At 36.0% G+C, this 144,179-nt stretch overlaps 1 protein-coding gene across 2 annotated transcripts; it reads left to right on the top strand.

The window, feature by feature from the left end:
* Positions 1–44,554: 44,554 nt before the first annotated feature.
* Positions 44,555–121,879, top strand: LOC149547846 (ferrochelatase-2, chloroplastic-like). Of its 2 annotated transcripts, none has more exons than XM_089791889.1 (11): positions 44,555–44,895; positions 44,980–45,071; positions 55,859–55,967; positions 81,672–82,038; positions 87,034–87,177; positions 88,145–88,246; positions 105,114–105,217; positions 105,354–105,480; positions 107,923–108,075; positions 121,056–121,156; positions 121,312–121,879. In XM_089791889.1, exons 2-11 carry the CDS (start codon positions 45,029–45,031, stop codon positions 121,490–121,492), a joined length of 1,431 nt encoding a protein of 476 aa, XP_089648015.1. In that variant the 5' UTR covers positions 44,555–44,895; positions 44,980–45,028; the 3' UTR covers positions 121,493–121,879. The 2 variants fall into 2 exon arrangements, with proteins under 2 accessions (XP_089648015.1, XP_089648014.1); XM_089791888.1 differs by having other exon boundaries at positions 44,648–44,891.
* The last annotated feature ends 22,300 nt before the right edge of the window (positions 121,880–144,179 follow it).

Here is a 144,179-nt window from a genome sequence, read left to right as displayed (position 1 = left end):
CATCATTTTTCATTTTTTCCACAAGAGGAGGAGCAAGGTGAGCTCCCCAAATCTCTTCCTTCCACACATCGCGTGCTTCGACAAGTTGCGCGCTGGGTCGCGCTCTCGCATGCCCCATGCACCTCACCACGCACATGAGTTTCATCTTTTCATTTTTTTAATTTATTTTTTAAATATTTTAAAATATGTATATTATATATATATATAATAATAATAAATAAATATAAATAAATAAATAAAGGGGTAAAATAAAATAAAATTTCAAATATAGAAATAAATAAATCCCAAAGGGGGACTTTTTTTCTTACATATTTTTTTGCTTGTACGCTATCTTGAGACTAATAACATTTTTCTCACAATGTGCAGGTAACATAACCAGATGGCATCCACATCCAGAGCAACACCCAAGCCAGTCGTATTCAAGTTCCAAGGCCTACCTTCAAAATCAAGATTCTATGATAACTATGGTGAGATTAGAGATACTGACCTCGGACACACGGATCTAGGAGATTTCTTGAGAATTTGCAACAAGTTGATAGAGAGGTTAGCCTTGGTATTTCCATTGATCCGTTCTAGATTAGTGAGTGCAATGTCATATCCTATGTTGGTGCAATCAGCTGAACTAATCATGGCCCTATCACAACACTTTGTTCCTGACGAGAGGTTGGTCAAGAGCATCACAGGGGAAGTGGTATTGGATTTGTGACCTGATAACATTGAGAAGGTTTTCCACCTACCAAGAGCAAACTAGTTCATTTGATTTTCCTATGAAGCGACCGAGAGATGGTATAAGGAGCATCAACAAGAGGCCATTAACATTATACAATCTGTGTACCTGATTGAGAAGCCTCCTCGGGGAAGGATAACCAGCAAAGTGGATATGACTCGAGGATACATGAAGGATGATATTGGATACTCTATCATTCTCCTAAGCAGAGTCATGGGCTTACCTGCAATGAGTCATCTCACTGCATTCATGGTCAACTTCATTGAGAACATTAGACATGCAAGGATACCACTAGATTGTGCCACCACACTAAGTGAAAACTTGTGTGATTAACTAAGGACAGTGAAGGACAAGAAGAAATTTTATATGACTTCTTATATGGTGTACCTACTTGCAGCAAAGACAACAAACTATCCTGGTTTGTACAAGAAAGGCAGTATGCAGGACCCCAATGCCTGGCCATACATAGTCTACCCTCAGTTGGTGAAGAAGAAGCTCTCGGTGCAAAGGAAGGAGTACAGGATTGTGAATGATGCATTCATCTTTGCAATCATTTGATTCATTGAGGGAGACTATGGGAAGAGGTTATCTAATGAAGCCAAAGAACATATCATGGCTCTCGGAGCCTACTTCATCCAGTTCAAGACATTTACATATCTTTGGGTGGCTGGTGCATCTATCAATCCTAAGAAGCTTCCAAGATACCCAAGTGACAAGTTGGTACTATTGGAGATCTCTAGGAAATTGATTCAGCCTATGAGAAGATAAAGAGGCAGTGGAGACCCTATTGGGAATGGCCATTGGTCATTGGGTTGTATCAGGTGAAGCGAAAATAGGATATTCTGACCCTCAAGTGGGAATGGGAGAACTATCCTCTTGAAGAATACAACTCTCCTTGGCCATATTTTGACAATGTTGGTAAAGTGGAAAGCTTGGCAGGAAAGGACTTCCATCATGAGGATGTCATTGAAGATCATTAGATGAATGCCACAAATGAATGTGATGTCTATATCAGGGACTATAGTAGGATGACTTTGTATCTAGCAAAAAAGGTTCTCCATTTCAATATCCCTGATGAGATAAGGCTACAAGACTCTAAAGAATTACTAGATCCCTTGTTCAATGCAGATAAAGTTGGTGAAAGACCCATTATGAATGTAGAGGTTGACAGAGAGGAAGGAGATGACATCAATCATTGAGCGAGACATGTCATTAGAATGATAAAGGATTGGATCAAGAAACCTTTTCCACTTGATCCAATTCCTGATACTGTAATCTTCCATGCACATGCTCACCGAAAAAGGGGTAAAGGAAGGCAAGTCACAGTTCCTATCTTTGCGCTCGTATCTCCTATTAGGCCAGAGATAGTCTACCAACTTAATTACCCAGTGGGATATTATCACCCTCCTAAAAGGAAAGGAAAGAGGAAGAGAACCTCTCCTTAGAGGATTCGGATAGAACAAGTTGCAGAACATGTGTCTTCCTAGCAACATGAACAGAGCTCACACGAGTCCTAGGGTATTACAACTACTCAAATCCAGGATGAACCTCAGTTGCCTCCTGTTGTGCCATACCAACCAAAAGGGAGAGATTCCAAAAGCCTTCATTTCTCCTGTACAAGAAGAGCCCCCTCTCCTTCCATCTCCAAGAAACATAAGAGGATCAAGATAAAGATGAAGAAAAGGCAAAGGATCAACAAAATATTAGTACCTAATCCATCCATTCTTGAAACTATTCTGGAGGAAGAAGAAGATGAGGAAGAAATAGAATTAGAAGAGGAGGAGGAATAGGTACCTCTACAAAGAAGAACTTGGTTAGCAAAGGCTACAGAGTCAGAAAGAAGAAAGAGTGCCACCAGTACCCCACCATCCACCCAAGTAGAACCATTAGAACTCTCTTCTTCTGAAGATGAAGTGCAGCACTGGGTGAATGAGAAAAGGGAAGGAGGTAAGGATGTTTTCTCCATGAAGGATTTTGATTTCTTGTCTATGGGTACAGAGTTGGTTGGGGATAAGATCAGAGACACCCCTACAGGTGAACTCCAATAGGAAGACTGGACACAAATGCCGCCAGATACATAGGGTCCTGATCTTACTCCTCCATCTCCACCACAAATTACGGTGGTAGATAAAGGTTCAGTAACTCCCCCACCTCCAAGTTTAGAAGAGGAACAAGTTCAAAAGGAACCATCACCACAAGAGCAACCAGAGTTGAGGGCTTCTGATGAAGCATCAAAAGAGGGACAAATGGTAGAATATGCACAACAGCCTTCCCAAGATGCTTAGGAGCAAGCCACAAGATCTACAGAGACTAGAGTTATAGAAGGAGAGTCCTCACAATAGGAGGTGACTCCAAGCAAAAGCGATAAGGGGAAGGAGGTAGTTGAACACACCCCTTCATCATCAAGAGCTAAGGTCATAGAGAAACACATTATGAGATGGTTCCAAAAGGAGATAATGAGGAGTGCTAAGCATTAGTTCCATGCTTCAGAGGATGATATTTGTGATATTGCAGAGATCTTGAACAAACTTGAGTCTTCATTACATGATGCAACGCCATTTGTGTTTGTCACTACCATATGAAACTAGGATTTATTTGCACAAGTGGCTCTCCCTCCTAAAGGTATATATGCAGAAGCTATTAGCCTGGAGGATTATGAAGTGAAGGATGTTATGTTGGGAAAGCTTACATGGGATTTAGCCTGACAGATGATGACTATGGGAGTCAAAGAGGTTCTTAGGCACATGGAGCAGGATGAGATTGAACTTTGAACTCTTCGAAGGAAAGTTGAGATCCTAAAGGGATATCTAGCTGAAGTTGTTGGTCCTCTTGATCCTGAGTGCCCCGAGGAGACTCTAAATACCATTCTTAGAGAAGGGCAAGGTGTATGGCTCAATCCAATTTTGAAAGCTTGTCAAGAATGGCGAGGAAGCCTCGAAGATAGAGGCTCTCAGGCACATGGAGTAGGATGAGATTGAACTCCGAACTCTTCGAAGGCAAGTTGAGATCCTAAAGGGATATCTAGTTGAAGTTGTTGGTCCTCTTGATCCTGAGCACCTCGAGGAGACTCTAAATACCATTCTTAGAGAAGGGGAAGGTGTATGGCTCAATCCATTTTTGAAAGCTTGTCAGGAATGGCGAGGAAGCCTCAAAAATAGAGGTGTTACCACAATCACAGGGAAATTGAAGTTACTGCATGCTATGCAGGAGAACATGGATAAGATCGTAGCAATTTTGAGGCAAGACTTCAGTATCATGGATGAGGTACAGGCATGGAGCAAGGATTTGCAGACTCTACAAGCCATAAGAGGGCAAAGGTACCGCACTTTGATCAATGTATATATTGGATTAGAGCTAGACTTGATTGATGATTGGATAGAGAAGATAGAAAATGGCAATAAAGTAATGGAAACATTACACGAGGAGATCCATCGGCTCAAGGACCAACCCTGGGGGAAAATTTTGGAAGCAAAAGAGTTGTACAATGATGCATGCTTGGACATTTATGAAGATGAAGAACAAGAGAAGCTATTGCTAGTTGAGGTAGTAATAGAGAATTTCAAGAAGACATTAGAGGAAGCATCCAATGATGAAGATATTAGGCAAGCCTTCAGGACAGAGGAAGCATTGTTAGAGTTGGACACCAAACTCAGAGATTTTGCAGAGACTCAAATTGAGGCAGACAACAACAGACATAAGGTAAAGGATATATACGAGGCTTTAGATCTTCCAGATGTGGCCAAAATTACTAAGATGATAGAGAAATTCAAGTGCAAACATCCAAACATAGCTTTGGGATAAAGAAGAACAAAACCTAGATGCCATAATCTCAATTTTGACACTTAGTAAAATTTTGAGATTTTGACCTTGTCGAGGTCTGCAACTCCGCAGGTTTGTAGGTCCATATTTTCATACAACTCCATAGGTCCGTAGCTCCACATTTTCAGACAACTCCATAGGTTTGTAGCTCCACATTTTCATACAAGTCCGCAACTCCACAGGTACGCAGGTTTGTAGCTCCACAATTCAGAAGTGCGCTGACAATTAACTACCAATTCCAAAAATAGCGCCTTCCATGCATCAGGAACGCATTCTGACGATAGTTTAACTTTGACACATGCCTAGTGAAGGACCAGCTTCTATTTTTGGTGCCTCCATGCACTTCCACTTTGACTGATGGCTTCCTCCTACTTTCTCTCTCATGCTTTCTCTGTTTTTGACATGTAAAGGGCTCATGCATCTAATAAATGAATAAAATATGGATGGAGTCCCACCAAGCACTAGATTAATTGTTAGTATGTATATATTTAGTTTTTTTTAATGTTTTAAAATTATTTTATTGCATGAAGATATCTCTCACTCTCAACACAAATTGTGGAGACGATTTCTTATAAATACCCCATTGTAAAATGTAACAAGGGTCGCCATTATTATGCAATAAAATTATGCTTTTGGTGCTCACATTTGGAGTGTAGTCATTCTTGCCTAAATGTGTCATTTTTTTGTGAATTTTATTCATGAGATTGTGATTGAGCCAAAGGTTTATTGCGTTGTTTTTGGTTGTGTGATCTTTTAGTTCTGGTGTTTGCTACAGATTTACAAATTCCATTGACATATCTAGCTTGAGGAGAGTGTTGGAATATTCAAATGTGGAAAGAGTACTTATGAGAGGGGGGGGTGAATCAGAAGTACTAAAATTTGTCCTATAAAACTTTTATGTGGAAATAAATTGCATGCATGTAAATACATTAAGTAAACATGAAACTAACACATGCATCAATAACACATAACACCTGAAATTGGTAACCCAGAAACCCTCCAGGAATAAGAAGGTAAAAATGGGGTGGGGATGATACCCACAAAAATTACTGCAGCAATATTGTTTAACCAATTCTGATGGTTTGCCCTGTTAAAGGCTTTACACTGTGTCAATAGTGACCTGGTTAGAGGATTTACAAACACTTAACATGAAGTGTCACCCTGTTAAAGGATTTAATCACCTATCTCTAGGATCAATGAAATAGTTGTTAAGCTAACCTATCACCATATGATTTCCATGCTAATACAATGGCTAGAAAGTATTAGGTAAAATGAACCTGATAGTTTACAATCCTTGATTGCTGAATGCTGGCTCTGTTCTACTTCGTCTGATCTTGATCCTTTGTGATCTGATATCTTTCGCTTCTGAAAATAGTATATCAACCACTCTATATCTTCTCCTCTATATCATCATCGTCATCATCTCCTTCTCTATCATGTCTTCTCTATGAGATATCGTCTTCCTTATAAAGACATTCGAGGATTTAGGGTTAGGTCTGGATCTACGATCCATATTCAATCTTCATTTCCGCTTAATACTTATCTTTTTCTGATTGGTTGCATGCCTTTATCATTTTTCTTATTGGTTGCATGCAAATTACATAGGAAATATAAAAGATTCGATCTGATCATTAAATCCTTCGAGATTTCCTTATGTCGACTGTAAAGACTGTTTTCATCATAGTTTGTGTGATTCCAAACTCTTATGCTGATATCCTGGATTAGTCGGCTCCTAAAATATTTTTGTTGCTCAGCACATGTTGTTCTACTGAGTTACTCAGCACTTACACAAAACTGTGTTACTCGGCATCTAAACTTTACTCGGCACCTGATCTTCACTCGGCATTTACACTTTACTCGGCACCTACACTTTACTCGGCATTTACACTTTACTCGGCACCTACACTTTACTCGACATTTACACTTTACTCGGAACTTACACTTTACTCGGCACCTATTCTTGATCTTGGTTAAGTGTATTGACACTCAGTTGTCAAATTTATTCTTTAAGCTAACAATCTCCCCCTTTGACATGAGTGGCAAAAACACTTAACCCATGTGACTCAGTAATTAATCCTTCATTCAAACTTTGCTTCCCAAAATTTGCTTTCTCCCCCAAAATTCCAAAATTTTCTTATCTCTGCTATCTCCCTGTCAAAATTTCAAAATTGGCTATCTCTGCTATCTCCCCCTTTTATTATACTTACTCCCCCTTTTATTGTACTTATCATTTCATTCTTGTACTCAACTTCTTTCTTTAATTACTTATTCTCCCCCTTTTTTGACACTTATGTCAAGGGTCTTTACAATGAAATGCCATATTTGGCCAAAAATGTGCTATTTACTTCAAGGAGTATCTTTAGAGCTGCATCCCAATTTGCTAATGCGACATCTAATGTCTTATGTTGGATGGCAATCTCTGCTGCTAGGTGTACAAGTCCATCAAATGAAGAAAGATTGGGGTCTTTCCTGAGGACTGTCTCTACATTTATTTGCTCCTTATGAAGTAATCCCAAATGAGGAGTAATTGATGATTGCATTTGTATCAATTTGGCTTTTGTAGTCGCCTCCTCTACTGCCAAAACGACTAGCTCTCTTTGTGTGTGAAGCGATTGGACAAAATGCTTCTCACTTTGAGCTGGATCTGTAGGGAGTTGCATACTAGAAGTTTTTAGATTGCTTTCCAAACTCAGTATTTTCTGGCTAGTGTCTTGTGTGAATGTTGAAAAATCACACAACTTGTTGTACTGGGAAAAGATGTTTCCTAGTACAATTTTAACTGTTGTAACTTTCTTTGCCAGTTCTTCTTGTGCTAGTGCTATATCACTGGATATTTTACTGTTTACTTTTCCTTGGAACTTCTTTTCTGACCATTCAAGTAATTTTACATTTGTTTCCTGGTCTTCATTAGTCACCTGGTCAACTATATCAGAAAGTTGTTCCATGATTGGTCTTGACTCATCTAGAGATTGTAAGCAAAAAGCTTCCGTGAATATGTCCTTAATTTCATTCAATGTACGCTTATGCTTGTATTCCTTTCTTAGTGCTTCTTGTCTCCTTCTTTTGTCTAGTGCACTCTGAATTTCATTAATCTTTTCTTCTGTAAGAGTGCTAGATTCATAATATGGGATTTTAATTTCTTCATTAAGCTCAGGAACTCCATAGTGAAGTCTCTTGATTGCTTTTGATGAACTCAAGCCTGGTGTTCTGATTTTCAGCTGTAATCCATCTGTGCTCGGCTGCTGAAGAGTTTGTGTTGGAGTCCCAGATTTGGGTAATGCAACCAGTGTTTGTATTGCAGTCTCCTCCTTTTTCTGTGTCTCTTTTTCTTCAGCTTGAGTATCCCCTTTTTGAATGCTAGATGGGGTTGAACTTGGTGGCTGTTCAGATTTTTCTTTTGTTTCCCCTGTTGCTGTACTTGGCACTTGGAGTGTATCAGTACTTATACTTGGCGAAGGTGGTGGTGGAAGGAATAGAATACCAGTAGTTTGTGTGATCAAAGGTGGCATTTGTGCTTTTACCCTTGCTTTTGCTTTGACTTCTGGATTCTGTAATTCATCAACACTGACCAATATAGGATTTGAACTTAATTTTGCTACTAAAAATGATTGGTCAAGGATTTCCAAATCCTCTGCAGTTAATGGATTGATGTTTTGAACTGAAATTTCTGTAACATCCTTTATTTTTATGAAATCTGCAGGTGTGATGGTGGCATGAGGAGGACTAGGAGGAGATACCTGTATGTCTTGCATACTTTGATCTTGTGGCTCAGCTGTATCTTTCTCTTCCTCTTTCTCCTCATTGAGTGCCTCTCCTTCCTTTTCTCCTTTACTCTCCTTCTCCACTAGTTTCTTCTCTTTTATTTCTGATGCTCCCTTTTCTTTTATCTTGGCAATTGCTTCTGCCTTATATTCCTCATTATATACATCTTCAATCTTCTTGTAAACTATTTTCCACAATCTTGTGGATTTGGTAACTACCTCTTCAATTTTATTCTGTAGAATACTGAATGCTCTATACTTGGGAGTGAATCTATTATTATGCCTTTTTATGGCATTTATTATTTGATCTCTAGTCAAATCAGGCAACAATCTTGCCAATGTTGACTCCCTTATTTCTTTTTCCATTTGTAAACAAAAATGCCATTTATCCTCTATGATTGTATACAGTTCTCTCGGCATAGAGTCGTCTAATTCTAGAGGTGTGTGCTTATATTCAGCCATCATAGCATACACAGACTCCTCTAATTTATTTTGCTCTCTTTTGGTGAGCTTAGAAAAATTCAGATTCTTTAATCCTTTCAAATCATTATTTCTAATTTCTGTACATAATTTATCAACATCAATCTGGGGTATTTGTCTTACCTCTTGAGATTGACTATTGTCTTCTGACTTTGTTTCCTCCTCATCTGTTTCAGGCTGGGGAATGAACTTCCTCTTCTTTGACTCAGCAACAGTCTTCTTTGAGTCTTTCTTCTTCCCTTTAGCCTCTTCTTTTTCTTTTTGAGTTGTGACCCTTGTGGTTGATCTTTTTGGTGCTGAGGCAGCTACTTTCCTCCCCTTGGATTTAGGAGCAGATGGAGTTGTGGTCTTTTTCTTGACTGGTGCTTCCTTGGCTACTTCAACCTCAGCACTTTCCTCTTTGTCTCCTTCTGACCCTTGAGTCTGATCCTGAAGTTTGTCTTCTTTTTTTTTTAATGTCATCTCCTTCTTCTTCTGCTGTCCCTTCTTCTTCTACACCAAACTTTCTTTTGATTTGTCTTACCATTTTCTCTTTCTTCTTTATTGCTGAAGCAGTCTTCAACTCTGTTATTATCTTTGATTTGACAACATCATAAGTTCCAAAGATTTTTGCATTTTTGTCTACTTCTTCTGCAAGTAAGGTTGTTATTGCTGCAGAGGCTTGATCAGCATCAAGTTCATATCCTAGTGGCCTAAGCCATCTTATTCTAGGTATAACTGCTTGCACATAAGTATAATCTATATCTACAAGAAAGCAAATATCTTTTTCATATTTCTCAGTCATTGAAACTGGAATTCTCATTCTTTGTTTCATGGAATTTTTGAAGTCCTCAAAATAACCAGTCATTTGGGCATCAAAATTTTCACCCATCTGTTCAATGTATCCATTAATTTGTTCAACAATTGTTTTGTCTGGATTCCATTTAACTTTCCCTATAGAAGGAAATTCTTTCATCAGATAGAAAAACATACATATCAAAACTGATCCAAATTTACATTGAGCTCCTTTGCTCTTCCTTATAGCTCCCAGATTTTTACTAATCTGTTGAAACATGAGCTCTGCCAAATCATAAGTGTGATCCCTTTTTATTATCTTGTATGCAACATCAACTGCTATACAAGGTACACTATTTAATCTGCTTGATTGATAGAATTTGTGTGAAATAATTCTTACAGCAAAGTCTAGTAGAGGATCAGTGACTGTGTCGATAGTCATCCCTGTATTGTTCCATTTTGCACCTGTATTTCTCTCAATTACTTCCCTTTTGTCACTTCGCAGGGTCTTTGGCCGATCTAGGGTTGGAATACCAGTAACCCTATGAACGATTTTCTTGGTGAATTTTATTGGCCCTGACTCTAACCAAAAAGCTCTGTTATGTATTCGGCTCAAAACTATCTGTACCCATTCTGTTTTGAAGACAGTCAGAAATGCTAGGGTTTTGGTTAATCCTTTTCTTTCTACAATGGAAAACTCATTTTTCAGTACTTTGTTTTCACATAATTTATCATATGCATTATGAATTTCTAAGTCTCCTATGGCACCAATTTTACAATTGTAGCATCTGCGAACATCTTCTACCGTAACAACTTTATCCGGAATAACTGATAATGCACCTGCAGGATCATTCTTGTATGCTACTTCAGGTATGGGCTTAAATTCAGGTTGTTTTACTTCGTTGCTAACCAACTGAACTTCATGGCTTTCTAAACCCTTGGTGGTTCCTGACCCGGATGCCATTGTTTTCCAAACTAGGGTTTTATAATTCAAACAAGTTTGTGAGACCTACGTAGCTCGACACTTAAGAGAAATACCTTGAATCGACGAGATCATTGTTGGAATCTTTCACGAATTTCTTCTGAACTTTTCTTGATCTTCTCTGCTCCTTTTTCGGCTTTGCTTCTTGATCGCGATGTGAAAAACTGATTGAAATCGCGATAATATACCTTGATTTCATCGCATTAAATGCTCAACTGCCAACTCGGCTTTTGAAGAAATTTCAACCTAACTCGGCGTCTACTAAATTTCCTTTCTACTCGGCTTCCGTTGGAGTTTTTTTAACTCGGCATCGATTATCAGCTCGGTCGTTGTTGGGAGCTCAGCATCTGTTTTGAGTTTTGACTCGATATCCAAAGGTAGCTCGGCATCAACATTTAGTTTTTGTCTTGACATCTTGTTTCATGTAGATTTATACTTTGAATTGCTTCTTTGTCTTGGGACTGATGTCTGATATAACTTTGTATATCAGTCCCATACACTTCTCATGCTTAGTTTGATGAAGTGTGATCACTTGACCCATTGGGTGAAGTGATCCCTTCACTTTATGTATTGCACTCATCTCTCTTTTTCCAAGTCTTGTTCATTTGCCCCCTTATCTTTTCAATATCAATCTTTTCTTTGCTTTTATTCTCTTCAGACTTGGGTGCCTTTGATCTTGTAGGACAGTTTTTGCTGATATGACCAGTTTTCAGACAACTGAAACATGTGGTTTGGTTCAACCATCTTTTGTAGTTCCCTCTGAAATGTGTTCTTATGCAGTTCTGTGGTGTATGTCCATATTCTTGACAATAATGACAACTATACCTGGTATTGTAATCCCAATGATGATGACTTTCTTTTCCTTCTGTTTTTGCTGGTTGATTTGATGTCCACATAGGTTTTGATCTGCATTCAAATGCCCTATGTCCATACTTATTGCAATTATAACAATGTCCATCAAATCTCCGAGTCCTTGTGAAATTGGATCTGCAATCTTGTGTCATATGTCCTTGTATGTTGCACTTGTGACAGAAACTCTTACTCTTGGGTGTGTTTGGTTGATTGAATCTTTTGCTCCTGCACACATTAGCAGTATGTCCCTTCTTATTACAATAATGACAAGTGGGTTTAGTATTCTTACCTTTGTCACTTCTTTGTTCAGCACTTTCTGATGATTCTCCAACTTCAGTGCTATTGTAACCAAGTCCTGATGTATCATGGGCAGATCTTGGAGTTTTCAGCAACTGTTCAAAATACTTGATGGCTTCACTTGACTTGTTGAGATTTTCTGCTACCTCTTTTTCTCTGTTCAATTCATTCTGCATTTGTTCATTCTGCATCTTCAGAGTAGAGATCTCAATGTCCTTCACATTGAGTTCATGATGAAGGTTCATCATTTGAGCAAGTGTATCCATCTGCATGTTTGAGATCCTTGTCAGTTCAGTACATTTTTCTTCAAGTCTGTTTGCAAGATTCCTTTTGTCATTTTCCATCATGACCTTATCATCAACTGCTCTTTTCTTTTGTTCTGTAATTTCACATATCATTATGGCCTTTGATTCATGTTCCATCTTGAGAGATCTAATCTCTTCTACTTGAATTTTGTTTTTCTCCATCAGTTCTGCTATTGCTGCATCAAACTCTTTGGTATCTCCATTGGAAAATATGTTGGCGGTATCAATTTCCTTGTAGTGTATATCATTCTCAGCTATGGCCAGATCTTTCCTTTTTTTTAATGAGTTTCTCAAATTGATTCTAAGTTCCTCCAAGCTATGCAGAGCAAGTTGCACATCTATCACCTGATTTTCAATGATCTTTCCAAGTTTGAAAGCTTCCATCTCTAGATCTTTTCCTCCAAGCTGTTAAACTTTTCCTTATGAGAACCTGGTAATGCTTTGATACCAATTGTTGGAATATTCAAATGTGGAAAGATTACTTATGAGAGGGGGGGGGGGGGGGGGGGGGGGTTGAATCAGAAGTACTAAAATTTGTCCTATAAAACTTTTATGTGGAAATAAATTGCATGCATGTAAATACATTAAGTAAACATGAAACTAACACATGCATCAATAACACATAACACCTAAAATTGGTAACCCAGAAACCCTCCAGGAATAAGAAGGTAAAACTGGGGTGGGGATGATACCCACAAAAATTACTGCAGCAATATTGTTTAACCACTTCTGATGGTTTGCCCTGTTAAAGGCTTTACACTATGTCAATAGTGACCTGGTTAGAGGATTTACAAACACTTAACATGAAGTGTCACCTTGTTAAAGGATTTAATCACCTATCTCTAGGATCAATGAAATAGTTGTTAAGCTAACCTATCACCATAGGATTTCCATGCTAATACAATGGCTAGAAAGTATTAGGTAAAATGAACCTGATAGTTTACAATCCTTGATTGTTGAATGTTGGCTCTGTTCTGCTTCATCTGATCTTGATCCTTTGTGATCTGATATCTTTCGCTTCTGAAAATAGTATATCAACCACTCTATATCTTCTCCTCTATATCATCATCTTCATCATCTCCTTCTCTATCATGTCTTCTCTATGAGATATCGTCTTCCTTATAAAGACATTCAAGGATTTAGGGTTAGATCTGGATCTACGATCCATATTCAATCTTCATTTCCGCTTAATACTTATCTTTTGCTGATTGGTTGCATGCCTTTATCATTTTTCTTATTGGCTGCATGCAAATTACATAGGAAATATAAAAGATTCGATCTGATCATTAAATCCTTCGAGATTTCCTTATGTCGGCTGTAAAGACTGTTTTCATCATAGTTTGTGCGATTTCAAACTCTTATGCTGATATCCTAGATTAGTCAGCTCCTAAAATATTTCTGTTGCTCGACACATGCTGTTCTACTGAGTTACTCAGCACTTACACAAAACTGTGTTACTCGGCATCTAAACTTTACTCGGCACCTGATCTTCACTCGGCATTTACACTTTACTCGGCACCTACACTTTACTCGGCATTTACACTTTACTCGGCACCTACACTTTACTCGGCATTTACACTTTACTCGGCGCCTACACTTTACTCGGCACCTATTCTTGATCTTGGTTAAGTGTATTGACACTCAATTGTCAAATTTATTCTTTAAGCTAACAGAGAGATCACAAATTGTACCTACATAACTCTTTGTCTCACATGAGTGCACTTTTCGAGGCCTTGTGATTTGATGAAAGGTGAAACATCATTCGATTATTGAAATTTCCCATCGACGATTGCATCAGTGGATTCTAGGAAGCGCTGCTCCTATTTTCATTGGTTTCCTACTGATTTCTTTGAAAGTTTAACTCGCAGGGTGTTGTTTTCTGTAGATTATGTACGTTTAGGATTTCAAATTCAAGTTATTTCAATTTCATGTTATTTAATTTCAATTTCATTATTTTCTTTGCTAACCCCTTGTTAGAATAGGAACTCATTTTAGTTGCACTGTTAGAATTGCATTCATTGAAAAAAACTAGAAAATACAAAAATATTGTTCTTTTGTGTGTGATTTTGAGACACCAGACAGATATACTTCATTCCAAGTTTAAATCAGAACTAGCAAAGGCCTCCTTGTGAACAATCACATTTATCTTCAACTGAGTGGATTTTGGTACGTCGCAAGACAAATACTGAACCTTGGAGGTGATTCCAAAAGGATTAGCTTTTTAAGAGAAGAATTGCACAATGGATTCCTGTCATTGACCTTGTGTAAAACGACCGCCCAACAGTAACACAATGAGTTAGACAAAGAATTATCATCCTTATACCATCCACCAAGAGAAGAAATGTAAGCTTTTGATAATGATAAGGTCAAAATTAGTCAACACTTGAACAACCTCCATGTATATTGAGACTTTCCACCTACACAGAAAAGATTATAAAATCCTATAGATTTTCGACACAACTATTGCATCTAAACATAAAAAAATTAGGACCAGTAAACTAAACCAAAGGATAACATGAATTCAACTACAACTATCATGCTATTTTTAGAGTTTTTAGAGAACTCTCATAATATATTCAAATTATGAGAAAGTTATTATTTATTTTTCAATTCTTTAATGTAAATTTATTAATCGTTGTTTACCCATTATATTACAAGCAGGGCTTTAATGGCAAGAAGTGACCACATAGTTGGAATCAGATATTAATACACAACTCTTCTTTGAAAGAAAAATAAAGAAAAAAATCTAAAATCTATTACTCTCAATAGTTAAAAGAAAAGAATCTGTTGGAGGAAGATAATGAAACATGGTATGCATGATATTCCACGACATACCTAAATACCTTCTTGGGAAATCAACCCTATTAGTACCCAAGGGCGTGGAAACAAGAGGATAAATATTCAATCTAACCTATTACTTACTAAATAGGCCAACTAGAGAAGATGAGTATTAAAAATATAGATTAAAAAATCCATCATATCATTCTCATCAAATGAAGATATCCATCTAGACTAATTGTAAAAATTCATTTTGAACATAACTAATGAAACATCTACCTCCTCCTCTAACATGCCTCTTTCTCTCCCACACTGCACTGCCTAATGAAAGCAAAGTAATTAAAAGTTGGGATTGAATGGTAGGCCCCATCTTTTCATCTATAGAAATCACATTTAAAACAAAATGAAGCCAATGAAGCAACATGAAGATATTGACTGTTCATCATGGAGAAGAACTGAGAGGTACTAGTTATAGCCAAGATAAATCTTTCAGAGGTGTTCACTGTTGGAAATATTCAAGATATGATAGGTTACTAAGAGGGGAGGGGTGAATCAGTAACGTCAAAACTTTAAAACAATTCAGCACTTTAACCATATATACCATTCACCATTCATTCATCTAATCTACTGCATATATGAGAGAACAAACATTTATAACACATGTACACAGTGATTTGGTGACCCAGAAACCTTCCAAATAGAAAGTAAAACTGGGGTAGGGATGATACCCACAAAACTTCGTTACTACAATATGAAGTTGGCCTGTTAAGGCTTACATTGACCACTTCTGGTGATCTGCCCTATTAGGAGCACAAACGACTGCTAGGTCCACCTTGTTAGAGGATTTACAAATATACATTGAAGTATGCACTCTGTTAGGAGATTCATACAAAAGACTGTTAAGTCTACCCTATAGAGGGATTTATAAAACTAATTCACCTATTAGAATGAAACAGTGGATCTACTTACAAACTTGATTGCTGATTAGATCCTTGAAAGATAGATCACCTCTTGTGACTAATGAATCTTTACAACTCCTTGTAGACCTTGCTAAATACTCTGCTCTGCTACTGATTCTCTTTCATTCAAAACTTTTCATATCCATTCCTTCACATACATCTCGCTTTTGTAAATGATATAATACATTGCATATATACCATTCCAATAATTACAATTGCAAGGTCGGCTAAAACACAAGTGAACAAAACATTACTGAGTTGGCCACACGGTAGAAAACTCGAGTTCTTCGAGCTGACTTGGTGATCTTCTGATACTCGACATCCACTGCATTACTCGGCATAGTCATGCACTTGGTAGAAGTAGAGGCTCGGTCCATACTAACTACACAACATAGCTTGGAACTCAGTAACCATTGGAGACTCAGTAGATATAGTGTCACTCAGTAAAAACTAGATCCTTCATTTACCTTGATTTCATTTGGTAAACATTATACTTTCATTACTCGATAAACATTGTACTCATCACTCAGTAAACACTATACTTTCATCACTCGGTAAACACTATGCTTCCATCACTCAGTAGATGCTGTGAAGCTCGGTGAATACTGTAACCTTAGTAGACACTACTGGATTGCAAATTCACTCGGTAGCTTCATGAATGCTCGGTAAGTGATGAACCTACAAGGTAACCACTGAATGCTTAGTATACACTGTAGACGCTCGGTGTAAACTGCGAAGCTTGATTAACACTAGAATGCTCAATGTGAACTGTGAAGCTTGGTTAACACTAGAATGCTCGGTGGCTATACTGATGTAGATAAGTGTTGTCACTAATGGCAATAATAACTTAATGCGAACAATCTCCCCCTTTGGAATTAGTGACAAAACACTTATAAGCCAAAACATATGTACATAACTTGACTCAATGAATTTTGGTTTTTCAAAATTGATCTTTGTAGAACTGTTGCATATACATTTCTATATATCTTCTTGATGACTTATAATGTATATATAAAGATTCTTATGTACACATGCTAAATCTATTGAGTGCTAACTCACCCTATTACTCATAGCGATAACTCTCCTCACTTATTATTGAATCTCTCCCCCTTTTTGACAATAATGCCAAAGGACTACATATATACAATTTATATGACTATACCAAAGTGAGATAGAAATTCTTGATGTACCTTGAGGATGGTGGAAAACATATTATCCCAAGTCTGCTGCAAGATTTGACAGGTGGAGAGAGCAATTTGAACTTCTACTGATAATTGGATCAAGTGATCAGCCACTAAGAAGTTGTGATCTTGGACCAATATTTTGCGATGAGTAATATGTTTCTGCATTGTGTCCATGATAGGAAGGATCATGTTTTGGATGTCTATGAGTGTAGATCGGATCCTTGCTTCCTCTCTCAATAGTTTTACCTGTACATCTGCCAAATATCTAATTTTGGTGTGATGAGAGATTGTAGAGGAGTCCATCTTTATCTTGGAAGCACTTGATTACATATCAATGTCAATCTTATTTAACTTATCCTTTATTTCTTTGGTAAAACTAGAAACATCACAAAGTTTGGCAAAAAGTGAAGCTGCATTATTAAAAGAATTTTCAAAATTTACCAAAAATGTTGACAATTCAACTTGCTTGATTGCTATCTTTTGAGAAATATGCTCTAGCACCTTATTATCAAATTTCCTTTCATCTTTCTCAATAAGTTTCTCTTGTCCGGAAGAATCTTCATTAAATTTTTGTACTGCCTCATCTAACTGAATCAAAATGTGTTGAGTAGAATCTAATTCAACACATATAGCATCTATAATTATATTCTTGGCATTTTCAATTATTCTATATTCCTTATCCCTTTCTGATCTTAAATGTTTCTGCATAGCTTTCATCTCTATGAGTTGACTAGCTAACCTCATCTCTTCAATGGTAGCATTGTCATAGTCAATCTTTGGAATCACCGTCTCTGTGTCTAAGTCAATGTCTTCTCCAATTTCCTTTCCAGTGATCAAAAGTTTTAATGGATGCTTTTGTTTGATTTCTGTGATGACTGGTTTGACCTTAGGAACAGACACAATAGTGGAGATAGAAGGGTTAGCAGTGAAAACTGGGATAGGGCTTGAGGATTGAATGCCAATAGAAGTACTAACCGGATCAAAAACTGAAAAACTTCCCAAAAATGGTATCATACTTGGTAAAGTACCCATAGTAGAATCTGAACTAATTGGAGTGGAAGTGGATACAGATGATGCTAACGGAAACAAAATTGTAGAACTTACTGGAACTGATGAAAACAAAATTGTAGAACTTACTGTTACACTCACTGATGATGAAGGAGTTAAGGAGGCTAACTCGGTGGTTGAAGAAGTGACAGATAGCTTGGTAGATTAAGTGCTTGGCACATATGTTTCAAATACCTGGAGCTGGGAGGAGGCTGGTGAAGATTGAGCAATTGATGTGACTATTATGCTCACAATCTCACTTGCAGAAGCTATCTCCAAAGTAGATGTAACTGTCTTTGGTGGAGAGTGAGGAAGGGATGCAATAACTTTTGCTATAATTTTTATTGGATCTTCTTCATCTATTTCTTCCTCATGCGCTTCTTCCTCCTTGTCTTCTTCCTCTTTTTCTTCCATTAGTGCATGCAGCTCTCCTGGAGTAACTGTGATGGATGGATTACTATCAAAATCATCACTGTCACTACTATCATCATCCTTGATTTCAACAAGGTCATCACTGGGCTTGTGAAGATGATAGATGTTCTTCCACATGTTTGTAGCATCACTTACAACATACTCAATGTCCTTAGTTAAAATCAAACATGTGTGAAATCTAATCATCATTTTACCTTCATGGTTCTTCATTGCTACCTTTATGCCTGGTTCAGTAAGACTCGGTAGAAGATTCTTTAAGGATTGCTTATATATATCTTTGGGCGTTTAGGTGGCTAACTCCCACCTAGGTTGCAATCTCTCCAACGATTCTTTGGAGATTTGAGGGGCAAGCTAGTCTGGGGAGTATTTCCATTTTCCCATCTTATTGAGTACCAGTCCCTCAATTTGCATTTTCTCTGCATCTGTCCTCATTTCAAATTTCAATGCCTTGAAATTTGTGATGCCAACTCCTTCTTCTAATTGTTTCAATCTTTCTTGGAAGGTCAGTTGGGGCTTGCTGAACACTACTTCACCTTTTTTCTTACCTTTTTCTTGCTTAGTGAAAATAGCTTTGGAGGCTTTGGGTGGCTTGGTAATGATTACCTTGCCTTTCTTTCTGACTGGCTCTACCTCCTTCTCTATTTCTTCCTCTCTATCTTTTGGTTCCTGCTCCTCTTCTTCATCTTCGCCTTTTCCTTCAGTAAGCATAAGAGGGCCGATTTTAGTTTTCAACTTGGCTATCTTCCTCTTTCCTTTGTTTATAGCCAGGGGTAGCTTGATTTCAAGCTCAATTCTGGTCTTGGCTTCATCAAAAGTGCCAAAGGCAAGAAGCTTAGGATCTACAAGCTCATTTACCAGTGCTTCAATAATGTCCCTGGTTTCATCAATATTAACTTCATAGGGAAGAGGTTTTACCCATGCAACTCGGGGTCTGACTGCCTGAATGTACACTTTATCATAGTCAACCATGAAGTATACATTATTTTTGTAATCTTCAACAAGTTTTGGTGGAATTCAAAACCTACTATTCATCCTTTCCTTAAAATATTCAAAATAATTATCCATGATGCTATCAAAGTTTTCACCCATTTCTGCTACAAACTCATTTATCTAATATAGAATGGGAATATTTTTTCTCCACACTACAGTGCCTTTTGATGGAAAGAATTTTTTAATATAGAAAAATAAAAAAATTAAAAGAGAACCAAATTTGTAGGGATTATTCTTTGAAGTCCTTATGTTGTCCATATTCTTGTTCAATTGTTTCAACAATAATTCTGACAGGTCAAGTTCAAGGTTCTTTTTCACAATTTTGAAAGCCAAATCCATAGCCTCACAGGGCACACTATTCAGACGACTGGAGCTATAAATTTTGTGGGCAATGACATGAATGCCAAACCTTAATTCAATGTCAAAAACAGTGCTAATCTTTAAACCTCTCCCATCCCATTCAGCTAGGGTTTTCTTCTGCAACTCCTCCTGACCTAGGGTTTTGGTGGTTTTTGCTTTGTTGAGTATGGGGAGACCAGTAATCTTATGAATCATCTTCTTGGTGATTAACACTAGCTGCTCTAACCATAGTTTCCCATTGTGAACACGACTGAGTATGTACCTAATCCACTTAGTTTGAAAACTTCTTGGCATATGTGAAATGTGGGTTAACGCTTTGGTCTCTAGATGCTTATGCTCGAGTTTCAAAGAACCATCAACACTCATTTCTCCTAGGGCATTATCCATCTCTAGGTTTCCAATCTCTTGAATAGAACATTTGAAATGAGTATAATGTTGTTTATGAGAGGTACCTTTGGTGGAGTTTGTGATTGAGCTCCATTGGGGTCAAGTGATTCTGCAATTACTGGAACTAGTTTGAAATTCAACGTCTTGCACTCCACACCTTTAACTAGCATTTTTTAACCTCGTTTTGCCTTGGTGTTGCTACTACTCTTGGATGCCATTGTTCCTCGGTAGGTGTAAGAAAATTTTGAACAAATTCTCCGCTTAAAAATCGCTTGAAATCGCTTTGGAATTTTGCTTTGGAATCGCTGGAAATTTCTTAGCTCTGTAATCGTGGTGAAAAATGAAATCAAATTCTGCCCTTTTGACAAAAATTTTGCCATAAATGCTTGGTATGAAGGTAGCTGAGATGACATAGTGCTTGACAAGCTATCATTCACTTGCTCGGTAGAAGCTTGCAACTCGGTGATTGAATAAAACTTTTGTTGCTCCCGACCTAGCTTGGCAAGGTCTCCAACCAACTTTCCTCGGTAGATGCGACTCAGCAAAAGACATGCTTTCTTTGATCTTTGTGTATATGGAATACTGATTTGATCATTTTTCTTTCTTTGTATTTTGTAACTGCTTGAGATATCACTAGAAGATGCAGTTCCATATTCTCTTTTATGAATCTAATTGGAAATGGTGGAGTCACCCACTTCTTGAGTAACATTGCCATCATTTGAACTATCTTACTCGGTAGATTTTAGAATCCACTATTGCCTCATCTACTTCTGAATGTTATCAGCTTTAGTTTTCTTTTCATCTTCGACTCTTCCTATGTTCATGCAATTTTTAGCTATATGACCGAGTTCAATGCATGTATAACATCTTACAATAGTGTCCTTCTTCCTTAGCTGATGTCTTGCACAGTTTATACCAATATGTCCATATTCTCCACAATAATGACATCTGCACCAAGTATTGTAGTCCCATCCAAATATTGCTTTAACAAGTTGTTCAGCTAGATTTAATGATTTGGATCTGCATTGGAATGCCTTATGACCAAGCTTCTTGCATTTGTGATAATTGCCTTCAAATTTTGGTTTCTCCTTGCATCCATTAGCTTTATGACCATGCTAACTGCAATTGTAGCATTTACCATTCAATTTAGCTTTTTCATTACTCCAAAATTTGTTTGATGTATGACCTAACTTACCACAATGATTGCAAGTAGGTCTTTGATTCCTTTGGGCACCTTGTTTGGAAGTTTCACCTTCTTCCTTATAACCAAGTCCAGCTTTACCTTTTTGTTTATGAAGATTCTACTCACTTCATTGATTTAATTGAGTCATGTCTGCTTGAGATTTCATCATTCTCTCATTGATTTGTTTTTCAGCATTTAGGTCATTTTCCAAAGTTTCATTGATTTGTCTTTTAGATCTTAAGTCACTTTGTAAGCTTTCATTGATTTGTCTTTCAGTGATTAAATCATTCCTCAGGCTTTCATTTTGAGATCTCAGATTCATAATTTCTTCATTTTCATTAGATAGTTGATCTACAAGATCTTCATGTTGAAGGGATTGATTATTTCTTGCCTCTAAGTCTTCATTTGCCTTGTTTCTCTGTTCCAGAACTTCACATAGCCTGATTGATTGCATTTCTTGTTCTCTTTTAAGCTTTCTTACCTCTTCCTACAGAGAGCCATTCTTTGCTAGGAGTTCCTTGATAGCCTCATTTGCTTCATTTGAGCTACTTGATGATAAAAGGTCTTCAATCTTCTCTTCAACATACTAATGGTTATTCATTTGTCTTGCAAGTTCCTTCCTTCTCTTTAGGGATTGAGAAAGATGCTCCTTAGCTTCTTTGAGTTGAGCCATGGCCATTTCCAGATCTAGCTTTTCATTTTCAATAACTTTGTCAAGTTTGAATATCTCCATTGTCCTTGATCTTTGCTCAAGCTATCAAGCTTTGTCCTGAGAACCAAACTACTCTGATACCAATTGTTGGAAATATTCAAGATATGATGGGTTACTGAGAGGGGAGGGGTGAATCAGTAACGTCAAAACTTTAAAACAATTCAACACTTTAACCATATATACTATTCACCATTCATTCATCTAATCTACTACATATATGAGAGAACAAACATCTATAACACATGTACACAATGATTTGGTGACCCAGAAACCTTCCAAATAGAAAGTAAAACTGGGGTAGGGATGATATCCACAAAACTTCATTACTGCAGTACGAAGTTGGCCTATTAAGGCTTACATTGACCACTTCTGGTGATCTGCCTTATTAGGAGCACAAAAGATTGCTAGGTCCACCTTGTTAGAGGATTTACAAACATACACTGAAGTATGCACTATGTTAGGAGATTTATACAAAAGACTGTTAAGTCTACCCTGTTAAAGGATTTACAAAACTGATTCACCTGTTAGAATGAAACAGTGGATCTACTTACAAACTTGATTTTTGATTAGATCCTTGAAAGATAGATCATCTCTCGTGACTAATGAATCTTTACTGCTCCTTGTAGACCTTGCTGAATACTCTGCTCTACTGCTAATTTGCTTTCATTCAAAACTTTTCATATCCATTTCTTCACATACATCTCTCTTTTGTAAATGATATAATACATTACATATATACCATTCCAATTATTACAATTGCAAGGTCGGCTAAAACACAAGTGAACAAAACATTATTGAGTCGGCCAAACAATAGAAAACTCGGGTTCTTCAAGCTGACTTGGTGACCTTTTGATACTCAACATCCATTGCATTACTCGACATCGTCATGCATTCAGTAGAAGTAGAGGCTTGGTCCATACTAACCACACAATGTAGCTTGGAACTCGATAACCATTGGAGACTCGGTAGATATAGTGTCACTCGATAAAATTGGATCCTTCATTTACCTTGATTTCATTTGGTAAACACTATACTTTCATTACTCGGTAAACATTGTTCTCTCATCACTCGATAAACACTATACTTTCATCACTCGGTAAACACTATACTTCCATCACTCGGTAAACGCTGTGAAGCTCGGTGAACATTGTAAACTCGATAGACATTGCTGGATTGCACATTCACTCGGTAGCTTCATGAATGCTTGGTAAGTGATGAACCTACAAGGTAACCACTGAATGCTCAGTATACACTGTAGACACTCGGTCTAAACTGCGAAGCTTGGTTAACACTAGAATGCTCGATGGTTATACTGATGTAGATAAGTGTTGTCATTAATGGCAATAATAACTTAATGCCAACAGTTCACAAGAGTGAGAACAACTTTCAACCCTTGTAAAAAGTGTAGTATAGAAAGGTAACATAATGAGTTAGATGAAGAATTACCATCCTTATACCATCCGCCAAGAGAAGACATGTAAGCTTTTGCTAATGATAAGGTCAAAATCAGTCAACACTTGAACAATCTCCATGTATATTGAAACTTTCCACCTATGTAGAAAAGATTATAAAATCCTACAGAGTTTTGGCACAACTATTGCATCTAAACATAAAAAATTAGGACCAGTAAACTAAATCAAAGGATAACATGAATTCAACTACAACTATCATGCTATTTTTATTGTTTTTAGAGAACTCTAATAATATATTCAAATTATGAGAAAGTTATTATTCATTTTTCAATTCTCTAATGTAAATTTATTAATCGTAGTGTACTCATTATATTATAACTAGGGCTTTAATAACAAGAAGTGACCACAAAGTTGGAATCAGATATTAATACACAACTCTTCTTTGAAAGAAGAAAAAATAAAATTATCTAAAATCTATTACTCTCAATAGTTAAAAGAAAAAAATCCATTGAAGGAAGATAATGAAACATGGTATGCATGATATTCCATGACATACTTGAACACCCCTTCTTGGGAAATCAACCCTATCAATACCCAAGGGCATGGAAACAAGGGGGAGAAATATTCAATCCAACCTATTACTTCCTAAATAGGCCAACAGAGAAGATGAGTATTAAAAATACAGATTAAAAAACCCAACATATCATTATCATCAAATGAAGATAACCATCTAGATTAACTGTAAAAATTCATTTTGAACATAAATAATGAAACATCCACCTCCTCCTCTAACATGCCTCTTTCTATCCCACGCTTCACTACCTGATGAAAGCAAAGTAATTAAAAGTTGGGATTCAATTGGTAGGCCCCATCTTTTCATCTATAGAAATCACGTTTAAAACAAAAGGAAAACTAATGAAGCAACATGAAGATATTGTTTGTTCATCATGGAGAAGAACTAAAAGGTACTGGTTACAATCAAGATAAATCTTTCAGAGGTGTTCACAATAGTGAGGACAACTTTCACGGAAGAAATATCTACCATTTTTAAAATTGTGTTTTGTTTGAATGTGTTATTTACAAGTCGAGTGAAAGGGACAACTATTGTTGTGAGATAACATCTAGGGTAGACCGCTCGTGATCTGGATAACAGTTGGGCCACCTAATAAGAATCTTTGTGACAGGTATTTTGGCAATGTCCAAGGAACACCCCATGTTCATAAAACACCTCCATGTCTAGAAACATTTATTGCACCCTTAGAAGCATTTCGCTCATCTAAGGCAAGTGGGGCTAGCTCATCATTGAGCCTATTGACTGCATAAGAAATATTTTTTCGTGAAACATTTATTTCAAGCACCGAATGCTGATTTTCATGGTATATCTAACAATTTATCAGCATATGAACAACTTTCTATTGGTGGGCGATGCCCATAGTGAAATGCCTATTGGCTTAATTATATATTGACTCAATTATTTAAAATATATATAAATTAAATTCAATAATAATTTAATAAGTAATTAAATTATTTATATATATAAATATAATTTACTATTTTATTAATATGATTGTAAATAAAAACTAATATAAATTTAAGATAAATTATTTTAAAAAAATTCTCACTACATTTCTTCCTGTTTATGGAATTTGACCATAAAATTTTAAAAATCTTTAAATTATTTTTCACTTAATTTAAAGCTATGCATGTTTATTTGGTAGGTGCTATTTATGTAGCCTTGACAATTTTCTATTATCAGCCAATGGGAGGAAGGGAGGTGTAGGGAGGGAGGAAGTGATTGAATCAGTGTAGGGGACAATCATGCATTTGAAACTTGGAAAGGGAGTTATGATTAATAATCAATTTTAAAAAATTTGAATGTAATTAAAAGGGACCTTTTAGTTTTATTTAAAATTACGTATATATTTTTTTCTATAGAAAATCTCTTTTTTTTTTCAATTATATTTTACATTTATTAAGAAATTATTTTATTGGCTTAAATTTACATTTGTTAAGAATTTTTCAAAAATAAATATAATTATTTATGTAACAATTTCTATATTGTGTATACATTTTGGAAGCAGGTCTAATGTTTAAATAGAGTAAATACTTCAAATATATGTTAATTTAAAGATTATAATTAAAATACTAAAATTGCAGATAATTATAATAATCTAGTACCTTTATAAAATTTGAATGAAATTAGACAAGGGTAAAAATTTGGAAAAAAATTTGACATTAAATTTTAGTCATGTATGTTTACGTCTGATGCAGGCAAGGGATGAATAACTAGGCCAAAGGCACATCCAGCTATCCAAACCACCCTACAAGAGTTAACACAATGGAAGCAAACACGAGGAACAACCCCAAGGAAAGAGAGAACAAGGATATATTTATTGATTCATCAAATATTCAGCATACATGCCTAGCTGTAAGGCCTTTTGGGTTACGACCAATTACAAATGTACAACTTCTAGATCTCCAAATTAGCTTTTTAAATCCACATATCTCTTTTCTTTTGAACTTGTTGGGACGAAAAATTACATGCTTCATTTTTAGTCCCATTTCAAAAGATTTGATAAATCAAGCCCCATAAATGCTTGTGTAATCAACTGTACCTTTAAAGCCCTCAAGGTGTTCAATGTTTCTGACACCTTTTCATTCAGTTTGCCTAAACGTTCCATGATGATAAATTGCCATTCTGAGTTATCTCACAAAGTTTTATTTTGAACCAATCCTAAATCTGCTCTCTACCCCAATTAATATACAGAATCCAATCAAGAACCTATTACTTTATGCAAATTTACCACATCTTTTGAAATCCTTTAGCCCCTTCTCAAATTCTTGCTTAGAACATGCCTTTTAAACCTTAGGCAAGTATGAAATAATGTTTTGTTAAATCTGTTTTAAGTTTAAGGTAATCATCATTTATGTGGTTTTAAGTCTAAAAGAGTTTCATTTCAAACTTACCATGCAAGTCTTGGCGATTGTTGATCTTGTTCAGATCGACGGACCTTGCATTCCTGCATTTTCAAGATGCGAGGCCGTTTAAAATTGCGGGGAAGCGCGAAGAGGGCACGTAGCACAGTTTGATTACGTGGGTCCAAAATAATTCGAAGGTTGATTCACCGTTGATCTTGGGTAGATCAACGGATGTTGCTTGCCCGCAAGATGAAGATGAGCATGGTTTAAACAAAGCGGGCAAGCGCATAAGTGACATCTGTCCCTTGTGAAGACACAAGGGGTATTCATACTAATGAAGAGGACAAGTTATGAACATCGTCGATCTGTGAGAGATCGACGGAGGAAGCATACCCGCATTTTCAAGATGCGCAACAGATAAACATTGCGGGAATGCCACTTTGCGATGTGTGGCACAGTGGGACCAAGCGTGGAAGTAACGATGTCATGGGCACGAAAGTTTTGAATGCCACAGTCAATTTTGTTATGGCATGTGCATTAAAAGGTGATTTCTAATTGGTCAAGATCATTTTAGTGGGCCGCCAAATATTAAAATCTTGAATCACCGTCGATTTAAGCCAGCATCAAGGGCTAGCATTTGTCCGCATTGTTTAATCTCAAAATGTTTTTAATAATGCGGGTAAACAGGTTGTGGACACGTATCGAGATTGACCAAGTCATGCCATTTTGAAATGCCACGTGTTTTTTGATAAAGGAATAGTGCAATGGTTATTGAAGAGTTTTCCATCAACTGTTGATCTTCTTTAGATCGACAAAGGGTGCTGGCCCGCTTTATCAACATGCAGGGAGATTAAGGAAAGTGGGAATGCGTCGTAAAGACACATGTCCCCAATGATATCAAGTCCTGCCTTATGAGCTTACACAAATTTTTCTCGGTCGTTGATCTTAGTCAAATTAATGGCTGGTGCATTTTCGCTTTATGAAGATGCTTGCAAGATAAGAAATGCGAGAATGCACAAGCCTAACACGTGGGACAGACTTAGGTCATTGATTCAATTCAGATCTACAGCTCTTGCACGTTTGCATTTCTTAGAAGCAAGAAGTGCCAACTAAAAGAGGAATTGCACACATGGCTAATTATGATTGGGTTATTTCAAACCAGCTTGTCTAGTGGATTTCAAAGTCATCATGTTCACAGCTTCGACTTGTAAGATCTTCAAGATCGACGACGCATATTTTACTATTGAAGGTGGTGTCATTTTGCACATTAATGAGACTTGAAAATCTTCGTGTGTGAAAGTGAAGAACAGAGTGTATCAGGTAAGATTTTCCCAATTTCAACTTGTGCGAGTAGAAATTCATGAGTCACCTCTGAACAGAAATAATTACTGCTAGGATTGAGATAAATCTGGCACGAGTGTCAAGTAGTTGGCTCAAGGATAAAGTGCAGAGTTACAAAGATAAAAAGAAAAGGCTTCAGGTAAGTTTGTATACCATAGTCTCTGCATTTTTCAGTCTTGGTGATTTATTCAAAAGATGATTCTAAAGATTTCACTAAGTCTGAGGGTGTGGATAGTGGAAGGATTGCTTGTTAAGAGTAATTGGTTTTGGGGCACTGATAGTTTGAAAAATGATTTATTTATTTTCAAAGCATGGTTCGCAAGAGGAAAATAGTTAGCTTCATATGCCTGTGTATGGTTTTTTGATAGAGGAAATCTAGTAATCAGGTGTCGTAGTCAAGTCACCAAGGTGGTAAGAAGAACAAGGAACAGACTTGGTAAGCTAACAACCTTTTCAGCAGTAACATCATCTTTTAAACAAATTTTCAAAACATCTTAGTTTGATGCCAGGGTAGCAGAAATATTTGAGACCCTGTGCATAGTTTTGGAAGAGGGTGAAGAAGATTTTATACCCTTGGGTATAGTCTTTTTCAATTTTTGTGCACGTACCCCCTTTTTGTGTCAGTGGATGGAAAATTTTGGTAGGAAGTTGATTAAGGAAGCAGAAGTGGTTGAGGATCAGAGGATCCCTATTTTGTTATTTTTAATAGCCACATTATTTTTCGGCTTCTGTATAGCATGCTAAGTAATGATTCTATTATTTCTAAAGCCTGGCATGATCAGTAAAGAGTGGGAAGTAAAGATGATTCTCATTCAGTAGTCATCTTGACAAAATCCACGGGCCTAGGTTGGTGCATATTTTTCAGAGTTGATTTTGTCATTGATGGGGCGGTCTTAGTAGTTGAGCACACAACAAATCAGTGGTAGAGCTGAGTTAGCAAAAAGTTGTAACAGAAAGGAGCCTACAAGAGAATATTTGATCTATGAGATGTTCTGTTAATCATTCTTCTTCTTTTTCTATTATAAACTTGTGATATCTTTTGTAAGGGACACTTGTTAGCTCTCTACGCCGAAGCTTGTTGCATCTCACAGTATTTAAGTGAGATCCCAGGGCTAGAGAGGTGGTTGGTTGGTTTTCAATTTCTAGTTCTTGGAGCTCTGCTCAGGTTGTGAAAGTCGCACACCCACCATATCTTGTATGAACAGCATATGGATTTCATAGATAGTTCTGATACAGTAGTTTGATCTTGTATCTTGTTTTATGCATTCCTAATGTACTTATTTTAAGGAGATAAATACAATGTGCATAAGGTTTTTAATTTCAATATAATTTTGTCTCCTTTCTTGTTGAATTTGTAATTTTATATGTTCAAGAACAAAGAGCTTGAACCTATTTGCAATTGCCCAGTTGTACGTTTGAAGTTTGCTTGCCTTTGACTCAAGGAGTCATATAATTGCTTGTGGTTTCAGACAAGGTTGCAGATTCATTAAGAAGGATGTGTGAAAATATGGGGTTATATTGGATATTTTTGTCTAATTCATAAGGTGAACAGACTGAACATGAATATCTCAACATATGCCACATGTTGATTGATATTCAAGGATGCGTAATTCTGAAATATAGGATTGCCCAACGGATAAGGCACTGGTCATTTGTAAGATCATTAAGTTTCTGTTGCATATTGGACATGTTGTCTTTTCTCAATATAAATCAATCATTTTCCCTTCTTATTGAAGTGGACATAAAAGTTTAAACCCTCACTCAGTTTATGAATAATATAGGTTTGCATCTAGCTATTGTAGAATCTGTGTTGTTTCATAAGCCATTAGGAGATATTAGGGGTTTCATCTGCTATCATAGATCCTAATTATGTTTATTCCACTGGTTCCATATGTCAGATCTAAAGAGGTTCACTCACCTAGGTTTTGCAGAGCCTGAAGTAGAAGAAGGGTCATGCCTTATAGTTGGCCCTGTGTCTGAAATGATACGTTGATAATGGGAGTTAGCTGCCCCTAGATGTGTCATATTCTCATGGGGATAATTGAAAACCCTCCAGCATTTTCAAACACCAACAAAACTCTCCCACCAAAAATCTGCCCTAACCCTAAACCTAAACACCCTACTTATACTTGCCAAAATGGCTTACGGATAATTCTAGAACATAGAGAAACCACAAGTCGGCCCTCATCAAATATAATTAACTATACTAAAATTAAATGTGAGCAAAGTCAGCCCAATTGGAACTAGGCAGAATGAACTAATGTGCAGGATTACAAAGAAACCCAGGATGCTCCTGCATCAGACAACCAGGGTTGGGAAAAAAAATGATTCTCCTAAATCATGCAAGTGTCATACCCTGAGCTAAATCCAACTCAAATGAAGAAATCCATGTAGCATCTTCAACTAGTCTATTCTTCCACTTCACCAAATATTCATAGTAATCTTTTCCTCCTGTGCTCTTACGAACTCTTTGATCCAATATCTATTCAACCTCTTTGATTTGCTTCTTAGGATAATCATCAGGTACAACAATTTCATCCTCTGACTCATGATACTTATACAAATCAGCAATATTGAATATAGGAGATATATCCATGTCATCAAGTAACTCAACTTCACAAGCATTACTACTATCAAACTTCTTCAAGATCTTACAAGGTCCAAATTTCTTCATCTTCAGCTTACTGTATGTTCTAGCTGGGAATCTTCCTTTCTTCAGATGAACCATCACCTCATCACCAACCTGAAAATCATGGTGTCTTCTAGACTAATTAGCACTCTCTTTATACTTTTGATTACTTTGTTCCAATCTCAACTTCACTTCCTTATGCAAAGACTCCATAAAATCAGCAAATTCTTCTCCTGCAGCACTTCTCTTTTATTCACCAACAACATCTTTCAAATCTGATATGCCTCTAGGATGCATTCTAGTAACAATCTCAAAAGGTGTCTTCCCTGTACTCCTATTCACAAAATTGTTATATGCAAATTCAGCTTGTGCCAATACCATCTCCCAATTACTTGGCTTATTCCCAACCAAACATCTTAGCAAATTACCCAAGCTTCTATTCACAACCTCTGTCTGTCCATCTGTTTGTGGATGGAATGTAGAACTAAACTTCAACTTAGTACCCATCTTCTTCCACAAAGTCTTCCAAAAATATCCAACAAACTTACTGTCTCTGTTAGAAATAATACTTCTTGGTAATCCATGCAATCTCACAATCTCTTTAAAAAAAAGTTCAGCAACATGCTCAGCATCTGATGTCTTCTTACATGGTATAAAATGAGCCATCTTAGAAAATCTGTCCACTACCACAAATATGGAATCATACCCTTTCATTGTCTTAGGCAATCCAAGAACAAAATCCATACTAATGTCAGTCCAAGGTTTCTCAGGAACAGTAATAGGTGTATACAAACCAGTATTTTGACTCACTCCTTTTGCAACTTGACAAACTCCACAACTCTTTACAAATTTTTGAACATCCTTATACATTTGTGGCCAATAATATTTTTCTTTCCGCAAACCCAATGTCTTATCAATTCCAAAATGTCCAGCTAATCCACCACTATGCTTTTCCTTAATTAGATTCAACCTCATAGAACTTCTAGGAATACACAATTGAATGCCTTTGAACAACATACCTTCTTGAATGAAATACTCATCATACTTACTTATGTGATCTGTCAGATTTGGTGCTCTGCACTCTCTCCATGCCTTAGAAAAATCAAGATCAGCATCATATAACTCTTTCATCTCATCAAAACCAACAACTTCAACCTTCATTTCAGTCAACAAAGAACGTCTTCTACTCAATGCATCAGCAACTTTGTTAGTAACTCCACTCTTATGCTTAATCACAAATGTAAAACTCTGCAAATATTCAACCCACTTCATATGTCTTTGATTCAATTTATGCTAACTTCCCAAGTATTGTAAAGCTTTATGATCAGTATACAACACAAACTCCTTAGGCATCAAGTAATGTCTCCACTTCTTCAATGCTTGAACAATAGCATAAAACTCTTGATCATACACAGAATATTTCCTTCTAGCATCATTCAACTTTTTACTAAAGAAAGCAACAGGCTTACCTTCTTGACTTAATACAGCTCCTATTGCATTACCACTTGCATCACATTCAACTTGAAATACTTTGTTGAAATCAGGCAAAGCCAATACCGATAATTCTGCAACCTTTTGTTTCACAGTCTCAAAACTCTTATCAGCTCCATGTGTCCACTTGAATTCCTTTTTATCTCCCCTCATTGTCTCAGTCATAGCATTGCAAACAACACTGAAATTCTTTATAAAATTTCTATGAAAACTAGCTAAACCATGAAATGGTCTTACCTCACTCACATTCTCTGGTGTAGGCCATTCCAAAATTGCTTTAACCTTCTCAAGATCTATCTTCAAACCATTAGCTGAAATCACAAATCCCAGATACACAATCTCCTCTTGCATAAAAGAACACTTTTTCAAATTAATCAGCAACTTTTCCTCTTTCAACCTCTGCAATACTTGTCTAATATGCTCAAGATGTTCTTCCTTAGTCTTATTGAATATCAGAATATCATCCAAATAAACAATCAAAAACTTACCCAAAAATCTTTTCAGAACTTCATTCATTAACCTCATGAAAGTACTAGGTGCATTAGTCAAACCAAAAGGCATAACCAACCATTCATACAAACCATCTTTTGTCTTGAAAGCAGTCTTCCATTCATCACCTTCTCTGATTCTGATCCGATGATAGCCACTCTTCAAATCAATCTTGGTAAAATACTTTGCTCCACTTAAACAATCCATTATGTCATCCATCTTTGGCACAGGAAACCTATATTTCATTGTTATCTTGTTAATGGCTCTGGAATCAGTACACATTCTCCATTCTCCATTCTTTTTAGGTGCTAATACAACAGGTACAACACATGGACTCAAGCTTTCTCTGATCAAACCTTTCTGCAACAACTTATGCACTTGTCTGTTAAGTTCTTCATTCTTTGTAGGTGTCAATCTATATGGTGCTTTGTTTGGTAAACTTGCTCCAGGAATCAAATCCATACAATGACTTATACTTCTTACTGGAGGCAATCCATCAGGAAGATCATCAACAATAATGTTTTTATATTCATTGAGCAATTTTGCAATTTCTTTTGGTACTTGGTCAATACTACCATCTGTCACTCGGTCACCACTATCTGGTACTTGGTTAGCATTATTCTCTTGCACTTGGCCTTCATTGACAAAATTTGGTTTTCTTGAAATTATGGCAAAACAAACCTGATTCTTCTTCACTTCCTTTTCAAATTGTTTCCCATTAACCATACAAATCTTTATAGTAGTACAATTAACCTCATCTGGAACTTCAATCAAAGGCAAAAATGTTTGTTTCTTCCCATTCACCCAAAGAGTATATTGATTCAATCTTCCATCATGTACAACATGTCTATCATATTGCCAAGGTCTACCCAACAAAATATGACAACAATCCATGGGCATAATATCACACAAAACTTCATCGACATAATGTCCAATTTTAAATTTCACAAGGCATTGCTCACTTACCAATATCTTATGCTCATCTTTGATCCATGAAACATGATAAGGTTTGGGATGTTTCAGCCTCTCTAACTGCATCTTGGTAACCAGCTCTTCTGATGCCAGATTTGTAGAACTCCCACTATCAATGATCACTTTGTAGCATTTTTCAGCCATCTTACATCTTGTCTTGAAAAGACTTCTCCTTAAAATAGGTTCCTCATCACTTCTTTTATTACATAAGGTTCTTCTCACCATCAGATTTTCTCCAACTTTAGGTCCACTTGGTGAACTTTCAATGTCTTCTTGAATCACAACATTTCTATTATTCTGTCCACTTTTAGAGGATCTACATTCAAAAGATCTATGCCCTTCTTTGCCACATCTAAAACAATTACCATGAAATCCACTTCTAGAATAGGAATTACTTCTTCCCCGGTAAGAATTAGTGCCTCATTGGTAAGAATTACCACCTTTCCATTCAGTCTTGCCTTTATCATCACTCTTTCATTCAGATTTGCCTTTATCTTGCATAGAATTGTCAGATCTACTACTTTCTCCATAAGATCTACCTCTACCTCTTTGGAATCTACCACCTCTACCTCTTTGTCTTTGTTCATGCTTCTTTGTCAAGATCTCCTCAGCCTTCAAGGCATACTGGTATGCTTCTTCCACACTTTCCACCTTCAGAAAACTTATCTCATCTTGAATTCTAGATCTCAATCCATTAATGTACCTTGCAATTTTCTCAACATCATCATCCACATGTCCAGATCTGATGTCCAATCTATAGAATTCCTCGGTATATTCTTTCACAGTCATGTCCCTTTGTTTCAAATTTTGCATCTTTCTCAATAAGCTAACTTGGTAATCAGTAGGAAGGAATTTGTTCTTTACCTTGTTCACCATCTTTGGACAAGTTCTTATCTTCTCCTTTCCTCTCCTTTGTCTATCAATTTGCAAGTGCTCCCACCACAATGATGCATGACCTTTCAACCTAGTGACTGCAATCTTCACCTTTCTGTTATCAAGAGTGTTTTCATACTCAAAGAACTTCTCCATATTACTCCATATTAGAGATCCAATCCAGCACAGTATTTGTATCCAATTTCCCATCATAAGGGACAACTTCTACAACAGGCTTTGAATTTGCCTTAGATAATAATTGCAACAATCTTTCCTCATCTCGATCTTCTTCAGATTTTGGATTATGGTTTGGTGCTGCTGCTTCATCATCACTTACATCTTCAAGATGCGCTCCTTTCCTCTGGGCTGTCTCCACAGCATCTAATATGGCTGCAATTTGTCTTAATTGATCCAATATAGCATTATCAACATTATTTCCTCTACCACGAACCATCTTTACAAATCAGGTTCCTGCAAGATCATAACCCTCTGCAAGTTATAGGTTAAATCCACAGATCTGCCACCCTACAACCAGATCCAAATCAGGGTTCTACACGATCCAATCTCCACAGGATGAACTTCAGGCTTTGATACCAACTGATGCAGGCAAGGGATGAATAACTAGGCCAAAGGCACACCCAGCTATCCAAACCACCCTAAAAGAGTTAACACAATGGAAGCAAACACGAGGAACAACCCCAAGGAAAGAGAGAACAAGGCTATATTTATTGATTCATCAAATATTCAGCATACATGCCCAGCTGTAAGGCCTTTTGGGTTACGACCAATTACAAATGTACAACTTCCAGATCTCCAAATCAACTTTTTAAATCCACATATCTCTTTTCTTTTGAACTCTCCCACCAAAAACTACCCTAACCCTAAACCTAAACACCCTACTTATATTTGCCAAAATGGCTTACAGATAATTCTAGAACATAGAGAAACCACAAGTCGGCCCTCATCAAATATAATTACTATACCAAAATTAAATGTGAGCAAAGTCGGTCCAATTGGAACTAGGTAGAATGAACTAATGTGCAGGATTACAAAGAAACCCAGGATGCTCCTGTGTAATGGGCACCCCTGGATGTCCCAAAAAAACTAAACCAAATTGCTGAAAGGAATTATGTCAAACAGTTTGCATTCAACTTCTTAAAACCCCTTATAACTCCGAAAATCAAACGTTTATTTGTTTGTTGTGTTTCATGCATGGAATTGGTATCATACAACATAAACAAGAAAGGAACTACAATAATATGCAAAGTGGAAATGAACTGCTGCTAATAAAATGTTACTTTCAAAATTCATAAAACCAAATACATGGCAGATTTATCAACTCACTAATTACTTCAGCAATATTGTCATAATACTCCAGCCCATGCTTACGAACTTGCTGCTACAATACTTTGTCCTTCAATCAGTCCACTACCTTCGTAATACCATTCCCTCAAAGCGGCATAAGCGTCGGACAAGTAGTGAAGAAGATATGAGCAAAATACCAAATCTGCCTGTAGCCGGAAATGCAACTAAACTGCCTGATAATGAAGCCAAAAAACAAAGAATTCCAAAGGCCAAACCCCAAGGGAATGACGTCTAGAATGTTACAAGAGAGGATAGACGTCCTCAAATGCCAAGAACTGAGCTGCAACTCACATACCAATTTCTTCTCATATTCAACCTTGCCTAATGAAGCCACAAATGCTTCCTTTTATTCTATTTCCAAGGGTCCGCTCAACTCATATGGAAAATGTGGGATAAAAGATGTGTAATATATAAAACATATATTAAAATACCCCTTATGTCTCCCTTGGGTACACATCACCATAAAATAAATATTAAAGTAACACTTTAATATTTTCTAATTAAATTAGACGTTACTTTAATAAAACTTCAGGCATTAAAATGTATTAGCAATCGGACTCCGAATAATGCGAGTGATAGCTCATCGGAAAGCTCTCACCGAGGATTATCGAACCCAATCACCAAAATGGACTTGCACTGTGTCCTGCCGACTTACTAAAAATAGTAAGTATGCCTGAAACTGAGTAAATCAACTTCGTTTTGGCCCAAACTGGAAATGACTAGGCCAAAACACTCCAGGATCCCATTAAACCCTTCGTTAGCCCTCGGGACCATGTAGAACAAGGCTAACGCACACACACTTGGTCAACAGCGAAAAGATGGGATCATTACAAATCCACCCTCCTTGAAATTGCTTGTCCTCAAGCAATTAAGTAACATAATGAACTCCAACCTCCACCTGGATCCCAATTGAAGTAATGTGTGATATCCATATGGAAGTTAAACCAACTGCAAATCCGCATCATCAGGACCAACCCCTGTAGCCTAGCATTCAAAACTTGTGTTGATGAAGTCAGAATGTCATCATAAGGCAACTCCATAGAAGATCTATGAAACGTCTTCTTCCCTTTATCCATCCACATAATATATATTGGACTGAAATGCATATTATCACCATCATGCATTGAAAAAGATGTAGTTGTAGGTGAACCATATGTACTCATGCTAACTGTATCAACAATAGGTGTTGCCGCATCGAAATATATGGACATAGGAACAACATTAACATTAAACTCCTCATTGGATGCTTCAACTGACATAGAAGTGGCTGCTGATATGATAGTATCCTCGCATTCTCCTAATTCCACTATTGCTACGTCATCATCCCCTGACAAGGCTTCATATGTGGTCTCCTGACTTTGCACGTATGTCTCTACTGACTCTGCCGAAATGCCCACATCACCAACATTATAGCTGGCTGGCTCTATACGTGTCTCGATCCCACCTGAGAAATCAACTACCTTCTGCTCTGGAGCAACGTACAAATCATCAATGTTGATGCCCATCTGTCTAGCCATAAGCTGCAACATCATATCCATTTGCCTATTCTGCTCCTGTTGCATACGTTGTCTCTTCTCTAATGTACCCAATAACTGTCTGAACATCACATCTTGATCTGGACTAATATACATCTTTATCCGGCTATCAATATGATCTCCACAGGATGGCAAGACTTATAGCTCTGATACCACTGTAATGGGCACCCCTGGATGTCCTAAAAAAACTAAACCAAATTGCTGAAAGGAATTATGTCAAACAGTTTGCATTCAACTTCTTAAAACCCCTTATAACTCCGAAAATCAAACGTTTATTTGTTTGTTGTGTTTCATGCATGGAATTGGTATCATACAACATAAACAAGAAAGGAACTACAATAATATGCAAAGTGGAAATGAACTGCTGCTAATAAAATGTTATTTTCAGAATTCATAAAACCAAATACATGGCAGATTTATCAACTCACTAATTACTTCAGCAATATTGTCATAATACTCCAGCCCATGCTTACGAACTTGCTGCTACAATACTTTGTCCTTCAATCAGTCCACTACCTTCGTAATACCATTCCCTCAAAGCGGCATAAGCGTCGGACAAGTAGTGAAGAAGATATGAGCAAAATACCAAATCTGCCTGTAGCCGGAAATGCAACTAAACTGCCTGATAATGAAGCCAAAAAACAAAGAATTCCAAAGGCCAAACCCCAAGGGAATGACGTCTAGAATGTTACAAGAGAGGATAGACGTCCTCAAATGCCAAGAACTGAGCTGCAACTCACATACCAATTTCGTCTCATATTCAACCTTGCCTAATGAAGCCACAAATGCTTCCTTTTATTCTATTTCCAAGGGTCCGCTCAACTCATATGGAAAATGTGGGATAAAAGATGTGTAATATATAAAACATATATTAAAATACCCCTTATGTCTCCCTTGGGTACACATCACCATAAAATAAATATTAAAGTAACACTTTAATATTTTCTAATTAAATTAGACGTTACTTTAATAAAACTTCAGGCATTAAAATGTATTAGCAATCGGACTCCGAATAATGCGAGTGATAGCTCATCGAAAAGCTCTCACCGAGGATTATCGAACCCAATCACCAAAATGGACTTGCACTGTGTCCTGCCGACTTACTAAAAATAGTAAGTATGCCTGAAACTGAGTAAATCAACTTCGTTTTGGCCCAAACTGGAAATGACTAGGCCAAAACACTCCAGGATCCCATTAAACCCTTCGTTAGCCCTCGGGACCATGTAGAACAAGGCTAACGCACACACACTTGGTCAACAGCGAAAAGATGGGATCATTACATCCTGCATCAACGTCTTTTTAAATATTAGTAATGTATCGACAAAATTGTCAAAATAGTTTAACATTGCTAAATAATATAAACTATTATATTAAATATCATAAAATTTGGATGAAATTTTAGAAAGAGTAATAATTTGTTGAAATCTGAATGTCATAGATAAAATTTGACGAATCCTGTGACTTAGATTGGAACCATCCCACCAGCCCATTGTGGGAGAACACACTCACTCAACACCCACAAAGCTTCCTCCCTTGAACCTAACTCCAAGGCCCATGCCAGAAATGTTGAATATATATCTCGTAGTTGGTTTTCGTGAACTCCTCTCTTATAGCTGGTTTTCATGAACTCCTCTCCAAGAATAATGTCTATACTGCCACAATCGAGGATCACCAATCTTGAAATTCCATCTCATCCGTTTGATGCTAACTTTCCCTCTGAATGCTTGTAGTTGGTTGAGAACATGCAGGGCAAAATTTGTTTCCATTTTGTTCTATCTCCTCCTTGCAAATAGACCCACCTCGCCTTGGCTCACCTCCAAATATCGTGTAGTTACTAGGTTTGCTGCCTTTAATTCCACACAAACATACTACTTTCTTTCTAGAGATTTTCTACATAATCTAGTACCCTTTATAAATACTACAAAATAATAATCTAGTACTCTTTATAATTATAATTTAGGAACAAAATTGCAGTTTATTTAAAAGTCGAGAGCTTAGTCTAGTGATGAACTTGAATCTTCAATTGATGAACCTACATTAAGAATCTATTTAAATTGATGTCATGATTGATTTATTCTTTTACTTTTCATATGAGTAAGATTGAAATGTTTTGTTCTTCAATTGATTACTTCATTTGTTTTCAACTTCATGATTTCTCCCAATTTTTTCAAAAGACGGAGCTCTAGCTCTTGTTTTATCACATAATTCTTTAAACAGTATTCACCAATTTGGAAGATTTTAAAATGTTGAATATGGTGTCCCTCTCTTTCAGTGGGCTCCAGCTCGGTTCCATTTGAAGACAACAATATGTGCCTCCAATAGGCGGACAGGCAGATCCCAGGTACGCCTTTTCCTTTTATCTTGCATATGATTTTACACCTGTTCAGGCTCCCTTTGTTTCTTCTCCTGGCATTGGTAAGTTTACAACAGTAAAACACTATTAAAAACATATAAACAAGGCACTGGTGGGAATGATATGGTCCTCATGGACGGAACAAACGGGGAAATCATAGATACATCTGCAGATAGGATACTTGTAAAAGTATCATTAACTGATCAACCTATGATAAGAGAGGAACAGTCAGAACTAGATGGGTCCACCTTACATAACACAGGATCTGATAGTAACAGGGTGGCAGAGAATTAGATAGTCAGGGCACCAGTAACAGCAGAACAGCAAACTAGTTTGAAAGAAGCTACGAAACACGACATCTCTGGCAATAGTGGCTTGGTCTTAACATACGGAGATAGTTTAAGGCACAGCAGCATCATCAAGTGGAATCAAGGGAGCTTCCTCATTATTCCAGAACCCTCAGCCGGACACACGAGTTCATTCAATCTTGGAGGGACAATTGGTAATTTGCCCACAAACACTTTGAGCTTATCACAAACCAGCGGACCACTCACAGGAGGCAACTACATCTATGTGAATGCCAAACAATATAAAAGAATAATTAGGCGGAGAAAGATACGAAAGTTTAAAAATGCAAAAAGAGGGAAGTTAGCAACTTTACTTCCGAAACCGATTCCACAAACCCCAGACAGCACAAGGGAGGGAGAACAAAGTCTGAGGCCGACTGAAATCTCTAAAACAATTGAGCAGTTTGATAATATCAGAGATATTAACGGTAAAGGGAAGCCAGATAATTCTCAGGTGATAGACATGGTGGAGGATGGGTTACCGAATAATTACAGCCCCACAAGGACACCTATGACGTGGTATCCAGACATTTTTGTGAATGATTTAGTAGCTATGAAGGAAAGGGTGTGGGCACTTGAGGAGAGGAACCAAATAGAAAGTATCACAATGAAAAGAGTTACTGAAGATAACTGGAAGCTGGCAGCGGAGGTCAAATCACTTAGAGAACAAATTCAAAAACTGCAATTTAATATGGAAAAAGGAGAGTATGAATTAATATTGTTGAAGAAAGAAGTAGGGGAAAAGAGGACAGCAGCAAGTACTATGGGAGAAGGAGAGGCTACAGAAGCAAACAAAAACTCGCAAATGAAAAATATACAAGATGCCATGGCCAATATGGAAATAAAAGAGAATCAACTTAGAGAACAGATTGAAGAAGTTAGATCATGGGCCAACATAGTAAAGGGGCCAGCAAACACTCCTATTGACAACATAGAAAAACAAGTTCGGAGACAGATTAGAGAGGAAAAAGAAAGAAATGAGAAAGCAACAAATATCGTTGTCAAAGGGCTACGAGACTATGGAGAACAGGAGAAAACAACGGATTTAGTTAAAGACTTCTTTAAAGACCAATTAGATTGGCATGGAACAACCATACAAGCTCAAAGAATCGGAAAATGGATTAGAGGAGGCAAAGATAGACATGTTAGAGTGACAATGAAGAATATAGGAGATAAAAATAACATTTTCAGCAAGAGGAAGTTTCTTAGAGGCACACGCATATATCTTGATGATGATCTCACCGTAACTCAGCAAGAAGAAAGGAGGAAGGAATGGGAAAAAGTGAAAACAGCAAGAGGAAAAGGCAAGTGGGCGTGGTTACAAGATGGCAAAGCCCAAATCAGCGACAAAATCACACGCAATAAATAGGAACTCGGGCCCACCCAGGAACATTTAACTATAGTTAGCTGGAACTGTAGAGGTTATCCTTGGAGAAGAGGACCTGGGTTAGGGCCGATAGCTAAAGATAATGACATCATTATGCTTACCGAGACTCATGAGCATGATGGATGTAGAGTTCCAGATTTTGAAGGATATAAGAAGGTATCACTGTGGAATGAAAAGATAGATAATGGTAAGGGGCATGGAGGCATCACCGTTCTAATAAAAGAAACTTGGAGCAGATTTGTAAACTTAGAGAAAGAAGATGTAAACAAGCAGTATATTTGGATAAAAATAACAGAGAATCAGATTTCTACAAGGGTGGCTATATGTTACTTCGCTCCAAAAGGCTCAAAAGTATATAAAAAACATAGGTTGGATCGAGAAGATCCGTTTGTTGCGCTAAAAAAAGACATAACAGCCTTTAGCTCTTTAGGGGAAATAATGTTAATAGGGGATTTCAATGCTAGAACAGCAAACAACCAAACTCTCAATCTTAAGGAGAGTTACAATGAAAACAGAGATCCAGTTTGGCTCGAAGAAGAAGGGACACAAAAATGGGAAAGATCTTCGCAGGATAGCATGGGAAAGATTAATCATTTTGGTGTTGAATTACTAGGATTATGCTGCCTATACAACATGGTTATATGCAATGGTATGGAAAAGTGGCCTAAATCAGGAGGCATCACATGCAAAAGACACAATGGACAAAGTGTTGTTGATTATGTTATATGCTCGCAAGACTATGTCGCAAAGATAATTAACTTTGACATAGAAGATTGCCCCATGGAGTTAAAATCTGATCATAACCCCATCTTGATAAGGGTGACTACTCACTTCAAAGATCAACATATTGTCCCAAAACTTTTACAGAAGAGGAAGATGATTCCGACTGGCAAAGTTTTAATGACACAAGAAAACCATGATACTTTTCAAGACTCTCTTTTGCGGCTGTCTAGGGTTCCGGGAAACCATCTAGAGTCTGAAAAACAACATTTCATGGACAAGGATAATCTTGTTCTTACTATCATTAAAGCATTGGAGGAGTGTAAAAGATCTAGGGCCACAAAAGAAGCCAAGAACACTTTTCCGGCCAATCCTTGGTTTGATGAGGAGTGCAAAATGGCAAAAAGGAATTGGAAAAAGAACATGAACAAAGAAAGTAGAAAAGAGTATAATCAACTAATTAAAAAGAAGAAAGAAGAGTATGTGAACAAGAGAAGAATAGAGTTGGTTAATCTTGGTAAAAACAACCCCAGAAAATTTTGGAAAGAGCTTCAGCAGAGAAAAACTCAGATAGTGAATAACATAACAGGAACCAAATGGCTGGAATATGCCAAGACTCTCTACGAATGTGATCTAAGAGAACACAGTATCATGGAAACAGAGACTACGGGGGAGTTATTCAGTGAAAATGATATTATTCAAGGCATCAAAAGGTTAGCTGTTGGTAAAGCGCAAGATATAGATGGGCTACAAGCGGAATACTTAAAATGGGGTGCTGAAATCCTCACACCACACATCACTAAGATTTTCAACAGTGTCAATAGAGAGGGTTTCCCTGTAAAATGGACTACAAGTGTGGTGATCCCACTCCACAAAAGTGGAGATATAAACAATCCTTCTAATTACCGAACCATCATGATCAATCCACTATTTGGCAAGTTATTTGGTAGTTTGGTAGAACAAAAAATCAGCAACTGGGCTGAAACAGAAGGCAAACGTGCAAAAGGGCAAGCAGGCTTTAGACCAAAACACTCTACTATAGATCACGGCATCACTCTCAGGCATTTGATAGAGAAAGTTTGGGACACTCCGGGGAACGAGGCTTTTTGTTGTTTCGTGGACTTTAAAAAAGCTTTCGACACAGTGCCACGTAATAAATTATGGGATAGAATGGTAGAGCTGGATGTCCCTAAAGAACTTACGTCAGCGGTTTACAGATTATATGAGCAGGTCAAAGCTAAAATCAGAACGACAGAAGGGTTATCAGAAGATTTTGATAGCAACATCGGGGTTAAGCAAGGGTGTCCGCTTTCTCCCACACTATTCGGGCTTTATATTGACAAGTTAGAAGAGTGGATAAACAAGACCAATGGTGAGGGGGTGCAGCTGGCCCACTTCGTGATAAGATTGCTCTTATATGCAGATGATCTCATTATTCTTGCTAGAACAGCTACAGGTTTGAAAGAGCACTTGAAAGCACTAGAATTTTTTTGCCATGATGTAGGAATGCAAGTTAACACTAGCAAAACCAAAATTATGATCTTCTCACTAAAGAAGAATAGGGGCATACAAGACAAGTTTCTGTTTGAAAATAGTCCCCTTGAGATTGTGGAAGAGTACAAATACTTGGGCATCGATTTTCATAACAAACTCAACTGGGATACTTGTAGATCGAAAAGAATCCAAGGGGGCTGGAAGGCGTTGTACTCTTTACAAAACAAGTGCAGGAACGCAGAATTATGGGATTGGACGACCATGAAAACTCTGTTTGGTTTGCTGGTCACTCCGGTTATTCTATACGGATGTGAAGTGTGGGGCGGTAGTATGTCCAAACAGAAATGGCGGCAAGTAGAAAGAATTCAAAAACACTTTATCACATGCAATCTTAAAGTCAAGACCACAGTTCCGTATGAAATCCTTTTGGCGGAGGTGGGTTCCTTTCCATTAGAAGCCGTCGCATTGACCCGAATGCTAAGCTATTTAAAGAAAACTCAAGGTCTAGAAACACATCGCTGGCCCAAGTTGGTAATAGAGGAAAAACTTGTGAGGCGGAAAAGCACATGGATGAAACAAAATGACAAATGGATGCAAAAATGGGATATCAACATCCAAGCTTGCCCGGATAACATTAAAGAAATAAAAAAGTTTGTCAATGAAAAATTTCGCAATATTCTGTGGACAAGACACATAGGGAGGAAAAAATCTTATTACATTAAAGAATTTAATCCCACTTCTAGTCATGATGAAAAGGCCTATATAAGGGCACCTATTAACTGGAAAGCAAAAATGTTGATGGCACAAATTAGAACTAGTTCACATCAGCTGCGATGTGAAATTGGTAGATGGCAAGTTCCAAAGGAAGAGTGGGCAGACAGAACATGTTTATTTTGCAATATGGGAATAGTGGAGACAGAGCAACACTTTGTCATGGAATGCTTGGCTTACAACGACATCAGATCTGATTATACAAAAATTCTGCAGAACAAGGACTTCAACTATTTATTTGAGGAAGATCAAGTGAAGAGAACAGCGGAGTTGATTATCAAAATTCAGAGAAGAAGAAACAAGTTAACCAAAACTTTGCAACTGACTAGTTTGGCTCCTGACTCGGGAGGGCGATTGCATGGGTCCCATAGACTACTTTAATCTCGTGGACGTCATTAAAATCTATCATATCATATCATTAACACAATTTGGTCGGGAGATAAGACGAGTACTTGCCGTAGGGATTCGGTAGCAATTCCAAAATCATTCCTATTAATAGGTGTGGCCCAAGTAGAAGCTTCTTCCCGACGCCCGGGAAATTAAAAGCAATATTATAATTGAAAGGACCTCTTGGCGACACGCATCGTATAGTGTTATAGCAGGGTAGTAGTCACAGAAAACCGAGAAAAAGTCCGAGTAATTAGCCCGGGTCAATAAATTTGGCTCAATAATTATGGCTAATAATCCCGTTCACGTTTTTTTTTCTGGAATTGGAATTCTTCGCGCCACCTAAAACTCGTTCATGTTGACCTTTGACACATCCGGTTGGTATGATGCAGATAAACGTTACATTTCGAGAATTGTGTATAAGTTTAGGATCAGATATTTTAATAAGGAGTTTTCTTTTTGCAGAAATCTTTTTCATTTGGTGTAGACGAACAAAGGAACAATTAAATAGACAATGGAGGCGATGGCATTTTGTTCAAGCGTCCCTGTTATGCAGGGTAAGTTTTGAGATACGTTTATTTTGGACCACAATTGTTTTCGGCACACAAACCCCCTTCTTTGAATGCCAAGTCTGCTTTCTTACTTGTCTCAATGAACATTAAAGTTTGCTTTTGCAACGAACCAGGTGTCGGATTGTCCGTTATTGTCGTTCCATTTAGTCGAGTTTCTGTTTCATTTCTCTTTACAGGTTTAATTGGGTGTTTTGGCTTTTCGAATGGGGTTATGTCCAGGGTTAGGATTCTTTCTTGTTTGTGTGAAATAGGTTTACATGCACCTAACAAACATCATGTATATCTGCAATCTGTGTAGAATGACGTTTGAGACAAGGAATGACGCATAAATAAATCATAATCAATCTCCTTTTTAGATTTTTAGAAGTTTTCAGCTTTATAATAACATTGTGTAAATAATCTCCGAATTGGAGAAAACAACCAAAAATATCAAATGCCATTTTCCTTTTCAGTCTTAAATAACTCAAAAGTTCTTATATTAACATTGCCAATCTTTACTCGAACATACAAGAATAAATTTATGAGCATTATTAGAGGCTAAAGCTGGCAAGTCTGTTCAATAACAACAGATGCGAATATGAATCATGTGGGAAAATTTTCTTTCAATAATAAGTGAAAGCAATGAACCATGGTTCTATTTGAAGTTTGAACAGAAACAATTTCGATGAAATGTTCAGTGCATGTGGTTGCTAGCAACTTTGAGTGTGGAGTACATGGGTTTCGTGAAAGTTGAATCCTTCGACGGGATTCTCACCTTTTGAAGAGAATCAAGGTCTAATTGCCAACAAATTTTGTTTGAAGAGGGCACTCTCCACGGTAGTGCTACAATATGTACTCTGATTTCTTACCAAATTTTCTTTTAAGTATTTTCTGGTTCAGGTGTTATAGCTCCGTTTCTTGCTCCGGAATATACATTTAGTACCACTAATTATGGATTATTCTTTCCTAGTGTAAACTGGAGTTTGTGCATATTCAGTTATCTTATTAAACATGTAGAAGTGGGCCTCTGCAATTCAGACATTATTTTGAGTTTAGACTATTCATGGAGAGAACTTAGAGTTCAAGGAAAACACTATGACAAATCTCCAATGTAACGGAAGTTGATAAAAGTTGAATATTATTATATTCAAACTAATTTTTTTTTTTTTTTTTTTTTTTAGCTTTTAGATAACGTTTCTGATTGGCGTGTCATGGTGCACAATCATTGTTAATTGTTGGGGTCTGTACTTTGTAGTGTTATCATTGGAATCTACTAACCTCTCTAGCTACCTTCCAAGGTATCCTTTCTTTAAATAACTCAAAATTTTCCCATAACTTCTCAGTCTCCTTGTTGAGGGACTAAAATTTGATGCTCTGCTTCTTTTCATGTGCTTCAGTTGATGGATATCCTTTTTGTGGGATTTGAATCCATAATATGTCAGGTGCACCTCTTGGTGCTCTAATCCGCCCTTAAAATGATTGGAGTACTTTCCAGAGTTTGAATTGAACACATAACATTTTTCATTCTTAATTTGGATACACATTCAGATAAATAATCTGCCTGCACTTTTGTGAAGGTTTTCCTCATTTCTACCAGTCCTATAATATATTAGCCTGTTCTTGGAATCTTCTAATCATCTTTTTAAATTAACAGAAAAGCTAACCCAACCACTCAAGCTGGGAAAATTATTTCTGTATACTCGCAATTTTCTTATTGCTATTACTCAGAATTCTGAGAAAAAGGAGCAGCATTGTATAAAGGTGCATCAAACACAAAGTTCTTTATGCGAAGTACATGAGAATTTACAACTATGTGCGAAATTGGCTGATTTCAAGCTACATCAGATCTACTGGCAAGCAAATGCACGCACCAACTGCCTAACTTTATAACATCTTCCTGCCAAATAAGGTTTACTGTCAACCAGTTTCAGACAAAAAAGAAAGGTCCTACTTGACTGATAAGGAACCATCTCTTAGCAATGCACATCTCCTCTAATTGAAATAGGGCCTTTTCGAATGTTTGACGGTGCAATCAGATGCTCATAAAGGTCCAGCAAGCATTATGCTCTGTGATCTCAAGGGAGCTCCATTCTCATGCTTGCTAGAAGAAGAAGTTGCACTTAGATGGCTTCCACCAGACTATGCATATCCCTAGTCTATCAATCCTAGCAAACTAAAGGCTTCTCTTAGCATTCTGCTGCTTCTGTTCCCCATAATCTGCATAATGAATGGAGAGGGGGTGTGTGGTATGTTGAAGATCCTTGTATGTGGTTCTCACAAGTTGATTGTTAATACTTGTGCAGTAGAATCAGTAACTGTTTAATAGAAATTGGTTTTAATATTTTGGGGAGTTTGACTGTAGGTCTGTTCAGGTTCACCCAAGACTTCCCAAATGAGAGGCTCACAAGTTACTTTTGTGTTGTAGGCTCTTGCTTGTCTCTTTGAAAGGGTTGTCATTATGAAGGGTTTTGACTTTTTTGAAAGGGTTGTCATAATGAAGTGTTGTGACATTTTTGAAAGGGTTGTAAAAATGAAGTGTTGTGACTCTTTGAAAGAGGGATAATTATCGAAGGGTAGTGACTCTTGCCAAAAGGCAGACATGACAAAGAGGGGTGACCTCTCCCTCACATGTGAAGATATGGAGGAGGCAAAGGATCAAATGGAAGGGGGGGAAAGTAGAGGAGATCTAGAGTATGTTCATATCAAAAGCTAAGTTACTGGTTTGGATGCGGGTTCGACATTCGGGTTCGAAATTCAATCAAGTTTTTTTGGGCTGGGTTTGGGTTCGTCCGTACAAGATTTAAAAAAAATAAAATTAAAAAATAAAATATATCATAGTTTCGAGAATCACGACGATTCACGGCAATTCACACGATTTGGCGATTTGATTCAAGCCAAACGATTTTTTGTGAATCAGTGAATCGAATCAGCGATAAAGGGTTTATGAAATAAGTTACTAAATTTCAAGGATTTTTAAAATTTGCCGATTCGTGGTCGATTTGATTCAGATTCATGGCCGATTCGTGATTCAAATCGGCCTTGCTGATTCCAATCCGATTCTGATTCTCGTTACTTTGGTATATATATATATATATATACATACATACATATATGTAAATATATATGTATGTATATGTGTGTGTGTGTGTGTGTGTGTGTGTGTGTGCATACATAAATACATATACACAAACACACACACACATATATGCCGCAGCAAACCAGTTCATACACCACTATGCTAATCTAAAGCAATTTAGCAAATTCAACGACCATATATATTAATGATTTTGTTCGAATGCGATGACAAAATGTCAAAATATACCACCATATAAGGCTTGAACCTCTCACGCAAACCTCACGCTGGAAACTAGGGCAGCGACCTTCTTTGTGCTGCACAGCCACACTGCTGAAGAAGTAAATCACAATGGGGACAGCCTGCAAACAAATCTCTTCGAACACCCAAAACGATGGTTTTAATGACGTGAAATCCCAAAATGATCGTTTTTTAACGCTGCATACACTTTATTAAAGACTTTTAGGTTGAAAGAAGCCCAAAAATACTTTTTTAAAAAAAAATGTTGAAAAGTAAACACATTTTTGGCATTTTCCCAAATGCGCTTGGAAGTCACACCAAATTTTGCCTAGGCTTGTTTTCCTCTGCCAAATTTGCACCAAATTCTTTCAAATTTGACTAGGGTTCGAAATGCAAAACCCATAGGGAATTTGCTAGTAAAAAGGCGAATGTGAAACGAATTCAAACCAACTATGAATTTGGAGGAATCAAATTTCAAATTTTTCCTTTTAGTAGCGAATGTGGTAACTTAGATCAAAAGTATAGGGAGGGATTTGAAATAAGAATTGAGAAGGGAAGAAGAAAATAAGATGTGCAAATCTTAAGTGGTATGTGCAGGTATGTGCAGATTTGAAAATGAGTCAAGATAGATTTGAGAAGTGATAGATAGGAAGTGAAATGGGAAGCAGTTGTTGCCATAGATGTATCTTTGTGACTCTCTCATAAGGGCATTAACAATGAAAGGGTGTGACTCACTACACTCAAAAGAGATGTAAAAGAATAACTTCATTTAAGAAGGACATGGAATAAAAATGGGAGAATAATAAATTATTCTGAAAGACAATAATGAAAATTGAACTTATATCTTATGAGAGGTGGTGACCCTTTCACTTGCAAATTATAAAGGGGAGATCATTCCAAGCAATCATCAATACATCATTGCTCATCAATGTATCACGAAGTCAAGCAACCTTGTGTATCAACAATGGTTGATTTAAACAATCAATCAATTAGCAAAGTTAAATATAACAAAGTGAGCAAACAAGTGATCGAATCATTTTCAATCAATTCACATCTTGGAATCAGAAATCAATCATCAAATGTCTATCAAATCACACAATTAATCATCCAAATATTAATCATTTGAGTGTTACCCTATCATATCCACATTTGTTCATTCAATCATCAATAAAAAAGGAAAACAAGACACACAGAACAGACATAAATAATAATTTTAGAACAACATCGCATTTTATAAATAGTATAAAATAAGTTCATACTAAATAGTCTCTTTCTAGGTTTGGTATAGAGTTCAATGATTAGATATCACGTAGATATATGTACTCACATTTATATCCATTTTTAGGATATTTTTGTTTGCCCTTACTAGCCATGATGAGGAAATGATTAGGTCATATGTGGGAGAGTGGAGATGCTAAGCATGCCACCTCATGGTTATGACCAGGGTGTCCCCATTGGAGCAAAGGGGGACAAAGTGGACTGCCTTTGGGCTTAGGAAGGATAGATAGGCTTTTGGGGCACACCCTGTTGTGAATGCTCCTTACAATCCCTATCATGGTAAATTAGGCTTTATTTTCAAATTGTATTATTCAATTTTATTTTTAGTCGTCTATATTTAAATGACTTCTTTTGACAACAATATTAGTACATCTGCAGTGGATCTATAATAATAAAGCAGAACTATTGAAGAAAATTTTAGAACATCATTACATGATATCAGTGAGTATATATATACAAATATATCTGCACAAAAGAGGGGACTAGTAAGTGAAAATAACATAAAGAAAATACATTCACAAAATTTAAAAGGTAGTATATCTGGTCTTTATTCCTTAACATTGTATCATAGCCTTGTTATATATAATACCAAGAGTATATAAAACCTCAGAAAATCTAAAATATCATCAAAAGGAGTTCTTCAAATTTAAAAGCAATCATGGCGAACAGAGTTAGATTTGAAGATAGACTTGAAGGTTGTAGTAATCCGGAAAACAATGACTAACAAACTATATAAAATGTGAATGCTTGGAAGAAAGACACTCACATCACCCTCAAAATGCTTTAAAAGAGATCCTCAATTTATCTATTAGATAGCTTGCAATACACAACAAATTGGCAACACCATACACTTATGTGCAATTCTGAACTACAAACATATTAATTAATTGCAAAAAAGTACCAAGTGGATAGCATTGAAACCTGGAGTTGCCGTGGAGGTTGACTATCTAAGCACCTGTGGCTTGCTTACTCGAATGGCAAGACTCCTTGTGGACTCCAGCACTGTACCTGCGACTGCTACTGTAATTCAATACACCCAAGTCCCGGCAGGTCACCCGCGGCACCTCAGACTTCACCTGCAAATCATAAACCCGTGCTCCTTCCCTGATGTCCTGCAGACCAGGTAGTCCGCTGCCCCGATGACCTTCCCTACAGCTGTGATATCTTCCCACCTACCGCAAACTTGTCTCTCAAATTTAGGCTATTGCCATGAACTCCCACCTCTGCATATATGTGAAATAGTCTGATTCTTCGGGCAGACCCAACAAGAACAAAGTGTCACTCCTCCAATCTCTACATCAAACTGTATGTAGTCTCCAAAGAGCAGCTGGGGCTACGTCCAACTCCTCAATACTGCCTTAAGGGGTTTCGTCCTCAAAGCAGCCAGTCACATTTAAGCAACCAATTTCAACTTCCACTATGTTGATATATTTCATGGTCTCAATCCCAAGGAAGCTCATTGCTTTTATAACCTCGATATGAGGGGAAGTACAAATAACTAGGCAATGTGGGATAAAAGCCATTTTCATTTTTTAGTCACTTAAGTTACTTTTGTCATAAAATGACTTTTAATTAATAAAGTAACTTTATAAATCCACTTTATAAAATAAAGTGACTTAACTATAGAAAAGCTCCTCAACTAAAATGTTTCCTCAAACAAAACCAAATTAATTCCTGTGACTGGCTGGCATCCTCTAGAATAATGCCGTTAGCCTATCCGGATGGAAAGATAGACCAACAAGGCACCAGAAAGGCTAGCGCGGAGAAGGGGACATTACAAGGGTGCTGCAAATTTTGTCTCATGGAAACTCAGATTAATGATGACCATTAGAGAGCAAGAATTAGATACATATGTAGAAGATGTTGTACCAATACCAAATGAAGAAACTAAGAGAAAACTCAATGGAGAAGGAATAGCAATAAAGCCATGAAGATCCTAGTAGACTCTGTTAAGGATCACATAGTCCCTATCATTTCAAAATTAGAGATTGCTCATGCCATGTTTACCTTCTTAGAGAACATGCATGAGATGAATAACATTAGTTGAGCCCTTGCACTAAAGCAACAACTGCATCATATAAAAAATAAATAAAGGTGAAACTATTACGTCTTACTTTATAAGAATTACTGAATTGAGGGATCAATTATCTACAATTGGACAGATAATTGACAATTTTGGCACTAAGTGGACTTCCCACTTCTTGGGAGTCATTCATACAAGGGATAAGTGCCTGATTCTAATTGCCAAAGTTGGATTGACTAAAAACTGATTGTATTCAGGAGGAGTCAAGATTGATCACTAGAGGAATCATCACGAATAAAACTAATGAAGATATTCAAGTAACTTTCAAAGTAACGTTCAACTCCATGACTTTTCAGTTATCAGCGGTTACCATTGCGGGCTGAGTCAGATCGGTTATCAATCATTATAGAGTAACTCTAGAAGCCATGAACTCCCGAATTCATTCGCAACTGAATGCAACCTGCTCCTGTATTAAATGATGTTGTTTTGTATCTTCAATATTGTCATATCCCTGACGTTGGAGGATCCTAGATTTAGGGAGTTCTGTTTTATGTTGATGCTATAAATAAGCTGGAGTTTAGATTCCTGAGTTAGTTTTTAGTTTTTGTGTGAAATTCTCTTGTAATCCACTAGTAGTGATAAATACAATTCTGTTGCTACAATATGTACTCGTGTTTTACTCATGAATGAAATGATATTTACAGTTCTTAACCTCCGAGTTGTTTTCTATTCACTTTTTCGTGGGGGCCCACACGAGAGCTGAACTTAGTTCATAGCTAGGTAGGAATCAGTTTTCAGTTTCAATAGAAGTATTTAAAACTCTGTTGCTCCTGCAGCCATATGGTAACATAAATGTTGGTTGTTTCCTATTTGTAGCATTATCCCAAAGTACTAGGTTAGACCGTTATTTCATTTCTTAGCTTAGTATTTCCTTCAGCATTTTAGTTGCATAGTTATGATGACATGTAAGATGGGTTAGAGCAGCTTAGTATTTTCTTCAGCATTTCAGTGGCATAATTATGATGACATTTAAGATGGGTTAGAGCATATACTTTGCGGGCATCATTTCAAGTGTACATCCCTGGTCGATAATTTAATGAGCTCAGTATGTTACTCTAGTATGATATCTGGCACTGTTGAAAATATAGAGTCATTATTAGAAGGATGCCAATCCTTAGTTATAGAGTCATTATACTGACCAGCCAGATATTCTAAATAGATTTGGAATAATGGACAGCAAACCTATGTCTACACCCATGGAAACAAATCTAATTAAATTAAAAGATGCAACCTTTGAGTCAAAATTAGTTGAGCCGAACTCTATCGACAAATAATTGGATCCCTAATGCATATGGTAAATATAACGCCGAACATTTGTTATGCCACTAATACTCTTAATCAGTTCTTGTGTGAAACCAAAAAGATACATCTTGGAGCAGCCAAACACATAATGAGGTATCTACGTGGAACAATTGGACTTGATTTAAAATATGATAATGTTGATATATGTCTTCATGGATATTCAAACTTAGATTGGGCAGACATTTTGCTGATCATAAAAGCACCACAAGATGTTTCTGCTCAGGTTTTGCCATGATATCCTAGTTCGATAGAAATAAATCTTTAGTTGCATAGAGAGTTCTATGGAAGCCTAGTACATTGCAACATCCTTGTGAGCTCAAGAAGCAGTATGGTTGAGAAAATAATTGGTAGGATTGTTTGGACATTCCATGGACCCCACTATTATACATTGTGATCACTAGAGTTGTATAAAATTCTCATTAAATCCAATATTTCACTATAGGTCAAAACAACTTGAGATCCCCTACTATTATATCAGGGATATGGTGGAAAGAAATGTCATACAACTGCGATATATTAGCACATATGAGCAAAACCGCTGCCATCCTTATCAAGCCACTCCCCAAGTTAAATGCAGAACACTTTAGAGATAAACTTGGTATGATTAAAATGTAATATATTTTCTGAGGTTGAGTCTGTTAAATTTCCTTTTAAAAGATATATGTGTATATTCTTTTTATCATGTGAGTTACATGTTTATATATATGGGTACATCATAAAAGGTGACAATCTTTCACTAATTTTTTATGATTGTTACTATTGTAAGGTAGCGATCTTAACAATAGTTTAACTTGCTATTATGATGGATGTCATTTGGTTGATATCTATGGAGATCATGATAGTAAATGCCTCTTATGTAATTTTTGAAGTTATGTTGATGAGATATGGCATGGTGTGTACTATGAGACTTAGTGCTGGAGACACCATTTGCAAATATTTTCTTGGTAGGCATCATGAGACTTAATGCTAGTGCACATACCAAAGAAAATATAAGTATGGTGAATATCTAATGGTTGATATTCATTATTATACCATACTATTGATGATACTGAAAGGTAACATCTAAATGACGAGTCTATGTTGTGATTAGTCTCACCATTTGTAGAGTATCATATTAAGATGAAATACGACTCTCAATCTGATTGAGAGTACCTTGTGTTGATCAAACATACAAATCCTCCCTAGCTAAGAGGGAGTTTTAATGTTGTAGCTTCAGTCGGATTGATTTGATCAAAGATAAACTATGGTTAAATTAAGTTATCTTGATTAATAAATTAATCATTGACTAATAATTATTATACAATTAACACACACACACACACACACACACACACATACATGCATATATTAATAGTTCTTAATAGTACTTAACAATTACTAGTCAAAATGATTATTATTAAATTCATTGAATTATTAATCCATTGAGATCACTATGACTGCCGATAACAATAACAGATCGGGCCATAAATAAAACACCTGATGAGATATATATAAATCAGGTATTACATACCCTGATTAATGTACTAAGGGTGGTGGTCAAAATACAGATCACTTTGGAATATTATTGGCACTGTCGATGTTATTGTATAAATCGGTGGATCTGACATGGATGATAAGGCATGTCAATGTATGGACATGGCCCTACGTGGCCTAAGGCCATGTAGAGCCATGTCCCTACATGGGACGCGACTTATCATTCATATATATATATAGATCCCTGCAGATGGAAGATATATACAGTTACAATAATATTAGCACATCTGCTGCGGATCTATAATAATAAAGCAGATTTTTTCTTTATTGAAGAAAATTTCAGAACATCATTACATCATTACATCATATCGGTGAGTATATATATATATATATATATTTTTTTTTTCTGCACAGAAGAAGGGACTAGTAAGTGAAAATAATACATAAAGAAAATACACACAAATTTAAAAGGTATAATATCTGATCAGTATTCCTTAATACATTTGTGCATGCATCTGAGTTTATCCATGTTTGAAAATGGTAGCCTGTTGTCAACTTTTGGAAATTTTGTTGAGTTTGATTTAATTGGGATCTAAGTTGTGAGACATAAAATTATTATTATGAACATTTTCTTTAGTCCTAAGCTGTTGTCATTTATGCAGTAACTTTTTTTAATGAATATATTATTTTATATTCAGTTTATATTTCCATCATGGCATAGGAATAGGCGAAATGTTCATACTTAGAGAGTTGTGTGTGAAGATATTTAATAGAGGAGAAATTATTTACGTAAAAGTTGATTTTATTCATTCACAGTGACAAAAAGGATGAGTTAGATGAATAGCTTACATTTCTTTAATGGCTTATGACATTGTTAGAAAGTAGTAGGTGACAAATTATGTTTATCAATCATCTCGAATAATGAATGTCAATAGAGCATATGTGGCTTGAATTTGAGCTTTGGAGTTTCTTTTTCAGTTTCATGAGATGAATATTTTGAATTAGTACAAAGCTATGTGCCATTGAATACACTGCAAAATTAGAATTCTGAAATTAGGACTTATAAAAAGCAAAGAAAATATGTATAGTTACTTATGAAACAATGAAAATAAAGTATAGAAGTAATCTAGGTAAGATGGGATGCCTTCTATATACATGAGGAATCATTCTTAACAAACTTTCATGTATGATTTTCTATATTTCTTCTGGGCTGCTATATCTTATTTTGGCTTTTGTCTATTATGTATGTTATTCTTCAAGCATTATCTGTCTCTTTATGGGAAATCCATTCAAAGAAATAGTGTGTTTTCTTATGGATTGCCTGATTGTGCTGGCCTACAACAGGGGAAAGACTATCTTCATCATTTCAAGCTAGTACTCGTGGATCTCTTCAATTTGGAATTCCAGAGGCCAATATCTCAAAATTTTCTGTGCAAAAAGCAATCTGTGCAAGGTAATCATGCCTTATGGGTGCCTGGGGAAATTTAATTTAGCTGCACCACCAAGCATTTTCCTAGCTTTACATAGCATTCTCCTAGCTTTACGTAGCATAATGCCATTGAAAGCATATGGGTGCCTGGGGAAATGTAACTTAGCTGTACCACTAGCTTCACATAGCATGATGCCATTCAAAGCATATGGATTGTGTCTACTCATGCTATGCCAATATAAATTAGAAGTATCGAATTATGAATTTGTTAATTTGGTTTGTGTTCTATTACATAAGAATCAATTATTTATTGACTGGAAAGATTCCAAGCATATACCTGAGAATGGTGGTTTGGAGGCAACTCTAGTGCACTTTATCATATTTATGTTTTTAAATGTAACTATATTAGCTTTGATATCACTCTTTTTTATTGAGTCAGAAAATAAAAATAAATATTGAACTACTTTATAGTTTATGTATTGATTTGTTAAATTTCAAAACCATGCTAACTAATAGCTGTGCTTAGAAAATTTTACCCTAAACAGTAGGAGATCAAGCTTGATAAGTCCTATCACACATCACACTGAAAACAATGAACTGCAGCTGTCTACTCATTAAATCTTAAAAGAAATACACCGCATTAGCTCAAAACTGGAGTTTAATCACACATACACCCCTTCTGTTCTTTTATTTATGAAGTTTGCCAAAGAAATTAGAAAAAGAAAAGCCTAAACTTAAATTTAAATCGGGCATGCACACATTTTTCTACATTATATTCAATCGTTAATTCGCTGCTAAAACAAAACCTCTTCATGCAGGTGCCTGGTCTAAAACAAAAGAATCAGTGCCTTTCTAACTTGTGACAGTACTTCTAAAGGATGATGGAATATGCACCTCAAACATACAGAGACTTTTATTACAAGGATGCCTACCCTTCTGAAGGCTTTTGTGCCTTAACACACACATCACTCAGTTGCAGAGAAGGGAAGCTTCTCTTCTGAAGGGAAGCTGCACTGCACTGGTGTGCTGCTTAAGGAAGACTATTCTACTATTTCATTTCGTACCCCAACACTTGTAGAGCACAAGCTTAGCGTAGGGGATATGCTTCCAGTCTCCTGTTGTAAATTAGGCTGTTTGGATCTGATGCTATTTTCCATCTTGGATGCTCACTTCTGCCCTTTGGGTAAGTGCTGATGCTAGTTGGATTTGATTGATGATTTTAGGAGTGATGATTGATGAATCCCTTTCAATGCTTGGAATGAATTCTCCTTTACTGGTGGAAGGGTCACCACCTTTGATAAGAATTGAGTCATTACTTTTGAGTGTAGCCTTTGAGAATAATATATTACTCCTCAAATTGATCTCCCTTTTTATCTCCTCAATTGAATCCTCCTCCCCTTAATATCTTCCAATGTGAGGTAGATTCACACCTCTTCATAATGGTCAGGACTTTCCATAATTACCACACAGAAAGGGTCACAAGCCTTATCATTGCTGCCCTTTCAAAGGGTCACTTTCCCATTCCTTTATCCTTCCATTAATGCTTCCTTAATTCCTTTGCTCTATACTTTCTTCTTCCAACATTCCTCATTCAAATGAAGTTCTCTTCTCTCCTGTTTATATCTCATGTTTAAGGGAGTCACAACTTTTCATTTCATGCCTTTTAACCATTCATTAAACTTAACTAAATTTTAGTTATGTTATATATTTTAATATTATCCTTCTATATTTTTTAATTAATTCTTGTTCTTTTATATATTAATTTTAATATTTGAATCCTATTTCAAAAAGGGGACTTTACAAATTTATATGGAGCATATTATACCTTACTTTTTTATTGGTGGCTTATGAAAACATGCGATATTCAATATTTAGTACATCCTTGTTCCTCTCGTATGTTTGATGATATGTGTGTTTAAGGCATGCACCAGGTCAAGGGTCTAATTAATGGTGGAATGCCAAATTTTAAAAAACAATATGACAGAAAAGCTGTGGGGTAGTTTAATCAACAGCCTCTTTTATCTTTCACAATGTTTTGCGAAGTGGCTGATGATTTGGGATTCCTAGTCTGAAATAAATGATAGGATGAACTTGTTCCATGTACAATCATTCTGGCAAAACAACATTTCCAGGACTTAGGGATGGAGGACCTATTGTTTTAGAGAAACAACACCATGACCAATATGTATGTCCATGGTGTAATACTGGATACACAGAGATACATTCTTATAGTTGACAACTGAGAAGAGGATACAAGGCAGATTTCAGTTGGAAGGCTTCAATTAGCTGGATAAACAACATCAGTCATCAACAGTTATTTTTCAAATGGTTTTGCAACAGAAATACTGCTGAATTGTTATAGGATCTTGTGGATTCCACAAAATTTCTCAGTTGAGAAGGAACATGCGTCTTTTAGTAAATCCTTTGAGCAGCATTAACTGGTACATATAACTAACTGAGCAAAGACTGGACTGTAAGGGTTATGATTAAAAAAGATTACTTGGTTGACAATGATCAACTATAGCAAAGCTTTATGAAGGGGCCTGGACCGTAGATTTGTATGAGAAATTCTTTTCTAATACTTAGTGCACATAGAAGGGAACAATTGATGATGTTCACCATGTTTTTTGTTGGTCCTTTCTCATAATTGGCTACAAGATGAAACTGCTGCTAATAAAACACATGATAGTTATAAATTTCTTGAGTGAGGAATGAGAAAATGGCAGTGCTCTGTGATGCATTTGTTAGAATTGCTGGTTATTTTCTGAGAAGGAAAAGACTTTTCTGCTTTGGTGGTGAAGTTTTGATCAGGATGCAGAATTTAATTATAGTATCAGTGAGTTTCATTGTGAATCTCAACTATCCTGAGAATGTCCTCCTTGCTTTAAATGGCGCCTATTGCAAATTGTGGGGGATCAATTTTTTTCTCTAAACAACAAGTAGATGTACAAAGGAAAAATATATATTTGAGGTGTTGAAAAGCATTTTCTGGCACTGCCCTCCTTCAGAATTTGTTCATCATCTGCTCAAATGTTTGAAATCTAACATAAGAAAATTGTATTGAGTTTTATTTAATTGAAAATTATCAAGGATGTATTAAAACAACTAAAGCAAGGCTGCAACTGTAATATGCTATTTTTTTTTTCTAGCTGGATCCTGCAAAAAATTGGTTATTACTGCATGTGTCGACCTCTTTACATCATATCAAATGACTTTGATCTTCTAGCCTATCTATGTTCTTTTTTTTGCCTTATGCAAGTATATAATTTTACATCATAAATTAAGTATAATAGATTGCAAGCTTTTTGCCATATTTTTGGCAGGTTGTTTATTTTTGACAATTAAACTAAGACGTGTAAGGCTATGAGTCTAATACCTTTCAACTTTACATTTCTCATCTCAATTTTTTTCTTTCATTAACCAGCTTAATCATTTGCACATTAAGCTTTATTTCCTCAGGCTCACTGTTATTTCTACTTTTTATTTTTTCCTAAAGCCTATTCTAATGGAGACTTTTGTGCCTCTTACTGGGTTCTCCAACTCTGTTTGATAAAAAAACTAAAAAGCATTCATTTACTTAATCTTCCTTAAAAAGCTTAGTGAAACTAGATAGATAATATGCTTATTACCCCCTTTACAATCTGACCTGCATGGGTTGCCTTTGAAGGTCAACCCTTAGCTTTAATTAAACCGAGATGTTATATTCATTCTCTAAGTAGAACAGGGACACCCAATGGAAATGCTTATTGAGAAATTTCAATCTGGAAGTCTTGATGCTCTATCTTAGAGAAGTAGAAATACAAGTTTTACTCTGTTAGGCTAAGTTACCGATGTTGGTGCAGGTGCAGGGTGCTGATGTGTGGATTTTTTTTTTTGGGGATTTTGGATGCATTTGGGTGTGTCCATGTATGTATATATACGTATATATATGTGTGTGTATGTATATATGTATGTATGCTAATGTATGCAAAAAACTGCAAGAAATATACAAAAATAAACCATTCCATAGCATGATACTTCACCATTAATAGTTCAAATTGAAATAACTGTTATGTCTAATTAGTAAATTACTCAAGTTCAAGGTTCCAATGCAATTCGAATTACAAAATCAAAACATAGTTCATGGTTCAGTGTAGATCAATCAAGAGTCAAGGCTCAAGGTTCAAAAATCAAGTTTAGTGAATCAAAATCATAAGGATTCTCAAAAAAATCCACATTCTCATCATCTCCTTCTGCTGCAAGACTTGCAAGTTCATTTGAAGCAAACATGGTTCCAACTGTGCTAGATGCATTTGCCATGATAACATCATCATTTGTCATCATAGTAAGATCCTGAAGTGTTGCATCCAAGTTTGCACATTCAAGGGCTACATTCCAAAGCTTGGTTGACCCTTCCTTGTATCCATCCTCCTTACATGACAAAAGAGGTTGTAGATTCTTGAATGGTTGACCATACATGTACCACCATGTGATAACTCCCATGTCATTTGGTCCTTTATTGCATATGGAGTAAGTTTTGGTCTTGAAGCAAATAAGCCAAATTCTAGCCTCACCTTTTTGTGCATTTCATCATCTAGAAAGAGTCTTACAAATGCAGTGTAGCACCCAATAGCAACTTCTTCCTCTGCATATGGTGCAACTCTATTTGGCATAGCAAATATTTCTTGGCTATAATACCTTGGATATAAGGCATATGCAAGGAGGTGCAAATGGGTAGTCATCTTCTCTCAATGATGATGAATGATTGCCTCCACCTTATTGCACAAGGCTTCACATTCTGTGGGGTTAGTCTCATGTGCTTGTATGGAAAGCTTCACCTTTTCTACCATGGTGTCCAAGCCATTGTACACATCCCAGCAGTATCAACACAGCGTAGCATAGTCATGATAGGCTTGGTGAAATCCAATACAAATTGCACACGAGCCCACCAATGCTCATCCAAGACCATACCCCTAATCCTCAAGGCTTTCTCTAAATTTGAAGCCTTCCATACACCCCATTGGTTATAAATAGCCATTTGGAATTGTCTCATAACAATAGTATGAGATGCAGATCTAGTCTCGATAATCTAAGCAAGTAAATATAAAGCAAAGTTATAAACAAGAAATAATTTGATAATTGAACATGAATATAAAACTTATTCAAAATAACTAAATAAATGAAACTAAGTAATTGTAATTTTAAATTTACCTTCAATAACTCCAACTTGGAGAATGATTTGAATATGGATTTTGACATGTGGTGGTTTGTCACAAACATTTGTATCTCCTCTCCCTCTTGGTATATTTGCTTTGCCCGATCTATTTGGGTGCCAGTTTTCTGCATGATCAAGTTGAGAGAGTATACGGTGTGTGGTGTCCAAAAAATATGTTCATATCAAGACTCAGCCAAAGCATCTGCACCCCTACAATTTTTGGCATTATCTGTGATCACCTAGACCACATTCTCACTGTCCACCATCTCTATTGCCTCAATGAGAATTTTAGAAATGAATTGTGAATCCTTAACTTGTCCTAAAAAACATTGCCTCTTTGGGGGACATTGCAATCACATTAATCGATGGTTGGTTTCTTGTGTCTTTTCATCCATCAGACACAATAGTTATACTAGAAGTTTTCCAAGATGTTCTAATTGGTTGAAGAGCTTTGTCTATAGAAGTCTTTTCTTTTTGCAAAAGAGTAGTACGCACCTTTTCAAACCCAGGGCTAATGCAATCAGTTGGTGCTTTAAGGATGGTTGCAACCATTTCCTTCCAATATGGCAATCTTACCAAATTGAAAGGAAGACCATTGGCATAAAGGCAACATGCAATTGCTTCATCAAGCAGCTCTCTTGCCTCCATTTTGAATGCTTGATCCCATGGCAAGACAATCCACCTTAGCCTTATGCTCACTGAGCCAATTAATGCCTATGATAATGTCGTAAGACCCAAGAGGTGCTACATATAAGTTCAATTCCATTGAAAAATTTGGAAAGTCCACCTGAGCCTCAAACAGACACTGCTCTACCTTAGCCCTTGACTGGTTTGCATATTCGACTGTCCATGGTTTTGCCATAAAACTAGATCTCTTTGGAAATCTACTTAACAATCTAGGTGATATAAAACTTTCAGAAGCTCCAGTATCAATTAAAATGGAGGCAGGGTTTCCATAGAGCTTACCCAGAGTTTCAATTGGGCCTATTTGTTGTTCTGCTTGCCTATTGTCTAGGGCTGCATGGATCCCCTGCTGATAAACTTGCTGTTGTTGTGGAAATAGTGGTCATTGTAGCTGATTGGTTTGGGTTTGTTGGGGCATTTATTTGCGAAATGATCTCCTCCACAAGTGAAGCACCTTGAAAGTGGTCCCTTCCTCTTATTATTCTTATTTACATTAAAATTACTTTTAACATTCTTAACTCCGTTTCCCTTTGACTCTGGTTTGCTGTACTTAAAATCCTTAAATTGTCTTTTCTTAGATCCAAAATCAGCACCTTTTGAATTCCAATTTGTTTTCTTTTTATTGTCCTGAATGTAGTCATCTTTCTTGATTTTGTGTTCTTGCCGAACGGCCTTCTCTAGAGCTTCCTCCATGGTTCGAGGAGTGACAACATCAACTGCTCCACCTATTCTGTTGTTCAGACCCATAATGAATTTCCTCACTTTCAGTTTTGTATCCTGCTGATAAGGTGGTACATACTTCAATAGTCAGGTAAATTTCTCCCAGTACTTATGTGCTGTCATATCTCCCTGTTTCAAATTTTGGAAGTTTAGAAGTTTCTGGTCATAAAAGGTTTGGGGCAGCCAACGGTTCTTAAAAATAGTTACAAATTTTTTCCAAGTAATCGTAGTGGTTTTAATGTTTTGCTCAACTTTGGTGTTTTCCCACTAGGTTGCAGCGTCTCCAGTACAGTGTTATATTCCCCAAACCACTTTTGAGGTTTCAAAAAAGTTTCTAATTTCAAAATATTGTTCCATTTCGATTAGCCAAGTTTCTGCTTCCTCCCCAGACTCAGAACCGACAAACTTGGGTGATTTGATTTTCTTAATATTTGCTGACAGATCAACCACTATTTCTTGTTTCTTTTGTTTTTCAGTGTGTGGGTGAAGAGGTTCTCTTGTTATGTCTGGAGACTTTTGTCTCTGCTCTAAGAGGAGGTGATGATTGTGTTTCCTCATGATTATGCCCCATTTGGGCTGCCATCTCATTCATTCTTCTTTCCATGTTTTCCAACTTCAGTTGCATTTCTTGCAGAATTTGAAGTAACAAGTTATTAGATGATTGAGTGTTTTCACGGACTATCTCTTGATCTGCAACGTTCTCGTTGCTGTTCATTTTATCTGTTCATTGTTTCTCCTGTTCATTTTACAAAAAATTGTGTCAATTTATTGAATTCATATATGCTTAAGAATTTCCACAACAGAAGAGCTTGTGAATGCATGAAACACATGAAATAAATTTAATTAACTTAATACGTTGCTGCTGTACTTATAGCAGCCATATTTACAATTTTTTTTTTCCTCTATTGAAGATGTTTACATCAATATATTTAATCTTGCTCTTCAACATTTAGTTTTGGCTTAGATTGGTACATATCCCACGCCATCCAGGATTTGTGGAATTGCAAAAGAGAGTTGCTTTTCGAGCATTCCAGTTTTGAATTAACTTGTTCCTAGATGCTGCTTTACTAGTAGGGTCCACTTGACTCTTTCTTTTCTCATCTGTGGCAAGGCCTGATTCAGAGTTTCGTTCTCTTGGGGCATGGAGCAGCAAGTGTAATCATATTTAGGTATGTTTTTAATTAAATAAGGGAAAATGGGATGTCGAGCCTTCTTGCGGGGTGTTTTATGTACTTGCATCCTGTGCAATCATTCTAGAACTTTTAGGTTTATATAGAAGGTAGTGTACCCTAGGTTCAATGTTGAACCCAACGCTCTGATACCATATGTAACAAACGGATTTTTATAGCTAAATCAAAGACATTTAAAACTAATAACTCCCAACGTTAATAAAAGTAACTGGATCCATTTCACATGACGATGACTACTTTTAACTAATAACAGAAAGTAACTTGTAATAATATTCAAAATCGACTATTAACTAATCTTAACTGTAACTTCATGGTTAGCTGAAATAAAAGAATAACGACTATCTATCGTGAAAATAAACATAATCATATTCAATTTAAATAACAATTAACTATTCCTAACTGTAATCATGTTCAACTGAAATAAATAGAGTAATGACTATCTATCATAACTGTAATCATACTTAACTGAAATTATACATATTCCTATTCAATTGAAAATAGTAATAACTATTCTAACTGTAGTCATATTGAAAATAAAATGACTAACTATCATATATGTATCCATGATAACTGATTAACAAGTAAAGTAAATGCTTAACAAGAAAGAAGGGAACATACAAGTATCATTGGAGGATCTTTATCTCTGGTTGTGCAAGCCTCGGCATTGGTGAGAGGAGAAGCATTGTAATAGGCTTAACCTCCCAACCATGGACCATACTTATCCCCACACATCCTAACATATTAAAATGGCCCTCCCTACCTTGGGATCAGGCTTAGGATGTTCTTCAGTCTAGCTATCCGAGCATCTGGGTGTTTTGAGTACCCACTTAGTTATACTTATATAACTGACATAATGGACATCAAGTGATCATTAGACGACACATATGCTTGTAAACTACCTTGGCCAAGGATTTTCCGATGGGTACATTGACCCGATCACCACCGCTCGACTTGACAACGGTTCCATTTAGGGATAAACATGAGCTATTAGGTATTTCATTATTTAAATTATTCATTTCTGATTTCTTTTCTGTTTCCTTGCAAGTTCATTCCACCTCTTCACCATTTCATGGCTATCAGCGGGTGAATCCCAGGTGCATTAGAATTTATGAGCTTATTGCCCTTTTGCACCTCATCACCATTGTGTTTTTATTGCTGGTGATTCCCAAGTGCATTGGATGAGCATACTGCTCTAATTATATGTTTATCATGGTTTAAGATAGTATAACTCTTGCTATTGGTATCCAAATTATTTGTGATGGTTCATATATCATTGTGAGACCCTAAAGTTACCACACGACTTCTTATTGATGATCTAAGATACAAAGAAAAGAATATAAAGAAAACAAAAAGAAATGGAAAGCTCTAAGAAATTTGAAGGTGATCATCAGCAATGCTACATATGATAATCTTTGTCCTAATACTGAATTACCATGCCTAGCCGGCTGCAGTACATCTTACATTCAGGATGGAAGAAGTAACAAAAAATGTTGGGAACATATCATAACCTAGTTTATATGAGATTGAAGACTTTGACTTGGGTTCAACACCCTCACATCTTCTAGCTAGAACTCTTGCACAGCTTAGTTGAAACACACAAATTTGATCAAAGCTGGATACGACAATTGCAAGGTGTTGGCAGATATAGATATTTTACTATGGTATCATGGAACTTGGCTTGTTGCAAACCATGTATTTGGAAATGGGAGCAGAGAGATAGTAAGGCTGGGAGTTGTGTTGTCCGACTTCTATTACGATTTCTAAATAAAAGACTAGTCATGGCTTCTCGGCTTCCATCAGTTTAAAAGATTTTAAAAATAAAATCCATTCGAATTGTATTTATTAATTCGATTACGAAAAGAGAAGGAAGAAGGAATAAAATAAAAAGTTGAAAAGATTATAATTTTCATTTATTATTATAATATGTTCTTATTTACGTTCATGTAAATATATTAATGGAGTGACATCATTAAATTGCATTATTATAATTTATTGGTGCCATTTCATTTTTATATTTATGTGTACGTATATAATTATTTATTATAATAATATGATGAAAATCAATAAAAAATCTCTTGAGGTACGTCTTATATTTTAAATTAGATTATTTTATGTTCTTCTTAGATTATTTTCTAAATAGCTCATGCAGGTCCCTTAAATGTATCCTGTGGTCAAGTCATTGCATCCCTTCCAAGGAAGTTTAAGGTCATACTTGCCGATCTTGGTGGCTGAACTAAGCGAACATCCCATTCCGATGATCCGTTTAACAATGCTTCCCCCGTCTTCATCTTCTCCTGTAGTCACCCATGATAAACACTTTCGCCATAATAATAATTCCATAATAATTCATAAAAACTTGTTCATCATTATTTTAAATCAAACAACTGCTAATCATCTAATAATAGTTATGGGTTACCGACCATTTCATCAACAATTAATATAATGTATACAAATAACTAACTATTTCACATGATCATGAAAGAATAATTCGTTAAATCCAACAGTTATGAACAAATTTAAAATTAGGGCAAAATTTGGGATGTAACATAAGGTGTTTGCAGGGTCATTCTCACTCCTTTGAATGATCTGGGATATGAATAACAAATGATGTTCATGTAAGTTATGAATAACAAATGATGTTCATGTAAGTTATGAATAGCAAATGATGTTCATGTAAGTTATGTAAATCAAAACTTTTTAAATTTAGCTATTGCTTAATAATAATAATAAACTAGGATAGAGGATTTTAATTATAACTTACCAATTGGACTTACTCCAACATGGTGTCCATGGCATCATAGATGTCCCCCAAGCATGTCTGATCCGTGTCGGCAAACCTAAGCATATACATGATAGGCCGGTGAATTCTAATACGTAATCCATATCATGGCCTTGACCTTTTGGGCCCTTGTTGTATTGAATTGTTTCTAAATGCCCCATTGGTTGCTAATCACCATTTGTGACAATGCTTTCTTCACCTAAAAATGATTGTGTAATGCAAAGCGGGTGTCAGCCACCTGAAAACATGTTAATAGTAACACATTTAATCATGTAAAACATGCCATCAAATGATATTTTATAAATGAAAATAAACTAAATTCTAAAATTTATCTTCAATAATTCCATTTTGGAGAAAGGTCTAAAAATTGCTTCTGACATATGGTGGTTTGCCACAAACATTTGAATCTCTTCACCTTCCTTATATATTTGCTTCACCCAATCTATTTGGGTGCCAATGGCTTGCATCACCAAATTTAGGGAATGTATGGTGCACATTGTCCAAAAGATGCGATTATAGCTAGCCTTTACCAATGCATTTGCACCCCTACAAACTTTTGCATTGTCCGTAATAACTTGGGCAATATTATCACCACCCACTGCCTCTGTGGAACCAATGAGAATCTAAGCAAGAAATTCAACATCTTTCACTTGCCCCTCACAATCAACCACCTTCAAAAATATTGTTCCTTTGGAGGACGCAACAATAACATTTATCAAAGGACGGTTTTTGCTATCTTTCCATCCATTCGAGACAACGGATGCACCTGTTTGAACCCAAGAATCTCTTATGGGTTTTAGTTGGATTCTCTACATTTTTTCTCTCATTGTGCAATAAGGTGGTGCTCACCTTTTCATATCCAAGGCCATGGTAACCAGAAGGTGCATTATTTATTGGTATCATCATTGCCCTCCAATAAGGTGATCTAAGTTGAATTGAACACCATTTGCAAAGAGGCAACATCCAACTTTTTCATCAGCTATATCTCTCAACTCATTTTGAAATCCCTTATCTAATGGGCCTTTCTTGGGGGTGGTGATTTGTGGTTCTTCTACATCATCATCTTCCCTAGAAGGCATAGGCAACAAAGGATGTTTGGTGAGTGGGTGGAGTTATTGATTTTTGTTTCCCGCTATAAGCACTGTGTTTCCCTTTTGAAGCTATTTTCTCAGCATTTTCTTGTTCGTTTTCAAAGGCTGCTATTTGCGCAGGTGGCAACCCTTTCTTATCTAGCCCCTCACACATATTAATCCCTTTACCCCCAAGGCCCGTGAAATGAAATTTGACTCTAGAGTAGGAGGTTCGATATTGTGCATTGCAACAATTACATTACCAAATGAATCCCCCACCTCCAGTACATTATGAAATTCTTGTTGTGTCTCCATAAAGGGGACCCTTTATCTATTATAGATTGAAATCCCTCCCCATCTTTGACTACTCATTGTTGCACCACTTTCAATCTATAACAAAAAATTAATAATTTCAAAACTTCTACAAAACTTAGAATAAATTTGAAACTATAGAAAAACTTGAAACAATGCAAGAAGAAACTAAAGAAATGGTTCAAATGCATACCTTCAACCCTCAAAAATGCCTTTAGGAAAGAATTTGTCACCCCTAATCAATCTTCTCAGATTTCAATCACTTGACTTCAAACTTGCAAGAATGAGAGAGCAAAGTGAGATATCTTCAACACTCAAAATTGCCTTTAGGAAAGAATTTGTCACCCCACAATCAATCTTCTTGGATTTCAATCGCTTGACTTCAAAATTGCAAGAATGAGAGAGCAAATGAGAATAAAATGAGTTTGAGAACAACTAAAAGGGGTTGTTTTAGGGTTTCATGAACAAAAAATAAATAAATGTTTTTAAAGTTGTTTTGGGCTCACAAACCTTTTTTGGCCTGTGCGTGGATTTGCGCGGGTCCATGTGGGGTTAGCTCTGGTCTGCACTGTATTCATGCATTCTATAAATGATCCTGTGGTTATGTGGGCCACGAATCCACACGGATCAGTAGGGTCCTTTGCGGATCTTGCGCAAATTCAGTACATGTTCATGAGTTTGGACCAGGTACGGACCCAGATTCAATCTAGGGGCTGGACGCGTGAATCTGGTTGTAGATTATATCCAGTTGTTCTTTTAGTTTGACTGAGCCTTCTTAACCTGTATTGCAATTGTTGTTTATAATTAGATAGATCATATTTAAAATTATGACTTTTCACCTAAAGTTTTCATAGGGATTTTTCAGCACTTCCATGCTTGAGCTTGATTGTCGAAAATAGTGCAGTGAACCCTAATGGGAAGCTCACCTGACTTTGTACCCCAAAATTGCTTTCAAAAATAGTTTCCCATGGACATTTGCCCTGGAAACTTTCAGAAACATGGCCTTTTTAATTTAAGGAGGTGTAGGCAGTATGTCATTATCATGTGAACAATGGAATTTTTTCCATTGTCACGATGGATAATGGATTCAGCAGTTTTGCTTTCCTGGGGTGAACATGTCCTGTTAAAAGCCTTCCAAACTTCTTATATATCAGGAATGATGAATTCCTTGAATACTTATCTACGATATATTTTTGACCTGTAATGCTTGTCCTCTCCCTCCCCCAGATGGTAGTGGCCTTGTTGTTCTGGATGTTTTCTGAAGCATTTGAACCATAAAAACATAATTTTTCCAAAATGATCCTTCTTTGCTGATAGTTGGTTTGGGTGTGGACATTGTATTTAATACTGTCACAAGATACTCTTGATTTTTCAAGAATTATTCTTTTTCATAGATGGTTAACAAGTTGCAGTCAAAGGATTAATCAGAAAGAAGCAAGGTACTGTTTTTGGCTGAGAAATATGGATTATATTGGGGTATTTAACAAGCATAATATTACAAAAGTCAATTTACTTTCCCCTGATGATTTATATGTGAGATTCATTCAGGTTAGTTCTTTTTAATAATTCGATTCTTTCACATTTGTTTATTCTTCTTGAATGCATGGTTTTCTATTTTCATAGATGCCATATTTATCTGTAATTTTAATGAGGTCTTTGAGATTATGTGTGTACTTAAATGTATTCTGATGTTTATTCTGTACTTTGGAGTCAATTTACTTGTTTGTTAACATAGCATTTTGAGGATGACTTGAACTGCTTTGAGTGTTTTTAATGTATTTATCATCATTTTTATGGTAAAAGGTAAGAACATGTCAAGAGACTCGATAAAAATAGCGACTGTTACTAGAGAGAGTTACATCAAACAGCAGCAACGGAAATAGACCAACATAATAGCTGTGTTCCTAAATCTCTAGACTTGTTCCCAGTTTTGTTTGACTATTTTCAGCCAAGTATTAGGTTTTCAAAGAGCTTGGATTCAATTACATTGAATTTAGTGTGCTTCTATTCATTAATGAGCTGTGCTTCTATTCAATTGCTCGTTAATGCATGATGCAAGTTGATAGGACTTACATCTCTTGTACATAAAGAAGCTCCGTTTACAACTCCTTTACACAGACATTCATGGGATAAATAATTGCTATCCAATCATAGCAAATACTAAAAAACCGAAAAAAATGTTTATTGTTTGTTTCCTAAATGCTTTCAAATGATGTAATATCTCTAAAACCACCTATATTACATCATTGTTGAAATTATTACGGAAGTAATTGGTAAAATACTTGTTTGTTATTAATAGAGACCAAGAGGTCAATTTATACAAAAGAATAAAGTGATGTTTCCTTAGGAAACTATAAAAAAGAATAGAAATATTCTATTATAACAGATAAAGCTAAAAAAGTGAAAGCTAACTAAAGCTAACTAGATATTTACAAAAGATAACCATTAACTAATAATAGATGACTTATCTATTATTGTAATACCCTCCCTTAATGGTTACTCTATCTAGAACACCAAGTTGTCCTCTGAATTTGACAAACTTATCAGGACCAAGAGGCTTGGTGAGAATGTCTGCAGTCTGATTTGTGGTAGGAACATACTACAGATCAATAGTCCTGTCTTTAACCAGCTGTCATAAGTAATGGCAATGAACATCCACATGCTTGGTTAGTTCATGGAAGACTGGATTCCGTGCTAACTTGATAACACCTTTGTTATCAACAAACAGAGTAGTTGGTCCTGCTGGTGACATCTGCATATCCCCAAGCATCCGACGAAGCCAAACAGCTTCACATCCTGCCTTAACAGTCCCTCTGTATTCAGCCTCTGTAGAAGAGAGAGAAACTACTTGTTGCCTCTTGCTGGTCCATGTGACTGCACCGGATCCCAAACTGAACACATATCCAGATGTTGACTTTTTATCATCAAAAGAGCCTGCCCAATCTGAATCTGTGGACCCATTGAGTTTAGGATTAGAACTTCGAGAGTACAGAAGTCCATAATCTGAAGTGCCCTTCGCATAACGAAGCACACGCTTTGCTGCCATCCAATGATCAGCCTTAGGAGCTGTCATAAAGCGTGAAATATAGTTGACTGTGAAGCTAATATCAGGCCTAGTAGTAGAGAGGTAGATGAGGCTACCTACTAGTTGCCTGTATGTAGTATCATCAACGGAAGGAGAATCAGACTTTGCTGATAACTTGAGACCTTTCTCCATAGGTGTAGATGCAGGTTTGCAATCCTGCATCCGGAATTTGTCTAACAGGGCTCGGGCATATTTGGACTGAGAGATGAATATACAAGAAGATTGTTGCCAAACTTCAACACCTAGGCAATAATGCATGAGCCCAAGGTCAGTCATATCAAAAGACTGGCAAAAGGTTTGTTTGATTCCCTGAATCAAAGATGCTGAACTGCCAGTGATGATCAGATCATCCACATAGATAACCAAAAGGATGATGTCACTGTCAATAGTCTTGATGTATAGATTTGAGTCTGAAGAACTCCTCTTGAAGCCTTGATCATTGAGGTACTTATCAATTTTGATGCACCATGCCCGAGGGGCTTGCTTCAAACCATAGAGAGCTTTTACTAATTTGAGAACTTGATGGTCTTTACCAGCAACCTTGAGACCAGGAGGCTGCGTCATGTAGACCTCTTCATGGAGATCATCGTTCAGGAAAGCACTCTTTACGTCCATCTGATGGACCTTCCAGCCAAACTGTGCTGCCATGGCTAGGACTAATCTGATGGTGCTCATCTTTGCAGTAGGAACAAAGGTCTCCTCATAATCAATGCCCTGACGTTGAGAAAAGCCCTTTGCCACTAAATGAGCTTTGTACTTATCCAAAGTACTATCTGATTTGTATTTGATTTTGTAGACCCATTTGCAGTCAATGGGTTTCTTCGTTGGTGGAAGATCAGAAAGGACCCAAGTGTTGTTCTTCAGCAGGCTTTGGTGTTCAGATGTCATGGCTTGTTCCCACTCTGGAATTCCTTTAGCCTCAGAATATGTTTGAGGTTCAAACACACCGTGAATGTTGGCCATAAGAGAAAAGTTAACAGAATCTGTAGTATTGCTCTTTTTTCGAGCAGTTCTCCCATCTATGAGCTCATCATCATGAAGATCAGCAAGTGTCTTAGCCCACCACTTAGGCCGGATAGGATAAGGACCAACATTAGTACTAGGAGATGCTTGATCAGCAGGATCTGCATTAGAAGAAGCTGGATCAAACTCAAGTGAAGCATCTTCAAAACGAGGTGATCCTACAGGAGAAGCCAGAGGAGTCTGTACAGGTACCATTGGAATAACTGGAGCTGCAGGAGCTATTGGAGCCCTCCCATCATGTGGACCTAATGGAAGCCAAACTCCCAAATCATGAGCTTGCATAGGCTGGTTTGCTGGATCAGGAACAGGAGAAACAGGCATGAATGGTCCTTGCTGCTCATCAAAGACTACATCACGGCTGTATATGAGATGAGATGTCTCAACATCAATCAAGTGGTAGGCTTTGTGAAGACTGCTATATCCAACAAGCATCAGTTTCTGACTCTTGGCATCTAACTTGGTGCGTGAAGCATCAGGGATCCAAACAAAAGCAAGAGAGCCAAAAACCTTCAGGTGACTGATTCTGGGCTTGCGACCTGACCAGGCCTCTTTCGGAGTTTTACCTTTGACTGCCACTATGGGTGATCGGTTCAACAGATAAATTGCAGTGTTAACTGCTTCTGCCCAAAACTGCTTCGGAACATGTCCGTGTTCGAGCATGGAACGAGCCAGCTCGGTGATTGTCCTGTTTCGACGTTCAACTACACTGTTCTATTGTGGCGTGTGGAGTGTGGTGAACTGGTGTTGGATGTCATGTGTATCCAAGAAGCTGGAGAAAACATTAGAACAAAATTCCTCCCTATTGTCTGATCTAAGAGTAATAATAGATCTCCCAGACTCTTTTTCAACTAAGGGTTTAAACTTCTGAAATATAGTAAATGCATCGGATTTCTTTTTAAGGAAATACACCCACATTTTTCTACTGAAATCATCTACAAACAACAAAAAATACCTGTACCCAAGAACAAAAGGAGTGGCCATAGGGCCACAGATATCAGCATGAACAAGCTGAAGTACCTGAGAAGCTCGCCAAGAATCGCCGCTGGGGAAAGGTGTGCGATGTTGCTTCCCAGTCTAACATGCGTCACAAACTCCAAGGTGTTGAGTTTGAATCTCTGGCAAACCAAGAACAAGCTCATCCCGAGCAAGTTGTGAGAGATAATGCACATTTAAGTGCCCATATCGCTGATGCCAAAGTGTGCTGATGGAAGATTGCCGAGCAGCCATAGCTAAGTCTTGAGAGTCACCAGAATCAGTAAGTCTGAAGAGACTATGATCCTCAAGACCAATTGCAATAGTAGACTTAGTCGCCTGATCAGTGATGGTGCACTGAAGGTGACTGCCAAGTGTGGAGAATGTCGCAGCAACTGACTGACTGAGAGTAGATTTAGTTCCATCCCTGGAATGTAGTACACATCAAGGAATATGAGATTCCTCACAACAGACTAAATCTGAATGTTGCCTTTACCGACAACTGTGTACTCTTCTCCGCCACCAAAAATAACAGAATCTGAATAAGGCTGGTAGTCAGTAAACCAGTCTCTACGGTTGAGAGGCAGTTGAATCAATGTACCAGGCAGACGACTTCACATGATTTGCAGGTCTCTTAGCCATAAAGGCGTAAACGGCAAATTCTGCCTACTCAGTGTGCTCTGCATTGTTCGCTTTGGGTTGCGAACCAGATTGCTTAGATTGGGCAGCTAAGCGTTTTCGACATTCAACCTTCATGTGACCAAACTTGTGACAGTAGTTGCATTGAATGTTCTTCTTTTTGGTACCATCGGATGCTGGAGCAGAAGACTTTTGCTGAGATGGTTGTTGAAACTTGCCCTTATCCTTCTGAAAGGATTTCGCAGCAAAGGCTTGCTCAGTGGAGGTGGAATTGGATCTACTACTGAACTATTGTTTCCACCAATCTTGCTGAAGCAGTAGGGTGCAGAGATCAGTGAACTTTAGATCAAAACCAGTAGATGTGATGTTGAGAGTCTCGATAAAATGCTCATAGGATTTTGGTAAACTCCGAAGAGTGATTACCACAATATTCTCTTCCTCCATCTTGCGACCGATAGCAAGTAGCTGATCACGGATTTCCTAAATCCGATTCAGGTGTGCCTGGAGTGTGGTCCACTCATCCATGACAATAGAAAACAGTGTTTTTTAGAGAGAATGCTCTACTCTTGTCAGAAGTCTCATGAAGACCTTTGAGGTGTGTCCAGATTTCGGCAGCGGTCTTGCCGGATGGAATCTGAGAAAGCTGATCATCAGCGACGGATAACTTGAGAAGCATTACTGCCTCTTGGTTATTCAGATCCCATGTATCTTGATCAGGACCCGGAGAAGTCAGACGCTTCGTAACACCCAGAACAAGTTGATTGGTGTTCCGATATTCAAAGATTGCGATGATGCGCTGCTTCCAGGTTCCATAATTGCGACCATTGAATTTGGAGTTATGCTTGGGCAGAATATTTGTCAGAGATGCCATGGTATGTCTTTCAATGAAAATTTGTGAAAATCTGTGAAGGCACGTTGTTCAAGGCAAAAATATGGAAGACCTAGAAGAATCAAAGAGTGACCTAGAAGAGAGCTCGAAAAACCTAGAAGGAATATGCTATCATTTTCTTAATCCGCTAGCTTGAAAATCAAGGCATGAAAAATGAGGCACCTAGAAAAACGGACAACCCAGTTGAGCTCTCGAAAAACCCACCAAGAATCTGTAAACAGAAAAAATTTCTAACCCCAAAAATTAGGGTTTTGAGCCAAAAAACCAAACGGCGGATTTGAAGGTCAAAGCAACAAAAAAATGGTGTTTGCCGGTCTGAAAAAGACGATTTTGATCAGAACAGGGGCATTTTTGCCTGAGACAGCATAGGCAAAGAGATTTTAGCATAAAAAACTCTGATTTCACCCTCAAAAATGCTGTTCCTTGACTGCAGAAAAACAGATGCCAAAACTGAAACCCTAGCTCGCGATTTTCAGATATGATGAGCATCCGAGTTGCAGAAAAACAACCTCCAGATCTGCGATTTTCAGTAGCTGAAAAATGACAGTGAACACACGAATTCTTCAAAAAACGGAAAACCCTAGACGGGTTTTTGAGAAATCGCAAAAACAATTTCGAAAATTTTGAAGCAAATAATTTAAAAAAACCTTCAAGTATTAGCTCTGATACCATATTACGGAAGTAATTGGTAAAATACTTGCTTGTTATTAATAGAGAACAAGAGGTCAATTTATACAAAAGAATAAAGCGATGTTTCCTTAGGAAACTATAAAAAAGAATAGAAATATTCTATTCTAACAGATAAAGCTAAAAAAGTGAAGGCTAACTAAAGCTAACTAGATATTTACAATAGATAACCATTAACTAATAATAGATGACTTATCTATTATTGTAATAGAAATGGGGATATGTAAAATAGCAACACTTGATAAACAGTTTCAGTAGTGCATATAAAACAATAGGTATGGGTAGGGACATAGAGCTCTACTTGTGACAAGTAATAGTGAAAGTGGCCTCACTGTGATTCCTTAGTAGGATTTACTTTACTAGATTTTATCCAAGGGTAGGCACAAAGATATCTATCCATGGATCGACTCTTCTACCTAAGGTCATGCAACAAGTTGGGATGAGTACAAACATGTCAACCCATCATCAGTTATGAGTGGGGGAACTCACTTCTGTTCACAACAATTATGATTAGGGACAAACAGATCCAAACACAATGCCTGATTAAATGTGATTGAGAACAAACATCAAATTGGTATTCTACTACGAATGTACTTGGGGACAAACATATCAAATCACAACTTAAAATAATTGAGCACTAGGTCCTTGTTGTAGTGTATGCAACTATTTTTATTGATCACTACCGCTTTGCTCACAAATGATATGAGATGGTTATTGATGTCATACTTCTGATGATTCATGATAATGGACCTTATTCTCAACCAAAAGAAACAGCTTGATTTTGACTTGCTTTGACAACATACAATAGTTTTTATTGGACTTTTAGACCGTGACAAAGTATCTATATAATAACTAATATAATATTTCAAGACTTTAACAACAATTAGACAATAAATTATAATTACAACCTACCAATATCAAGCTTTTAAAATCAGCTTCATTCTAAAAACTATCATTAGAAACTTTTTGACATTGTCCATAGCCAATTTCGCTGATTATGGCGCAAATGCCTTGTTAACCTAGAAGGCTGATTTGATTTCGTGATCTTCCAAGGAAGTGATGGGGGAATTGTTGATGAAATGAGGTGCCTTAGCATCTAAGAACTTCTTGCATAAGATGAATCATCATCATATCATTTGTAATAATTCTTTACAAAGCTCCAATCATTTGCATCAATTTCCTCAAACTCTTCTAACATCTGGAAGGAACTTGGAAATCATTGGAATGGTAACTGGCTATTAAATCACAACACTCTAGTTATCACTGTGAAAAGGATTCTCAAGAAAAGGACTCAAGATTCACTTCCAGGAATGTCAACAACAGGCTTTGAGATTTTCTTTCCATGAACTTCAAGAAAATTTTCTTCTATATAGTTTTCCAACTCCTAATTGGGACAATTCCTATTCACAAGTGCATAATGGGGAGTAGGAATGCCAGTTACTTTGACGTGGTTGTATGCCTTCTATTGATTATGATGAAGATGTTGGGACACTAGTTGGTTTACAAGAAAGGGCTTCTGAAGAACAGTATAATCTTCAGCTTTCTCAAGAGGATAGCCTGTGGAGTAGAAAGCAATTAAGTAATTACAAATTGGCTGCTGCTCCATTTAATCCTCAATAATAATTGTTTTAAAATATAATAATCTAAATTCACCAAATGCTTGTAGCATTTCGCGGATTTTATATAGATAAGATAAGATAATATTATTAATGTCTAACCAAAAACCACCAAGGTTCATGGGATTGAGCATACAAACAGAAGAGCTGCCCAAAGCAAGAGTACCAAATGGTGACTGAGAAGAAACAAAAGCAAGACACAAAACTAGAGAAAAGAGAAGGTAAGGACTAAGGGTCCTTCCTTGTCACAAAGAAATCAATAATACAGGGATAAAACCGTGAATGATCCATAGTCTTAGAACGTTGTGTAGAGCTGCTGTAGGATTGTCACTGCTTGGAGAGACTAGTGCAGTGTTTAACCGATTTGGAATGAGAAGTGTTGGAAGGTGTTTTCAAACCTCGTAGAGGAGACAAGGGAGAGAAAAAGATGGTGATGAGCTGGTTTGAAAAACACTTTGAGGTATAAATGATTGTAGGGTATTCTCCCGAAGGTGGACGACCTTCTCAAAATAAAGTGCAAGACACCACTGGTCAATATAGCTGAACAACGCTGAAAGAGAAAAACACTCTCTGAAAAGGCAGTAAAATCTCCCTCTGATCTCATAGTAGAGAGGACATCAAAAAATGAAGTGGATCTCAGTCTCAACCTCTGCCAAAGTACACAGTTAACATATCTGATCAACTCGATCCATATGGTGATTGGTCTAAACCCTAAGCCAGTGAGAGCCAACTCTGAAAGAGTCTAAAGAGAACAACAGGGCATGACTCCAGCGTCGATAAAGATAAGCAGGGCGAACAATAATACCATCCTAAATCTCAAGAAAATGCTCAGCATAGAAGGCTATCTTAGGTCTCAAACTCCCCAGGGGATTACTCCAGGTAGTGGTAATGTATTGTCTATATATACCTTGTTTGACGTGCTCATTCAACTCTTGACGTGAGGGTAGAAGATGAGTAGGAGCATCCAACGAAAACTGGTAAGGAGGAATGCGATCTATCTCAATCCCGATTGAGCCCAACAAAGAGGTGGCTTGGGCGTACCAACAACGAGACCTAGTACAAGTGTCAGATCTCATAATCTCAATAGAAGAACAGTATGCCAGATGAGAGTATCTGTGTTGGTCAACACCCGTCTCCATAAAACCACGAAGCCGATGAAGAAACCAAATCAAGTCAAAAATGGCTGCGAGTTTGAAAGGATGAGCTCCAAACTTAGCTAAGACAATGCTGTGGGGGGTGAGTCTGTGACATTTGATAATACGCCGTAACAACATCTGAACTCGCTCAATAGAGGCCTAATTAGAAGCAATAAGAGAAGGCCCCCAAAAAACTGAGCCATAGAGAACTTCAGTTGAACCAAGGAGTCTAAAAGGGACAGCTTGGACGAAATATCCTGGAAGTGATGCCTGAAGCATTGTCTTTCTAGCAAAGCAAGGGACCCATGCCCTTACTAACTCAGGACGGAGTAGCCGGTCTCAAGCTGAAGCGCAGCCTCGAGAACTTCATGTTGAGATACATGTAAGAGGAAGTAATCTTAACCTCCTGACCCTAAAAGAAGAAATGAAGATGAGAGGTCTTTAAACACTTAAAAAAAACATAACCCGAGTCTTAGACAAATTGACCATGAGCTGACACTAATCACAAAAAGAAGCCAGACCATCAAGGAGTCTCTACAAACTGTCGAAAGAAAAGGCCAAAAGAACTACATCATTAGCAAAAAGGAGAATAGAGATCAAAACCTGATGTAAATAGCACTCGTCTCTCGACTGTGAGGAGTTCACAAGGAAATCCTCAAGCTCATCAATATACAAACTGAACAATGTAGGAGAAAGAGGGCAAACCTGTTTCACCCCAATGGTGCTCTGAATCGGAATAGAAAAGCCCTCCGGAGTCTTGAACCTACAAGTCACCTCGTAAAGCCTCTTTATAGTAGTTTGCAACATATCTGAGATCCCAATCTCATGAAGTCTTTGAAATAAGGCCAACCTAGGAACATAATCGAAAGCCGTACGGAAGTCCAAAAAACAACAATAAACCTTCTCAAAGTAGTGCCTAACCTCCTCAGTGATGGCCTGCAGCGTGAAGACGCGATCCATAGTCTAATAGTTTGCCTGAAAACCAGTTTGCCCTTTTGCTCTACAACCTCTTTTATCAAGTTCACTAGATAGCATGGTGTTCAGAGTAGTGGCATAAAGTTTGGCAAAAGCATGCCCGATCATGATAGTCCTGTAGTTACTTGGGTCGGAAGTAGGCCTAGACTTATGAATAGGGTAAACCACATGTCTTGACCAGGACTCAGGAAACCTTGTACAAACCACTCTATTAAAGAGTGTAGGAAGGTAAGATCTGAGAACCGAAGCACCAAGCTTGAAAAGTTCTGCCTGGAAACCATCCTCATTCGTCACTTTGTTGCATCTCAAAGATCTAATGGCCTCAATAATACTGGAGTAGGTGAACAAATGGCAGTATGGAGGTGGAGTGGAGTGAAGAGGTGGCTGCCTAGGAATGTCATAAAGCGTAATGATATGAGAGGTCAAAGAGTGGAAGTTGAGAATGGAGGACGAGGGGGAACACTGAGGGAAAAGGGTACGCCAAAAGATCTAGGGATTTTGAATAAGCGTGGAGCAAAGGGTTCTGCACTGAGAAGAAAGTGGAGGTATGAAAGTGGAGGTATGAAAGATAACATTTCTTGTGGTGAAGAAAGTGGAGGTATGAAAGGCGCAAGTGGGTGAAGACAGGAGACTGAGTCTCAAAGGCGGCACGAATAGAGCGATGGAAAGCCTTACAATTAGTATCAAACCATTTATTCATAGGGCAAGTATTTCGACGCTTAGCTCTGAGCGAGGGAGGGGAATTGGGGGATAGAAAGAAGAGCAGAACCCCAAGTGGCAAAGGCAAGTAAGTCAAACTTATTGGAGGCCGCATGCGACTCACTAAAATTAGTAGGTGTTAGAAGTCTCCTAAGGTGGTAAGTAAAGAGCTCACCATCGCTCTCGAGGTAGTGAAAATGGGTAGGAATAGAAACCGTATCAGTCGGGAAGTGGGAAGGCTTGAGAGAGTGCGACGGGCAGGTAGCAATGCTAAGAAGAGCATGATCAGCAAAGGGGAGATGAGAAATGGTGAAACTATGAATGGAAGAAATGAAGGAAGGAGAGGTAATGACATAGTCAACTACGCTCGCACTTCCACAGTGTGGCCAGTAGGTAAAGGGGTCCGATCCAAGAAGGAAGGATGAACTGTTCAGAATCAACAACCCAGAAGACTCACAGAGCTGGAGGAGGTGGCGGCCATAACATGAGAGCGATCCAAGAATGTCCTTTGAGTTGCGCTGAAGTCCCATACTAATCGGGTCTAACTCAGCAATGCAATTCGAATTTGAACCACGATCATGCACAGGAATCTGAAGATCCCTAGTTCAAGCATTGAAGTCTCCAAGAATAATTATATCACCCAAAGCCGCAAACTATGAAATGCTCTCCTGAAGGTTACAAAAAGGATCCCCATTCTCAGGGTCATGAATGGCATAAGGGGAGGAGGTCGATGGAAAATAACAAACAACAAGAAAATTGTCTCTCCATCGGTGCTTCAGCCGACCAATTCGGACCCACATAAATCTGGCAAAGGCATCAGAGTGAACAACTGAAGTGAAACTGAAAATATCATCACGTATCAAGCAAGCCACACCCCTAGGCCTATGGACCCCACTAGAAGTAGGGACCTTGTCTCTGCAAACTGACAAGCATTGGTAACCAAGCTATCTTGGAGGAGGGCACATGGGACTCTCACGAGTCTCAGTAATGGCCAAAATATCTGAGGACCCCACCGCATCATGAAAGAGACCGGGTAATGACCATAAAGAGCCATTACCATTCCAGCAGTTGACAAGAAGAGAAGGGGACTTCCTCTTGTCAGATTGCTGTCGAAACCGTCATGCCGTTTGGAGGTTTTCCTCGGTACCCATCCAATAGGAGGAGAATCACAAAACACAGCTCTAAGATTCCTAATAACAGCCCATTTTCCAGCTCGCCTAGCATCTACCACAATTCCTCGAGCATGTTTGAGTTCTATAACCTGTGCTTTGGTAAGATCTTCATCCAGATAAATTTTAGAGGGGAGAGAAAATAGCTTTCTCTTCGCTCTAAGGGCACGAAGCCTATCTGAAAAAGAGAAGAATCTGATGAAAAAATAGAAGAATTGATAGATCCCGTGAATCAGGAAATTGAATGGGAATGTGACAATCTACCTAATTTTTCAATACACACCTTGATTGTGATTTTGGAGCTAAGTTTGTTGGCATTCTTCCCCATCTTGGCAATTCTATCAACTTGTCTGGCAGCTGAATCAGAGAATGGGGATAATCGCAGCCAACAACAAGACAAAAATGCAGAAGAGATGCGGACTCTCTTTCCATGTGCCATTTAGCCACTATACTCAGATGGTTGTCACCAGATATTTGGCCAGTCCTGACTCAATATTGGCTTTTTAGACTGCTCAGAATCAATTACACTCATACTTTATTTATTCATTATTGCTCAGTAATACATGATACAAATTTATAGACTTATGTGATGTCTCCTGTATTATAGATGAGCTCATTTAACCACTCTTAATGTAGACATGCATGGGATAACCAATTCCTTACCAATCATAACAATACTATTAAACCTAACAAATGATTATCATATGTATCCGAAAGACATGAATAATGTAATATTCCTAACATGTGGGTCTAATGTTTAAAGCATAAACTTGTATGTATAGTATATTTAGTTCTTTATCACTTTTCCTTTCTACTTTATTATTTGTATATATATTGTTCATATTATCACTGCTTCTAATCTTATCACTTATATGTCTTTTGATTGTAGGTCATGTCTTAAAACCCATATTTCTGCAGATTCTGAAGGATTAGTACCGAAGGCATCCCCTTACAGAAGGAGGGTTATAGAGAAAGCTTCCGGCAAATTGCAGTTATCCAGAAATGATCTAACTAGTCAGAATCAACTTCAGTGGAAACCTTTCTTGTATAGAACAATTAAGAAGAGGGAGCATGTTGATAATACCTTTTTCTCTTCAAGGGCACTTCCGCTTGCAGAAAATATTGAAGTAGTGAGTGATGCTGTGAGTGATGCTGGTGTTGACCAGGATAGAGTGGGTGTCTTATTGCTCAATCTTGGAGGACCTGACAAACTTGAGGATGTTCAACCTTTCTTATTCAACTTATTTTCTGATCCGGTATTTTAATTGACCCAACACAATATAAAAATTCTGTGATAGTCTAGGTAATACCTGTGCTTGTTAGGTGCCCGTCATTAAAGCGTTCTTCTTGGTTTCTGATGTATTGTACTACCTAGTGGAATTCTTTTTATATATCATAATCTAGCATAGCAACTAGAGTTACAAGTGCAAAGGAACATTACATCTTACATCTTAAGCATGACCATCGATTTCAACGATTGCTCGTTGGTAAACATGGATTGTGAAGCATGCTCAACCAAAGTTCCATATGATCACATGGTAAATAAAATTTTAAGCAGTATATTACTGAAGGCATTTTTTATGACAATTGACTTCTAGAAGATAGAAAATAAAATTCTTTTACTTGTTATATGTGTAATTTGAATTATTCAGTAAATATTTTTGTCATAGTTAAAATCATAAAATAAGGAAAAAAAGGTAAGTTTTGTTGAAAGTGATAATATATTTACCAAAACAAGTAGATTTATGCATATCAAAGATATTGAAAACCCAATGTCTTAACATAAATTTATTCCCCTCTTATCAGCTTCTGCAAGAACCCTGATCAAATCCAGACTGGTGCAGACAACATATGAATCCTGAATCCTGGTCCATGTTTGGCTCTCGTTTGTCCAATATCTAGTCCCAAGGTTGTGGATTTGGCTTTGCTATGTTCAGTTCTACCAAGATTGAGTCCATAGCCTGGGGGAGACCCTGTGTGAACCCAACTGAACCTAGGAAGAATTTGCCTGGGACTGAAAAATACCATTTTTCATTGAAGAAAAAACAGAAAACAAACTTAACCAACCCTAACCAGCTATTTTCCCTAGGCTTAATCCAAGGTAAGAGGCACAAGGTTGCTACTCTGGATTTAGCTGATAACATTGCTTTTGATCCTAAGGAAGTAGCTGATGACATTCCTTCTCTCAGATTTGTATTGATTTTCTATGTGCATTGGCACTGATATAATCCATTTTGGTTTACCTTTACCAATTTACAGCTGATATTGAATCTTCAGTTACAAGCAAATTTATGGTGGATTTCTGGGAGGGGGAGATGGGGGGAAGGAAACAGGATGGCTTTTTTTTCTTGGAGCAGGGGATGGCAGCGGGGATGGCTATATAGAAAATAGGGAAAATTTAAAATATATAGGGAAATTTTGAATATTCACATGAAAACATGAATAAAGTGTGCTTATATAGATTATAGAACTTTAACATATAATGCTTTTGTTAAATAATTTAAATTGCGAGTTCACATAAGGGTTTAATTTAAACAAATAATCAAAACTCGAACATTATTTAAATTAATTTTATGGGACAGCCAGAGGATGGATTTTCAAAAATTTCCGACTTTCCGAGATGTCCTTGTTTCGGGGATGGGTCAAATTATCGTGGAAATGTGTCCCCGGGCAACACTGGAACTTATAAGCTGTGTTCTGTAAATAGTTTTGTACATGTTGTGCATATTATGTTTCTTTTCTATATAATATAATCATTCTAATATTAGTAATTACATGTGTATGTATTATATGGCCTAACTGAGCCTCTCTAGTCTGGGAGAAAAATAATGAACCTCAGAACTCAAGACTGAAACCTGAGTTTGAACCATATGCCATAATTATTTCAAAACTGTAGTTCCTTTGACGGGTCTCTGCTAAAACCAAATAACACCTCTATCTTTTATCAGAGAGTAGCCATATAGATTGTGATTATGACTTGCAATGAAAAAAGCAAAATAGAATCGATTCCAAGATGACAGAACCTTACAAGACATGAGTAAATTAATAGTAAACTCCAATATACCAATTCATAGTGAAATTGAAGAACAAAGGAGCATAGGATCTTACCTCTATGATTCTGGATTACCCATAATCTTCATTGCAACTATACAACTTTCAAAGGATTTTGTTTCTTGCTAGCACCTTCCATTTGGGTGCAAACTATTTGTGGCTAGCTATCTTATTTGCAATGGGCTCAGTAGATTTTATATAAATTTGATGTTGGAGGCAAATTCCATGAATTTTCTCTTCACCTTTTTACAAAACATTTCTACTTGTCTTGTAGCTGATTAAGAGCTGCTGTTGGAGTATTTAACATTGACTTTGAATCTTTGTGCCTGTTTGGTTAAGTATGACTGTTGGTTTGGTGCCCATCCATATCCTTATTACTTAGTGTGGATGCCAAGGAGGTAGTTAAAATGAGCATTTATCTTTATGATGATTGGCATGATTTGTGGAATCTGTGTTGCAGTGGTACTGTATGCAAAGTTTGATTTTGAATAGGATTTCAGGTACCAATTTGGTATGATCTGACTATGCTGTATCCTTTACTCGCTGCAAAGTTCTCTAGATCATTGTGGATTTGTGCCTGTCAAAGTTATGCTACCCTCATAATATTTCTTTTACTTTCCTTTAAATTGCATTTTCATAAACAAAATTATAAAATTTTAGAAGATACCTTTTGTCTTCCTCAATAATAAGGTCTCGCTTGATAACTAACAGTCTAGCACCATGAAGAATAGTTATTTTCAGTTGACGAAATTTCTTCTCACTATAGTGTCCATTTTGTACTCCAGCTACATGTTGATTGTCCTGACCATTGTGCAATACCTCCTAAGATAAACCACAATAATAGTTGTACTGACCAAATCCAGGAAGTTCTGGAATTTTTGGACTGGTAGGATTTGTTGGATTCAGTTCAAACTTTCACATCTTAGAGAAATCTTTCTGAAATTCTTAACCTTTCAAAACAAATCAAGTTGTTAACTTTTGCAAATAGGCTGCATAAAATGCACCTGAAACAGACAATCAGCGGAACTGATGGGACATGAAATGAATTATAGTGGTTTCCAATAAGGCGATCCTCATTGACCATTCTAGGATGCCCATCCTGGTCTGTAAGTTAAAATCCCCTTGAATATCACTTTGAAGTTGAGCCCTTGCGCATGGACCATAAAGAACACCAAAGTTTGTTCTATTTGACCACCTACCCACTGCCACACTGCCAACACTTTCCTTTATTGATGAACTATTTATATGGGAGGGTCCCTTAAGGTATTGGCGTTAGGATCTCCTTAAACTCGGGGTGGTGAAGCTTAGGGGTAAAATATGATCAAAGGAGTCACTTAAAGCTTGCACCCACATACCCTTCCTAATATTCATGGGAGAGATACGAAAGAGAGAATGTGACATGGTTGTACATCCCTTTTGTTGCTCCATAGTACATACAATTCACGAATTCCGATGAGGGCCATTTTTGCTTGTCTATTGACTACCTCGTTTTGAATCTTGTTCATTTGAGTGCATGCCACCCAGTTAAACATAGGTAACAACAATTAAATACCATTCAGGATTTAGATACCCATAGTTTGGTAACAGCTTTATTGAGGGAACAAAATTTGGAATCTGGTCAATGGCTAAAATATCAATAGACATCTTTAAGATGTTTCATATGACTTACTTGGTGATGAGTGCCTCCATAACAATACTGGTAGCCATACGATTCCTTTCAACACCAGTCTAGCATTTGCTAAGCAGCATTCTGGATGATACCATTGACTTTGATTGTTCTAAATTACTGCTAGATGAATTGTCCATTCCAAGCTTATCAATATGTGCTTTAATTAGTTTCAATAGTACTATTTTATAGGCTTATTATCGTCCTGACCTGCCTGATTATTAGGGATGAGCTATTCTATAAACTGAACTTCAATGTTTAGATTCAAAACATTATTTTAGGACTCTGAACCTATTTCTGATGCTTTTTGGAATATTAATCTTGATCCGATTCTTTACAGCAAAAGGACTTCTATTGTTAAGAAATATTCCTGTCTTTCTGGTCAACCAGATACATCAGTGCTCCCAGGATTAATCCTGAAATGTATGACTTGCTTAATTGATCTATATGCAGTCTTTGGACTGACTTTGATCTAGTATCACATCAGTAATATATAAACTCACGAATTGGTTGAGATCAAACTAGGCAAATGTGGTAATTTACTTCTTAATCTACTCTGCTTACTCCTCAATGGTTGTCATCATAGATAATAGTAATGATCTTCATTCGGGTCTAATGAATTTCAACTTTTACCTAAAATTTGGCTGAAGGTTAGCGATCCTCAAAATACAGAATTTCAACTTTCACCTAGAATATGGCTCAAGGTTAATGATCCCTTTGGATTTCTATATATGTGAGTTCTAGAAACTGTTTTGTTCTTCGTAAACATTGATGACCCAGCAAACCATTTCTTTGATAAAGTGAAGCAATTGCAATCCAGATGGGAAAGATCAATACAAGTGATTTTCCAGAATTTTTTAAATTAGTGCTCATATTTGAACCTGTAATTGTTATCAATCTTAAATCCTGCTTCTACCATGCAAATGTAGCGCTATTTAATTTTTGTTTAAAACTTATAATTCAAAACTGTTAGATTTTTGAAGGTTCAAATTTCCACGACCAGGGTCTTCACAATCCTATTACGTTCATTTCTCAAACAATTATCTTTTATGATGGGGATATTGGATGTATGTTCAAATTGAGAAATGTTCTACAAATTGTTTATTTCTGCTGCATAATTGCTTTTGCTGAGAACCTTCTTGAAGCATTCTGCTTCGAGAGTTTTGCACCTCACACATGGAATTGCTTTTGGTCTCAATAAAAAATTAGTTGTGACTTGCACTGGCGTCATCCATTTTTTCACATGCCATTTAGGTCGACAGGCTGCAATTGGGATGGGCTCCAGGTGGGTGCTATGACCTCAATTGAACTAATCAGATATCACAGTTCTTATTACTGTTGGCATTTTTTGTTTTGTTATTATCAATTCACTAATTTTGATTCTTGCACTCAGAGAGTGTAATATTAGTATCTGCTTTTGGAACTTAGCCTTTGTATCAGTAGCGTCCTCTAATGAGTAAAGATGCAAATATATTATAAAGAAGTTGATGTTTTTCTACTTTTGGATGAACAATTGAGTATTTGAAATGCACAGGACATTATTCGCCTGCCTAGGATCTTCCGGTTCCTTCAGCGACCTTTGGCGAAGTTTATCTCTGTATTCAGGGCTCCCAAAAGTAGGGAAGGTTATGCTGCTATAGGAGGTGGTTCACCATTGCGAAAAATAACTTACGAGCAGGTTTGTTGTCTTTTTTGACTTTTAAATATCTACTTTTTTTTATCTAAATGGTTTTTTTTGACAAAACTTTTATGAAATAGAAAAAATACACTCTTCTACAAAATAACAACCGTAGAGGCACATGCTATATGTTAAAACACAAAACAGGTTTTGTGATTATGAAGTTCCAGATTATTTTGATATCTTTGGCTAACTTGGTAATGTAATTTTTTTGATTGAAAATTAAAGTCATTTTGTGATATTGCTATCGGGATTTAACTGTGTGATTTTGAGTCAAACTCATTAACCCATGTTTCATGAGTAGTGATTCAACATGAATCCATCTCTCATGAGAATAAATGGAACACTTAGCACTCATTGGATCTAGGTGATGCTCACAGGGGTGAAGCACCGGGACTTCCTGGGAGGTCACCCATCCCAGTACTACTCCAGCCTGAGCGCGCTTAACTACAGAGTTTCCTCCATGGCTAAACCCAAAGCTTGCAACCCCACTTGCTTCAGGCTGGAGTAGTACTGGGATGGGTGACCTCCCGGGAAGTCCCGATGCTTCACTCTTGTGAGCATCACCTAGATCCAATGAGTGCTAAGTGTTCCATTTATTCTCATGAGAGATGGAGTCATGTTGAATCACTACTCATGAAACATGGGTCATTGAGTTTGACTCAAAATCACACAGTTAAATCCTGATAGCAATATCACAATTTGACTTGTTGTGGAAATTATCTCCTACTTATCAATTAAAGTCATATCAAAATATTCTAATAATCCAAAAGCCATTGAATATGAACTCGAACTTGTCTTGAGATTCTATATTATAGAACTTGCTAAATACAGAGATTTATTTTGAAATTTTGTGAATATGTGGTTATATTAATGAATTTCCATTCATGACAGTGTTCTCTTTATGTATGAAATAAATTTCTTCCTAAAATAAATGTGATGAAGGCGTTGATTTGAATTTTAATAGGCTGATGCATTGCAACTCGCTTTAGAAGGCAAGAAGACCCCAGCAAAAATATACGTTGGAATGCGCTACTGGTATCCATTTACAGAAGAAGCAATAGAACAGGTATTGCAGTGTTTACACAGAAAACTCACACAATGCATCAGTAACTATTTTTTCTCAGATACCTGCAATGCATTAGTTATTTTCTTGTTTGTTTATATTTATACTTTGAACCCAGTTTAAATGGGTTGTCTGCTTTCATAATAAGGTTTAACTTGATCTATTGTTAGAAACAAGTGATATAACTTATCTGCCATTATATCCATATGGACATCTAAAGATTACGTGGCTCAAATTGCCAACTTAGCTAGGTGTTACAAAAGATAAGTAGTGTTTCTCTAAGTTTCTAGTATATCGGGATGTGGGGACTTTTAGATGTAGGTCGGTTGAAAGCAAACTTGTTCCCAAATTTTGGGGATGGTGGGGAAGGGGATGGCTATTGCAACAACTTAAATAAACTAAAAGCAGCTGGAAATTTTAAAAGTAAATATAAAGTGCTGAATTTGCATGGATGATTGTTGCCTTTTATCTTTTTAGGGGAACTTATTTTCTTAAAACGAAACTGTTCTATTTTTATACAACAAATGAAACAGGCAGTTCAGTTCCATATAAAGGGGGTATTGCCTCCAAGTGTCCTAGTCACTGGGGCAGTTTGAATGTTGGAGAGATCATCTAAATGCTTGGATCACCCAGATGCCTGATTATGTGTCTGTGTATGATGTTAATAGATAATACCGTGGCATTGTGTTAAAGAGAGGGAGAGAGCTAGCACAAAAATATAACAAAATAATAGAAGATTCATTTTTGAAGTGTATTGTGCAATGATCTGATGAGTATAGGAAATGGTAGTCTAAGTTATAGATGGTAAATAAATGGTATATCTAGAAACAAGAATCCAACTATACAGTATTGTACAATGATCCGGTGAGTATAAGAAAATTATATATATATATATATATATATATATATATATATATATATATATATATATATATAGAAGGTAATAGGTCGTATATCTGGAAACAAGAAACCAATTATACAGTAATCTACCCATGATATTGAGCTTATGATATTTATAATGAATCACATATATTGTAAACTACCATCATATTGAACTAACGGTACATACTATTAGCACTAAGTGCCAAAGCATTCACAAAATAAACATCACTTTCCAACACCACTCTATTCTCAGTCTCCCCCTCATCTCAGTGTATAATTTTTTGATGCTAAAAATATTGTGTAAATTTCTCTTTTTGCAAACTGAGCAACTCTTACCAGACTCGCAAATAAACCTGCTTTGTGAGCCAAGTCCTTTAGACAAATCTTGCATGTAGCTTGCGAGTCTTCTCTGCAGATTCAAACACCTATAAAATTATCAGAGCCTTGATAAAGCTCTGTTTTTCTTTGTTTCTTGTCATATTTGTGTCAAATGGCTACAATCTTAATGGCCTGAGTTGACTGTTGAGTAATTGAAAGGTCTGTCTACAGTTTGTTAGAAGTGATAAAATTATGAAAGATGGCATGGCCTTAGTTTGTTGGCAAGGGCTCTGCCCCTCAACCCTATAGTATATTTTAGCAAACGAATGTACTTGTGTCACTGCCCCCCTATAGTATATTACGCAAACGAATGTACTTGTGTCACTGCCCCTCTACTCAGCTGGCCTCCTACCCCAGCTGGTTTAAAAAATAAAAAAATAAAAAATTGTCCTGGGCTGCACTGGAAGGAAAGGCAGGGGTCTTTATTCAGCTTCAAATAAGAAAGAACATTTCCCCCCCAATTGGGCCTTTACCCCCCGCTGGGTTTAAAAAGTGTAACATAAAATATTGTTTGGGCTGCACTAGAAGGAAAGGCAGGGCTCCTGTCTTTATTCATATTCAAGTAAGACAGAACACTTTACCCCCCATTGCCCCCCTACCCCCACTGGTTATAAAAAGAAAAACATAAAAGAATTTTCTGGGTTGCACTGGAAGGAAGCACATGGCTTCTCTCTTTATTCAGCTTCAAATAAAAAAGAACATTTCCCCCCAACATTTTTAATGAATTTAGCTGCATCTTTTAAACTCTTGATTAAATCCCAAGTAATTGCATCCCATCCATATTATTTTGGGTCCACCGAGTAAATGCCTATTTCAAGTAATGCTACCATGTTTAAATATCCTTTTTTGTTCTTCGAATTCATTCTTAATGTGTGTCTCATGCATTAATTATTTTTGCTTCTTGTGAATTTTTTATTTTCTGGGTTCAAGTTTTCACTCTATGCTTAAATCTTCAATTTGGCTTAAGGCATTGCTGCATATGATCAATGTTACCACTTTTGTCTTTGTTTGTTGTTGAATAGATTGATGTTGGATGTCAACATCCTTTGTCCTCGTATGCAACATTGCATGCTTGTGAGCTGAATAATGCCTCTGATCATTATGTTTAGATTCACAATTACAATGGCAGCAAGTGAATGACTGTTATGGCATGAAAGTGTTCAGATTATCCCTTTGTTCTTTTTTCCTCTCTTTTTTTTTTAATATATATTTTCTTACCTTGCCTTGGGGGGCCTCTGTGCCGAGGATGGCCTTCTATGTAAAGCACCATATGGATATGCAGAATGGGGTCACATGTGTCCCTCTTACCTTGCCCGGTGCTGGGTACGTCCTCTGGGCCTTCGCATCTCTCTGGGTTTTTTTAGAGTGGGCTTCCACTGGTTCTGTATTTAGACAGACCACCAGATTCATAGGGATGATCGGATCTGCCGCCTTTGTGACATGGGGGAGGCGGAGATGGATACATTTTATTTTCTGTTGCCTGATTTATTATGAGACTAGAGGGAGGTTTTAATGCCTGTTTAGGGGATGTTGGTCCCTATCTTTCTTCTACAGATACATTGACCAACGGTGCCTTGTGCTCTATATCTAGGAGGCCATGCAGCTCCGGGATCACACCTTAAAGCTTCAGTTCCCATCGAGAAAAGAACCCGATCAGCTCATCACCTCCTTCATGCCTGTTACTCCAACTAGATGCACCAAGTAGTCACTTGGCCCCTCAACTTTGGGTCACACCAGGTTTGTTAGACCTTGCATTGGTCACATGTTGTAGCAGCCCTCCACTTCAAGCAGCTCATAGAGACGGTCCTGGGCTCCCTCTTGCCCTAGACTACTTGATGTCGAGGAGTTTTTAGTTAACTGTTTACTTCTGCATCTGGTCTTCATTTGGTTTCTCTCTTTGTTCTTACTTGTTGCTCTTTCCTCGGGCACCGTTTGGTGTGCACGCTGTTGGCTGTCCCATGGTTGTATGTTTTCAGCCCCTTAGACCCTCTTTGTGGTCTCTTGTTAGACATAAAATAAAATAATCTTATTTTTACTTTTTGGTTTTATATCACATTTATCTCTTTTCTTTTGTTCTCTCATTCTCTTTGGCCTTCACTTATTCACTCATACATCCCCATGCACTTTATACACACTTTCCCTCACATACACTCATATTCACTTCATTTTGTAGCCAAATGTTTTTCAAATTTAATCTCATTTTCTTGTTCTTTAATAATTTTGTTGTATGAATAACTTTTGAAGTCTTTCTTTTGTTCTTTCTTGGCATTATTTTGTATATATATTCTTTGGGTTTTTCTTGTCAGCCCTTCTTAATTTCCTTCTTTTATTTTTTGTTGTATGTTTAAATTTTTTTTATTACTTCCTTTTGTTTTTCTTGATCCCTTTTTATTCATATTTTCTATCATTTGAACCCTTGCAACCTTCCTCCCTCCACCCCGTTTTTTCTATCAGTTGAACCCTTGCAACCTTCCTCCCTCCACCCTCTGTTTTTATTCACCTTGGTCTGTACTTTTTCTATCTCCTTTAGCTCTCTCTTTTCATCTTGATGATGGATAATAGAATGTGAGCCAGAACATTGACGCAAAAAAGAATCACACAGTTGAATTCAAAAAACATCTCTTATAATTTGTATGGACTGTGGAAATTTAATGTCTCTGATTGATATAAGTGGTTCAAATTGGGAAGGTTCTAATTTTGGGTACATTTTTGAGCTATGTTATAGAGCGCAGTTGCAAGTTGCTTTCAACAATAAAATATTAAAAATTATAATGATTCTACAATGGGTTTACAACTGGAAGAATCATCTACGGGAATCTTGGTGATGATTTTGAACATTTCCATGACACTGTTGGAGTCAATATTTTCATCACTTGCAGAAGGGAAGTTGGGATACTCGCTATCAAAGTGCAATTGATGAGTTGCAAGTTGCTACTGAAGTGGACAATTGCAGAAAAATAATAAAATATGGACGATTTTGTTCATTGACTGGTTGTTGACTTGGAATGAGGTTGTGTTTGTTGGTTTTCCTATTTACTTGAGAAATGATAGGTTGGCAAATGCAGAAGAATGTGAAATGTTTTTGTAGCCATTTTCATTGATATTCATGGTTGTGGTTGCAAATGCATGGTGGATGATGAACTATTTAATTTGTTTGTTGGTGGTTGTTGGACTTGAGAGGATGGTTGTTTAAGTGGCATTTACTATGCCCTTAACCTATATTGTGCATGGGAAAATGTGTAGTTGACCTGTAGCTAGCATAACCTTAATTATCTATATTATATAGTCTTATATTGTGTGGTTGACTTTTTGCCATAAATTGATTCCATGTAAAAAGAAGGAATCCAAATGTACCTTGCTGAAAAATCAGGCATTTGTAGTAAAATCTGAAAAATCACTTGTCCTAATGCGAAGTTTGCAAACACAGCTTTTTGACATCTATTTGAATGCAAAAAAAAACCTCTATAGACGAAAGTTATGCATTGTCAAAAAATCGACTCTTTGAGGCAAAATAAACAAAGTTTGGCCACTATTGAGGTGGCCTGTGGTTGTGCCAACAAGAGAATGGAGTTGTGGTGGTTTCAGGTGTTATAGCAGTTGTAGAGCAATATGGTTAATGTTGTGGAATGGCCCAATGGTGGAGGTGGCTTGAGTGAGTGCCATGACCTTTATTGTAGAAGGAACTACCTTAAGTGCTCTGTTGCTTAGGGCTAGGCACTAGCACTAACCATAGGCACTAAGTGCAAAAGCAAAATTGTGGTTGTTGATTTTACAGCTTGGCACGCATTTAGGTTAAATACTTCTAGGCTTGTCATATCTTGAGGGTATGGTGATTTGTGACCCTGGCACCATCAAATATGTTTTTTGTTTTGTAAAAACTAAAACTTTTGAAAACAAGTGTTTTGCTTGTAAAATATTGATATTGCTTATTGGCAGTTTTTAGACTTACAAGGATTGTTGTTTAGGTGGTATTTTCTATACCTTTAACCTAATTGTGCATGGTAGTGTAGTTGACTTGTGGCTAGCATAGCCATTAATTAAGTTATATTATAATTTATATAGTTTCTATGGTGTAGTCTTTTTGCTAAAAATTGATTCCATATGCAAAGTTATAATTGTTGCTTAGAAAGAATACAAATGTACCTTCAAGCTGAAAAATTGGGCATCTAGAGTAAAGTCTGAAAGAATTGCTTGTACTAATGCGAATTATCAAACTGAGTTTTTTGATGTTTATTTGAATGCAAGAAAACACTTCTATGGGATAAAGTTATGCTTTAACAAAAATCTACTCTTAAGGCAAGAGAAATGAGGTTTGGTTGTTGTTGGAGTGGTCTATGGTTGTGCTAGTAATGGAGCATATTGGTGATGGTTTTGGGTGCAATAGTCACTAGAGAGGAGTATGGGTGATGGTGTGGAGTGGTTTAATGGTGGAGGTGGCTTGAGTTAGTGGCGCAACTTTAATTGCATAAGGCACTACCATAAGTTCTTGGATGCTTACTGCTAGGCACTAGCACTAAAAACCCAAGTTACCAATTTGAATGCGGATTCTGAAAGTGGATTTGGGATGCAGGGAATTTTTTTTGGATGCGGATGCGGGAGGAAACGTGTGTGTGTGTGTGTGTATATATATATATATATAATATAATATAATATACAAAAACAAATAATATAATATAATATAATATACAAAAACAAATCATTTGATAGTATGATTGTGATACTTAACCCTTCATCAAAATTCAAGATATTTCAAAATTCATATGATATATCAATATGTGCTTGTCCAACATTAGAGTTTAGTCTTAGACAGTAAGTTCAAATAGGTCATGTTCATGATTCCAACAAAATAAAAACATAGTTAATGGTTGAAGATTCAATCAACTTGCATCAGAGTTTGACTCTGAATCATAGGGATTTGCAAGAAAATCCACATTCTCATCATCATCTCCAATTGCTGAAAGATCATTTGAACCAAACATGGTTCCACTTATGCTAGATGCACCACATGCCAAAATATCATCATCATTGTCTCCGACTGTAATAAGATCATGAAGTGTTGCATCCAAATCTGCACACTCAGGGGCTACATCCCAAAACTCTGTTGCCCCTTCCTTGTAATGATCATTCTTACGTGACAAAAGACGAAAGTTGGTGTGGACAAGGACCAAGTCCTCAGCTTTCTTGGAGTCTAACCAGTTGTGCTTTACTGAATGGATAAAGGAGTATGTACTCCAATTCCTTTGAGCAGCAGAAGAACTAGCAACCTAGATAGTTGTCACTAAACATACAAATGAAAAGAAAATTAATTTTAAAGAATGTGTGAAACACTAAGTTCTAGAATGCAAGTGTAAACATAAAAGTTTAAAACAAAACAAAATAAAAAACTTACTTGTGATAGGACCTTGATTGCAAGAGGTTGAAGATGCTTAAAAGGTTGACCATACATGTACCACTATGTGATAGCTCCCATTCTATTTTGGTCCTTTAGTGAAAATGGAGAATGCTTTAATCTCGAAGCAAATTGCCCAAATTCTTCGCTCACTTTTTCATGTATTTCTTCTAGTAGGAAGAGTCTTGTAAGAGCTTTGTGGCACCCCTTGGCAACCTCCTCATTTGCAAATGGTGCAACTCTACCCGACATACCAACTACCTCCTCACTATAGTACTTAGGAGATAAGGCATATGCAAGGAGGTGCAATGGGGTAGTCATCTTATTCCAACGATGGTTGATAATTGCTTGCACTTGTTTGCGTAAGGCTTCGCTTTGTGTGCGGTCACTCTCATGTGCTTGTATAGAATGTTTTACCTTCTCAACCATGGTGTCCGTTTCATCATGCACATCCCCCAAGCAAGGTGTATCTGTATCAGCAAAACAGAGCATAGTCATGATGGGCTTGGTGAAATCTAATACATATGCCACACGAGCCCACCAACTCTCATTCAAGATCAAATCCCTGATCCTTGTGCTCTTTCTAAATTTGAGACCTTTCATATGCCCCATTGATTACCAATGACCATTTGACCCAATGCATCTTTTACCTTGAGGAGTCGTTTCATAACAATTGTGTGAGATCCAAAACGGGTCTCAGCAACCTAAACAAGTTAATAATATGTCAATTGACAATTGACAATATAATTATAAATTTTAATTTTTAACTAAATTACAAATCCATGAAACTTAGTAATTTAAAAAAATCAATTTGCCTTCAACAACTTTAGTTTGGAGTATGTTCTAAAAATGGTTTGTGACATGTGGTTTGTCACAAACATCTGTGTGTCCTCCCCCTCTTGGTATATTTTCTTCACCCAATCTATTTGAGTGCCAATCCTTTGCATGATCAAGTTAAAAGAGTGCAACGGTGCATGGGGTCCAAAAAAATGCTCATATCGACTTTGAACTAAAGTACCCGCACCCCTGCAATTATTGGCATTGTCTGTGACTACTTCTGTGACTACTTGTACCACATTCTCACCACCCACCATCTCAATGGCCTCGATGAGAATTCTAGAAATGAATTCAGAATCCTTCACTTGCTCCTCACAATCAATAGCCTTCAAAACAACCTTGAAAAACATTGCCCCTTTGGGGGGAACTGCAATCACATTAATTAGTGGTCAGTTTCTTGTATCCTTCCAATCATCTGACACAATAGTTAGGCCTGAAGTTTTCAAAGATTTTTTGATTGGCTGAAGGTCTTTCTCTATATGTGTCTTCTCTTGTTGCAATAGAGTCGTATGCACCTTTTCATACCCCGGGCTTGTGTAGTCAGCTAGTGATTCTTTGATTGCTGCCATCGTTTCCTTCCAATATGATGATCTCACCAAGTTGAAAGGAAGCCCATTCGCATAGAGGCAATGTGCAAAACTTCATCACTGTTGTCTCTTGCATCCATTTTAAATGCGGTGTGCAGTGGGCCTCTTTTGTGGATTGAAATTCCCACTTCTTCCTCATCCTCTTCTTGCATAGGTACTTGCAAGAATGGGTGTTGGGAGGATGCAATTGGTTTAGTGGGTGCATGCATCTTGCTCTTTGAGGATGGATCTTGATGGTAGCTTTTTTTGATCTATTGATCAATGCATCAGCAACTTCTTGTTCTCTTACAAATGAAAGTATTTATGCACTAGTCATCTTAGTACCATTTTTACCTTTGCACATTCCAAATCCTTTGCTAGCAGGGCCCATAAAATGAAGCTTCACTCGGGAATATGAGCTATTGAAAGGTTTTCCTTTGTTACTTTGACAATATTTGCACTTCCAATAGTATGAGCCACCTCCTGCAACCTGTGATATCCGTGTTGTATGTCTCCACAAAGGAGAACCTATATTAGTTTTGAAATTATCAGTCCCTTCCCCTCCTTGGCCCCCCACTGAACTTTGACTAGCACTACCACCGGTATCCATTCTTGCCTAGTTTTTTGCAACCTATTCTATAAGAAAAGAAATAAATTTTAATTAGGTCCTAACAACAATGAACATCATGCATACAAGTTTAAAGAAGTGAGAAAAAAACTATTATAAATAGATACTAAAACTTGCTTCTACATATCTTAAAAAAAAATTGAAAAAAAACTTGAAAAAATTCTTCAAGAACTTCAAAAGATTCATCAAAAACTCAAAAAAAATCATCAAAATACTCACAAATGGGATTGATCACTTACCTTGAATGATTTAAACTCCTTTGAGAAACCTATCTCTTGCTCTCCGATCGATCCTCTTTGAAAATGCTGAACTTGGCTTCACAATGACAATGCAAACTAGAGACTAAATGAGAAGTGGTTGTAGGTGCAAACAAAGTTCCAAAATGAGTTGTGAATGCTTTAATATTCACCTTTAGGGTCGTTTTAGGGTTTCATAGCAAAAAAAACCTAAACACAACAATTAAAACATGTGTTGAATGGGCAAGTTAAGTGATTTTTTTGTTTTTTATTGGTTTTTTGGGCCTTTTGGCTGCTGGGCCTGCAGATGCTCCCGGATTCGTTGGGAAGCCTTGCAGAAGCTGGCCGGAAGCCAGCCGCAAGCTCCCGGATGCGTTTGGGAGCCATAATATGTAATATGAGTTAGTTTAAAGTTGGTTGCTAGATAGATTTCTACAAGTAAGGTGGCATCTCTAAATAAAGGGTAGGTCAGAGAATTATGAGAGGTCATTTTAAAGTTTCTATTCTCATTTTTCTTAAAAAAATTATGTTGTCCTAGTCGGTGCAAGGGGAGGTCGTTTTATAGCTTATATACCCATTTAAAAAAAAAAATTATGCCCTTTTGTAGATAGATTTGAAAATCAACTAGTTCTCTTAATAGATTGATCTTGTGACCCTACATAAATCCATCCTTTTAAGGTATCTATTCGCCGGTAAATGCTATCCTTTTAAGGTGTATATATATATTCCCTGGTAAATGTTGTCCTTTTGTAGCTAGTTCTTCTCTTAATTGATTGATCCTGGGTGAAAACCACTTTTCGGGCAGTGTTGTTTTGGCCTTATCAATAAAGGGCACGTTCACCCATACGTGGCTAGTAGCTGGTTGGAAGGCAGCCACAGGCTCCCGGATGCGTTTGATCCGGGAGCCTGCGGCTGGCTTCTGGCCACCTTCCGTAGGGCTTCCAAATGTATCTGAGAGCTTGCGGCTGGCTTCTGGCTAGCTTCCATAGGGCTTCCGGACCATTTCGGGATCCGTTTGGATCCGCTTCTACACCCAGGCCTGAATCGGTATCTTAGCTAAAAACCGTAGGTAGAGCACAACTTTGGTTGTGGATTTTTAAAACTTGGCATGTGTGCATGCAAATATGACACTTTTAGGCCTATCATATCTTGAGGGTATGGTGGTTTGTGAACTTGAAACTAGCAATTTTAAAAATAAAAATTAAGACTTAAAAGAATTAAGTACCTTACTTGAAAAATATTGATATTGCTTGTTGTTGGTTGTTGGACTTAGGAGGATTCTTGTTTAGGTGGTATTTTCTATGCTCTTAACCTAGATACCGGTGCATCATGTTATCTGGGGGATGTGGGTGCGGATGTATGGATGTTTTTGGGTTCTGTATGGAGGTGGGCATGGGAAAATGTTTGGTCAATTTGTGGCTAGCATAACCCTTAATAAAGCTGTACTTAAGTTTATGTTGTCTTATATGGTGTAAGTAGGAGATATTTTTCCACAAGTCGTCAAATTATGATATTGCTATCAGTATTTAACTGTGTAGTTTGAGTCAAACTCATTGACTCATGTTTTAGGGCGCTCAAGCTGGAGTAGTATTTGGGTGGGTGATCTCCCAAGAAGTCCCGATGCTTCACCTTTTTGAGCATCTCCTAGATCCAACGAGTGCTAAGTGTTTCATTTATTCTCATGAGAGATGGATTCTTGTGAATCCCTACTCATCAATGAGTTTGACTCAAAAACTACACAGTTAAATTCTGATAGCAATATCATAATTATATGGTGTAGTCAACTTTTTGCGAAAAATAGATCCCATATGCAAATTTACTATACTTGTTGTAAGGAAGGAACACAAATGTACCTTCAAGCTGAAAAATTAGGCATCTGGAGTAAAATCTGAAAACAATACGTGTACTAACGCAAAGTATGCAAACCCATCTTTTTGATGTTTGAATGCAAAAAAATACCTCTATGGGTAAAAGTTATGCCTTGTCAAGAAAATCAGCTCTTTGAAGCAAGAGAAACAAGGTTTGGCCGCCAGTGGACTGGCCTGTGCTAGAAAGGGAGCAGAGTGGTGGTGGTTTTGGGCACTCTAGCCACTATAGAGGAGCATAGGCAATGTTGTGAGTGATTCTACAGTGGAGATAGCTTGAGTGAGCTGCACAACCTTAAATGCATAAGGCACTACCTTAGGTGCTTGAATGCTTGGTGCTAGGCACTAGCACTACCCTTAGACAGTAATTGCAAAAACAAAACTTTGATTGTGGATTTTACTTGGCATGTATGCATGCAGATCTGACACTTCCAGGCCTGTCGTATCTGGATGGTATGGTGGTTTGTGGACCTGGTACTGTCAGATGTATATTTTTTATTTTATAATATTTAAAACTTTTGAAAACATATGTTTTACCTGTAATTCACTAACTTCTAGACAAGAATTTGCAGCAATTGGCAATATTTTGATGATGCTAGTACTTGTGGAAATTTCTGATGTTTACATAAAACATATGGACTTCATATTATTGGTGTAGGAGGCCAAGCAAAACACTACATTTGACTAATGTAAAGTATATTGTGGTTACTAGTAGATCCATATAGATTTCAGCCTTCTGGACTCAACCTTGGGGTCAGATCTAGCCAAGGATGGACCAACGAAATGTTGACGGTTGAATCACTCCAAAAATTGAGAAGGGGTCTGTAAGAATCAAAGCTTTGATGTCAGCTTGAAGTAACCATAAAGACTCATAGGAGTAGCAATCTTCTAAAATACCAAATAACCTGTCACGTAGACAAGAGAAGCAACAGAGAATGCTCTGTTGCCAATAATGATACAACATACAAGAGGGTGCAAGATCCAAGACACAAGATTTTTAATGTACAAATGAACCCTTTCTTATAAAACAAGGTGAGAACTAGGAACAACATAAGATAATCCTATAACATGGGACACAAAAAGATAGCTCCACTAAGCAAGCCCTGGTTGTACAGTCTGTCTTGGATTATAACTTTCTGATGCTGAGCATTACACATTCTATTTTCCACTTATTTTTTGAGTTGAATATCAATTACAATTGTCTTGCTTACACGGGCATTAACATTAGACCAGTACAAGCTCAAGCAAACACATAAAAATCACTTACGGAAGACCAAGAGTCACTACTTAGAAATCCACCTTTATTTAGATACCAGCCAAGAGTCACAGCATAGGATTCCACCTTAGATGTCCCTATGATGAATTGAGCTTGGGTCTCTACAATGAGAACCCAATATCTTAACCAATTTGACTCAAACTCTTGGACATTTATTAGTTACACTGTGATCTGTAATATCTGAAGTATATATTGTTTGGACAATGAATCTGTGGGACTTCTAATGTAACATCTGAATTGTATATTATTGGGATTATCAATTCGTGTGGGGCATTAGATTGGGAATAGCTCAGCATAGGAACAAATCAAAACCTCTTTTGTACTTGCATTAAATGTAATTGTGATGTGGATTTGGATTAACTTAAATTGGAGTATCTTCACTTTGGATAATTGATAGGAAAGTTGTAGACACTTCTGTGATATAAATAGAACCAAGAATGGAGACACCTTTCTTCTGTGATTTTTCTTCAGGGATATTCACATTTTTACAGTAATCCTCTAAACCTTAAAGTAAAACTTTTCCAAAAACTGATCTGAAAATGGAAGCTATATTTAGTAATTTTATTAGAGAAATTTCTCTAGAAACTTTTGTTTAAATGGGTATTTGGTGAACTATTTGATATACTATTTTTCTGTTTTAATTCCCAATTTTTACTGAAGAAACTTATTGAAACTCAATTCTAGAAAACTATAATATTATTTTATGTCCCCTGATTGTCAGGCTTATGTAAAGACATTAAAAAATGCCTTTTTGTCTCCTGAATAGGCCCATGATCTTCATTTTTTTGACTTTTTTGTTGAAGAATCTTTATGCATGTTTCTTATCTCCTTTTGCCACATACATCTAAACTATGTGAAGACTTGTATGTGAGGCCTCGCCTCGATCCATCATAGCTTAGTTGATAAATTATTATTTTGATACTCATGACTTGATATGTCGGGACACTATTTGATGCACTGAACATTATTATGCTATTTTTTTTGATGTGTGATACTTTACTTTCAAATATTAGATTTCGTCATTTAATGCTTTATGAACATGTATAACGATGAAGTAAATGAATGCAGAACTAACACTTTGATTATGCAATTTTAATGGTAAAAAATATGAGTAGAATGAGATAAACAACTGATTATTAGAATGATGGATGTTTTAAATTTATATGATTTTTTTGATACGTAATTTACATATATGCATGTGATTTCTTGAACTACTGATGTGTGCAATGAGTGAGCAGGATATTTAGCTGGGAAATCTAATGGAAAGACGGAACTGAACCCCTTGCTAATTTGTGCTAATTTGCATTGTCTTTCTTTGAAGGTTGTTAAATGTTCTTACTACTCTCCTAGCTTTTGATAGGTCCCTATTAAGTCTTTGAGGCCTAAAAACATTAAATCTAAGTACCCTAGGGGTAAGGGTATGGGTTGGGAGTATTTTCCACTCCCCTAGCTGCTTTGGTTGACTTTTAAGGTCACTCAAAAACTTTACTTTTGGTTGATTGCGAAAATTGATTTGTCTCTTTCATGAGTTGGTGACTTTAACTCCACCTTGAGGTTTACCTAATGTCTAGTTGAGTTAGGATCATATTTTAGATTCATTTTTGGAGAAGTTTTGGTTGTTACCCAATCTTTAGTTTTAGAGAGAAGTTTTCAAGATTGAAGGAAAGGAAGGAAAACCTCTTCTCAACTTGTTCATTTCACCATAACCTTATTGTGAAGGTAGAGGTTCTTCACTCTTTTGTTCATGTTTTGATTCATGCATAAGGCATTGTGTTGTTCATTGTATTGCTTGTATGTGTGTTGAGCTTGCTTGGGAGGGATCTAAATTTGTTCTTGGATGTCTTTCTTATGTTTTGCTTTGAAATTTTGAAGGGATTGTATGGGGTTGTTTTGGCATTACTCACCGTTGGATAGGGAAGAAGTGGCCATGTACGGGGGAAGGGCCTTAGTTGGACCTCAACAGTGTAGAGTCTCTTCTCATGATGAGAAGAGGGAAAGAGGGTAGGGTGTTTTGGGCCCCTACTTGTCATCACATACCATGTTTTGAAAATTTGAATTCTTGAAGAAGAGAAGGAATGAAAATTCTTGTTGTATTGGCCTCGAAAGGGCATTCGTGGAAGAATGGAAGCTCTTGAGTTTTGGCCTCGAAAGGGTTATGTTATGGTATGTTGATAGACGTCTCCTATTGGGAAAATCCACCTCCCCACTAGTCCGGTTCAATGTTGAACCTATTGTGCAAAATTGGGATGGGGATGCATGCGTGAATTTTTCTTCATATTATGTTGTCTTACCCCGGGTTAGTTCTTGTCTTCTCCATGATTCCTTTGATGCATTGAAGATATTGGAAAGGATTTCTTGTGAAAGACCTAGAAGAGAATTCATTTGAATTGTAACATTATGCAAAAATGTATTTAAATTTTGATATATTGGTAAGGATGTCGGGTTTTCTTACTGGTTCTTTTCTGATGGAGCCTTGAACCAGGTTGATTAATAGAAGAGAAAAGATTGAGAATACTTCCTTGTATTGTATCTTATGTTATTTCAGCTTATGGATATGTGTAGTGAGGAATGGATAACATGGTGATGTTTTTTTTTCAATTATGTAATCTTCAAGTTTCAAATATGTTAAAAGGAAAGGAAATTTGGTTATGTTAAAATGTTCAATCCAATTTCATATGGTCTAGGAGAAAACAAACAATCCTACATTGTGGATAAACAAATTTATCACCTTCCTTGTTAAAGTATGTAAGTGGCAAAATCAAGTTAGACACAAAAATAAATACATCTCATGGTATTCAAAAAAAGAATGATACAAAAAACAATATAGTTGCAAAAGAGAGAGACTTGAAAAAAAATATACTTCTAGGAGCAAAATGCTCTCTGGAGTTTGTATGGAGGGGAGATTTAATTCATTATGCAACAGAGTATATCCTCTATTGATTCCTTTTAAGAAAATGATTTACTAAATTCTTTAAACAAAGAAAATGAGTTTTTGGGAGTAAACAAATTCATTAATACTTATATATATATATATTCATCTGGCATTTTGCCCAAGGACTTCACCAATAAAACTTTTGGCATTAAACACTCCCATTTCCCAACCTTAGCACTAGCTTGATATTGATGGAGATTAAGGAAACCATGAAATATAAAAATTTAAAATAAACAAAGGAGTATTATACCATATATTTCAAAAAAAACATCCTAGCAACTCTCGCTTCAACCCTTTTCACCTAGAAAACTTTTGCATTGAATCGCCCTACATGATTCCTAGTTGCATCAAAAAAAAAAAAAAAGGACTTTAAGCCCTCTGCTACGTGCAGTGTTGCCAGGTCGAATAAAAATAAATAAATTTAAAACTTTACTTTTTGCATCCCCACCCTCCATCATTATGCGCTCACCTATTGTGACTTGGGTCGCACGTTTCGGGGCGGGGACAACCTCTGCCAGCGTAGACTTATGTCAGCGCAAGGGGATTTTGGGGCTGCCCAACCTCGTTGTATGAGGCAGGCCAAGTTGCCCAGTCGCCATAGTCGCGTGAGCGCTTAGAAAAGCGCGTGAGGGTTGAGGGGATGGGGTACGGCAGACCGCCGCACGGCGGGATGCGTCTCGTGGTTTAGATGCGCGTGGGGTTAGTGTTAGGAAGGGTGGCAGTAGGGGGTTAGGCTTGGGGGGTGCCACATGTGTGTGGCATGTGAGTGGTAGGCGTAGAGTAGGATGCGTAGGGTAGGATAGTTAATAGATTTTAATTTAGTTTTAAATTTAGTTGCATTTTATTTTTATATCCTAGTTAGTATTAGGTTTTGTTTAGTCAGTTTCGTTTTAATTAGTTTTTATTTAAGTTAGGTTGTGTAGTGTAGTTAAAATTTAATTTAAGTTAGTGTGTAATAAGTATGTTTTAGAAAATTTTAAATTTAAGAGTTCACCATGTTTTAATATTAGTATATATTTTTTTTATATAATGGAAAGTTGATAAATGTGTTTTAATTAAAGTATTTTTTATTTATTTAGTAAAGTATTTTTTTATATATTATTAGAAATTGTTAGTTGTAGAAAATATTTGATTAGTAGATAAAGTTGATATGTTGATTCTTTATAGGCTATAGAGTAAGATGAAATTGTTATTAAAATAAAGTTTATTTAATTCTATGAAAGATATTATTTTAGTTAGTATGTTATCTTTAAACATTTCGAATAATTAGTTTATATTAATTAATCGTCATCCAAATCAATTAGTTGGATTGTTAATTAATATTCCATCTAATAATTGTATTTATTGATTGAAGTTAATAGGACTTGAATTTTTTTTTGTAAAAGTACGTGTTACTATCATTCTAAGGATGTAATATTTGAAAGAGTTATTGAAACAAATAAGTGTTAGGTCTTTTAATTAAATGAAATTAGTCGTTTAAATCTAATTAATTGATTTAACAAGAGACATTTAAATTTATCAATCTATCCCTTTATGATGTGTTTCAAAAACTGAGTTGTATCCTTTTAGTATCGATAGCAGATCTGGTATCTATCTTCAGTGTACCTATGTTTTAACTGAATTAAAACTATTCAACTTAGTGAACCTATTCCTACTATCTTTAAAGAGCGAAAAAAAAAAAAAAAAAAAAAAAAAATAATTTGCGTGTGTTTTGCCCTATATTTTGGGCATGACATTGTAGTTCAATGTCAAATAAATGATTTAAATTTATACTAATGTTTCTTTTCAAACTCAATGCAGTCGTCTTCATTCAAGTTGAATGGAGATATTCTTTTTTCAACTCCATTCTGGTTTCTAAATTCTTGAAGTAAATTCCTGCAGATAAAGAGGGACAAGATCACAAAACTTGTGGTTCTTCCACTTTATCCTCAGTTTTCAATCTCAACAAGTGGATCAAGTATTCGTCTTCTACAAAGTCTTTTTGGGTAAATGGCTTTTTGCAACATATAATTTTGTAATATTTTTGGTTATCAAGTTAGACTTCCATGAGAGTTAAAGGCTATGGTAGTTCTAGTAAATTCTTAAATCAGACTGACAAAATAGTTATATTGTTTATTTCAGGGAGGATGATTATCTTATCAGGTTGCAGCATGTGATCATAGCATCATGGTATGAAAGGGAAGGATATATCCAAGTAATGGCGAATTTGATAGAAAAAGAATTACAGAGCTTTGCATACGCAGAAAAGGTAGGAATCCATGCAGATGTGGTCTGGTATAATTTTCTTGAAATTTCATCCATTTTCATTATAGAAAGCATGTAGTGCTGTCCTTGCATGTATTGGCTTACCTATTCATTAATAGAGACATCTTTGTGCTGTTCCTATTGGCAGTTTTCATGACTTTATAATACTACAATTATGAATATTGAGTAAGCTTAAGTGATAGCTATGCATAAATATAGTTTTTTCAGTGTACTGTTGCAATTCTAACGTCATGTTAGAAGTGAAAACATAGTGTAGGGAAAGCATTTTGCTTCTCTTTAGCCACAAAGAATGGGCAAAACACATTAGTATAGAAATGTTTAGTCAAACTGGTAGGGAAAACTATCTTGCTGGGAACAAAAATGTGAGATAAATGTGGGTTTTCTCAATGACAGGGATGCATTGACTCCTTCTACAAATAGATGTGATCTCTAGGTTGCTTTTGTTGAAGCAATTGATATATATCTCTTGTTGAGGATCTTCTTATTTTTTGGTTTCTGACATCAGAGATAATTTTTTTTTGCTCATAGGATGGCTAGCCATCATTTTAATTTTCTGGCGAGGGAGCCATTGGAGCCCAGCAATGGCCTTGAGGATGTATCCCAGGTTTCCCTGTGCCCCTGAATGTGTTGGGGACGGGGATACCTGAAAAGGCCTGGTTATGTGTCCCCATGTGACATGGGTTTATATACACAATTTTCCATTGCATAGAAATCTCATGGATATTGAAAGACCATGACCGGAAGGCCCTATGGGGTGCGGGAGACCCTCATGGATCTGCTTCTGTGGTGCCAGATAGATTCCCTGGGCTGGGTGTGCCGATCTCCAAACCAACAGAAGAGAGTAGAGGGGGCATGCCATAGATCTGCGTGGGTATACTCCCACTAGGGGCCTGGGGCCTAAAATTTTATGGGTATGCCTATTATTTTATTGGGCCCCCTAACCCCTAGCCTAAAATTTTATGGCCTAGAATTTTATGGGGGGGACCCCTTTTATGGGCCCTACCCTACCCTACTATTATAGCCAGCCAGCCATCCCATCCATCCCTGCTAGAATTTTTAGGTTAGGTAGCATCTACATGCCACATTTGGGGAATCTCTATTATAAGTTTATTAAGGATTTGAGTAAATGGATTCGAAGTAATGCACATAGATAGTGATGAGAGATTTGAACACTTCTGAAGCTGCATTTGAAAGGAAAGGAGCCTTATATTTAAGCAAAGGACTCTTGAACCACTCAGGAAACTGGAAGTGAATACCGATCTTGTAGAATATCAATAATCAATTCAATCGAGGGTCATACAATTGGTCTGTTATTTATTGCTGGAAGTTGGAATTACCCAGAATGGAAAGTGGAAGCATAAGTTTATAATGTCACCCTCAACCTGTGGCCCATATTCCTCATGGTCACCAAAGCAAAGCATTACACGATCAGGAAATTTTTTTTATAAATTCGAGAAAATGTGGCTAACCCATCAAGAATTCGTTGCAAACATTTTCCAATGGTGAATTTTTGTGCCACAACAAACTGGGTTTGGAATTCTCAATTTAGTGTATAAACATGTCTTGATGGTAAAAAAATAGAATATGGTGGATTGACCACTGTGCATGCCTCAGTTTTGTGTTTGTGTACTTCGTAGAGCTATGCCATTATCTTTGAACTTTTTTAGAAATTTATTTTTAACTTTCATTCGTTTAGACTTGTAATAATTAAAGAAAATGAATGTTTCTAAAATGACACAGTAGTTTATGTTTCCCTGTCGAGCTTGGCACTTGATATATTCACTACAGGATGCCTCTATGCAACGATTTTCCCGTCACACGTCTTTAAAGATTTTTTTTTGCTTTAGGAAATGAAGGAACATGAGTAGTTGTGCGGAGGAAAGTGAATTGTCATGTGTGAGGCAGAAATAGTCATGTGGTGGGGAAAGAAACATGGTTCCACCCAGTGTTGGATCATTATGGAATCTATGAAGTTCGCTATTTTTTTGTATTTGTATGCAACTGGCTTTCTATAAACCTGCCCCTCTTGTTTAATGCAAAACAAGTTGGAGACTGTAGAAAATGGCCTGGCAAGTTTGGTTCTTGATAAACCTGTCAGACGTTCTGATGCTGCAGATGTCCTTTCATCCTAAGTATGTGGATCATTTATGAAATATTTCCCATCGCATGCCTCTATATCTTCTGTTAATTCTATTTCTTTGCTGATTTGCCAGACATGGTTGCTGAGTCTTAAAGTTGCATAATTATTCAATTTGATTGTGAATTGAGATTTGTTTCTTAGTTGCATGAAAAATTTATTTCTTCAAATGATACAAGTTAAACATTCTGTCAGGTATATGCGAACAATGAACTAGAGTTATATGCCCCTTAAGTTCAATTTATTTTGTATTTCGGATTGTTTCTGATGGTTGAAACATACACTTAGGTGATGATATTTTTCAGTGCTCATGGAGTGCCGGTTACATATGTTGAAAATGCTGGGGATCCTTACAAGATACAGATGGAGGAGTGTGTGGCTCTAATTATGAAAGAGTTGAAAGAAAGGGGAATTCATAATGAGCATACTCTGGCTTATCAGGTAACAATGCATTTTCTTTTATGCAATTGGAGGATATGTTTTTTAATGTGCAGTGTGTACCTAGATATTCTATGTCAGGGGTTCTGCTTTACGAGAAATTTCATATTTTGATAAACTGTTTCTCAGCTTCATCATCTAGAGAAACTGCACATAATGGAGACAACTTATATTAAATGGAACACGACATATCCTTCTAGACTATTTTAAGCTGTACCAGCCTTTATACATCTGCAGCCATAACTCTGAAGGAGTAAATGGCCGGTAAAATGTTTCTGTTACTCATTTGCTGTCATAGGCCATGTTTACTTTAATGATGTAGCTGGCATGAGTTTTTATGTTAAGTATAATGCCGTATCTGCATGCATGCTTTTTGAATTCAAGGTGTCTTGACTTGCTAGCCTTAGTGTATACACCATATTTTCCAATAGCCATCAAGCCGACAGATTTTGCTTCTTTATAGTTTGTCAAGATCTTATTCTTAGTTTGGACTGGAGATTCAAATAATATTTATTTTTGTTAAGATGTTGACTGCTTTTTGAATCAGAATGGTACAATAGTAGTTCAATTTTTGGGTCTACTTTGCTCAATATGCAGCTGTTTTTAATTTCATTAGCAACACTTTAGCATCTTAACAGAAATTGATTATTTTTTAAATGTTAAAGGGGCTTACTAAGTAATACGAGAGTCCTTTCCATTTCCTGGTCCTGTTATCTTCCTTTCTTTAGATGGTGTGAGATAATGGATGCATATCAGACGGGTGTCCAAAAGCTTCTGTATGATAAATATTGTTATTTGATCTATTTTTGACCTCAAGGATAGGCTTACCAAGTAAGTTGATACTTCCCGTCCATGTTATTTCTCTTAGCTATCAATTAGTTTTCCACATACTTAGCTTTGCATGGTAAATATTGTCATTTAACCTAATTCGCCGATCCTGGTTTGGGTTTGAAATTTGTTCAAATTTTATTGGGGTGGGTTCTAATTTGTTTTGGGTCAGTTGTACAAAAACATATTTTTTTTCTTATATATATATATATATATATATATATTATGTGTGTGTGTGTGTGTGTGTGTGTGTGTGTGTGTGTGTGTAGCAGCAAATAAGTTTGTACACCACTATGCTAATAGCAAAGCAACATAAAAAAAATCATCACCATATAAATTACTGTTTCAGTCCAAATGACAATATATATGCAGCAGCAAATAAGTTCATACATCACTACACTAATGGTAAAGAAACATAGCAAAATTCACCACCATATATATTACTGTTTTAGTCAAAATGACACACACACACACACACACACACATATATGCAACAACAAGTTTGTTCATACACCACTATGCTAATAGTACAGAAACATAGCAAAATTCACCACCATATGTTAATGTTTTAGTCCAAATGACATAGCAAAATGCCAAAATACACCATATCAATGTTTTAGTTCAAAAAACAATGTCAACATTAACAATCAGGCATTACTAATCAAATTTCATCAAAAGGCATCAAACATATCATCATCCTCCAGCTGTGGTAAAGTTAGAACTTTGAAGCACAAAAATGCGACTAGGATCGGTACTAGCAATGTCAGCATTAGGAGCAGCTTCACTATCACTAGGTAGTGTTGTGGGGTTTTCACACCATGTCCCCATTCCAAAATTCACCACCATATATATATCTCCCCATTCCAAAATTCATCACCATATATATTATTATTTTAGTCAAAATGACATATATATATGCAACAACAAAAAAATTCATACACCACTATGCTAATAGTAAAGAAACATAGCAAAGTTCACCACCATATATTAATGTTATAGTCCAAATGATATAGCAAAATGCCAAAATATACCATACCAATGTTTCGGCTCAAAAAATAATAATGTCAACATTAACAATCAGGCATTACTAGTCAAATATGATCAGAAGGCATCAAACATATCATCATCCTCTGGCTGTGGCAAAATTAGAAGCACAAAAGTGCCAGTGGCATTGGTTCTAGCAATGTCAGCATTAGAAGCAACCTTAGTATCACCAAGTAGTGTTGTGGGGTTTACACACCATTGCCCCGTTGGAAAATGGGCCCCCCTCTTTTTGCTTTAACAAGCAGGAGTCATTGTCTTAGGTGGTTTTAGTTGACAATATTTTAAAGTCTCCAAGTCCGAAGGCAAGTTTGAGCAATTTTGGCCTACTAGGAAGTAATTTTTGTTTGGAGTTTGTGCGAGGGTTTTAATCCTTTTGAGCTATTTTTGTAGCCTAAGTTCTAGTGGAAGGGTAGAGTTTTAGTCTAAGTAAGAAAGGCTTACATGCTTGGGAGATGGGAGAAGGATTGTTAGTGAATTTGGAAAGTGGCTCCAAGATTTTCACCAGCTACCATTTCTCCCTAAAATCTCAAGATTTTTCCTTAGGACAAAGGGATGTGGTGCAAACTTGGTTGTGAGGGATCCTTACTAAGGCATCAAACTAATTGATGCAATGTTTCAATGATGAAGAGAAGGAAGAATGGTAATTTTCCTAAGGACAAGTACTGCAGTCATGTTTGGTTGAAATCCTTTGACCAAAGGATTCCCACCATGGAAATCCGCTCCTTAGGATTTTCACTCCTCTCCTCATCAACTCAAAATTGATCCAAAATCATGCAAGGCATGGAAACTTAAAATGCATAGCTCAAGGGGTGCAAGATGGAAAGTTTTGGGAGATTAAGTGGCAAAATCATGCATGGTGGAAATCTTTGAATAGAGGATTCCCACTGTGGAAATCTTCTGACTAGAGGATTCCCACCTTGGAAATCCTCTCTCCTTAGAATTCCCACCACATTTATCCTCCCAAGCACAAAATTCCACCACCCTCTAAGGCACTCAAATCCGGCCTGAGGAATGAATCCAACATCAAGAGGAAAAATGGAGCAAGAAATTATCGAGAGGTTGAAATGGAACAAGTTTTAGTAATAACATTTTAAGGATATATTGTGTTTGGTGGAAATCCTCTTTCTAGAGGATTTCTACCTTATTAATGCTCGCAAACCCAAATTTCCCCTATTTCACTTTGCACCAAAATGGATTTCAAGCAAGTGTTAGTGGTGAGGGATTTTGAGTTTGAGTGAAATTAATTGGAAACGATGAAGTTTTGGAAGGGTGGAAGGAAATGAAGTTCCAAGTAAATTTAGTAGAAATTCTCTGACCAGAGGATTTCCACCAATGGATTCCTCCCACGTCAAGAATTCCACCACTCTATTTTATAATCCAAAACAAGAGTTGGAGATGAATGATGCCATTTGATAAGAGATTTAATGACAATAAGATAAAGTGTTCAAAATATTTGAAGGAAAAAGGATACATCGTGTTTGGTGGAAATCCTCTCTCTAGAGGATTCCCACCACCTTAATCCTCTCAAACCAAAATTTTCTCCTCTTTTACTTTGTGCCAAAATTTACTCCAGGCAAGTGTTAGAGGTGAAGAATGATGAGTTGAGGTGAAATTGATTGATAACAAGGGAAGTGTTGGAAATTGTTGAAGGGAACGCTAAGTCATGTTTAGTGGAAATCCTTTGACAATAGTATTCCCACCATAATAATCCTCCCAACTTGGAATTTCCCCCTTTCCCATTAGCCTTGCTTTCCTCATGCAAAATGAAAGATGAATCAAATGGATAGATTAGGTAGTTGTAGAAGAAAGGAATTTTGACGCTGAGTGACTAAAATTGGGATGAATTTTTATCATGCTTCGTGGAAACCCTTTGACCAGAGGCTAAAAACTGTGGAAATCCTCTTTCATTAGGATTTCCACCCAAGAACTTTTTCTTCCAAGCTAGAGGGCAAGGTGATGATCAAGGCCTCAAAACTTTCTAGCGAATACAAGAAGGAGATAGCTCAAGCTTGAGGACTCAAGTGAGAAGGAAAGATTCATGTTCAAGCTTTCAACCCACAAATTGAGATTGAAATCAAGAGGAAATTTAGGAAAGCAAAAAAGATCCCATTACATGAGGATATATTCAACGAGTCAAGAAAGATCAAGTTCACGGTTTGACAAAGATGCAAGTGATTCAAGTCAATTCCATGAGGAAATTTCAAAGGATAGAGAAATCTTAAACGTTGAGAGATACCTTCTAAAAATTGAGCAAAAAATATTTGCAATTTTAACAAACACCTTCTACAAGCCAAGACTTCAAGCACAAGATAAGGATGACGAGGTGGCAATTGCTTGTCTCCTCCTATTAGAAAATTTTAATTTCAAACAGTTAATCACAACATGCCAAGTGTCCCATTCTCTCGTTGGTTGGAAAAATCATTGTAATTTTCTTGTTGGCTCTTGAATTGGTGCCTTCACGTAATTGGTTGTAAATTTACCAACCCTAATTAGGGTTCATGGGATTAGATCTCACCTCTTGTTCTTGAATTGATCTTGGCCTGCCTTTCATTGTAATTGAACTACTACAAAAGCCAAGGCCTTCTCATTTGTAATTCATTAGCTTAGGAATTGGAGGTAATAGAGAGCTAGGGGATTAGAGTAAGGCTAGCTAAGGGAGAGACTTGATGAAGTTGTTTCTAGAATGCTTGTCAAAGTAATTGATAATTCATTGTCGGTTCTTCATGGTAGTTTACTTAATATTTCTTTCTAGTATTGCATGGTTTCCTCAATCTTTCACTTGGAGTAAATTTCTTTTCATGTTGAAGTAGTTTAGTTGAATGAAAATTGTGGATGTTTATTTGCTTGACTCGAACAAATCTGGGTCACTAGCCTCTTATTGATGGTAGGAGGTCCTTGTGTGGTACACCGATGGTTGAATGCACTTGACTTCAATTGATGTTCAAATCTTTAGTTTGCATCCATTTGATGGGATTGGAGAGGAGATATTGATTTGAAAACCATTTGAGTGTTCCTTAGAAACTTACACTAGGTGGGTGGACTTGTTGGTGAGATTACATCTAGTAGAATCCAAGTCATCTGTGATTCCTTGCAATTGTAGTTAGGAGTAGAAGTTAGCCAATTCAAGTTTGGGTTGAACTGGAAAGGTTTGAAGATCAAAACTATATTTTCATTGCACGTTGTAAATCCAAATCTATAAGAGAAAGAGTTGATATTAATTAAATGAATACCTTAAGCCTCTTTGTGATAACCAACATATCACATCATAAAACTGAGTGAAGTCTGCGATTAAGAAAGAACCCTGAAGGCATTTCATGATCTTACTTTGCAAGCTTAGTGTAACATCCGGTTTTCCAGGGTCTAAATTAACATCTAACAACTCAAAGAATACAGTTATTACTTTGTTTCATAGGAAGACAGTTATATCATTCATGTTCATGTGAATAAGATTTACCGTTAAAAATCAATTAGACAAAATTTTCTTAACTAAAAACCTAAAATACCATCAAATGAAATTACTACAGAAATTGCAAACCACATACCTCGGAAACTGAGATCAAAATCAAAACTAGGGATGCTTCTGCAACCACTCGGGTTAGTTCACAAATACCACTATAACAATATAACATGACAACTATCATCTAAAAACCGTTATTTCAAAATCAAATGATGATTACAATGAAATACCACTATATTTAAAATTAGGGCATCACATACCACTGAATCAGTTAGGGCATCGTTTACCATTGGTTCAGTTAGGGCCACTGATACCGCTATATTATTTAGGGCTTCCGATACCACGGATTTAGTTAGGGCTCTTGATACCGCTGTATCATTTAGGGTTCTAGCTATCACTTAATCAATTAGGGCTTCAGATTCCTTTCCTTCCGATTACTTAACTATGTCAGTAACCCAAGATTAGAAATATACTTATATTCGATATATATATAAATGAAAACAATCCACGAATCTATCTCTTGCATCTAGGTGTAAAACAACGGTAACAATGAAATAACTCAATTTAATCTTACCTCATAAATAAAAGTGATAATACCTGTTTTTGATAAACAATTAACTGCATAGCTTATTTTTGTCTGACGCACGACTGACATCTTGGGGAGAGGTGAAACATTGCCAGGGGCTTAACCACCCAACCTCGGACCACAACATATCCCCACACGATCTCTAACAAGAAAGGCCCTCCCTACCCGGAAGTGGCAGGGATCATCTTGCCATCCACTGGGCATTATGGTATGTAACACACCATACGACTTGGTAGTAGGAGATCACAATAACAAGAATATGCATGAGCTATTAATTAATTCATATTAAAAATGATAAACGTTGTTATGTCATATCTGATACTGATTCATATTATTCAGATTCCTCTCTTTCACTTCGTTACCCTTTTTCTCAACTACACAGCCAGGTGAATCCCAGGTGTTAGGAATTCTTAGAACAACCAGTTCTGTCAATTATACATGCATCCAGCATTTCACAATCTGTGATTACATAATTATGTTCTTTAAAGATTTCAAATCGAATGTTTAATTAATTAATTTAATCAGAATTGAATTCTCTTCCGCATTCTTGTAGATTAACTCCATCGCTTCACTAATTCATGGATTTTCTGTTGGTGAATTCCTCGGTGTTAATAGTATTTTGAAATTGTGATAGCATGTGCATTGATGTTGATTCATTTACACAATCAGGTTTTTGAACACTACTATATGAATTCATAAATGAAGCATTCTCAAGGATACTCAAAGATTGATCTCTTATGTACTTCAGGAAACCAACATCTAAAAAAAAAATATAGTTCTCAACTATTATGCCTAGCCGGCTAAGGATGGATATCCAAATCAGAAAAGAAAAGAGTTGGAACATATTTGATTCATTCTCTGACCTATCATTATGTACTGACTGAAAATAGATATTATACTCAGTGAAAAACAAATCAAGAATTACAATACTTTACCTAGTGTTGGAAATCGTTTAAACAGCCCTAGATAACATGAGAATAACAAAAACTGATGCACTCATTTGTAACAGACATGGGACAATAAAAATTAGCATTGTAATGTCATGAACTATCATTGCATCAATTGAAGAGCACCGATGCATACACTTGAAGAAGGGAGCATTTCATCATTCTAAACACACACATACAACAGATAATACTTACTCTTCAGCGTTGGTAATGGCACTCCTTTCATAATTGCCACCCAAGGAAAAGAACAGTTAGTTAACCAAATGATGAGTTACATGGATGAGGTGCAAATTGTAAGAGACATGTTGGTTCAATACAACCCCTCATTACATATTAAAGCCAAAGTCTTACAATAATTCAAAGGCGGGAGTAGAGTTCATTTTCACCTCTATGAGATATAAATGGATGTGAATAAATCTGAGCTGTGATAATTGTTTATGCATGATTGATACACTATCATGGCTAAGAAACATCAATAATATTTTGGCAGATTCCATGTTTTTAAATCTATTTGATATCCCTTGAATTCGGTCTGAAATAAATAGGCATCGGTGTTATGGATTCTATGTATCAATGGCACAAAAGATATACGACTGGTGTAATAATATGGAAAGAAAATACTGAAAGGAATTCGGTGGTATATGGATTGCACTCCGTATGAATTACATCCGACTTACAATAAGAGAGAATACAAAATTAATCATGTTACAGCAGTAGTCTTACATATTCTTCTTATTTAGCCCAGTTTCACATTTACATTTAAATACATTCTAACAATTATATTAACTATGTTCAAATTTTCAAGACATGACTAAGTGCAACTATAAAAATCTCTAGTTCATGTTTATCTTTTTGCGTATGATATTCTGTAAAGACCAAAAACTATTTAAAATTGATATCTATCATTGCTTATAGTGAGGAGCAAGTGAACAGTACTGGAAACTGTAGCATTAACTTATAATTCACTAAAAGAAAAACCTTGGAGTGGTCATAGTTCGTTTGTGATGGCAGAAGCATTTGGAGGGCCATACACATCTATGCCAAGCCAAACACAGAATGCTCACTGTCCTCAAAACTAGCACCCAGGAGTCTTGATCAAGAGATGTTATGATTGCCAGCATTAACCAATACATACGTGAAGGCATAACAGTAAACCTCGTTTTGTGGAAGGAAAGACATATCGCAGAGAAAAAGCATTATACATCCGCTTTCTAACATTAATAATGCAAAAGCTATCAGAATTCTGATAAACCATTCACACACCACCATAGAAAAGAAAGAGGGTCGGGGATTGATAAAGAAAAACTGATTCCAAAAAGAAATAGTCGGGTGCTTCCCATAATATCCCCTCACTCATGGCTTCAAATAAATATGAGAAGACATGACTTCTTGCCTTCTGCCGATTCAAGATTAAAAACTAATCGTATTCCAAGAAGTCTATACAGATTCAAAAACATAAATTCAATTAAACATGCTGAACATTAATTGGTTAAAAGCCAGAATAATAATAATAAAAAGAAGAGAATAGGATTGGAAGATTATAATTCAAAAATTATAATTATTATTATAATTCGAACATTATTATAATGTACATGTAACATCATTTTATTTAACATTTAAATTATAATGATGCCCAATCATTTTATATTTAAATGAACGTATATAAATATTTATTAAAAATAATATGATTAGAGATAAATTAAATCCTTTGAGATACATTTTATATTTTAATTAAATTAATTAAAATAAATAACTCATGTGGGTCCTGCAGATGTATCATTTTTCAATTCGCCAGGTCCTCAACCCATTTGCTCAGTGATGGTGATGCTCCTGCTTAATTCTTTTTTGGAAATGCTTTCACCCCTTCGACATGCTTCCTGCAAGGAATTTCTCCGTAATTAAATTATAATTTATTTAATCATAAATAACATTTAACCTTCATCTCAATTCCACGAATTTGTGATTAACGATCAAGTAGCATGTTATCGTCACTTGAAATCATAACGACTAACTATCTTACCATTTTGCCAGATTATGACAAATTAAATTGCCAACTAACTTCATGTGAACCTCAATGACTATATTTCAAATTAGGTCAAAAAGTGGGATGTAACACTTAGCATGAGAGATGACCTTATATCAAGAGAGGATTGAGTGTTTGGTGCTTATCCTCAAAATATCAAGTATTTGATTTTGCATGTTGTAGTGGAACAAAACTCACATCGACAGGTAGCTCGTGAACATCATCATCAATAGCAAGTGTATTAAGGCAGGCAATTGAATCATTCAACTCTGCACACTCTCGTTTAATCAAAATCTGAATGCACATAGTCCAAGTCTTCTGCGTTCTTGGAATGTAGTAAATTGCATTTTATTGAGTGTGTGGAATACATGCTCCAATTCATCTTGGATAATGATGAACTAGCAACCTATCGAGATTTTCAATTTTGAAATTAGAGATTTAAAGATATTTGAATAATTTTTTTAAATATAAACTCAATATTCATCAACGAGAGTTTAGAAATTAGAATCTTAAGAGTCAGGAACTTACTTGTGATAGAAATTTGATGGGAACAAGTTGTAGGTGCATCAACATTGTTCTTGTCTTCAAGAGTGTCAAGACCACAATCATCAGTGCTGTGAAACTCATGAAATTAGCCCTCACAATAGGCTGTATATGGTCAGGAAAGAGTCTACGAAGGGCTGCCTTGTATCTATGACCAACTTGAAGATCTATATATGGGGTTACTCTAGTGCTATTCGCCTTATGGACCGACTATAGTACCTAGGGCTCAATGCAAAGGTGAAGAGATGCTAAGGGGTAGTCATTTTGTTCCATCTCTATACCATGATTTTTTGTAGTTCCTTGAAGAATGTTTCTTCGATATCTTTCCCTTTCTCATTTATGATTTTTTGCATATCCTCAATAATGGAGTCTATGCCATCATATACCGTAGCCATGTAAGTGTTGGAAATTTGTTCAACGCTCCCCTCGGGATTTGTGACAAGGGCTTAATCGCCTCGTGTGTACTATAAGTTAAGTGGTTGTATCAGGCATTAATAGATCGGTCTTTTGGTGCAACAACCCCACTCTAACAAGTGGTATCAGAGCTTGGTCATAGGTTCGAATCCTTAGACCCTCAGGTAATGCCGAGGGGGAGATTGTTGGAAATTTGTTCAGCGCTCCCCTCGGGATTTGTGACAAGGGCTCAACTGCCTCCTGTGTACTATATGTTGAGTTGTATCATGCATTAATAGACCGGTCTTTTGGTGCAACGACAACCCCACTCTAATAGTAAGGCCTATCCATGTCAGTGTATTGGATCATAGTCAATATAGGTTCAATGAATCTCTTGAGGTGTTCAACACTATCCCACCAAGAGTCATCTAGTATGCCTTAATGGAAGGTGCCCTTGTACTACTAGATTACCTTTATACACTCGAATCAGCACTAGTTACTATTTTAGACAATGCCTCTTTAACCTTCATAAGGTGTCTCAAAACAATAAAGTTAGAGGCAAAATGAGTCTCAGCAACCCATTTCAAAATCAAATCAATAAATAATTAAAATAAAAAATAAAATTAAAAACATAAAAATCTTACTAAAGTCACATATATTTAAATTTCAAATGATTTAACTTAGCTTCAAGAGCTCCAATCTTGAGAATTGCCTAAATATGGCTTGTGACATATGGTGGTTCTTGATGAACATTTGGATCTCTTGGACATGCATTTTTTTTGATCAAGTAATTTTTTTTGCAGCATTAGGTTGAGTGGGTGGACAACACAATGTGTTCAAAAAATGTGTTTGAAGTGCTCTTCAACCAATAACCCAATAACCCTACAATTTTTGACATTGTTTGTTATTATTGAACAACATTTTGAGGGCCAACTTGCTCAAAGGTTTGGATGAGAATGTTTGCAATGAATAGACTACCCTTCACTTCCCTTCACAAACCAATGCTCTTAAAAACATTGCATCTCACATGAACACTGCAATAACATTGACTAAAGGGCAATTTCTTGCACTTTCTATCCATCAAATACTATGTATTATGGACACACATGTTTGGATCCATGAATCTTTGATGGGCTTCAAGGAAGCCTCTACATGTTTAACCTCGTTGTCCAATAAATGGTGCACACCTAATAACCCAAGCCCTTGAACCCATTTGGAGCCTCATTAATCAATCTCACTATTTTTTGATATGCAGTGAGCAAACAACATTAAATTCCATTCCATTTGTATTGATGCATCTTGCTGTCTTGCTCGGCAACGTGTCTAGCCTCATTATGAAATGACATTTCCAAGGGCCCCTTTGCTATCTTATCACTGATTCTTGAGGATCAGACAAGAATGGATAGCCGTTTGTGGGTTGTTCATTGGAAGTGGAAATGGAGGCCATAGAGCCAAAAGTCTTTTATGCTTTTTTACTTTTAGACCTTTGCAAAGTATGGACAATTGGATTCTCAGCTGCTTCATCTGCTTGCTTTTGCTGTTCCATATATTTTAGTACAAAATGGTTTGCAAGAAGGGTTTTAGGTGGAGGCTGCCCTTCAGTTCTTGGCTTGCCTAGACAGAACTTTATGCCTCTTTGAAGGATAATGCATAAATGTGCTTTTACTCTACGATAAGAGCTACTATATTCCTTTTTTCAATGACGCTGCAAACCCAAACAATACCTCCTCCACTTGGCATTTGCTAAACTGTCTCCGCATATTTCCATATTGGAGAGCCCTGGTCTGTTTTGAGCCAGGAGTTCCCTGTGCTAGAAACACTTGCCATTTTATGAATCTAACAACTACATACAAAATCACAAATCAAAATGAAAAAATAAAATAAAACTAGAGAGCTCATTTTATTTTGTAAAAAAAATGCAAAGAAAAATTTCAAAAACAAAAAAAATTAACAAAAACCTACCTCTTTCATTGAAATTTCTCTCATCAATGTCTCTTAGCTCTCAACACTTGCAACTACATAGGGGTAGCTCACAAACCGGCATAAGCTTGCAACAATCATCTTTCAACACTTCTTGAGCAATGGTAAGCAAACAAGAAAGTTTAGTGAAGAAGTTCTCATTTTCATTCACAAATGCACAAATGACAAATGTTTTACCATTTTGGCCTTTTTGGTTGTCTATTTTAGGGTTGGAGGGTTGAATTGATTAAAATAGAAACCAAACAAAAATCTTTACAAAAGTATAAAAAAAAAGAAACCATGTTTTGGCCAAATTTGGCTTGGGTCTTGCCACAGATTTCCAATTCGCTGTAAAACTTGCACGAATTTGTGCCAGGTCGTCTGACAGAATTTTGGCAGGCTTTGAAGGTCTGTGGCAGACTTTTGCAATAATCGAATTTGGACCAGACTTTTGGGTTTCCAGGGAAGAAGTGCAACATAGCATTTAACTGATGTAAAATTGAGTTGGGAGTAATTGCGAAACAGTACTTTGTTGTGTTTTCATACAATTTTTGTGGTATTAAACATACTAGCATTGCATTTACATAGCAAACTAAAAGTGTAAATGGAATTCAATTGCATGGATCTAAAATGGGTAGAAAACAAATAAATCCGGAGGCCCTAAAACATGAGACTTATTTTTATTAAAATATGGGGTGTTGCATTGTTTTCACGTTCTCTTAAAAATACTTGTGTTCAACTGGCATACCGTGATCACTGGGCCATTTGATTGTGACAACTTGGTATTTCCATTTTATGTTTCTATGGTATTACTGTTACCTTTATTGCCAACTGATGGCTAGACTTTATCACTGCAAGTAGCAAAATCATAAGGGAGTGAGGAGTGGAAAAAACACAGTTGCAACTGGCATTCCCTTATCACTTGGCCATTTAATTGTGATTATTTGTGCATTATCCTGTTTTATGTTTCTATGTTATTACCTGTATTGCCAAATGGTGGTTGGGTTTTATCACTGCAAAGTCATGATGGAGAGCGGAGTTTGGAGTTGGTGGGGCTTGCTTTGGGATTGCATATATTTGGTAGTTTGCAATTACTTCACTAGTAATATTTCTGTTGTCTTGTAATGTTTTTTAATATATTTAAACATGACCTGATTTACTTTTACTGGCTTATTCTAAAAAAATTGATTAAATGAACGACAGAGCCGAGTTGGTCCTGTGGAGTGGCTGAAGCCATACACTGATGAGACAATCATTGAACTTGGCCAGAGAGGAGTCGAAAGTCTCCTCGCAGTTCCCATAAGGTAATCTAGTCTTGCTATCCTTGAATAATTATAATTTTCTTTTGAATTAGTGAAACAATGTCCATGATTTTTCAGCATTTATAACATGAAGTAAAGAAGCAACTTTTTAGTTGTAGAAATGCTTTGCTAATAAGTTGATGATGTCTGGAGACCAGTTTTGTTAGTGAGCATATTGAAACACTTGAGGAAATCGATATGGAGTACAAAGAATTGGCACTTGAATCTGGAATCAAGAATTGGGGGAGGGTTCCGGCATTAGGCTCTGAACCAGCTTTCATTTCAGACTTGGCAGATGCAGTGATCGAAGCACTTCCAAATGTGAGAACCATGGCTTAATTGAATTTTGAGATGGGGCAAGAAGACAAAAATAATGGGAAATCCATATTTTAAATGGTCTAGGGCAAATTTTGGGTGTTTTGGTTGATGACATTGCAAAAAATCAGGAGGAGCATGCACACAGTTTTGGTTTCCATGATATATATTGTCTAACGTACTTAATAACATTCATAATTGAATTTTGCTAGAGAGAGTGACCACTACTAGACTTTGCAAGAGGACACCAGTAATTTCTTGAAGTTAACAAAAAAGAAAGGGAGTAAATTTTTGATTACCAATAAAAGAGCTGGTGATTTGATATGCCTGCATGCTCCCTTTTATTGCCATTGTAATATAATTGGTTCTGAGCTTATATTAATTCAAATTGAATAAAATGATTTTTAACTATATTGGGTAGAAGCTGAATCAAACAACATTTTTATCATTGTTTATGACTCAAGGCTCTTGAACTTTGAAGAGCAGATGTGTTCCCAAGTAACATAGGATTTTCTGATGCTTTGTTTATGGGATTTAACAATGTGGTTCATTATTGCTCTTGGACACTTTCATCTGTTCAAATTTGAAATTTTCTGTACGCACAACAGTTATGTAGTATTATATGATTGTGTAACACTTCTGGCTATTTTATATATTTGCTTTTGTACAAAATACATCCATTTACATCACCCATCATGTGAGTGAGAGATTGATGATGGTGTTTCAAGCACTTTTGGGAGATATGGTTGGGGGTAGAACAACTCCCTCTTCTAAACCAAGGTTTACATTTTCTTTTATTGCATTGAAATGTTTCACGTCACCATGCGTGTACCAGTTTTAGTATACAATTATAATTTATATATGATACATGAAACATAAGAAATGTACTTGGGAAGAAATACAGCCTTAATAGAAGCTTAAAGAAGTATTGCATGGTGGAAAATTATCCTTTTTAATGTGCTTAATAAAATTCAAATCATCATTTGCCTAGAATGCAATATCATTTTTGAATCGACTTGTTTTAGGTAATTAATTGGAGACACTTCTTTCCAAGAAGTGCATAGCTCCTCAGAATCTTGATTTCTCTTCAAAATGCAGGGTCAGATCTTAACTATCAAAAACTATTTAGTTCAAAATAACGATTCTTGTCTATGTTTCAGTGGGAACTAAATGAACATATTCTGGGGCCTGCATCACAATTAGAAATCAAAATCCTTTAATGCAATTGTAAAGCAGCTGTATTGGATTCCTTGATCTAGTTGAGAAGTAGAGAGTTCCGTGCTTAATTTCAATAAGTGAAGCCCAGTTTTCTGTTCTGTTGCAAAGGTCACTTTATGTTTAAAATTAAGGCTTACCTTTATTTGCTCTTTTGGTATCCTCATCTTGTCCTCCTCCTGTATTCCTTACAAGGTTTTGAATTCCTTATTAGTTTTCATCTTCCCTCACTGTTCCTTAGCATGCAGTCTTGATTTTCAATACATTGCGCCATGTACCTGGCATGGACCTAACAACATTTTAGAATGACTTGACTCTAATCATCCACTCTAAACATTATTCTCTTTTTAATCTCAGTTCTTGAACATGCTAAAGAAATGCGGGGGTTCTTTAAGATCATATGTATGAAAAGCCTTTCCCATTTTAAATGAAATAACCTCTGGGCAACCATTTTTAACTTTTTCTGCCATAATGAAACAAGTCAAAACAGCCTCAGGGATTCCACAATTTGGCAACGCGAAATCTCACAATTATCATAAAATGGTAGAAAGCCATGTTATAATGATTTCTACCAATTATGTTGTGAATTGTTCTTAATGAGTGCCTCTTATAAGTCTTGTGGATTGTGAACATACATACAATAAGCTCGTATATTTATTTTAAAACCCTTATCATGGAAAGGCAAAACCTTTGAGGTAAATTGCCTAATTATTGTGTTTGGAGACAGCGTTCAGGCCGTAAGAGGGGCTTTGTAAAGAGGTAAATGGAAAGAGAACAAATAACTTATTGTAGGTCATGGATGGTTTGTAGAGGTGATTGAAAGTACTATCAAAAAATTTAATGCGTTAATAGAGGTCTTATACGTAGGCGAGAGATAGTAATTATAAATGCTTACATTTTATCATAATTTTTGGATGGAGGTCTCAAAGTCATATTTATAATCACACTAACACTAACAACCATGCCTTGTCATATTTGAAGTGGGGTATGAAAACTCTTGCACCGCACATCACTGAAATCTTCAACAAAATCTGCCAGGAAGGGTTTCCGAAAGATTGGACAATCAGCCTTGCAATACCACTTTTTAAGAGTGGTGATGTTAACAATCCCTCCAACTACAGGACTATAATGATCAATCCCCTCTTTGCTAAACTTTTTGGCAGTATGATAGAAACTAGGATCAGCAAATGGGCAGAAGAAAATCATAAACGTGCTAAAGGGCAAGCTGGTTTTAGGCCAAAGCACTCGACAGTGGATCACTGTGTCACTCTGAGACACATTATTGAAAAAGAGTGGGAGAAAAAAGAAGAGGTTTTTTGTTGCTTTGTTGACTTCAAAAAGGCTTTTGATACCGTTCCGAGAGACAAGCTTTGGTTGAGGATGGAAGAATTGGGGATTCCTAGGCATCTCAGAGCTGCTGCTCATAGAATGTACGAAGAGGTGAAAGTCAAAATCAGAACTTCAGATGGCATTTCAGAATGTTTTAGGAGCGATATCGGGGTCAAACAGGGCTGCCCTTTATCCCCTACTTTGTTTGGTTTATATATTGACAAACTGGAAGAGTGGTTAAACACGCAAGAGCGTGAAGGCATTCAGCTAGGGGAATTTGTTATAAAGCTACTCCTATATGCGGACGACCTCATTTTAATTGCCAAATCTGCTTGTGGTTTGCAAGACCATCTATCTTCACTTGAGCGCTTTTGTAGAATGGTGGGGATGCAAGTCAATATCAGCAAAACCAAGGTTATGATTTTCTCTAATAATAAAAAACAGCATCAACATGAATTTTATTACAATGGAAGTGTTCTCGAAGAAGTTGCGGAATATAAATACCTTGGCATCGATTTCAACAAAAAACTAAGCTGGTCTAGCTGCAGGTATAAAAGGACATTAGGTGGATGGAAGGCTTTCTACGCTCTTCAGAATAGGTGCCGTGAAGCGGAGTTGTGGGATTGGAAAACTATTCAAACCTTGTTTGGTCTTCTTGTGCTGCCAGTTGTTCTTTATGGGTGTGAATTATGGGCCAGCAACACTACTATAGCACAATGGAAACAAATCGAAGGAATCCAAAAGCGCTTGATTACAAGCAAGTTTAAAATTAAAAGCACTGTTCCATATGACATCATGCTAAGTGAAATGGGGGCTGCGCCTATTGAGGCACTTGCTATGGTTCGCCTTTTAAGCTATCTAAAAAGAATCGAAAAAATGGAAGAGGATAGATGGCCGAAAGTTGTCTTTAGTGACACACTATGTAAGCGAAAAAGGACATGGATGCAACAAAACATCAAGTGGATGAGTAAATGGAATATTCATTTCAATATGTGCCCCACAAGTAATAAAGAAATAAAAGTCTTTGTTATGGAGAAATTCTACAAGAGAAATTGGGGAAGCGAGATTGGGAGGAAGAAACTATATTATATAAATGAGTTCAACCCCACTTGTGATCAACTCGAAAAAGTGTACATAGGAGCCAACATTTCTTGGAGAGCTAAAATTCTTATTGCTCAGCTGAGAACCAACTCTCACCAACTTCGTTGTGAGACCGGGCGTTGGAAGAGGCCAAAGGAGGCTTGGGAAGAGAGAATTTGCAGATTTTGCAATTCTAGGAAAGTGGAAACTGAACAGCACTTTATTCTAGAATGTGAGGCCTACAAGGATAGCAGAGATAAGTTTGCGGATACTATATGTGACAGTTCTTGGCATAACCTGTTCAACGAAGAGTACATTGAGCAATTGGGGGGGCTCATCATTAGTCTACACAAGAGGCGAATAGCGCTACTTAAGTCTGCTTGAGTTGTCTTGCTGTCCCATAGGCTATTTTTGGCCTCGTGGACGTTAAAATTTTATCTTATCTTATCTTTATCTCCCTCGCATGCTACAAAGGATTAAAATAGAATTTGTCACAACCATACTATTTGTACTATTTTCTCATTTGTTTGCGTCATTAGTATTGTTATGTTTATTTTAAATCAATATTTGTATTTGTATCTGCTTAACATAAGCAATTTCATAATTAGAAATAAGATCAGCTAGAAATAAGAAATCTAAATGAGTTAAACTATTGGAGGAAACATGGGGACATGTTGAGCTTGACAAGGGAAAAAATGACCTTTAAATCATTTTTATGTTTAGATCTATATCCTTGAATTAAGATTAGAATTCAAATAACCTAGTTAATTAAGCAAAGGAAAGGTTAGCACTATTTTAAGGTATTGAATTATAATTACAAATTCAAATACTCTAGTTAAACAAAAGAAAGATTATAACTATTTTATAGGAAATGCCTTTTAGGTGGTCATAGTGCATTATAGTTTTCTTTTATGATGTTAGTTACCTTTTTTAGTACCATCTTAATCTTTTATACTTTGTTGTTAGGCTTGTTCAACCCAATAGCCTTTTACATGTAATTCATTTAATGGTAAAAGAGAATGTTCATATAGTTTTGAAAGCATGATTAACGTCTTATAATATATGCAAAATATATAATCATGAGTTACTACGTAGTATGAGATATGCATGCTATTCACTAAGTAAATGCTATCAACATAAGATGAATCTTCTTTTAAATACAATTTTGAAGTTATATGTTAAAAGATCTAATACTAAATAGATTGTTGTATAATAAGACATATTGATGAAGATAAAATATAAAAGATTAAGAATGATTAGTTTTTGCAATTATAAATTTGGGATATACTTGTAAAAATCATGTATATATAGAGTTTTCATCGAGATTAGCAAAATGATTCTCTTGAAATTGTTGGTTAATTTAAAATACATAAATAAAAGACTTAGGATAATCAATTATTTATTATGTATTTGTCGAGTTGTGATGTAGATACATCTCATGCTACCAAGGATAACTATGTGAATTTTTCTCTAAGAGAGTATAAAGTTGTGAAATAAACTTTTTTGAATAGAAAGGGAGAAAAAAATAAAATATGTTACAATCCCTAGGTTTTAAGAAAGATTAATACAGAATGTTAATGATAATTCTCTTAAAAGAGAGAAGTAATTATATTTATGAAAAGCTAAATAAAGGTGACCTTATTGATAGGGTGTGATGGTTTGAAGACCATTCCTTAAAAGGTTGCATTTCTACCAGAACTGTACAATGCGTTTTCAACTCAAAGTTCAATGTACATCCAAGAGTGCCTTGGCTAGGGATATGTTATTTATGTCATGAAGGAAGGTTGGGTTCATAAGAATTGGTGGGTTCTATGCAAGAACTAGTTTCCTCTTGGTTGCCATCAAAATCTTCGTAGTGAGTAAAGATCTTTGTGAACATATTATGATGATAATATATTTGAGTTATGTAGCTATGCTATTCATTTTATTATTTTAACAACTAGCTTTATAATTCTTGTCAAATTGTTACATGTTATAGTTTTTTTTGGCTATCTATATCTAATTGGATCATATCACATATTATAATTTATCTTAACATTAATATTTTATCCATTAGTTCTGTTGGAAAATATTTAAATAAATCTTTGGAGAAGAGAGATAACGATAGCTCATTATGTTGCAAGAGTAATTTCTCTAATGTTTTTAGGTTGGATGTCTATAATTATCATTAAAAATATTATTGAACAATAAACAGGATTTTATTTTAATGATTACTAGCTATTTTTTCTCCACTTAAGATGAATGTGATAGTGGAAACATGTATTATCCATGATCTTTTACATTGTTAAGGATGTGAATTATTTTTGAGAAGATAAACAATTATGATATATATTTTTCCAATGAATTGTGGATCTTATTGAACCCACTCCCTTAGATAAAAATGGATTAAAAAAAAAAAAGGTTTAAAGATTCAAATACAAATGAAGTTGGTTAAGTTTATGTAACATGAATAAGACCCAAGCACTAACATGGTCACTCCTTCGACTAATTTTTGTTGTGGAGGTCTTATTAACATCCTAGAGCGAACTTCATCAAAATGTCCAAATTTGCAAATGAAGCCAAAGTCCAATCAAAACCAAATCCCAATCTAACCTTTCAAAATCATCTCAAACTTGCCGTTCAATAGTAAAATATTTTTGAATCAAACTCTAGTTGGAGAACACATTCTAATAGCTGAGCACTCCCATACCCAATCCTCCAATAACCAATTTTAAAAGAGTCAAAAAATGATAAGTAAAAGTTCATTAATAAGTTTCACTTGTACCAATAGCCAACTATTTTCAAAAATCTTTTTTTGGTTCATAATTGGCTTATTTGTGCACAAAAACCATGTTGATTTCTACAACTTAGTTGCAGATTAACTACTTAACAAATTTCTTAGAATAGAAAAATAATTTAACCTAATCTAATTTGTTGTAGGAGATTCTTAACAACAATAAATAACATTGGAAAATTGACATGAAACTTATGATAAAATGATGTAAATATACCCAAGAAACTATAGTATGGGGAAAACCTACAAATACATGTTTATTTAGCTTCAAGAGAAAGAATTCATACAAAATATTACAAAATTACCAAAAAAATTATACGAAGATAAAATTCAACCTCACAATCCTCTTTCTTTGTCTTGATACTTGCTCTCATTGAATCTCCACTCTTGTTAATTAAAATTGTGCTTTAGCCTCATCTTATATGCTTAATTTATAAGTATTAATCTAAGATATATCATTAACTCCAATATTTAGACAATAGTTCTCTATTTTGACAAAACATCTATATCTAGACATCTTGCATAAATTATGCCTACTACAAAGAAACTATGACTTCTACCTAACTCAAGGGTTGTGATTGGAGCTAGATAACTACACCATACTTTATTTGCTAGGAAAAGTAAATTGAAGTTTGAACTTCCTCATGCATACGAAAAAAGTCAAGATGTAAACATCTCCCAAGCTACCAAAATCAACAGTCCCTCTTAGCGAGGAAGGTGTTATGCACAACACGTATCTTTGAAGTATGCAAAGTTTCCCTTCATAAAGGCCTTGTTCAAGATGCATGTACTTGATCTGAAATCTCTTTGACTTGTAGTTATACATTGGATTCTCAGCAAGTTCGAAATAAATTTGATTATCACTAGTAAATGATTGCTAGATCTAAATCTTGATTAAAAAAAATCACAACTAGAAGTTTCCAATGCTAGATAGCCTTATATGTAGCCATACTGTCTTCCATATACTCGACCCTTGTAGAACTTAGTGCAATTGCCTTGTATTTCTTGTTGTACCAAGAGAATGTTCCTAATCCCAAACTAAAACTACGAAGTGATCTTCCTATTAGCTATATTGCTTGCTTAGTCTCCATTGGTCAACCCTTCACAACTACCTAGTGCACTCTCTTAGGCTCTACCATAAAATGATTGAGTGAGTTCACTATGAAACACATATACAACTTGGTGTTGACTAGATACATAAGAGAGCTTATCAACGATTTGTATAAAGTTAGGTTCATTATCTTTGATATGGAAACTTTGATCTTCTTTGAGTTGGTCGCAAGTGGTGTGGACATGAGTTTATGCCCATCCTAAATCACTTAGAGATCTTAATTGTGTACTTCCCTTCCCTTCCCCTCTCCCCCCTCCCTTCACCCTCTCTCTGCCACACCTCCAATCTTAGAAAGAAGTTCATCAACACCAACTCCTTCATCTCAAACTCTTGTGAAATATCTCACTTTTGTGTTTTTCTCTAACCTTGTGAGAAATAGGTCATCAAAGTGTAACACCATTAATGAGAGGCTCACCCTTCACTTGAATATAGAATAGGTTCAAATGTAGCACACTTGTGGTGAACCTCAATCTCCATAACTATCAATATGTGCATATAATTCCCTAGGAGCCTGTGTCAGCACATAAAATGCTCTCCTCAATTTTCACAAAATAATGTAATAATATATAAGTTCCTTGTGAAAGGATGTAAACCTATTAGGAGGCAATTATAGTGCATTTATTACAATAGTCCCTATTTAAGGATAAATCCCTATTAGGAGATCTTTAACCCTCTTTTGAAGGTTCTAACCCTATTAAAGATTAATAGGAAAAAAAACTAGATCCACTATCAAAATTGCTCCAACAACTGTGAAGATCAATACTTCAAGATACCATATCCAAAATAAGTGAATCGATTGATCTACAACTTACTTGCCAAAACAGTTCCTTTTAAGCATATATCAACTCAATCTATTCTTTGCTTTGATTATCAACCTTCAATCTTGCTTCATATAATGACAAACATGATACATGGATCACCAATATGATATCTAGCCAAGGAAAACACATTTCCTTTATTACCCTTTCCAAATAGCTGATTAGGACGATATGTTAAAGCTTCCCCAATGTAAAATTAATTACATAAGACCTCGCTAAGGAATATTTTCCTTCTTAAGCATCATTGCAATTATTATATCAAGTTTCCCACATGTCACACTATAATTCATACATTTTATAATGAATATCAACACGTTTCCTTGTCCTAGTCAATTGCCAATAAAATATATCACATGTTTCACTCCAACAACCTCTCCAAAATAATATCTAAGAATTGCTATCATGATCGTAGCATCATGAAAATGCCTTCCACCATGACTGAATCTTGTTGTCCTTAATTCCATTTTGTTGACAAGATAAATCCAATTTACCAACATTAACTGTCTTTGTCAATATTTCCTGCTCACTAGTCTACTACTAATCTTAACCAAATAAATTGTAACTCTATCAATAATAAAATTAAAATCAAGAGAACATAGACATGACATTTTTAGTAATCCATTAACATAATCCTAGCCTCACATATCTTAAGTTGTTATGTGCCAGCTTCATTGTGCCAATAATCTTCTATGATATACACAATCTCTATCTGTCAACTCAAAACATATATTGTCATCAATGAAAAACCCTAACATCAATACAACACATAACCATCATATCCAAGTGCCAACCAAACTTGTATTCTTAAAAATCCCTCCCTTTTGCATTGATGGCAACATATGATGAAAAACATAAATACTAAACAATCTTTTGAATATAATTTTATGAATATCCTCAACATATACAACCTTTACAATTTTCTAAATATCTTCAACATATACAACCTGTCAAACTTTTGAAATTCTCCCTTTGACATCACTAGACATTTCTTTTGGTTTTTCACCAAACTTATTCCTCTTTGACATCAACAGAAAAGGTGCCAATATGTCAAATATCAATATGAAATGCTCCCCCTTTGGTAAAAATCCTCATCAAAGTACTTGCATGGGATCAAGCCAATCTTCAACCAAAAATATATAATAAATTCCAAAAGGCAAAGTTATTTTAGAAATCAATCATATAAACTTTGATCTTTAACTATCAAATGTTCTTCTTACTGCAACCACTCCCGCTAATGAGCAATACCAAGCATCATGTCCAAATGTAAAAACAATGCTTTGATTATACTGGATTGATGTAACGTTGCATCGATTACTCTATATTAGGTGGAGACATTACCCCCAAGCATTCCTTTGAGATACTCAAAGGTGTCCTTAGCTAACAGTTTTATAAATATATCTGGTATTTGTTATTTTGTACTCACATATTCTAATTTTATCTCTTTTTCTCCAACTTTCTTTCTTAGAAAATGATACTTTATTGCAATGTGTTTAGTTTTTGAATGTAAAACAAGATTCTTTGACATACTCACTGTACTTGTGATATCACAATGCATAAAAATAAGTTTTAAAAACACAATGCCAATGTCCAACATTTTCTTCATCCACATAAGCAGATCAACAATTATTGACCAATACAACATATTCTGCCTCTACTATGGATTATAAAGTACAATCTTGTTTCTTTCTCAATCAAGATACCAATCTTCCACCAAGAAAGAATACATCACCACTTGTGCTCTTTCTATCATCAATATTACATATTCCTTGTTTGATCTGAAATTTGTTCATAGTGTATATTGCGACGGTAAGGTCTTGTCTTCAATGGACATGTGCTACATTGCCTTCAAGAAACATAGCTCTAGCTGCTTCACTTATTATTCTATTCCTTCTTTCTACTATTCAATTGTACTATGGAGTCTTAGGAGTTGTAGTTACCTACGAATTTGATTGTCCTAACAAAAGACATTAAATTGATTAGAGGTGAGCTCTCCTCCCGTGGTAGACCTCAAACATTTGAATCTCATAATAGATTATTTTCTGCTAGAGTAATAATTTTTTTTCTTATTAATTAAATCATATTGATTTAATTATTAAGTCACTTATTATCTCTAGTTTACTTAAGCTAAACTTTGGGCAAATAATAATTATTTGTTTTATTAATTATTATCATGCAACCTAGGTTTTACCTTTTAGGGTTTTGAGCTCCTTTATAAAGATTGACCTCTCTTTGTAATTAAATAATTCATTCAATATGATTGGAATTTCTTTTTTGCACATCAAGAATGTCTCATCAATGGATCTAGGAATTCTGACCTCCATAGTTTTTGCTTCTTTCTTTCTTAGATAGGTATTTTCATGAGGGTGATTTTTGGGAGATGTCGGGTTCATCTTTCATCAACTTCAACATGGTATCAAAGCTCTAGATCTTCATGCCCTTGTTCTATTTATGAGAGGTTTGGCTTGGCTTCCAGATCTGTGTTTTTTTTATTTTTATTTTTCTTTTAGAGGGTTTCAATTTTTAGAGGTTTTTTGAATTGGATTTGGGAGTCACCTTTTTTCAGTGCACTTTAAGCCCAAATGGACCACACTGTTGAGCTTAGAGCACCCAAAAATCCCTATTTTCATATACAATTTGTCTAATTTGGACACAATTGAAATATGAGGCAAACAAATATCGCTTCCAGATTGGGCACATTTCCCAAGGTAGTGATTTTGTGAATTTTGGTATAGAAATCAACATTTTTTGGTATGCAAATCAATATTTTGATACACAAATTGAGATTTTATGGCATACACATCGAGATTTTTTTGCATGCAAATGGATGTAGTTTTGCACAAAAATCAATGTAGTTTGACATAAAAACCAAGGTATTTTGGTATGAAATCTGAGCCATATTGGCACAAAAATTGAGGCAATTCACCTATGCTTGCCCTTTCGACTCTTTTTTGACCTACTTGTGGTGTTTTGGCTGTAACTTGCTGATCCAGACTCTATTTTTTGCAAACAAGATATCGTCAAAAAGCTGATTTTGAGCGCGTTCCAATGGTGTAGGTAATTTTTAGTTTTGATGCTTTTTTGATGACTAGTTTTTCTATCAACGTTAGGGGTTCTCTTTTGCACTCTTGGAGACATATCTTGAGCATTCGATCTTTGATTTGGAAATTTTGTACATTGTTGGAAATGTCTTTGAGATCTCTTTCTAGTGACGCTGTTTGTTCTTTTAGATGTGTATCCAAGCACATTCTATTCAATTTTTGGCATTTTTGCATCCTGGTAGACATCTTAGTTATTTTAGATACAAGGATCAATTTCGTTTCTTTAGATGATTCATCATGGATTTTACTATCTATTTTATAAGCCTTATGTCTCTGCTAGTCTATTTAGATATCATTTGTATGCATTCTTACAAACACACTGAGATAAGGTGCCATATTACATCTGTATTTATGTTTCAGTTGTTTTGCTTTGTTTTTCCTTCTGACTCGAGTAGTGTCATTCAAGGAAACTCATGTCGATTATTATATTTTTGGGGTTCATTATATCATGTGCCTAATTGTAAAAGTACTAATTTGATTTAAGTGGCATGGGGGGTTGATGTTTTACCTTTATTTTGGCATCTTGATCGTGGTTCCTTGACATGCAATTATTTTGCCCCACTTTTCTAATTGCCCGCCACCTCACACTTGTCTGCATTAGGGGGATTCTTTTGTTGTTTCTCATGCTTCCTTGGTTCAATGTAGTGAGCTATGTATTTAGTATTTGTTCCTATGTACTAGGCGGATGCAGTGGCCAGGTACCTATGCATTTCGGTGAGATGGGTCATTTACCATATATGCACTCTTCTTTTTGTTCCTACTTTGGTTGCAACTTTCCATGTTCAATTGACTAGTTCTCTAGGCTTTGGTGTTTTATGCCATCTATATTATCAAGTTTAGTTCTTTTCCTTTGTGTGCCTCTTGATTTGATGTATATTATAGTCTTCTCTATTTGGTTAGGTTCTATTTTAGTGGAGGTTCTTCAGATTAACAGTTACTTTTGACAAAGCTTTGCAACTTCTACATGCTTTAGTGGTGTTCTTCATGACCATCTTTTGTTCCTATCTTATCGAACATTCCATAGTTTGGAGGCTTGTTTAGTCCTTTGTTAGTTCTTTTCAACATTATTTCCATCTCTTATTGGAGTAGAGTTTTTCCCATGTGGTTTTCTTTATTTCTACTCTTTGTAGAGATTTCATTGTGCTTGGATACCTCATCAGGCCTTCTTGCCAGGACCCAAATTTACTTTTAGCAGTAGCTTCTGGGTTTTTAGCTAATCCCTAAGTTTATCTTAAGGGGGGTGTTAGAGTAATAATAATTTTTCTTATAAATTAAATCATATTGATTTAATTATTAAGTCACTTGTTATCTCTAGTTTACTTAAGCTAAACTTTGGGCATATAATAATTAATTATTTCATTAATTATCATCATGCAACCTAGGTTTTACCTTTTAGGATTTTGATCTCCTTTATAAGGATCAATCTTTCTTTGTAATTAAATAATTAATTTAATATAAATGCAATTTATTTTTTGCACATCAAGAATATCTCATTTGTGGATCTAGGAATTCCCACCCCCATAGTTTTTGCTTCTCTCTTTCTGTGACAAGTGTTTGCATGCAGGTGATTCTTGGGAGTTGTGGGGTTGATCTTTTATCAACTTCAACATTTTCATATTTAACCTTGAATACCTCAAACTTGTCAAAAGCCTCATATTTCTCCCTTAGAAATGCAACCCACGTCATTCTTGTAAAATCATCAACAAAAAGAATACAATACCTTTCACCATAGAAAGTTCTAATATTTTTAGGAACACATAGATATGTATGAACAATTTCCAACTTTTCAGAAGTAGTGCCTGTTATAATGTTTATAATAATTGGTGGGGGGGGGGGGTGGGGGTGAATCAGTTACTCAAGGTCCATAAGTACCATTTGAACAATCAAACAATAAACATTTTATGCCCTGCTTATCTTATTGTAGCTCAGTTTGTACTATAAACTGATAAACAAAATTACTAGCAGTTTACTATCCTATTACAATAGACTTTTCTGAATGTAAACATTTAAATGTAAAACATCATAAAAAATTCAACACAAGTTTGACACTAGGATTTAATGCGGAAACCCAATTTTGGAAAAACCACGAGCAAAATGTCACCACTTTTTACTCTTTTGAAGTGAGCTACATTAAGAGCCAACCATATTAGAGGTAACAATACACACTATTAAATGTGACCTGCTTAGAGGATTTAATCACCCTATTAGGAGTGGCCTTGTCAAAGGACTTTGATCATTCCATTTAGAATGTTACCTTGATAAAGGATTTACATAGATTGTTAAGTCCTTTAATGATTGTTAGGTCAACCTTTGATTAAAAGGATCTCAATACAAATTGTTTACAATGATTAGAAAGAAAAAAATGGGGTTTTGATTTGTAGGATCTTACAAATCAATTTGCAATTTCAAATCTCTATTTAGCTCATGTGCTGATTTCTTGATAAGCTTTCCTTGTCACCTTTGTCCTTGATTCATTTTGCAACCCTTCAAACACTCATCCCTCTCGTCACAACAAACTTAAAAGCCTTCTTAGATTCACTTATCAATCTCAACAACTTTGTTTCCTCTTTCTGGAAACACACAAAGGTTCTCTATTCTATCTCTTTTCTTCTCACACTTCACACTCTTGTGCATTCACCCTTGTGCACTTCATTTATAATTAAGTTTGTCTCTACACTGCCTTAAATAGGTAGTTCCGGGTTTTCCATTTTCCATGATCATAGTAGATCTTAAGGTTTATGATCTGATTCATCAAATTCATTGCATCTGTCTATCTTCCTTCTTTTCTAGAAACTTCACATCAAATTCGTTCATTAGATATCATACCCAATCCTCACCTTGAATTAAATGATCCAACTCATCAATCTTATCTTCAACATAGTTTCCATATCCTAATAATTCAACTGAGTCAGTTGGAAATCATGATTCCTCATATGCATTCAAAATATTGTTACTTGACCTATACTAAATTATGACACTTGATGTGATGCCCTGCCAAGGGATCCAAAAGAATTAACCTAAAGTTTTACTAAGTTTTCCAAACATTTTTTTTAAAAACAAGAAAGAATAACATACACATCAAACACATTGTAGCAGAAGCAATAACATACAATCATCTAGAAGCATACATAACATGTTACATTTCTTAAGGATCCCAAGATGTTGAATCACATATAAATTTAATTAATACTATGCCTAACAACTACCACATCCATTATGAAAGAATAATGAAAAGTCCAATGTTCATATAATAATATACAGTTGTTTTGAATGCCTGTTGGAAAATTAAATTCGGAATGCTCAATCATCCACTGTGCATGTCACAGGGTATGAAAGGCTAAAAGAATATACATATGTAGAAAAATAAATACATCATCCTCTGTGGATCCACGATACAAAGTACAACAAAATAAATGAAACCATCCACCATACATGATATATTAATCCATCATAAAAGATATAACATCCATGACGCAATATAACCATACATCAATGATACATAAAAAGAATGAAAGGAAATGTTGACAAAAAATGCTCTAGCCATGGTGAATACAGACAGATCTCAATGGTAAGAGTAAAAAATCACTTCCACCCAATCATGTGAAACCTAAATGGACCACTCCCACTGCGTTGAGGAGATAGTCTCAAGTCCCAAATAGGATATCAAATCACATAACACAAATACTCTCTAAGTCCAAGAAATCCTAAAAGTATACTAACTCAAAGGTTCTAAAATAGATTGACATCTAGACCCAGAGGCACATAGGACAGGTAGGAAACCCAATATGTAAGTAGGCAAGTATCATCACATGAATCACATTGGAGTTACCTTGCCAATCTCTTAGGACCCCAAGGTCCCTAGTGATCCCTATGCGGCCACTAGTATCCTCTCGTACTGACAAGGCATACTATGAAATGTAAGGTTGCAACCAAGCATTCTTTCTACTCCCATCCTAGCCTGTACTAGCACTCGAGGCATGGGAAAGAACATACAAGACTCTTATTAGGTTCATTTTACTCTCATTTAGTGTAATGTTTTCATTTATTAAACAACTTACAATGAGTTACCCTAGGAACCACTTAGGGCCCTTGCCCCCATTGCAAGCCACTTCCGGACACTACATTTAGATAACCTACCATAGGCTCATAAAAGCACAAATCAATAATCATATAAAATCACCTCAGTCCTATACAAGTGACTAGAAAGCATCAAAGATAAATCATAATAACCACATAAGTTCTCTGTGAGCAATTGGAAAGGATCAAAGATAAATCACAATATCCATTGGTTCTCAATAAGCAACCGGAAAGTATCCCAATAATACTAATCAATGACTCAAAATGGTTATGTCAAACATGTCACAACATGACATCATCAAGAACATAGCAAACACTTCAGTCCTATCAAAGCGACTGAAAAACAACCCAAATATAACTGATCAAGGACTCAAAAATGGTTAAGTCAGATATCTCATAGCATAAAACTCGCTATCCCATAAAGACACTGAAAATAGTAATCAACAATATAAACACACTCAACATAGAGCATACCATCACATATCATGGTTAAGTAAAAGTAATCAAGATTGAGATCAACATTAGCATGACATCACAAACACATAACCCCTGAGCCTTTGGTAACAACCTAAGACTGGTCAAAGCTAGATCAACCCGAAAACCCCCAAGCATAGGCAATCATACAGATAACAAAGTATAGGTTTCATAGTTAACTTTGATTTCGAATTACATAATAGAATTAAAAGTAAAGTTTTAGTTGCATTTCAATGAATGTTTTAAGTGTATAAGGTTCTCAGTTTATCCCACCTAACAACCCATTCATTTATTTGACTCAAATATATAAAGTTACCCTCATTATAAAAGTCAATTTCCTTAAGGAATAATTTGAGGATAATTTTTTTTTTAAATTTAAGTTATAGCAATAACAATTTATTGATTTTAAGTAAAATAATTATAATTTTATTAAAATTAAAATTATTAATTATTAATAATAATAAATTGACAACTCCATTAGTTAACTTTCATTATAAATCTTAATTAAATCAAATTTAATTAGATTAATTAATAATTAATAAAACTATATTACATTCATTAATAATTTACTTAATTATAAAACATTAATATAATTTAATAATAAAATTAATAATAATAATATAAATTTAATTATAAAATTATTAATAAATAATAATGTAATTTAATATAATTTAAATTAAATAAAATTTAAAAAGAATTTAAATTTATTAAAATTTACTTTAAAAAAAATGATTTGTATTAAAATAATTACAAGCTTTTAATAAGGCTATGGATGGCTGCCGTGTGTGGCAAGTTTGCTGATGCAGGGCCTGTGGTAGCCTTATTGACATAGTCCCTGTGGCAACAGGTTGACTACCGTCGACATGAGGTAAGGGAAAGGGGTGGGTAAAACCCACCCTTCCCCAATTTAATTTTTTTAAAAGTTATTATTATTTAAAATATTTTGTTAGAAATTAAAATAGCGAAACCCCCCAATAAAATTTTTTAAAAATATTTTTTTATAAAAAATACCAACAATACTTTGATAGGGAAAATACGACCAATCGGTAAAATTTTCTAATTTAAATTTTTGATTCCAATATAACACTTTTCCCTATTTAATTTTCACTTTTTAAATCTATTGAAGGAAGGATTATATTGATCAATTAAAACGTCCATGTATAGAAGAATTGACAAACGTACTAGAAAACTCATAATATGATACATTCGTTAGAGGAATTATTTAAACAACCATTAACAAACATGATGAAGATAGGAAAGAGAAAGAGCGTATTATAATATGCAAAAATCATAAGCGTCTACTTGGACACTGATGCTAATCACTATGTCCCAAAAAATTATAAAGAAATTCGTTCCTCTCAGAACCTTCTCCTTTATGAAAATCTCTTCCTTCTCCCAAAATTTGCAATCAAAATTTGCGTCCCCCAAAAAGGAACCCTCCCATTGTGATAAAGAGTTCTCTCCTAAAATCGGGGCACTAATTGTGTGTTCACTTGAAAGAACTCCGTGCTCACCAGACTTCAATTCCTATTAACTTTTCTTAATCTTTTCTTAATCTTTTCCATGCACGTTAATTGCATTATTAAATTACTTTATTTACTTTGTACTTGACTTGACTTTTTAGTTAATTAATTAAATTTTATCCATGCGCACTTTATGCAATTAAAATATCTTTATTAATTTCACTTATTTTATTAATTTCTTATATTTTATTCTCATGAATACATCATGTGAACTTAAAACTTTTAATAAATTATTTTCTTTTCCACTTTTTAATTTATTTTCAAAACTTAATTGATAAAATATTTATTAACTTAAATAATAATATTATTTAACATTTATTTAAAAATGAACTCTACATATGTTATTATTAAATTAAATAAATATTATCACGTTCTAAATTATTCTTGTAACTTTTATCTCCAAATTTAATTCTTTTTATTTAATTAATTTCTCAATTAATTAAATATAGTTAAATATTAAAATATCATAATAATTTTCTATTAAATTAAATCATTAATTTAATCTTTTAATTAGACTCAATTAATAGAAAATTCACCAAAGACTCATAACATAAAATATAAAACCCATCATGGAAAAACATATACAAAATCAAACTAAAGGGTTATAATCACGAATTAACGTCATTCGATGCATTCAGAGGGTACTCAATTCAGATACTTGTCCTAATTTTCAGATAGGACAAATGGCTTAAAGGTTTAGGATTTAGACTTAAGAATTTATCTCCCCTCTCTTACCATTGAGATAATGCGATAGGGTATGCTCATCCTGGCAATTTAGGGAAGTCAATATCTGGTACTTACAACTTGCATAAAATCCATGCATGTACAGACACAATATTCTAAGCTAAACAAGCAATGGCAGAAAGTGGTGCATCATGTAGATCTTGACTAGCAGGTGACTACGACGCCCTTTTTTAACCACATCAGAAATGCCATACATAAAGAAGCATATGCATGCAGTATGGGGTAAGTATCCATAAGAAAAAAAAATGATAATTCATCTAACTAATCATCATCAATAACTGAAAACACTGTAATAATCATCATGCATACATGAAATATAGAGTACCGAGTAATCTCATCATATAATAAACTAAATGTAAAATAATATCTGCTAATCTCAAAATAATGTTACTAATTATCAAGCATAAAACTAGCCTAAAAGAGTTTGGCAATAAAACAAAAAATGCAAACTAGGGGTAGGGACTACATTCACCCCCCTAGACTTAGGCTTACTCTAGGAAGCCTACATGAATGATAAAACTAAGGGACTCACTATGCGGGTCCCATTGGACCCTTTCCCCTATAGGAGGAATTGACTCCACTGAGAACACTACAATAATAATATCTGAGATAACAAGGTACTATGATAACCATATAACATACTACTTTCAATCACTTAGAGCAATATGATTTTGGTTTAACAGTAAATTGAAAATCGTATTGATCCAACATTCATTCTTTTAACAACTACTGAAATAGATCCCCTAAACACTGTAACCAAAGGATAAACATCCCTAATCCATTGGAAAACAGATTCTATAATAACCATAAAACATACTACTATAAAGCATAGATAAAAGACACATGTTTTGAAGATAGAATAAGTTTAATTTTCAGTTTTGCTTATTTTAGGTTTACATATAATTTTAGTTTTGAAGTCTAAGTGTTGAAGTATGAAAAATATACAACTAAAAGTTTAAGTTTTGTTTCAGTTCAACTAGTTCAAGTTTAAGTTGAAATAGATATACATAATAGTTTACAGTTTTCATTTTTGTTCAACTAGTTAACAACTAGTGGCGTTCCAATATACCTAGAGCTTTCAATGTAGAAACTCGAGCTCTAATACTAGATGTAACGCCCCACCAAGGGATCCAAAAGAATTAACTTAAAGTTTTACTAAGTTTTCCAAACATTTTTTTTGTAAACAAGAAAGAATAACATACACATCAAACACATAGTAGCAGAAGCAATAACATACAATCAACTAGAAGCATGCATAACATGTTACATTTTTTAAGGATCCCAAGACGTTGAATCACATATAAATTTAACTACTACTATGTCTAACAACTACCACATCCATTATGAAAGAATAATGAAAAGTCCAATGTCCATATAATAATATACATTTGTTCCAAATGCCTCTTGCCAAATTAAATTTGGAATGCTCAATCATCCACTGTACATGTCACAAGGTATGAAAGGCTAAAAGAATATACATATGTAGAAAAAGAAATACATCATCCTCCGTAGATCCATGATACAAAGTACAAAAAAAATAAATGAAACCATCCACCATACATGATATATCCATCCATCATAAACGATATAACATCCATCAATGATACATAGAAAAAATGAAAAGAAGTGTAGACAAAGAATGCTCCAGCCACGGTGACTACGAACGGATCTCAATGGTAAGAGTAAAAAAACACTACCATATGATCGTGTGGAACCTAAATGGCCCACTCTCACTGCACTAAGGAGAAAGTCTCAAGTACCAAACAAGATATCAAATCACATAACACATACTCTCTAAGTCTAGGAAATCCTAAAAGTATACTAACTCAAAGGTTCTAAAATAGATCAACATCTAGACACAGAGGCATACAAGACACGTAGGAAGCCTACTATGTAAGCAGGCAAGTGTCATTGCATGAATCACGTTGGAGTTACCCTAGCAGTCTCGTAGAACCCCAAGGTCCCTAGTGATCCCTATGCAGCCACTAGTATCCTCTTATACTGACAAGGCATACTATGGAATGCAAGGTCGCAATCAAGCGTTCTCTCTACTTCCATCCTAGTTTGTACTAGCACTTGAGGCATGTGCAAGAGCTTACAAGACTCTTATTAGGTTCATTTTACTCTCATTTAGTGTAATGTTTTCACTTATTAAACAACTTACAATGAGTTACCCTAGGAACTACTTGGGGCCCCGACCCCATTGCAAGCCACTTCTCGACACTACATGTAGATAACCTAACCTAGGCTCATAAAAGCACAAATCAATAATCATATAAATCACCTCAGTCTCATACAAGTGACTGGAAAGCATCAAAGATAAATCATAATAACCACATTAGTTCTTTGCAAGCAACTAGAAAGCATCAAAGATAAATCACAATATCCATCAGTTCTCAACGAGCAACTGAAAAGTATCCCAATAATACTGATCAGTGACTCAAAATGGTTAAGTCAAACATGTCACAACATGAAATCATCAAGAACATAGCAAACACTTGAGTCCTATCAAAGTGACTGAAAAACAATCCAAATATAACTGATCGAGGACTCAAAAATGGTTAAGTTAGATATCTCATAGTATAAAACTCGCTATCCCATAAAGACACTGAAAACAATAATCAACAATATAAGCACACTCAACATAGAGCATACCATCACATACCATGGTTAAGTAAAAGTAATCAAGATCGAGATCAACATCAACATGACATCACAAACACATAACCCCTGAGTCTTTGGTAACAACCTAAGACTGGTCAAAGCTAGATCAACTCAAAACTCCAAAGCATAAGCGGTCATACAGATAACGAAGTATAGGTTTCATAGTTAACTTTGATTTCAAATTACATAATAGAATTAAAAGTAAAGTTTCAGTTGCATTTCAATGAATGTTTTAAGTGTATAAGGTTCTCAGTTTATCCCAACTAACAACCCATTCATTTATTTGACTCAAATATATAAAGTTACCCTCATTATAAAAGTCAATTTCCTTAAAGAATAATCCGAGGATAATCTTTTTTTAATATTTAAGTTATAACAATAACAATTTATTGATTTTAAGTAAAATAATTATAATTTTATTAAAATCAATATTATTAATTATTAACAACAATAAATTTACAACTCCATTAATTAACTTTCGTTATAAATCTTAATTAAATCAAATTTGATTAGATTAATTAATAATTAATAAAACTATATTACATTCATTAATAATTTATTTATTTATAAAACATTAATATAATTTAATAATAAAATTATTAATAATAATATACATTTAATTATAAAATTATTAATAAATAATAATGTAATTTAATATAATTTAAATTAAATAAAATTTAAAAAGAATTTAAATTTATTAAAATTTAATTTTTAAAAATGATTTATATTAAAACAATCGCAAGCCTTTAATAAGGTTGCAGATGGCTGCCATGCGCGATAGGGCTACTGACACAGGGCTTGTGGTAGCAGGTTGATTGCCATTGGCATGAGGTAAGGGAAAGGTAAGTGGGGAAAGGGGTGGGTAAAACCTGCCCATTCATAATTTAATTTTAAATTTTTTAATTATTTTTTTTGAAATTAAAATAACGAAATCCTCTAATAAAATTTTTTAAAAATAATTTTTTAATAAAAAATACCAGCAATACTCTGATAGGGAAAATATGGCCAACCGATCAAATTTTCTAATTTAAATTTTTAATTCCAATATAGCACTTTTCCCTATTTAATTTTCACTTTTTAAATCTATTGAAGGAAGGATTATATTGATCAATTAAAACGTCCATGTATAGAAGAATTTACAAACGTACCAAAAAACTCATAATATGATACGTTCATCACAGAAATTATTCAAACAACCATTAACAGACATGATGAAGACAAGAAAGAGAAAGAGCGTATTATAATATGCAAAAATCACAGGCGTCTACTTGGACACTGATGCTAATCGCTACGTCCCAGAAAACTGTAGAGAAATCCGCTCCTCTCAGAACCTTCTCCTTTTCGAAAATCTCTTCCTTCTCCCAAAATTTGCGTCTCCCAAAAATGAACCCTCCCATTGTGATAAAGAGTTCTCTCCTTAAATTGGGGCAGTAATTGTGTGTTCACCCAGGAGAACTCCATGGTCACTAGACATCAACTCCTATTAACTTTTCTTAATCTTTTCTTTATCTTTTCTATGCACATTAATTGCATTATTAAATTACTTTATTTACTTTTTACTTGACTTTGCTTTTCAATTAATTAATTAAATTTTATCCATGCGCACTTTATGCAATTAAAATATCCTTATTAATTTCACTTGTTTTATTAATTTCTTATATTTTAATCTCATGCACACATCATGCAAACTTAAAACTTTTAATAAATTAATTTCTTTTCCACTTTTTAATTTATTTTCAAAACTTGATTGATAAAATATTTATTAACTTAAATAATAATAATATTTAGCATTTGTTTAAAAATGA

This window comes from Cupressus sempervirens, chromosome 7 (genome assembly GCF_028749045.1).
Source record: "Cupressus sempervirens isolate cs-2001-9-10 chromosome 7, ASM2874904v1, whole genome shotgun sequence".
In the NCBI taxonomy this organism is placed as follows: domain Eukaryota; kingdom Viridiplantae; phylum Streptophyta; class Pinopsida; order Cupressales; family Cupressaceae; genus Cupressus; species Cupressus sempervirens.
Note: the sequence above shows the minus strand (reverse complement) of the source record. Positions and strands in the feature narration are given on the sequence as shown.

Excerpts from the sequence above, each read along its gene's own strand:
- LOC149547846 (XM_089791889.1), top strand. The coding sequence starts at position 45,029 with ATGGAGGCGATGGCATTTTGTTCAAGCGTCCCTGTTATGCAGG. Across the intron at positions 88,247-105,113 it reads CAGAAGAAGCAATAGAACAG|ATAAAGAGGGACAAGATCAC; the intron begins GTATTGCAGTGT and ends AAATTCCTGCAG. Across the intron at positions 121,157-121,311 it reads CTCCTCGCAGTTCCCATAAG|TTTTGTTAGTGAGCATATTG; the intron begins GTAATCTAGTCT and ends TCTGGAGACCAG.